Source organism: Hyla sarda, chromosome 6 (genome assembly GCF_029499605.1).
Source record: "Hyla sarda isolate aHylSar1 chromosome 6, aHylSar1.hap1, whole genome shotgun sequence".
Classification (NCBI taxonomy): Eukaryota; Metazoa; Chordata; class Amphibia; order Anura; family Hylidae; genus Hyla; species Hyla sarda.
Window position 1 is genome coordinate 144,655,329 of NC_079194.1, and position 115,485 is coordinate 144,770,813.

Here is a 115,485-nt window from a genome sequence, read left to right on the forward strand (position 1 = left end):
TGCCAATGCCCAGGGGGGGTCCCCTGGGACCCCCCCCTATGTCGGCGATCGCCGCAATCAATTTGTGGCTATTCCGAGTCATACGGGTCTATGGTGACCTGGAAAATAAGGGGGATAGGGGTTTCCAAGACACCCACGATCCCTTTGAAGGGATAGGAGTAAGGTGGCAGGGGTGCTGGTGTTGCCCCATACTTTTTATTTTCACAAGAGGTAAAAGGAAAAAAGACCCCCAAAATTTGTAACGCAATTTCTCCTGAGTATGGAAATACACCATATGTGGGCGTAAAATGCTCTGCGGGCGCACAACAAGGCTCAGGAGTGAGAGCGCACTATGTACAGTTGAGGCCTAAATTGGTGATTTGCACAGGGGTGGCTGATTTTACAGCGGCTCTGACATAAATGCAAAAAAATAAATACCCACATGTGACCCCATTCTGGAAACTACACCCCTCACGGAACGTAACAAGGGGTATAGTGTGCTTTAACACCCCACAGGTGTTTGACCAAATTCCGTTAAAATTGGACAGGAAAATGAAGAAAAACATATTTTTTTTACTAAAATGCTGTTGTTACCCTAAATTTTTCATTTTCACAGGGGAAAATAGGAAGAAAAGCCTTCCAAAATTTGTAACCCCATTTCTTCTGAGTAAGAATATTCCCCATGTGGATGTAAAGTGCTCTGCAGGTGCACTACAATGCTCAGAAGAGAAGGAGCGCCATTGGGCTTTTGGAGAGAAAATTTTTCTGGAATTGAAGGCCACGTGTGTTTACAAAGCCCCTATAATGCCAGAACAATGGACCCCCCACATGTGACCCCATTTTGGAAACTACACCCCTCATGGAATGTCATAAGGGGTGCAGTGATCATTTATGCCCCACAGGTGTCTGACAGATTTTTGGAACAGTGGTCCAAGAAAATGAAAAATTTAATTTTTCATTTGCACAGCCCACTGTTCCAAAGATTCGTCAAACGCCAGTGGGGTGTAAATGCTCACTGCACCCCTTATTAAATTCTGTGAGGTGTGTAGTTTCCAAAATGGGGTTACATGTGTGGGGGGTCCACTGTTCTGGCACTACAGAGGGCTTTGTAAACGCACATGGCCCCCGACTTCCATTCCAAACAAATTCTGTCTCCAAAAGCCCAATGACGATCCTTCTCTTCTGAGCATTGTAGTGCGCCAGCAGAGCACTTGATGTCCACACATGGGGTATTTCCATACTCAGAAGAAATGGGGTTACAAATTTTGGCGGGCATTTTCTCCTATTACCCCTTGTAAAAATTCTAAATTTGGGAAAAAAACTGAATTTTGGTGAATTTTTTTTTTCATTTACACATCCGACTTTAACAAAAAGTCGTCAAACACCTGTGGGGTGTTAAGGCTCACTGTATCCCTAGTTATGTTCCTTGAGGGGTGTAGTTTCTAAAATAGTTGGCCATGTGTTTTTTTTCTTGCTGTTCTTGCACCATAGGGGCTTCCCAAAACCATTTCAGCAAAATTTGCTTTCCAAAAGCCAAATGTGACTCCTTCTCTTCTGAGCATTGTAGTTTGCCCGCAGAGCATTTTACGTCCTAACATGGGGTATTTACATACTTTTCTCCCATTACCCATTTTCTCCCATTACCCTTTGTAAAAATGGTAAATTTGGGAAAAAAACTGCACTTTAGTGAAAATTTTTTTTTTTTCCATTTACTTTACCGAAAAGTCGTCAAACACCTGTCAAACACCTGTGGGGTGTTAAGGCTCACTGGAACCCTTGTTACCTGCCTTGAGGGGTGTAGTTTCCAAAATAGTATGCCATGTGTTTTTTTTTTTTGCTGTTCTGGCACCGTAGGGGCTTCCTAAATGTGACATGCTCCTCAAAAACCATTTCAGAAAAACTCACTCTCCAAAATCCCATTGTTGCTCCTTCCCTTCTGATCCCTCTACTGCGCTCGCCGAGCACTTCACATACACATATGAGGCATTTCCTTACTCGAGAGAAATTGGGTTACAAATTTGGGGGGGCTTTTTTTTCCTATTACCCCTTGTGAAAATCCAAAAACTGGGTCTACAAGAACATGCGAGTGTAAAAAAATGAAGATTTTGAATTTTCTCCTTCACTTTGCGGCTATTACTGTGAAACACCTAAAGGGTTAACAAACTTTCTGAATGTCATTTTGAATACTTTGAGGGGTGCAGTTTTTATAATGGGGTCATTTATGGGGTATTTCTAATATGAAGGCCCTTCAAATCCACTTCAAAACTGAACTGGTCCCTGAAAAATTCAGATTTTGAAAATGTTGTGAAAAATTTGAAAAGTGCTGCTGAACTTTAAAGCCCTCTGATGTCTTTCAAAAGTAAAAATATGTTAACTTTATGATGCAAACATAAAGTAGACATATTGTATATGTGGATCAATATATAATTTATTTGGAATGTCTATTTTCCTTACAAGCAGAGAGCTTCAAAGTTAGAAAAATGCTAAATTTTAAATTTCGTCATCAAATTTTGGAATTTTTCACCAAGAAATGATGCAATTATTGACAAAAATTTACCACTAACAGAAAGTAGAATATGTCACGAAAAAACTAACTCGGAATCAGAATTAAAAGTAAAAGCATCCAAGAGTTATTAATGCTTAAAGTGACAGTGGTCAGAATTGCAAAAAATGTTCCCGTCCTTAGGGTTATAATGGGCTCCGTCCCCAAGGGGCTAAATGGACGCACTGTTAAAGAATGGTTATATGTTTATTTATGAGCAGTATTGAAGTTTTTATTGTGACATGGGTTTTACATGCCCAGTGGGTCTTCTTTCTTTTTTTGTAATTTGGCGCCATTAGTTGTGTATAAATTCCGAACACTGCACCTTATCTGTATACAAGCCTGTTTAATGGGGAAGAGGCACTGTTGTTTTGAAACGTGTTGTATTTGGCTACTAATAAAGAAACTCTTATGCCTATCAGATTGCACTGATTGTGAATAAACACAAATTGTGGATAGACACAAATATTTCAAAAAGGTTGGTCTCCTTAGAAAAGTAATATTGCACTTACACCATAAATAGTCGCTTTTCTGATGATTCTGAGCTCTGTATAGAAATATAGATATTCTCTATAAATCACCTTTTAGCCATACAAATTGAATGCAGTGTATTCCCACAATTGCATGATGAAATGACAGTCTTCAAATAAATGTCCCACAGGCAATATGGAGAAGCAAGAATATTAAAGGGGTATTCCAGGAATTTTTATTTATTTGACTATGCTACAGGGGCTGTAAAGTTATTGTAGTTAATAATATAGTGTCTGTACCTGTGTGTGATGGTGTTTTCTCACAATTCTTCTGTGATTTTCACCTCAATATTTATTTTTAACAGCATACAAAATGACTGTTGTCTCAGATTTTTCCCAGGTTGCAATGCGGCCGAGACCTGACTCACTAGTCAGCTGATGACAGCGAGCCTGTCTGCTTCAATGGGTGGAGGGATCGCTTGGCGGGAGAGAGATCAATCTGCAACTATTGCAACAGCTGTAGGCACCCTGATTAAAAGCCACAGGCCTTTTGATGGATGCAGCTCATTTATGTTTCAATGGGTGGGGTGGCTGATGTGTGGGAGGGAGGAAAATGGAATTGTGGGATTTGTAGTCAAAAAAAGAAAAGTCACACAGGAAATAGAAGTTCACAAAAAGCTAGCCACAGTGTAATCTCACAACATAGCCATTTAGCCCCAAGACAAGCGCAGATCCTTCCTAAGCATGTCCATTACTGCCTGCCAAGTACGTACGAAAATCACCTTATGATGTATAACCCCTTTAATCATGCAGCAATCTGCTTTATATGTTAATCATCATGCATTGGTCCACATTCTACATTATTATCTCACAGTCTTTAAAACACAGTCTCTCCTACAGTCTGAATGTCAATTTTTATACACTTCCCGAGATGCTGTTAGTACTTATAGGTTAATATTAGTACAATGTTATGCTTAGGTCCACATGCATCAATCCACATTGCATAAATCCACATATAGTGTCAGACTTCACATACCCTTCCACCTTGCATAATCCTGTTAGTAGAGGGAACACATCATTAATGCAAAAAATAGTTGTAGAGATTATCTATGCATATCATCTATTGATAAGAGAAAATGGCAATGCATAGTTTATCTGATAGGTGCTCATTTGTTAAGGTGCCTGTACACACAATGCATCCATTAAGGTGCTGCGTTTGTCAAAGTGGATGTGCACACAGTACATATTAAGTTAGTAAGTGCATTCAGTTTAGTGCAAGGAAAAACCTGCATTATACGACTTTCTCCGTCTTTAGGGTGGTTTTGTTCATCGATTCATAGATTCCTGATGAACGACCAGTGAAAAATTCTAAGTGGTTCTTGTTTCTCTGACTCTTCCAATTTAGGGCAAAGGAGAGCTTCACGATTGCCTGCTAGAGCTCTCACATATGCTCTCTTTAGGATTCTATTTAGGTATCCTCTATCTCTCAATCGTACTCAGTTCTGCTGCTTTCCTTTTCGCTGCGACGACCCCGTAGATACTGACCTACCAGCATGCTTCTTTTTTTAGAGGTAGGGGATGGCAACTGCCCCATTGCAACAAGGTGTTGGTCGCTGTATCTTTGCGATGGAGCGTAGCCATAACCCTGTTATTGGATGCAATCATAATATTCAAATCCAAGAAGACTAGGCTAGTCAAGTTCAATGTGTGAGTGAATCTTAATCCTAAATAATTTCTATTCAGGGTTGTAACAAACTGTTCACATAACTCTTGAGAAGAGACCACCAGCCGAGGTTTAGATGTTTTTTCGTGACATATTCTACTTTATGTTAGTGGTAAAATTTTGTCAATACTTGCATAGTTTCTTGGTGAAAAATTCCAAAATTTGAAAAAATTGAAAATTTTGCATGTTTTTTAACTTTGAAGCTCTCTGCTTATGAGGAAAATGAATATTCAAAATAAATTATATATTGATTCACATATACAACATGTCTTCTTTATGTTTGCATCATAACGTTGACATGTTTTTAATTTTGGAAGAGATCAGAGGGCTTCAAAGTTCAGCAGCAATTCTCCAATTTTTCACAAAATTTTCAAAATCTAAATTTTTCAGGGACCAGTTCTGTTTTGAAGTGGATTTGAAGGGCCTTCATATTAGAAATGCCCCACAAATGACCCCATTAAAAAAACTGCACCCCTCAAAGTATTCAAAATGACATTCAAAAGGTTTGTTAACCCTTTAGGTGTTTCACAGGAATAGCAGCAAATTGAAGGAGAAAATTCAAAATCTTCATTTTTTACACTCGCATGTTCTTGTAGACCCAGTTTTTGAATTTTTACAGGGGGTAAAAGGAGAGAAATCTTCCTAAAATGTGTAACCCAATTTCTCTCGAGTAAGGAAATAACTCATAGCCTTCAATTCCGGACAAATTTTCTCTTCAAAATCCCAATGGTGCTCCTTCTCTTCTGCGCATTGTAGTGCGCCAACAGAGGACTTTACATCCACATATGGGATTACAGAAGAAATGGGGTTACAAATTTTGGGGGGCTTTTTTCCTATTTTTCCTTGTGATAATGAAAAATTTTGGGTAACACCAGCATTTTAGTGAAAAAAATTTTTTTTTTTCATTTTCCCATCCAACTTTAATGAAAATTCGTCAAACACCTGTGGGGTGTTAAGGCGCACTATACCCCTTGTTACTTTCCATGAGGGGTGTAGTTTCCAAAATGGGGTCACGTGTGGGTATTTTTTTTTTTTTTTTGCGTTTATGGCAGAACCGCTGTAAAATCAGCCACCCCTGTGCAAATCACCAATTTAGGCTTCAAATGTACATAGTGCGCTCTCACTCCTGAGCCTTGATGTGTGCCCGCAGAGCATTTTACGCCCACATATGGGGTATTTCCATACTCAGGAGAAATTGCGTAACAAATTTTGGGGGTCTTTTTTTCCTTTTAACTCTTGTGAAAATAAAAAGTATGGGGCAACACCAGCTGGTGTAGCCCCCAACTTTTCCTTTTCATAAGGGGTAAAAGGAGAAAAAGCCCCCCAAAATTTGTAGTGCAAATACCCCATATGTGGCCCTAAACTGTTTCCTTGAAATACGACAGGGCTCTGAAGTGAGAGAGCGCCATGTGCATTTGAAGACTAAATTATGGATTGCATAGGGGTGGACATAGGGGTATTCTACGCCAGTGATTCCCAAACAGCGTGTCTCCAGCTGTTGCTAAACTCCCAGCATGCCTGGACAGTCAGTGGCTGTCCGAAAATGCTGGGAGTTGTTTTTTTGCAACAGCTGGAGGCTCCGTTTTGGAAACACTGCTGTACAATACGTCTTTCATTTTTATTTCGGGGGGGGGGGGGGGGGGCATTCACACGGGCGCAGGTTTACAGTGAGCTTCCCGCTAGAAATTTGTGCTGTGGCGAAAAATTTGCCGCAGCCCATACTTGAAGCAGGAAACTTACTGTAAACCTGCCCGTGTGAATGTACCCTGTACATTGACATGGAGGGCAAACCTCCAGCTGTTTCAAAACTACAACTCCCAGCATGTACTGACAGACCTGCATGCTGGGAGTTGTAGTTTGGCAACAGCTGGAGGCACACTGGTTGGAAAACCTTCAGTTAGGTTCTGTTACCTAACTCAGTATTTTCCAACCAGTGTGCCTATAGCTGTTGCAAGACTACAACTCCCAGCATGTACTGATCGCCGAAGGGCATGCTGGGAGATCTAGTTATGCAACAGCTAGAGGTACGCAACTACAACTCCCAGCATGCCGAGAAAGCTGTTTCGGCATGCTGAGATTTGCAGTTTTGCAACATCTGGAGGGCTACAGATAGAGACCACTGCACTGTGATCTCAAAACTGTGGACCTCCAGATGTTGCAAAACTACAAATCCCAGCATGCACAGACAGCAAACAGCTGTGTGGGCATGCTAGGAGTTGTAGTTTTGCAAGATCTAGAGTGCTACAGTATAGAGATCACTGTGCAGTGGTCTCTAAACTGTAGACCTCCAGCTGTTGCAAAACTGCAAATCCCAGCATGCCCAAACAGCTGTCTGGGCATGCTGGGAGTTGTAGTTTTGCAACATCTGTAGCGCTACAGTCTCAGACTGTAGCCCTCTAGATGTTGCTAGGCAACTTACCGGTTTCCGTCGGATCCAGGGAGCTGTCTTCTTCTGCCGCACGACATCGCTGCCCGCGCCGATCACCGCCACCCGCGCAGATCACCTCCGCCGATCCCGTCCCTCAGCTTCCACCGACGGGTAAGTGGATCTTCGGCGTTCGGTCCCCTTCGGTTCCCTGTTCTGCCCCGCCTATTGTGGGTGGGCAGAACGAGGAAAACGAAAGTAACCCACCCCCAATCTGCTATTGGTGGTCGCGTCTAGACCACCAATAGCAGGGATAGGAGGGGTGCCACCTCACTCCTATCGCTACAGGGGGATCGTGGGTGTCTTAGACGACCGCGATCCCCCTTATATTCCGGGTCACCATAGACCCGTATGACCCGTAATCGGCGCAAATCGCAAGTGTGAATTCACTTGCGATTTGTGCTGATCGCCGACATGGGGGGGGGTCTGATGACCCCTCTGGGCATTTGCACGGGGTGCCTGCTGATCAATATCAGCAGTCACCCCAGTCCGGTCCCCGGCCGGCGCGCGGCGGGGACCAAAATTCCCACGGGCGTTCAGGTACGCCCTGGGTCCTTAAGACCCAGGTACAGAAGGCGTATCCATACGCCCTAGGTCCTGTATGGGTTAAGACACATTGTGCGGTATGCCTCCCTGGTCATAACCACAATATTACCACCTTTATCTGATGGTTTTATGACCAGGGAGGCATCCCTTTCCAATGTACACAATGCCTGCCTTTCTAGATATGTAAAGTTTTGATGTTCAACAGTGCGTGATTCCAGTTTTTTCAATTCATTTGTGACTACATCCACAAAAGTATCTATTCGTAACTAGTCACCCATAGGGGAGGTCTCACACTCTTTTTCTTCAAAAAGGTCCAATGCCTTTCTCCTGCTGAGCCTCTTGGGATAAAGCTATCATATCGTGAAACAATGGAACATCTGCTGTCTCCAGGATATTTTGTTCAGCTATTCTCATATCGTTTAATATAAAGTACCTTTTCCATTTACATTTTCGGGCATATAGATTGATATTCTTTACCCAAAGGAAGGTGTTAAATTTTACCTTTGGCACGAATGATAAGCCCTTTCTTTTCAACTGACTTAGTTGATATGATGACAAATTAATCATTTGTAATTCTTTTTCACCTTTATTCTGCTTTATTACTTCGGATTCCGTAGGGGATATTGACTCCATGTGGTTCCCTCTAAAAAACCTCTTCTATTGTAATAAGACCCTCTATTACATCCTCTGCCTCTTTCTCTCACGTATCCAGTAGAGTTCTGCGGCATTGGTTTTTCACTGTCTGTTGTCAGGATCCGGGCTGGTATGCAGGAAGGGCACTGGAGTGGATCCTCTGTGTCAGTGAGGCTATGGCGTGGGCCGTACCAGGGGAACGGAATCTAAGAGGTTACTGGTTTTCACCAGAGCCTGCCGCAAAGCGGGATGGACTTGCTGCGGCAGGTAACCCCCAGGTCGTTCCACCCGATAGCGACTCAACCTCACTGACAGCTGAGACAGGCGCGGTACACAAGGACAAGGCAAGGCGAGGTCAGACGTAGCAGAAGGTCAAGGCGGGCGGCAAGGTCCGTAGTCAGGGGCAACGGCAAGGGGTCTGGATACACAGGCTAGGGAACACACAGAAACGCTTTCTCAGGGCACAAGGCAACAAGATCCGGCGAGGACAGAAAGGGGAAGTGGGTTTTTATAAGAATGGAGGTGATTGCACTTGATTGGGCCAGGCACCAATTAGTGGTGCACTGGCCCTTTAAATTTCAGAGAGTCGGCGCGGGCGTGCCCTAGAGAGCGGGGCCGCGCGTGCCGGGAGGGGACAGAAGGAGGATCACATCCCTGACGGGGGACTCAGAGCAGCGCTCCCGGTCAGCGAGTCTGACCGGGGCACTGCTAACAGAAGATGAACGCCGCGAGTGCTCCGGGGGACGTGCGGGACCCAGAGCGCTCGACGTTACAGTCTCCCCCTCTTTTTAGAACCCAAAAATTTATAAATGAGTTCCTTGTCCAGGATATTGGCTTCAGGTTCCTAAGACCTCTCTTCGGGGCCACAATTCTCCCTATCAACAAGAATTTTTTTTTTACCTCGGATGACCTTGGAGGCGAGGATCTCTTTCACCGAGAAGACATCAGAGGACCCAGTGACAGGAGCTGGAGCGGTGACCTTGGGGGAATAACGGTTAAGTATGAGAGGTTTTTTATTTTAAAAGGCCCAAGGTAACGAGGGCCCAGCTTGTAGCTAGGGACCCGAAACCGAATGAATTTGGCAGAGAGCAATACTTTGTCACCAGGGGCAAAGACAGGAGGAGTTCTCTTCTTATCCGCATGTCTCTTCATGCGAGACGAGGCCAGTGAGAGCGACTTTTGAGTCTCCTTCCAGATAGAGAAGTCCCGGGTTAATTCATCCACGGCAGGAACTCCAGATGAAAAGGGAATGGGAAGGGGGGCAGCGGGTGACGGCCATACACTACAAGACTCAGAATTCTTGAAATTGTACGAAAATTCGGCCCAGGGCAGCAGATCAACCCAATCATCTTGACCGGAGTAGACAAAATGTTGCAGGTAGTCACCAAGAATTTGATTCACCCTCTCCACTTGTTCATTGGATTGGGGGTGATAGGCGGACGAGAAATTTAATTTGATCTTTAATTGAGTGCAGAGTGCTCTCCAAAATTTTTAGATAAATTGAACGCCTCTATCAGAAACGATATGCGTGGGAAGAGTGTGGAGACGAAAAATCAGCAGAAAAAAATGCTTTGCCAACTGTGGTGCAGAAGGAAGGCCAGGAAGCGGGACAAAATGAGCCATTTTGGAAAAACAATCAACGACCACCCAAATGACGGTGTTGCCATGAGATGAAGGAAGGTCCGTGATGAAGTCCATGGCTATGTGGGACCATGGCAGTTTTTCCTGGAGGAACTGGCACCAGAGAAGCAGGAGCAGAGGAGATCAGGCACTCTGGAGGTATGATGTGCTGAGGAGGGTTCTCGGCTTCGGAGGCATCGGTGGAACGTGATAAGGCATCAGCCCTGATATTCTTATCTGCAGGACGAAAATGAATTTGAAAATTCAAGCGGGCAAAGATCAACGACCACCTGGCCTGGCGAGGATTTAAGCGCTGGGTGGACTGAAGATAGGACAGATTTTTATGGTCAGTGTAGATGGTGATAGGGTGAAGGGACCCTTCCAGGAGATGTCTCCACTCTCTGCTGCGGCAGGTAACCCCCAGGTCGTTCCACCCGATAGCGACTCAACCTCACTGACAGCTGAGACAGGCGCGGTACAAGGCAAGGCGAGGTCAGACGTAGCGGAAGGTCAAGGCGGGCGGCAGGGTTCGTAGTCAGGGGCAACGGCAAGGGGTCTGGATACACAGGCTAGGGAACACACAGAAACACTTTCTCAGGGCACAAGGCAACAAGATCCGGCGAGGACAGGAAGGGGAAGTGGGTTTTTATAAGAATGGAGGTGATTGCACTTGATTGGGCCAGGCACCAATTAGTGGTGCACTGGCCCTTTAAATTTCAGAGAGCCAGCGCGGGCGCACCCTAGAGAGTGGGGCCATGCACGCCGGGATGGGACAGAAGGAGGACAGGGCAGGTGAGCAGAATGGGATGCGACCCGCTGGCAGGCACGTCCCACCGTGCGGATCGCATCCCCTCCGGGGGACTCAGAACAGCGCTCCCGGTCAGCGATTCTGACCGGGACGCTGCTAACAGAAGATGAACGCCGCGAGCGCTAAGGGGAAGGAGCGGGACCCGGAGCGCTCGGCATTACATCTTTACGTCTTTTCGCATTCAGAAGAGGAAATGTCTGTTTCTTGTGGTACACCTATTGATTTTTTTTAATTGTCTCATATTCTCTTTTTTATTTCAAATCTTGAACATCCCTCTTAAATGGTTGATGTTTGCGTTCTTTGAGATACGCTACAAAGCAAGACACGTTTCCCTCTAAGGTTTTTTCTTTCTTTTCAAATGAAAGATCACCCTTCAATGTATTTATTTGTTCAATAGCTGTGTTTAATTTTTCCGGAATACTTTCTAATTTAATTTTTTTCTTCCTCCAGTAAAATCCTCATTAGTCTGAGCGAACTAGCAGTAGCCTCTTTTTCCCAGTGTTCCTTAATATTTGGACTTTTTAATCTTCCTGCTGGTACTATGGCATCTGAACTCCCCCGGTTCCAATCTACCGCCTCCCCGTATCGGTCCGAAGTGGACAATCGCATGGGTCCGAAGTTGCTGCTGTCCGGGTGAGTGCTAAGTTTTTCTTGTTATTTCATATATCCGTGGACTTTGTTTAATTCACGTGAGCACCACCCTTTACACCCAGATTCAGACCCTCAGCGGCACCCTCTATTCAACTTCCAGTGTTTCCCATCCACACACTGCATATATAACTACAGTGCCGGCTCCTTTTCTTATTTTCTTGTTGTGTATCTACTGTAAGACATACTGGGAATGTATTAATAACTAGCTGAGTATAAAAGATACTTACAAAATAATCATCCTCCCATGAGTTAGAAGCCATTTTGGGTTAGCCTACATAGGGTTAATAACTTCTTTCGCTAAAACAAATCCTTCTAGCCAGGGGCAAGTGGCATGCACGCATCCAAGTTTCCGAGATACAGAAGTGAAAAGGAGGCTTGCAGCGCATAGTTTAGTGAATGGGCTAACAACAAGGGGTGGGGTTTAAGCAGGGAAGAGGAACACGCAGATGCTTAATCAATGTACGGTCGCCATCTATGCAGATTACGCTATACTAAGCGCTATGGAAAGACAGAAAAATGAAAATAAATCACTGTCAAAGCAATTCCTGATGAAAGGGCAGTGAGAAACGCGTTATATCTTTTGAATCAATTAACAGAACCATCCTAAAGATGGAGTAAGTCGTGGAATACAGGTTTCTCCTTCTACTAAACTGAATGCACTTACTAACTTTATATGTACATGCACTTTGACAAATGGAGCACCTTAAAGGGGTACTCCCATGGAAAACTTTTTTTTTTTAATCAGCTGGTAGCAGAAAGTGAAACAGATATGTAAATTACTTCTATTAAAAAATCTTAATCTTTCCAGTACTTTTTAGGGTCTGTATACTACAGAGGAAATGGTTTTCTTTTTGGAACACAGAGCTCTCTGCTGACATCATGACCACAGTGCTCTCAGCTGACATCTCTGTCCATTTTAGGAACTGTCCAGCGCAGCATATGTTTGCTATGGGGATTTTCTCCTACTCTGGACAGTTCCTAAAATGGACAGAGAGTTCAGCAGAGAGCTCTGTGTTCCAAAAAGAAAACCATTTCCTCTGTAGTATAGAGACCCTAAAAATTACTGGAAGGATTAAGATGTTTTAATAGAAGTAATTTACAAATCTGTTTAACTTTCTGGCACCAGTTGATTTAAAAAAAAAAAAAAAAAACATTTTTACGGGAGTACCCCTTTAAATGGCCACTATCCACGAAGAATGTGGAGAGACTGACCTTTGTGAAGATGAATCAGGCATGGATCAACCAAGATTTTCACCCACCAATGCCTGATGCATCAGAGTAGATTGACAATGGTGCCACACCAACACTTCACAAATATGGATAGGGCCAAACAGATTTAAGGCGCTGCTCCCAGTTACAAACATTCCTCTGCATCAGACCCTTTTTCACCCACCTTCATCACCAGGTACTGGTAATGCCACCCACTGCACTACTGTCACCAAGTCACTTTCAGGACTCCTGATGCTGCCACCTCCAGGCTGTCTCATTCTGCCACCATATGTTCTCCTCATGCTGCCACCACCTCCAGGCTGTGCCATTCAGCCACTATATGTTCTCCTCATGCTGCTGCCAACTCCAAGCTGTGCCATTCAGCCACTATATGGTCTCCTCATGCTTCTGCCACCTCCAGGCTGTCATTCAGCCACTATATGGTCTCCTCTTGCTGCGGCAAAATCCAGACTGTGTCATTCAGCCACTAGATGTTCTCCTGATGCTGCCGCCAACTCCAGGCTGTGCCATTTAGCCACTATATGGTCTCCTCATGGTTCCGCCACCTCCAGGCTGTGTCATTCAGCCACTATATGGCCATGACTTAGCGTTGGAGCTCTTCTTAGTAAGAGCCACTATCGGAGCAACCAAGGAAGAGAAATGTGGAATGAACTGACGATAATAATTGGCAAATCCCAGGAAGTGCTAAATACCCCGAAGTCCAGTAGGGCGAGGTCAATCTAAAACCGCAGTCAGTTTATCAGGGTCCATCTGAAGGCCTTGATGAGAAACAAAGTAACCGAGAAACAGGAGACTAGACCTCTCCAATACAGAAATATTGGAAAAGGATTCCTCTCAATAAAGGCGCTGGTCCCCAAGTATAGTATAAAGATTTTATTCAGCAACTCGTTTCGATCCCGGACGGGGATCTTCGTCAGGCATACAGTTTGTTTGGAAATAGCATACATTTATATGAAAAAATATTGATGACCAATTCAGAAATACCGGAAAAGGGCTGTGTGCAAAAAAATGCACTAGTCAGTACTAAAAAAACGCCAGTAGATGGCAGTGTAATGTTGCACAGATGTTCACTAAAGATGTTAACATGTAAATAGCCAGTGTCGGACTGATGTGCAGGAAGGAGGACATTAATACAGGATCGCCCGATGATGTCCCAGGTGTGTACATACACACTCCAAGATTATATTAGGTAAGTAAAATTTTATTAAAAGTGGAGAATATGTGTTTATTACATGGAGGGCAGTAATTTGATATAATAATTTTGCATAACAATAAAACGTCAGAGTGTCTGTGGGAAAAATGGATGATTTAAAGAAATGTTGCAAGCGATAGAAAATGTGCCGGTATTATAACCAATAGATTGTGACCAGGGCTGAATTAGAGTATTAGGAAAAGTATTATAACCCGCAATTAGATGGCTGCTTTAATTAAGTAAATAATGTATTAATGAAAACAGAGATAGAATTCATAAAATTACTTCCGAAAGTTCATTGAGGCCATAAGGGACCAAAGTTCCCATTTGATAAATCCAATAGACTTCTTTTCTTTTGAGCTGTTCAAATCTATTGAAAGATGCTGTGGGACTGATTCCGACGGTGTAATTTTAACAGGATGTTCAATGTCAGGGTGGAATTGGGCGCAGTGTCTAAAGGCTCCAAGCAATTGAATTTTATTCCGGATATTATGACGATGTTGGTTTAATCTATTATGTAGAGCCTGTGTAGTACGTCCGACATATTGAAGGGAACCTATACATTGTAGTACATAAACAACGTAGTCTGATTGGCATGTTAATCTGGTTTTGATGTTAAAAATTTTGCCAGTTTTTTTTTATAAGATATTGTATTCTGGCCACAGTGATTTCTTTGCAGCAGATACAGTTTTCATTTTTATTTTTTTATATGCTTTTATATCCAAAGCGATGGAAGCCAAGAAGTTCCGAAGAACAATGTGGTAGCACATAGAACTAATTTTTTTCCTTGTGTAAGACTCCTACTTGCATGACGAGAGGCTCTGTGCGGAATAGCACCTTACAGTCCAGATTTTGTCCATTAACAGAAGAAATATACAAGGGCTTAGCAAGCTGAGTCACAGGAAGCTGATGTTTATGGACCAAGGAAGCAACAATGAAGTTGCCAGCGGAACCTGAGTCCAAAAATGCTGAAACGAAGAATGAAGACTTGGCAGAAGTATAGACTTAAACAGGGATGATCAATCGAGGAGAGGTAGTATTCACACCTAGGGACGCCTCTCCAAGGGGCCTAGGTGATGAGCCCTGGGGATGCAGTCAGCTCAGCTGAACAGAACATTTATGATTCTATGTGAGTTAGGGCAGACACTGCACGGAATTGTCTAGAACAAAAAGTCCTACTGGCTGCTACAGAGTACAGGCAGTACCAGGGGAGGACATAGCTGAGCCTGCAATGCATGCTTGGCTGTACCCGGTGATTCAAGATTCAGTTTTATATGGAAAAAGGTTTACCAGTGTTTTTTGAGGTAATGTGGTGGCAAATACTTTGGTGTCACAAAGGACCAAAATATTTTAGGAGTGATACCTTTATTGGCTAATTAGAAATAAAAGATATATACAAGCTATGTACACAGATTTTTTTTCTTTGGCAATTTATACATTTTGTAGGAGTCTTTGTTCTTCAAAAGCTCACAAACAGGCCTGGTGCAAGAATTTTTGCCACCCTAGGTGAAAGCTAATTTTGCCACTCCTTGACCCCGCCCATTGGCTCCCCCCGATGTATGGAGGTGCACGTGATGTCAGGATGTTGGACAGACCTGACCTTAGTGATCGCCCCTGTCTGCCTCTAAGCAAGCAGGCTGAAAAATGGTGATTATATAGTACGGGTGGGGGTAGCAAGGTGGGGTTTTGCTTGATGGGCAGGTGCTTTGGATGGGCAGGCATTTTGGATGCTGGATTGCAGTAGGCAGAGCAGTCCCCCCCCCCCCCCCCATTAAGAGGGCGCTCTAGGCCGCTGCCTATTTTGCCTATACGCAGAACCAGCCCTGCTCACAAATATAATTTTTTTGATTTGCCAATAAAGGTAGCTCTCCTAAAATACTTTAGTCATTTTGATAAAAAAAAAAAAGTGTTCACAACTGCATGGATTTTTCTGGCTAACACTGCTATATATATTTCCCTCAATAAAGCTTTGATTGTCTTCAATTTAAAAGAGAATTTGTGTACTTGTATTTCTTTTAATAATATGTCATTGGGCACAGGGGGCCGGTATGTGTGTTTTGTGTTGCAACAATCATAAATTGGTGAAGCCCATGGTGGGCAGTGACTGCACTATTGCAAATACAATCTTCATGTGGATCTTCTCTGTAATCTTTTTTTTTTTTCTTTTTTGAAATCATTGGTGACATCTATAGCTCTGTGTGGTGCCTCTTTTCCCTTAGTCTCTTTTGGATTTTATCTGAAAGTACTTTGGTCCAGAACAGAGCTTTTCCTTCCCTCAGATTTTTAGCTGATTGAGGTTTTACATTAATTTTCAAGTAACTTTCTTCATGGTCAAAATGTGGCCAGTGAACCAGACCTGGCCCATTGGGATCCCTGCAAACAACAAAACCAAAAAACATAAGCATTATAGGGATGTAAATCTTATGAGGATGTGAGGCTCAAATAATGTAGGATATTTTGAGTCCCTGGCTAGTGTCCAATTATAGATATTTGGTCCTGGCCTTCTCACACAAGACATGGATTCTCAACCTTTTCCTACTGGAGTCTCACCAGAGTAAAAATACTACTGACAAACACCAGTCACAAATACCACTAAGCTCCCCCCCCCCCCCCAAATACCACAGTGCAGTACAAAATACCTGTACAGAAAACTATAGTGCAGCAAAAAAGGTGTCTTCAGTAGCACAAAACAAACATCACAAAGCAAAAAATACCTTACCAACAGCACTAAATACCACAGTGCAGCACAAACTGCCTACCCATTAGTTCTGAATACAACAGTGCAGTACAAAGTACCTTCTTAGGCTGGATAACAGACACATCAGGAATTTCTGATTTCATTTTAGTTCATGACATGGCAAGAGGACTTTCAATAGCTATTCTAATACAGTTGAAACCATCGTATGTTGAGGGATCCGTGCAATGTAAAGTATAGGACAGTGGTCTACAACCTGCGGACCTCCAGATGTTGCAAAACTACAACACCCAGCATGCCCGGACAGCCAACGGCTGTCTGGGCATGCTGGGAGTTGTAGTTTTGCAACATCTGGAGGTCCGCAGGTTGAAGACCACTGGTATTGGAGGTTATACTCATGTGTTCCCGCCGCTCCGGACCGTCACTGCTCGTCACCGCTGTCCTGGATGTCGCCTTCCATTGCTGTCGCCGCGTCCGCGGGGTGTCCCCGACGCTCAGGCAAGGCCTCTGCTTCCCCGGCATCCTCGCTCTCAGTCGCCGCCATCACGTCACTAAACACGCCGCTCATATTGGATGACGGGACGGCGTGCGCAGCGACGTGATGACGACGATGGAGAGCGCCGACGATGCAGGGATCCCGAAGAGGACTCGCCGGAGCCCCGAGGACAGGTAAGTGATCGTCAGCGGACCACACAGGGCCCCGTAAACGGCTATCCGGTGGCAGCTGAAGCAGTCTGCGCTGCCGGATAGCTGTTTATGCGATGGCCCCGACATACAAAAGCATCGTATGTTGATGCTGCCTTCAACATGCGATGGCCTCTGAGAGGCCATCGCATGTTGAAATTGTCGTATGTCGGGGCCATCGTAGGTCGGGGGGAGGTCACTGTATATCTATTCCTCATGACAGCTACAAGCATTCAGTCATATGCAGAAATATGATCATTGCAGTGTAGATTTACAATAAAACATTTTGGATGGTACTTTCTTCCTACTCAAGAATAACTTCTTTTTGTTTGATGCACCTTTCTCTTTCCAGATCAGAAGTTGTCCAATTGGGGATTCATTTTCACCTTCACTGGTCAACCTCTCAGTAGTGTTAATAGGGAGCTGAGGACCGCGTGACACCAGCAAATGGGGGGACACCACCAGGTGGGAAGCAATCCCACAATGATGTCGCTCCAACCACCATTCACTGTCTCCATATAGCAGGGTTTCCCAAGCAGTGTGCATCCAGCTGTTGCAAAACTACAGCTACCAGCATGCCCAGACAGCCAAAGGCTCTCCCGACATGCTGGGAGCTGTAGATTTGCTATTATCTGTATGCACCCTATTCGGGAAACACTGCCATACACTGAACGATCTTGGCCTCCTGCTATCCTTCCTATAAGATAGGGATATACATAAGGCTATCCTTCCTATAAGATAGAGATATACATAAGGTTATCCTTCCTATAAGATAGGGATATACATAAGGTTATCCTTCCTATAAGATAGGGATATACATAAGGCTATCCTTCCTATAAGATAGGGATATACATAAGGCTATCCTTCCTATAAAATAGGGATATACATAAGGCTGTCCTTCATAGAAGGTAGGGGTAGGCATAAGGCTGTGTATTATCCCTGTACTGTGACATCACTATGTATTATCCCTGTACGATGACATCATTGTGTATTATCCCTGTACTGTGGCATCACTGTGTATTATCCCTGTACTGTGACATCACTGTGTATTATCCCTGTACTGTGACATCACTGTGTATTATCCCTGTACTGTGACATCACTGTGTATTATCCCTGTATGATGACATCATTGTGTATTATCCCTGTACTGTGGCATCACTGTGTATTATCCCTGTACTGTAACATCACTGTGTATATTATCCCTGTACTGTGACATCACTGTGTGTATTATCCCTGTACTGTGACATCACTGTGTATTATCCCTGTACTGTGACATCACTGTGTATTATCCCTGTACTGTGACATTGCTGTGTGTGTGTTATCCCTGTACTGTGATATTGCTGTGTGTGTGTATTATCCCTGTACTATGACATTGCTTTGTGTATAATCATTGTACTGTGACATCACTGTGTATTATCCCTTTACTGTGACATCACTGTGTATTATCCCTGTTCTGTGACATCACTGTGTATTATCCCTGTACTGTGACATCACTGTGTATTATCCCTGTACTGTGACATCACTGTGTATTATCCCTGTACTGTGACATTGCTGTGTGTGTGTTATCCCTGTACTGTGATATTGCTGTGTGTGTGTATTATCCCTGTACTATAACATTGCTTTGTGTATAATCATTGTACTGTGACATCACTGTGTATTATCCCTTTACTGTGACATCACTGTGTATTATCCCTGTTCTGTGACATCACTGTGTATTATCCCTGTACTGTGACATCACTGGGCATTGTTATATTTTATATGTAGGGGGCACAGGGCAGGAGGCATTATTATTATATGTGAGAGGCACAGGGTGCCATTCAACACTGCCCGCGGTGCCGCGGGATTTTGCCATCAAATTTTTTTTTTTTTACATTTCCCGCCCCGGCTTGCGTGCCTGTGACTCATGGCGCCACAGGGGGGAAGGGAAGTATGTGTGCGCTTTGCTGTACATGTGCACACAGCATCCCCCTGCGGCCCAGTGGGTAAGTGCCCTGGCATTGCTCTGCCGGATTACCATGCCGGTGTAGTGACCCATGCCCCAGTTTCCCCCTCCCCCCCAGCGGCGCAGTTCCCTGCCGGAGCGGGGAGGAACAAGGAAGCTGCGCCGGATTCCTGTGCTGATGTAGTGAAGAAAAATGGCTTGCTTAAGGTACTGTACCCTTTCCACCCCTCTGTTACCCTTCTTAACCCTGTCCACCCCCCCTCTCACCCATGTCATCCATGTCCACCTCTGTCATCCATGTCCACCTTGGCCATCCCCCTATCCACCCCCCTGTCATCCCTGTCCATCCCTGTGTCACCCATGTTCACCCCCCATTGTCCAGCCCTCTGACCCCATCCTTGTCACCAATGTTCACCCCTCTGTCCCTTTGTCCTGCCCTGTTACCACCTTGTCACTCCTGTCCACCCCTGTCACCCCCAACGCCTCTCACCCATGTACATTCTTCTACACCCCTCTGTCACCCATGTACACCACTCTGTCTCTCATGTACACCCCTGTCACCCATGTACACCCCCTGTCACCCATGTTCACCCCTTTGCCACCCATGTACACTCCTCTACACCCCCCTGTCACCCATGTATACCCCTCTGTCAGCAATGTACACCCCACTGTCACCAATGTACACTCTTCTACACCCCTCTGTCACCAATGTACACCCTCTGTCACCCCCTACACCCCTCTACACCCATGTACACTCTTTTACACCCATCTGTCACCCATGTACACTCCTCTGCACCCCTGTCACCCATGTACACTTCTCTACACCCCTCTGCCACCCATGTACACTCCTCTACACTCCTCTGCCACCCATGTACACTCCTCTACACTCCTCTGTCACCCATGTACACTCCTCTACACCCCTCTGGCACCCATGTACACTCCTCTACACCCCTATGTCACCCATGCACACTCTTCTACACCCCTCTGTCACCCATGTACACCCCTCTGCTACCCATGCACACTCTTCTACACCCCACTGTCACCCATGTACACCCCTCTGCCACCAATGTACACCCCTCTACACTCCTGTCCCCCTCTACACTCCTGTCACCCATGTACACTCCTGTCCACCCCCAACACCCCTCTGCCCCCTGTCACCCATGTACATTCTTCGACTCTCCTACACCCCTCTGCCACCCATGTACACTCTTCTACACGCCTCTGTCACCCATGTACACTCCTACGGCCCTCTGTCAACTATGTAAAAAAAAGTGCAGAGCCTAATAGGCTTGTTTTGCAGGTTTAATGGTGAAGAATTGTGTCTGGAAGAAATTGTCATGATGGCCCAGACCAGATGGAGAAGAAAAGGGAATGACGCTGATTAGAGAAGATGTCATTCGAGTTTAGCAGCACCCCCACCCTGCGACGCTTTTCCCACTTTTTTTTTTTTTGCTCGTCAACTTCGGTCGTAGAGCCCTGCGAAAAGGGGTTGGGAAACACAGGTCTATACTATAAGGAATTTCTGGGGTGGTACAGTTTTTATGCGGGACAATATGTTGAGGAATTGTATTCAGGGTGTGCACTGTATGGCAAGGTTATATTCAGAGGTGCAGTGTGTGGCAGTATTATATTCAGAGGCCCGGTGTGTGGTAGTATTATATTCAGTGATTACAGAGTGGTAGTATTATAATAGGAGGGTACAGTGTGGGGCAGGTTTATATTCTGAGCATACAGTGTGTGACTATTATATTCAGAGGGAACAGTGTGTGGCAGGTTTATATTCAGAGAGTGCAGCGTGTTGTAGTAATATATTCTGAGGGTATATTGTGTGGTAGTATTATATTCAGAGGGTACAGTGTGTGGTAGTATTATATTCAGAGGGTACAGTGTGTGGTAGTATTATATTCCTAGGGTACAGTATGTGGTAGTATTATATTCAGAGAGTGCATTGTGTGGCAGGTTTATATTCAGAGAGCGCATTTTGTGGCAGTATTATTTATATTCAGAGGCTACAGTGTGGCAGGGTACTTATTCAGAGGGTACAGTGTGTGGCAGTATTATATTCACAGAATACAGTGTTTAGCAGGGTTATATACAGAGGATACGGTGTCTGGCAGGATTATATTAATTATCGTTTTCATGTAGAGGATTAGAATTCACTGACAAAGTAAGAAAGAGGATCAGAATTCACTGACAATGTTATGTCTGGGCGTCACGTTCTGCAGAGTAAAGATTTAGCTGGAGCAAGTCTTGGTGGTATGTACCAGCTGAATTAGGTAAGGAAAGACTATAAAGAAGAGATCACCTGTAGTCACTGATATCTGCCTGGTATTCTGCCTTACTTTGTACCAACAGAGCTGTAGTCATTTGTGAGTTCTGCAGTTATGATGGGTAAAACTACAACTCCCAGCATAACCTCACAACTGCTAAGGTCATATTGGGGGCTGTAGCTTTGGTAAAAACATCTTTAGCACTTTACCTGGCAATTGGCATTTTTGATTACTATACTGAAAATAATTTTCTGCAATGGGCTACCCTACTGGTGTCCTTCACAACAGGCTATAAAATTACTTTGGAGGGTTGTATGGGGTGACACCATTTTCTACACACACACACACTGCGAGCACACACACACACTGCGAGCACACACACACTGCGAGCACATACACACACTGCGAGCACACACACACACTGCGAGCACACACACACACTGCGAGCACACACACACTGCGAGCACACACACACACTGCGAGCACACACACACTGCGAGCACACACACACTGCGAGCACACACACACTGTGAGCACACACACACTGCGAGCACACACACACACTGCGAGCACACACACACACTGCGAGCACATACACACACTGCGAGCACACACACACACTGCGAGCACACACACACACTGCGAGCACACACACACACTGCGAGCACACACACACTGCGAGCACACACAGACACTGCGAGCACACACACACTGCGAGCACACACACACACACACATACTGCGAGCACACACACACTGCGAGCACACACACACACTGCGAGCACACACACACTGCGAGCACACACACACACTGCGAGCACATACACACACACACTGCGAGCACACACACACACTGCGAGCACACACACACACTGCGAGCACACACACACTGCGAGCACACACACACACACATACTGCGAGCACACACACACTGCGAGCACACACACACACTGCGAGCACACACACACACTGCGAGCACACACACTCTGCGAGCACACACACACACTGCGAGCACACACACACACACACTGCAAGCACACACACACACACACACTGCAAGCACACACACACACACACACACTGCAAGCACACACACACACTGCGAGCAGTGGTATTCCCTTTCTACTCCTTTCCCGCTCATAGCAGCATTGACCTCCCAACAACCTTTTCTTATAGTAGCTACATTCATCCTCTCTTACCGGTTCTCGCCCCCATTAGCAGGAACATATACCCCACCATTTTCCTCGAGACTGAGACAGAGACAAGACTGAGGCTGGAGATAACAAGGAGACAGTCAGAAGAGTTTTTGCCTTTTCTGCAACTCTTCTGCAGTCTCCAGGTCTCATGTGAACTGCTCCCTGGATGCAGGAACCGTGGCACTTATGTCATGAATAGAATATCATTCCAGGTCCTTTACCAATTCTAACCAAAGGAGCTGCACAAATAATCCTTCGCTGGCATTATCAGTGGAGTTTTTGCTTTAAAGTACCTGCTTTGTGCCAATGCACCCTATCAGCCAGTTCGCTGTGTCTCATAGTTTGAAACTACGGCTGTATAAATACCTTGAAATCTGGCAGCTTCAGTTCCAGGCCCATATATGTACAGAGATGTTTAAGATGCTATAATGATGTCTTACCCATTGCGGGCAAAGTTGGCCCAGTATTTCATGACTGTTTTACTGAGGGCTTTCTCTTCATTGGAAACATCACCTTTTAAATAAAACAAATTTCTATTAATCATAGCAGTCTGTTCTGGGTTTACTGCTTTATATTACATAAGGTAATGTTGCCAGAAGTGGGCAAAAAATCCAACATGGCTGATCCTGTCTTTCCACCTAACAATAAACAGCTGGTAGGGTTTGTGAATGCCCATACCATCAGTTATGCTCAGACTTGGAGAACCAGCAGGTCTTATGTTGGGTAATTTGCCTGAGGTGGTAATGTGTCTGCTTTAAGAGACTGACAAACTAGTGTATGGAGGTAGCACTCAAATGCAGGCTCTTTTTGCATCTGGAAGAAAGCTATTTTGCATACTAACATGAGTCTATAAAGCCAACTAGTTCTTTAACCATTACAGCTAACATTGATGCCATTCATTTACCCAAGGAGAAGAATGTGCCATCACTTAGAAATGGTCCTCCAAACACAAACATCAGCTCATCTGCATGGTCAGATTTCACAAAATCAGGTCTTAAATCCTTCAATATTGACGGGCGGTGCTGGAACTCATAGAAGAAGACGGAATATCCTGAATCTGTGGAGAAAGGTCATGTGAACTATCCAATCCAAGCTATCAAAATCCATCCATCAGGGCAGGATAACTTCAGAATCTCCATTATTTAACATTAAACACCCCATCAGCCTTTTTAAGACATTGATAAATCTTCTTCATCCAGTTACCAACACTGACATTTCCACATTAAGGGTACAGTTCTGTCACGTATATTCCTCATTTTTCCATGTGCAGAGCGATTCTGATCTTTAAGAAACTATAAAAGATAATACATTAATATTCAAAAGCATTTATTGCACCTCGGTGATATCTCGCTGCTCTAAGAGATGGGATAACCATAGAGACATCCCCAAAGAGATCCAGGAATCTGTTTCTGAGCTCTGCAGGGTCATCTGTGTCCCCGAAATATTCATCAAGTAATGAGGGGATCATGTGGGTGGTGATACCCTGCAATAACACAGCGTCAATGTTAGAGTCAGTCCTACAATAAATAAATATACCATATTCTGCAGGAATGAAAGTCTCACCAGGTGTGGAAAATTCCTTAGTGTTGCTTGCACTGTTTCTTTATCCATCTCCTCCAATATGTCAGAGGCATTAAGGAGCTGATGACAAGAACAAGCATTGCCATCAACATTCAACTCAGACTAAGTAGTTTGTATACTTGTCAAGTATTTAAAGCCCTGGTCACTGAGGACCTTCATTATATAGACCACACAAAAAAATTAATGCACATAAAAATCAAGTCGACATTGACCTACACATTACAGGTTCAATTAGGCAAAACCTGCACCAGTGTACAGTGGGGATCAAAAGCTTGGGCACCTCAGGTAAAAATTTGTATTAATGTGCATAAAGAAACCAAGGAAAGATGGAAAAATCTCCAAAAGGCATCAAATTACAGATTAGACATTCTTATAATATGTCAACAAAAGTTAGATTTTTTTTCCATCATTTACACTTTCAAAATAACAGAAAACAAAAAAATGGCGTCTGCAAAAGTTTGGGCACCCTGCATAATCTATAGCATGCACTGCCCCCTTTGCAAAGCTGAGACCTGCCGGTGTCATGGATTGTTCTCAATCATCATCTGGGAAGACCAGATGATGTTAATCTCAAAGGTATTAAATGCCCAGACTCATCTGAGCTTGCCCCAACAATCAGCACCATGGGCTCTTCTAAGCAGTTGTCTAGAAATCTAAAACTGAAAATAGTTGACGCTCACAAAGCTGGAGAAGGCTATAAGAAGATAGCAAAATGTTTTCAGATGTCAATATCCTCTGTTTGGAATGTAATTAAGAAATGGCAGTCATCAGGAACAGTGGAAGTTAAAGCAACATCTGAAAGACCAAGAAAAATATCAGACAGAACAGCTTGCAGGATTGTGAGAAAAACTATTCAAAACCCACGTTTGACTGCACAATCCCTCCAGAAAGATCTGGCAGACACTGGAGTTGTGGTACACTATTCCACTATAAAGAGATACTTGTGCAAATATGGTCTTCATGGAAGAGTCATCAGAAGAAAACCTCTTCTACATCCTCACCATAAAAATCAGCATTTGAACTTTGTAAATGAACATATAGACAAGCCTGATGCATTTTGGAAACAAGTTCTGTGGACCGATGAGGTTAAAATTGAAATTTTTAGCCGGAAAGGTACATTTGGAGAAGGGGAACAGAATTTAATGAAAAGAACCTCTGTCCAACTGTTAAGCATGGGGGTGAATCAATCATGCTTTGAGGTTGTATTGCAGCCAGTGGCACAGGGAACATCTCATGAGTAGAAGGAAAAATGAATTCAATAACATTTCAGCAAATTTTGGATGCTAACTTGATGCCATCTGTGAAAAAGCTGAAGTTAAAGAGAGGATGGCTTCTACAAATGGATAATGATCCTAAACACACCTCGAAATCCATGGGCGATTACATCAAGAGGCGTAAACTGAAGGTTTTGCCATGGCCTTCACAATCTAGTGACCTCAACACAATTGAAAATCTATTGATAGACCTTAAAAGAACAGTGCGTGACAGACAGACCAGAAAACTTTTGTAAGGAAGAATGGGCAAAGATACCTCAAACAAGAATTGAAAGACTCTTGGCTGGCTACAAAAAGCGTTTACAAGCTGTGATACTTGCCAAAGGGGGCAGTACAAGATATTAAAATTTTTTTGTTTTCTGTTACTTTGAAAGTGTAAATGATGGAAATAAAATCTAACTTTTGTTGACATATTATAAGAATGTCTAATCTGTAATTTGATGCCTTTTGGAGATTTTTTCCATCTTTCCTTGGCTTCTTTATGCACATTAAAGGGGTACTCCGGCGCTAAGACATCTTATCCCCTATCCAAAGGATGGGGTATAAGATGCCTGATCGCGGGGGTCCTGCCGCTGGGGACCCCCGTGATCTTCCACACCGCACCCCGTTAGAATCAGCCCCCGGAGCGTGCTCGCTCCGGGTCTGATTGCTGGCGATCACAGGAACGGCGCATGGTGACGTCACGGCTCTGCCCCCGTGTGACGTCACGCTCCGCCCCCTCAATGAAAGCCTATGGGAGGGGGCATGACAGCTCCGCTCCGGGAGCACGCTCCGGGGGCTGATTCTAATGGGGTGTGGTGTGGAAGATCACGGGGGTCCCCAGCGGCGGGACCCCCGCCATCTGGCATCTTATCCCCTATCCTTTGGATAGGGGATAAGATGTCTCAGCGCCGGAGTACCCCTTTAATACAAATTTTTACCTGGGGTGCCCAAACTTTTTATCCCCACTGTAAAGCATGGCGCCATGGCTTTCTCTGAGCCTGCACCATGACTTTATTTAAACTACACTCACTATTCTGCTGGTGGAGTCACTGTGTACATACATTACATTACTTATCCTGTACTGAACATGATTTAAAGCATGTCTTATATTCCTGAGCTGCACTTACTGTTCTGCTGGGGGAGTTTCTGTGTGTGTATATATTATGTATCTTGTACTGATTCTAAGTTATTGCCTGTAATTCTTTTATTTTAAAATAGAAACCATTACAATAATAACAATAAACAATAGCATAACAATAATACAAATAACATATATCTGCACAATATATACAAAAATTAGTCCATAAATGTATTGGCTGGTCCAGCTTCATTTTTACCAAACGCAGTAGAAATGTCACCAAAGGCGGCACTTCTTAAGATCCCGTTCTTTATTGTGGATGAATATAATAGATATAAAACATAACATAAAAACACACACTGCAAACTACTGAACACTATTATTTTTGAACCAGTATATAAAATTGTTTGCATTTTCATTTTTTACCTCCTTATTTTCTAACAGCTATAACAGTTTTTTTTTCCATCAGAAGAGCCCTATACGGGCTTGTTTTTTTTTTTTTTTAACATTTTTTTTATGACCAATTGCACTTTGTAATGAAAGCATTAATTTTACCATAAAATATACAATTGATCCCCACCTTCTGCTTCCTATCACTGGGCCAGTGGCTAACCCATTTTTATATATATCCTCCCTTAGTCCCAGTTTCCTCATTTTATGTATTATCCTTTTAGGCGCCACAGTATCAAATGCCTTAGAAAAGTCCAATTTTATGGCAAACAGGAGACTCATATTATACAATAATCTTTCTTGTACTGGCTCACAGCAGCAAAGGGTTAACAAGTAAATACAGTGAAAGAAACTTTAGCGCAACCAAACATAGTAACTACAAGTGTCCAATCAGGATAGAGTATAGGGCATGTAAACCCTAAGTCCTAACTGTAAATCCTCTTTCTTTGCTGCTCGCACAGCAGATAAGTACTATTTATTTTCCTTGGTCATATTATTGGTCATTTTATTTAATTACATATGTTTTCATATTTCTATTCTATTTCTTTAATTATTATTGATATTTATTATCATTTGTTATCGTCCTTTTCATCTATACTTAATTATTTATTTACCTTGATATTTTCATTCATATCTATCTATCTATCTATCTATATATATATATATATATATATATATATATATATATATATATACATATGCCATTCTCCTTTAGCATGTTTTAATATTAATTGCCTATATATATTATTGACTTCTCCTTCTGATTTATATATATATATATATATATATATAATAATTTTTTCCCCTTTATTATTGCTTCCGTTATTTCTCCTCAATAATTATCCTCTATCTTCATATATTTCTTTCATACCTTCTTATTTTCTTATGTTCTGGATTCCTTCAAGCTTGTCTTCCTCCTCCTCGTACCGATACTTAGGGCGACACACTTATTTTTCCCTTCTCATCCGTTTCCCCGGCTCCATATTGTCTCTGCTTTCATCAGCCATGTAATCTCGCGTCTTGCTCAATTTCCAGTGCAGTTGGTTGTCCACTGCTGTCTCGGTGCGCTTTCTCCTCAGTCAGGGCTCCGCAGTCAAGCGGTCTAACCTCCCTACTCGCTCCTATATACATCGTATATCTGCAATTTCTCTACATATTTTTATGAAATATATATTTTAATATATACTCATATTTAATTCCATATTTATTATATATTTATGAATACTGAATTCCTTCTGGGCTCTTTTAATCCTTCATTAATTATTTAATTATTTATTTAATTGAGATATATATATATATATATATATATATATATATATATATATATATATTTATTTATTACTCCTATATACATTATCTTGAACATGGCTTCTGATGAAGGAGAAATTTCAGCTGCCATTAAAGACGTTACTTTCCTCACTGAGGATCATATCCATGCAATTGTTAATGACTCTGTTAACAAATCTGTCCATTCATCTGTGTCTAATGTGATTTCCTCTATGCAGGACTCGATCGCTCAATCTGTAGCGATGGCTATATCCAGAGCGATCCCTCATAAATCCTATAATGTGGGTCCATCCTCTCCATCTGATCGCTACTGGTCAGCTAAGGATTCCTCTTCCCATTTGCCTAAAGAAGCTAAAAAGTTTAGGAAGGTAGCCAAAAATAAGTATTACTGTCAGGACGACCCTCCCTCTTCTAAGAGTTAAAAATCGGGTCAAGTACATAAAGTCATTGATAGCTCACATGATAAAAGCAGTAATATTCATGGTGTAAAATCTACACATCATTTGACCCCCACCCATGGGGAAGTATCTTCTAAAAAGGTGTCTAAAGCCTCTGTCAGGAATAAACCTGACTCTTTTGTTCTGTCCTCTGAGGAATCTTCATCTGATTCTTATGCTCATTCAGATCCCGACAATAATTCGGAGTATGAGGTTTCTGATGATCAGGGTGACCGTATGTCTATTCATGCCAACCCTTCTGATCAGATTCTGGATTCTACTGGAGAACCACTATTTGAACCTTAGGCATCCTAGGTCCGGCGAGTGGATGCATCTTCAAAATGTGGCACAATATTTAAAACTCTGGCTAAAAAAGCCCCTAGACAAAATAGCCTGTAACAAATCACGGGCTGAATGCCCAAGGCCTACGCTACCTGAATCTACCACATTGACCCTCGATATTGATCCTATGCTGATCAAATATCTCATGAAATCGGGAAAGAACCCAAAAAAGGGAGTTGATACATAATTTAAGCCCTGTCAGGACAAACCCATGGATTTGTTAGGGCCACTCACAAAAAATATTTGATCTATCCGAAGATGCTCTAATAAATCCATTGACGTTCAGGTGCTTCATGGTTGGATACAGAGGGCGATATGTTTCTTTGGAAACACGAATGCCGCCTTGTGTTCAGAACAGAGAAGTTCCGTTTTAATGTGCATTGAACCGCAACTTACTTACCGAGCTTTCTTTGAACTTTGTTCCCCGTCTGAGAATTTCCTTTTTGGTGAATCTTTCATTAAGGAAATCAACAAATATGTGAGTTTGTTTTCATGTCTTGATAAAGCCCAGATTAATCTTAGAAAGGTTTTTAGGAGTTGAGTTTTCACCAGGGCCGGGAAAGGTTGTTCTCTCGGCCGTGATTACCATGACCGCCAATACTTTAGAGGCCCCCCTACACCCAAACCCAATCAACCAACTGGATCCTTCAATCCCAGTCCGTTCTTCCCCTATCGTGGATGGTCTATCTTCCCGACTATCTTCACGTATGTGCGACTCGAACACCTTTTTCCCAACTTCCTCTAGGAGGCAGACTCCAACATTTTATCCATGTTTGGACTACAATTACATCAGATTCGTGGATTCTGAACACTGTCGCAGGATACCAAATAGAGATAATTTCTCCTCCTGTACAAACCTCCCTTCCACATCCCATCCAATTTTCCACTCTAGATCAATATCAATAATAGAACTTCAAAACAAACATGCCATCATTGCCGTCTTTCTACATGATTTCTAAGCAACCTTTTATTAGTAAAAAAGAAAGACGGGGGTCACAGACCAGTAATAAATTTACGTTGTCTCAACAACTTTGTAAGATACCGTCACTTCAAAATGGAAGGGATTCATCTTTTAGGAAACCTATTGATTCCAGGAGACTGGTTGATAAAGATAGATCTCAAAGATTCATATCTTACTGTACCCAATAATCCAACTTTTCAACCTTACCTCCAATTTTGTTGGAAAAATCAATTTTGGCAATTCACTTGCCTACCCTTTGGCCTAGCCTCAGCTCCAAGGTGTTTCACCAAACTCATGAAACCAGTTGTAGCTCTATTGAGAGTTCAAGGAGTTTGTCTCGGACGGCATCCTTATTATGGCTCAATCCTTATACCTCATTTGCCATCACATGCAATGGACTCTGTCCTTAAGCTCAGATCTCTGATTCCTGATAAACTACAAAAAATCCGTATTGACCCTCTCGAGGGAAGTAGAATTTCTAGGTTTTATGGTGAATACTAGAGATGCACAGAAAGGGAAATTTGGGGCGAAACCGAAATTTAGGCTGTCCGTGGCCGAAAACCGAAAATACATTGCCTCACCCACTTTTTTTCAATATAGTTTTTGTAAAATTGTATTATCAGAATTTTTTAGTTACTGATGTACTTGACGGTGACACCGGAATACATACAGGGTGGCTATGGAAAGGAGCTTGTGACATCATAGCACCACCCCCTCCCTGATGTCACAGGGGGCGGGGCTATGATGTCTCAAGCTCCCGGCGCCGGCTCCAGCGTTCAGAACTGTTTGTTCCAAATGCCGAGCAGCGGAGTACCCCTTTAAAATGTTATCTTCTGACCCCTATAACTTTCTTATGTTTCCCATATATGGGGTTGTATAGGGGCTAATATTTTGTGCTGTATTTTTTTGTGATCCGTATTTTTTATCAGTACCATTTTTATTTTGATGGGTACTTTTTGGATTAACAATAGGTAAACATACCTGCCGAACAGTATGTCAATCGTCTAGGCGGTACAAAGTCAAAGCTCTTGGCAGACATTGCAAAAGAGTTTTGGCATTTTTGTCTGGACAGAGATATTGCCCTTCAATCGGAATATCTTCCCGGTCTTTCGAATTCCATAGCCGATTGGAATTCCAGATATCTGGTCGACAAAAGCAATTGGCAATTAGATCAGTCAATCTTCAGTGACATCAACTATCCCTGGGGACCTCTTTATCTAGATCTCTTTGCATCCCGATTGAATCATTAAATTCCTCGGTTTTTCAGCTGGCGCCCCGATCTGGCGGCAGCAGGGGTGGATGCTTTTCTTCAATCTTGGCCATCAGAGACTCTTTATGCATTTCCTCCATTTTCTCTGTTCCCGAGAGTCTTTCTTCACACTCTATCCCAGAAGTCAACAGTTGTCCTGATAACTCCTTGGTGGTTGACTCAACCCTGGTTTCCCCAGGCATTGAGTATGTAGATAGACTTTCCTTGAATTCTTCCAATCTTCCCTACTCTACTTCTCGATCCTTTCAGGAACCCTCATCCTCTTGTTCTTTCGAAAACCCTATATCTTGTAGCATGGTTGATCTCGGGTCTTCCTCATCTTTCCGAGGCCTTTCTCAAGTAACTAGAGACATCCTCTCCAATGCCTGGTCTCCAGGTACCAGGTCTGCATACAGATCAGCCTGAAAACTTTGGGTACATTGATGCTCTCAATGGGATTTGGATCCCATTCTTTCCCCTTTGTCCCACATCTTAAATTATCTTTCAGACTCTTTTGACTCAGATAAAGCCTATAGGACCATTGTTTGCCATTCCGCCATTTCATCTAATCCTATACCTGTTGACTCTATTCTAATAGGAAAACTTCCTTTGGTTTGCAGATTGATGAAAGGCATAAGATTCCGTAAAACTCCCTTTTCTAAATATACTTCTACCTGGGATGTTAATTTAGTCCTCTCTTTTATTGATGTCCTAGGGGATAATGATTCTTTGTCTCTGAAATTATTATATTTTAAGATTACCATGCTATTATGTTTAATCTCTTTTAAAAGAGTTTCTGATGTAAAAGCTCTCAACATTTCTCATAGATGCTTTTCTCCTCAGGGAGTTCATTTCTCTATTAATAGGCATACTAAAACTAATTAACATTCTGTCTTCTATCCAAGTTTCCCACATAATCCTAAGTTATGTGTAGTACGTTGCTTTCAAATTTATGAATTAAAGACGTATTCCTTCAGATCTTTTTCTCAATTACTTTTATCCTATTGCAAACCTCATCTTCTAGTTTCCTCCGCCACTCTAGCTAGATGGATAAAACAGCTTATGCATTTGGCGGGTATTGATACCTCTGTTTTTGGTGCTCACTCTACAAGAGGTGCTATGCCCACCAAAGTCCTTCAATCTGGAGGTTCTCTAGCTGATCTCCTCAAAGTGGCAAATTGGTCTTCAGAATCCACTTTTAAAACTTATTATTTTAGACCTTCTACCTATGTTTCTATAGTTGTATTTTAATGCTCTCTGTTATTGTATGTAAATATTTATACTGACTTTATATTGTCTAAGCTTAAAACTCGCATAATATGAGCCTCCCATTTGCCATAAAAATGGAGATTTTCCAAACCTTTGTGACGGAAAATATAGATTATACAACATTCACGGCTTCACCCCAGTCCAGTCTATAACTGACCTCCTCATAGAATCTGATAAGATTAGTCTGCTAGGACCGATCCAGCATAAACCCATGTTTGTGTTGTGTTCGAAGTTTTTTAATTTTTTTATTGAGATACTCAGTAGTAGCATCTCTCAGAAACCACTCAAAAATCTTAACTACAACAAATGTTAAACTTACAGGCCAGTAGTTCACAGGATCCCTTTTTGACCCCTTTTGAATATTGGCACCACATTTTCTAAGCACCAGTCCTGTGGAACAATCCCTGTCATTGCAGAACCTTTAAAGGGGTACTCCGCCCCTAGACATCTTATCCCCTTTTCAAAGGATAGGGTATAAGATGTCTGATCACGGGGTCCTGGAGCTGGGAACCTCGTGATCTCTGTGCAGGACCTGGCGTTCGCTTAGAACACTGGGTGCAGGCAGCGAGGTTTTGATGTCACGGCCACGCCCCTCGTGACATCACACCACTCCCCCTCAATGAAAGTCTATGGGAGTGGGCATGTAGACCGTCCCGCCGCCTCCCAAAGACTTGCATTGACGTCACGACCCCGCCGCCCGTTTCAAGTGTTTCAAACACTGGGGCAGCGGAGAATCCCTTTAATAAAAGCAATAAGGGTTTTCTAGCATGGTGCTTAATTTGTGCAAAGCTCTGGGATAGATGCCATCTGGGCCTGGTGATTTGTGTGTTTTATTGTTAATAAGGTGGTGCCACACTTCTTGTTGGGTTAAACAGGTGAGATTTGCTGGAGAATTTTTTATCTCCTTATCCTCTTTCACCATTACACCCAGATTATTTCTTGGGGGGGGGTCAACATGTTTAGTTTAACCCCTTAAGGATTTAGGACGTACCTGTACGTCCTAAGCCCGCTCCCGGTGTTAAAAACGGGGTCACGCCGTGACCCCACATCACACCGGGTCGGTCCCGGCTGCTAATCATAGCCGGGACCCTGGGCTAACAGCACGTGGCATCGATCGTTGTGCCGCGCGCTGTTAACCCTTCAGACGCGGCGATCAAAGTTGACCGCCGTGTCTGAAAGTAAACGCTTCCCGGCAGCTCAGTCGGGCTGATCGGGACATCGCTATAAAATTGCCATGTTCCGATCAGCTGGAACGCAGGCTGAGGTCTCCTTACCTGTGTCTGCGGCGTCTGATCGGGTTTTGATTGCTCCAAGCCTGAACTACAGGCTTGAGCAATCGAGACCCTATCTCGCTGATCCGTGCAGAGCTATGGCTCTGCAGGGATCAGCATAAGAGATCAGTGTGTTCAGTGCTATAGCTCCCTATGGGAGCTATAGAACTGCAAAAAAAATGTGAAAAAAAAAAGTTAACAAAGGTCATTTAACCCCTTCCCTAATAAAAGTTCAAATCACCCCCCTTTTCCCATAAAAAAAAAACGTGTAAATAAAAATAAACATATAGTCCGAACTATAAAAATATATATTTAATTAAACCGCACGTCAATGACGTCCGCGCAAAAAAAATTCCAAAGTCCCAAATAACGTATTTTTGGTCGCTTTTTATATCATGAAAAAATTAATAAAAAGCGATCAAAAAGTCCGATCACTACAAAAATTGTACCGCTAAAAACGTCAGATCACGGCGCAAAAAATGAGCCCTCATACCGACCGAAACAAAAAATTCTTTGTGAGGCAAAATTGATTACATTGATACCCAAATTATATAGGTTATATTTTGTTTTCCTACTTTTAAAAAATTATAGTTTTTTGTAAGAAAATTAGTATGCTTAAAGTTGTCCTATCCGCACAAGGTGATACCACATATGTTTATGTTGTTTTTTGTTTTCATTTTTTTAAAAAGGGGTCATTCACATTCATTAACTTAATTTTTTACATTTTTTTCACACTTTTTTTTTGTCGGCACCGATTGACTTTCAATTGCAAACTCTGAATGTGCTGTGCCATAGCACATCATTGATTAGTGTTATCAGTGCTCCATTTGTACAGGCTGCTGAGGCTGCCTGCGCATTTGGATGGGATGGAGCTAGGTGAGGAACCTCCACCCATCTTCTCAGCTGATATGGACCCTGATCAGGCCCACTGTGTTACCTCACATTTTTAGTAGCTGATAAGGGTTGATGCTGGACATCACCCTGATCAGTGATAGTAGCTGGGACAACAAACCACATATGATGTGTGCTTAAAGGGGTACTTTGTTTTTGTTTTTTTAACAAATCAACTGGTGCCAGAAAGTTATACAAATTTGGAAATTACTTCTATTAAAAAATCTTATCCCTTCCTGTACTTATCAGCTGCTGTATGCTCCAAAGGAAGTTTTATAGTTTTTTTTCAATCTGACCACAGTGCTCTCTGCTGCCACCTCTTTCCATGTCAGGAACTGTCCTGACATGGACTGAGGTTTCAGCAGAGAGCACTGTGGTCAGATTGGAAAGAACTACACAACTTCCTCTGTAGCATACAGTAGCTGATATGTACTGGAAGGATTAAGATTTTTTAAATAGAAGTAATTTACAAATCTGTATGGCAACAGATGATTTGAAAAGATATGTTTTCCATCGGTGTAAACCTTGAACTCCTGTGTGTGCTTCATAGACCACTAGGGGTAAAGAGGTTATTTATATATTAATAAACCAGAAGATGGCCATACAGGGGGACATTTATCAAGGGGTTTAGTAAGGTTTTCTTTACTATAATTGTCGCAAAATTGTCGCAACTGCGACTACGTGTGTTTTCGTGCGACAATTTGCATGAAGAACAAGAAAAGCAAGAAAATTCAAACTTGCTTACGTAGTAAATTTTTCAAAATGGATTTGCTTTAGTCAGGTAGTTATTAACTGCGACAGTCGCAGCTGCGCAATAAAATGTCGCAACAGCCGTAAAAATTGACTATATTTACTCCAGCTCCAACATGGAGCAGGAAAAGCTACTGCCGCCCAGGCTCCGACATACTTTCTCCCCGCTACCCTCACTTCGCTACAGGGACACACAACTCCCATCTGTCTGCTAACCGTTGCAAGACTACAAGTCCCAGCATGCCCTTACAGTGAGGACACTTGTAGCAGCGGGAGCTGAGCGGCGCGGGCGGGAGACAAGGGGGATGTATATCAGTGTCCCCATCATTATTAAGTGAGGGTAGCGGGGAGGCAGTATGAGGAGCCCGGGCGGCTGCACTGTAATGTCAGCCCAGGCTCCTTATAACATATACCGGCACCGCAGACTCCAAAATCCCCTGCTGTCATTTCACATTTCCCGCTGGGTCCTGTGATTGGCCAGGACTAGCAGCCAATCACAGGACCCGACCGGAACATTGACATAACATTAGGGGATATAGGAGTCTGTCAGGGGGGGTCCTTCAGCATGCCCCCCCCCCCCCGGCCTTCACCTGGCCTAACTGTCCGTAACACATCCCCCCCCCCCGATCTTCACCTGCACTGTGCCCGGCCTCCGCCCCCCCCCCCGGCTTTCACCCAAATCCCCCCCCCCCTCCGGCCTTCACCTGCACTGTGCCTGGCCTCCGCTCCCACGTCTTCGGTTGCGCCGGCCTCCGCTCCCACGTCTTCGGTTGCGCCGGCCTGACGTCCCTCCGTCAGTGACGTCAGGGTGCCCGGAGAGTAGGAGCGCTGCTTTGGATGGGTGAGTGTGTGTGTCTGTCTCTCTGTCTGTCTCTATCTCTGTCTGTGTGTCTCTGTCTGTGTGTGACTGTGTGTGTGTGTGACTCTCTGTGTGTGTGTGTGACTATGTATGTGTGACTCTGTGTGTGACTCTATGTGTGTGTGTGTGTGACTGTGTGTGTGTGACTGTGTGTGACTCTCTGTCTGTGTGTGTGTCTGTGAGTGTGTTGTGTGTCTCTCTGACTGTGTGTGTGTGTTTGTGTGTGTGTCTCTCTGTGTGTCTCTCTTTGTAGGACTACAACTCCCAGCATGTCCTTACTGTAAGGACATGCTCGGAGTTGTAGTTGTGCAGTGCAGGCTAATGACAAGCTTGTCCCCTGCCCCCAGCTGCAGGACTACAACTCCCAGCATGTCCTTACTGTAAGGGCATGCTGGGAGTTGTAGTCCTGCAGCTGGGGGCAGGGGACAAGCTTGTCACTTGCCTACACATCTCCTGCACCACACAACTACAACTCCCAGCATGTCCTTACTGTAAGGGCATGCTGGGAGTTGTAGTCATGTGGGGCGGGAGATGTACGAGCAGGTGATAATAAATGTACTAACCCATTTTTTGTGTTTTTTTTTATCTTCTCATTTCAGATCCGTGTATCCTGTGGACTCCTTCGGATTCGGTGGACTACTTCGATGACCAGCGTTTTTCTTTGTTTTATTTTAATAAAATGGTTAATGAGGGCTTGTGGGGGATTGTTTTTTGTAATAACATTTTTTTTAAACCTGTTGTGATTTTTTATTACTTTACTTGACAGGCTGAGTAGTGGAAGCTGTCTTATAGGCGGAGTCCATTACTAAGCAGGGCTTAGCGTTAGCCACAAAAACAGCTAGCGCTAACCCCCAATTATTACCCCTGTACCCAACGCCACAGGGGTGCCGGGAAGAGCTGGTACCAACAGGCCTGGAGTGTCAAAAATGGCTTTCCTGGGCCTAGGCGGTAACAGGCTGGCGTTATTTAGTAACTATGGTCCTCGCCCACCCTGGTAATGTCAGGCTGTTGCTGTTTGGTTGGTATTTGGTTGGCATTTGGTTGGCATAGGGGACCCTATGCGTTTTTTTTTAAATAAATAATTAAATATTTTAAAAAACGCATAGGGTCCCCCCTATTTTTATTCTCAGCCAAATACCAACCAAACAGTAACAGCCTGACATTACCAGGGTGGGCGAGGACCATTGTTACTGGCCCTCCCTAGCCTAAATAATGCCAGCCTGTTACCGCCTAGGCCCAGGAGTACCCCGGCACCACTGTGGCCATGGGTACAGGGGTTAGCGCTAGCTGTTTTTGTTGCTAACGCTAAGCCCGGCTTAGTAATGGACTTCATCTATAAGACAGCTTCCACTACTAATCCTGTCAAGTAAAGTTAGAAAAAAACACAAAGGTTTAAAAAAAAATTTTATTACAAAAAAACACTCCCCCAGAAGGCCTCGTTAACCATTTTATTAATATCGAGCACAGAAAACGCTGGTCATCGAAGTAGTCCACCGAATTCGAAGGAGTCCACAGGATACACGGATCTGAAATAAGAAGTAAAAAAAAAATTAGTAAGTACATTTAGGTAGAAAAATCAGTGGTAAAAAAAAATGTAATAAATACACACACACACACGTATATATATATATATATATATATATATATATATATAGATTAGTTAGGAGTAGCCGTATTAGTCCAGTGATGCTTTATATATATATATATATATATATATATATATATATATATTGCTGCAAAGTGGTGTTCTGTAGTCATTATTTGTTTTTTGCCTATGTATGTGTTACGCCGAGCGCTCCGGGTCCCCGCTCCTCCCCGGAGCGCTCGCTACACTTCCCTCACTGCAGCGCCCCGGTCGGTTCCACGGACCCGGGGCGCTGCGTTACCACCTCCGGCCGGGATGCGATTCGCGATGCGGGTAGCGCCCGCTCGCGATGCGCACCCCGGCTCCCGTACCTGACTCGCTCCCCGTCAGTTCTGTCCCGGCGCGCGCGGCCCCGCTCCCTAGGGCGCGCGCGCGCCGGGTCTTTGCGATTTAAAGGGCCACTGCACCGCTGATTGGTGCAGTGGTTCCAATTAGTGTTTACACCTGTGCACTTCCCTATATCACCTCACTTCCCCTTCACTCCCTCGCCGGATCTTGTTGCCCTAGTGCCAGTGAAAGCGTTCCTTGTGTGTTCCTTGCCTGTGATTCCAGACCTTCTGCCGTTGCCCCTGACTACGATCCTTGCTGCCTGCCCCGACCTTCTGCTACGTCCGACCTTGCTTCTGTCTACTCCCTTGTACCGCGCCTATCTTCAGCAGCCAGAGAGGTTGAGCCGTTGCTAGGGGATACGACCTGGTCACTACCGCCGCAGCAAGACCATCCCGCTTTGCGGCGGGCTCTGGTGAAAACCAGTAGTGACTTAGAACCGATCCTCTAGCACGGTCCACGCCAATCCCTCTCTGGCACAGAGGATCCACCACCTGCCAGCCGGCATCGTGACAGTAGATCCGGCCATGGATCCCGCTGAAGTTCCTCTGCCAGTTGTCGCTGACCTCACCACGGTGGTCGCCCAGCAGTCACAACAGATTGCGCAACAAGGCCAACAGCTGTCTCAACTGACTGTTATGCTACAACAGTTACTACCACAGCTCCAGCAATCATCTCCTCCGCCAGCTCCTGTACCTCCTCCGCAGCGAGTGGCCGCTTCTGGAATACGACTATCCTTGCCGGATAAATTTGATGGGGACTCTAAGTTTTGCCGTGGCTTTCTTTCCCAATGTTCATTACACTTGGAGATGATGTCGGACCAGTTCCCCACTGAAAGGTCTAAGGTGGCTTTCGTAGTCAGCCTGCTGTCTGGAAAAGCCCTGGCTTGGGCCACACCGCTCTGGGACCGCAATGACCCCGTCACTGCCTCTGTACACTCCTTCTTCTCGGAAATTCGAAGTGTCTTTGAGGAACCTGCCCGAGCCTCTTCTGCTGAGACTGCCCTGTTGAACCTGGTCCAGGGTAATTCTTCCGTTGGCGAGTATGCCGTACAGTTCCGTACCCTTGCTTCAGAATTATCCTGGAATAATGAGGCACTCTGCGCGACCTTTAAAAAAGGCCTATCCAGCAACATTAAAGATGTTCTGGCCGCACGAGAAATCCCTGCTAACCTACATGAACTCATCCATCTTGCCACTCGCATTGACATGCGTTTTTCCGAACGGCGTCAGGAGCTCCGCCAGGATATGGACTCTGTTCGCACGAGGCGTTTCTTCTCCCCGGCTCCTCTCTCCTCTGGTCCCCTGCAACCTGTTCCTGTGCCTCCCGCCGTGGAGGCTATGCAGGTCGACCGGTCTCGCCTGACACCCCAAGAGAGGACACGACGCCGCATGGAGAATCTCTGCCTGTACTGTGCTAGTACCGAACACTTCCTGAAGGATTGTCCTATCCGTCCTCCCCGCCTGGAAAGACGTCCGCTGACTCCGCACAAAGGTGAGACAGTCCTTGATGTCTACTCTGCTTCTCCACGTCTTACTGTGCCTGTGCGGATGTCTGCCTCTGCCTTCTCCTTCTCTGCTGTGGCCTTCTTGGACTCTGGATCTGCAGGAAATTTTATCCTGGCCTCTCTCGTCAACAGGTTCAACATCCCGGTGACCAGTCTCGCCAGACCCCTCTACATCAATTGTGTAAACAATGAAAGATTGGACTGTACTATACGTTTCCGCACGGAGCCCCTTCTAATGTGCATCGGATCTCATCACGAGAGGATTGAACTGTTGGTCCTCCCCAATTGCACTTCTGAAATCCTTCTTGGACTTCCCTGGCTTCAACTCCATTCCCCAATCCTGGATTGGTCCACTGGGGAGATCAAGAGTTGGGGGCCCTCTTGTTCCAAGGACTGCTTAAAACCGGTTCCCAGTAAACCTTGCCGTGTCCCTGTGCTTCCTCATGTAACCGGTCTCCCTAAGGCCTATATGGACTTTGCGGACGTTTTTTGCAAAAAACAAGCTGAGACTCTACCTCCTCACAGGCCTTATGATTGTCCCATTGACCTCCTCCCGGGCACTACTCCACCCCGGGGCAGAATCTATCCTCTGTCCGTCCCAGAGACTCTTGCCATGTCTGAATACGTCCAAGAAAATTTAAAAAAGGGCTTTATCCGTAAATCCTCCTCTCCTGCCGGAGCCGGATTTTTCTTTGTGTCCAAAAAAGATGGCTCTCTACGTCCTTGCATTGACTACCGCGGTCTTAATAAAATCACGGTTAAGAACCGCTACCCCCTACCCCTCATCTCTGAACTCTTTGATCGTCTCCAAGGTGCCCATATTTTTACCAAACTGGACTTAAGAGGTGCTTATAATCTCATCCGCATCAGAGAGGGGGATGAATGGAAAACGGCATTTAACACCAGAGATGGACACTTTGAGTATCTGGTCATGCCCTTTGGTCTATGCAACGCCCCTGCCGTCTTCCAAGACTTTGTTAATGAAATTTTTCGTGATCTCCTATACTCCTGTGTTGTTGTATATCTGGACGATATCCTGATTTTTTCTGCCAATCTTGAAGAACACCGCCAGCATGTCCGTATGGTTCTTCAGAGACTTCGTGATAATCAACTCTATGCCAAAATAGAGAAATGTCTGTTTGAATGCCAATCTCTTCCTTTTCTAGGATACTTGGTCTCTGGCCAGGGACTACAAATGGACCCAGATAAACTCTCTGCCGTCTTAGATTGGCCACGCCCCTCCGGACTCCGTGCCATCCAACGTTTTTTGGGGTTCGCCAATTATTACAGGCAATTTATTCCACATTTTTCTACTATTGTGGCTCCTATTGTGGCTTTAACAAAAAAAAATGCCGATCCCAAGTCTTGGCCTCCTCAAGCGGAAGACGCCTTTAAACGACTCAAGTCTGCCTTTTCTTCGGCTCCCGTGCTCTCCAGACCTGACCCATCTAAACCCTTCCTATTGGAGGTTGATGCCTCCTCAGTGGGAGCTGGAGCTGTCCTTCTACAAAAAAACTCTTCCGGGCATGCTGTTACTTGTGGTTTCTTTTCCAGGACCTTCTCTCCGGCGGAGAGGAACTACTCCATCGGGGATCGAGAGCTTCTAGCCATTAAATTAGCACTTGAGGAATGGAGGCATCTGCTGGAGGGATCAAGATTTCCAGTTATTATTTACACCGATCACAAGAACCTCTCCTACCTCCAGTCTGCCCAACGGCTGAATCCTCGTCAGGCCAGGTGGTCTCTGTTCTTTGCCCGATTTAATTTTGAAATTCACTTTCGGCCTGCTGATAAGAACATTAGGGCCGATGCTCTCTCTCGTTCCTCAGATGCCTCTGAAATTGAACTCTCTCCTCAACACATCATTCCTCCTGACTGCCTGATTTCCACTTCTCCAGCCTCCATCAGGCAAACTCCTCCAGGAAAGACCTTTGTTTCTCCACGCCAACGCCTTGGGATCCTCAAATGGGGTCACTCCTCCCATCTCGCAGGTCATGCGGGCATTAAGAAATCTGTGCAACTCATCTCTCGCTTCTATTGGTGGCCGACTCTTGAGACTGATGTGGTGGACTTTGTGCGAGCCTGCACTATCTGTGCCCGGGATAAGACTCCTCGCCAGAAGCCCGCTGGTTTTCTTCATCCTCTACCTGTCCCCGAACAACCTTGGTCTCTGATTGGTATGGATTTTATTACTGACTTACCCCCATCCCATGGCAACACTGTTATTTGGGTGGTCGTTGATCGATTCTCCAAAATGGCACATTTCATCCCTCTTCCTGGTCTTCCTTCAGCGCCTCAGTTGGCTAAACAATTTTTTGTACACATTTTTCGTCTTCACGGGTTGCCTACACAGATCGTCTCGGATAGAGGCGTCCAATTTGTGTCTAAATTCTGGAGGGCTCTCTGTAAACAACTCAAGATTAAATTAAATTTTTCTTCTGCATACCATCCTCAATCCAATGGACAAGTAGAGAGAATTAACCAGATCTTGGGTGACTATTTACGACATTTTGTTTCCTCCCGCCAGGATGACTGGGCAGATCTTCTACCTTGGGCCGAATTCTCGTATAATTTCAGAATCTCTGAATCTTCCTCCAAATCTCCGTTTTTCGTGGTGTACGGCCGTCACCCTCTTCCCCCCCTCCCTACCCCCTTGCCCTCTGGTCTGCCCGCTGTGGATGAAATTTCTCGTGATCTTTCCACCATATGGAAAGAGACCCAAAATTCTCTCTTACAGGCTTCTTCTCGCATGAAGAGATTCGCAGATAAGAAAAGAAGAGCTCCTCCCATTTTTTCCCCTGGAGACAAGGTATGGCTCTCCGCTAAATATGTCCGTTTCCGTGTCCCGAGCTATAAGTTGGGACCACGCTATCTTGGTCCTTTTAAAGTTTTGTGTCAAATTAATCCTGTCTCTTACAAACTTCTTCTTCCTCCTTCTCTTCGTATCCCTAATGCCTTTCACGTCTCTCTTCTTAAACCTCTCATCCTCAACCGTTTTTCTCCTAAATCTGTTCCTCCCACTCCTGTTTCCGGCTCCTCGGACATCTTCTCTGTCAAAGAGATCTTGGCCTCCAAAAAGGTCAGGGGAAGAACTTTTTTTTTAGTGGATTGGGAGGGTTGTGGTCCAGAAGAGAGGTCCTGGGAACCTGAGGACAATATCCTGGACAAAAGTCTGATCCTCAGGTTCTCAGGCCCCAAGAAGAGGGGGAGACCCAAGGGGGGGGGTACTGTTACGCCGAGCGCTCCGGGTCCCCGCTCCTCCCCGGAGCGCTCGCTACACTTCCCTCACTGCAGCGCCCCGGTCGGTTCCACGGACCCGGGGCGCTGCGTTACCACCTCCGGCCGGGATGCGATTCGCGATGCGGGTAGCGCCCGCTCGCGATGCGCACCCCGGCTCCCGTACCTGACTCGCTCCCCGTCAGTTCTGTCCCGGCGCGCGCGGCCCCGCTCCCTAGGGCGCGCGCGCGCCGGGTCTTTGCGATTTAAAGGGCCACTGCACCGCTGATTGGTGCAGTGGTTCCAATTAGTGTTTACACCTGTGCACTTCCCTATATCACCTCACTTCCCCTTCACTCCCTCGCCGGATCTTGTTGCCCTAGTGCCAGTGAAAGCGTTCCTTGTGTGTTCCTTGCCTGTGATTCCAGACCTTCTGCCGTTGCCCCTGACTACGATCCTTGCTGCCTGCCCCGACCTTCTGCTACGTCCGACCTTGCTTCTGTCTACTCCCTTGTACCGCGCCTATCTTCAGCAGCCAGAGAGGTTGAGCCGTTGCTAGGGGATACGACCTGGTCACTACCGCCGCAGCAAGACCATCCCGCTTTGCGGCGGGCTCTGGTGAAAACCAGTAGTGACTTAGAACCGATCCTCTAGCACGGTCCACGCCAATCCCTCTCTGGCACAGAGGATCCACCACCTGCCAGCCGGCATCGTGACAGTATGCTAAAAAAAATGGTGTTTAAAAGTGATTTATTGGTTTTTGCTCATGTAAGCCAAATTTATCAACCCCTTGTTATAGTATGATAAATATGTCATACATAAGCAAAAAAATAGCAAGAAAAAAATAACTACAGAACTTGCTTACCAAAGCAACGATGATAAATGTCCCCGACAGTGTGTTAAGATCCTTCACTTGCCTCTCATTTCTCATTCCTGGAAGAATGGCCAAAACCTTCCCCTACCATACAATACCCACAGAGAAGCCCTCTATTTCCAAAGGTTTGCAATATTGGTCTTAGGAAATATATTGGGGGAAATGTATCATTGGTTTTACCCTGGTTTTTTTTGGTGCTGATATGTTGCACGTATTGTCTCAGTTGATTTGTAGAGACTTTTCCTTTAAAAAAAAAAAAAAGGAATCATACAAAGTAGTGCACTGAAGTGTGAAAAAAAATGTGTACTAGCACTTTATTTATCACATGCGATGGAACAGTTTGCCTCAGGAACTGGTCACAGCCGGGACATTTGAGGGCTTCAAAACAGGGTTAGATACATTCCTAGAACAAAATAATATTCAGGGGTACTTCAGTGGAAAAAAATTACAGGACTACAGGAAACGATCTGGGCTGGGTAATGGGACTCACTGAGCCGAACCTGCAATCTGCAAAGAGGTACAGGGAAGGGTCTGTAGATATAACTAACCACTTCTTGCACTTCTTGCTTCTTTGACTCTTCTTGCTCTTTTGGGAGTTCGTCCCCAAATACAAAGTTCTGAGGGCACACTGGGGATTGTAGCATTTAATCTGGCGAATAAGCACCTCTTCCTTCCCGCTGCTGTTACTGTCCTCCCCTGAGTCAGCAGGAATGCAGCTATGTGACACTGCTGGTTGCTTTGCAGTGTACAGGCCGCTTGATGGCTTTTCCTGCTCCCTTGTGGCTCACCTAGCTGCATCAACCTGGGCCTTTCCTCTCTCAGTCATGCCTGGAAACTCACTATCTCCCTGAGGAGTAGAACGCAGGCCCCAGGGGAAAAGGATCTTCCTTGATGCTCAGGAGCACAAACACAACCTCAGCAAAACAGGGCTACACCCAAAGCTTATAAAGCATGGCAAAAATGTACACCCTCGCTGCCTGGTACTCAGCACACCAGGGTGTACATTTACATCCTGCGGGGCATGCGCCCTCCTCAGTCTGTCTCATCCTGGGCCCACCTGAAGCTGCCGTCTGAGTGCCTGAGCTGCTGCTGCTGAATGTCGCAGCACCAGGTCTCATGTTGATTGAAAACACCTGCCACTGCTGCCAGTGCCACCCACCATATAGGTAATCCCCCCCAACCGACCTGCCCCCCCACCTGCCTGTCAGTGCCACCATATATATATAGTTAACCCCCCCCACCTACCTACCCTAATAACCCCCCACCTGCCTACCTCAATAACCCCCCCACCTCATGCCTACCCCAATAATCCCTACCACCTGCCTATCCCAATTATTCCACCCCCCCTGCCTACCCCAATAACTCCCCCTCGGCTCCACATACCTAACCATCTCTTCTACCTAATTACTGTATCCTTAGGGTATGTTCAGATGAGCAGATCCGCCGCCGAAGGACCCCCTACAGGCTGCCTTTAGATGTGCCTGCTCTGAGCAGCACTACGCAGCTACGAGCAGACACACTGCTGCGATGTGCGAGTCGCTGCGCATGTGCGGTGTACTCGCACACATCGCTGCTCCCCCTACTGCCTTAGCTACGCTGAGAGCAGCCACGATGTGCGAGTATACTGTGCATGTGCATGACTACTCGCACATCGCAGGGTGTCTGCTCATAGTGGCATATTGCCGCTCCGAGCAGGTACATCTAAAGGCACCCTGTAGCGGTCCTTCGGCGGCTGATCCGCAGCGTAAAATACACTGTGGATCCGCTCGTCTGAACGTACCCTTAAAGGGGTATTTTGGGTTAGAAAAATGTATCCCTTATCCATAAAATAAGGGATAAAAGTTTAATTGGGGGGGGGGGGGGGGGGTTAGGGAATACATTTTCTTAACACGCAGTACCCCTTAGGGCCTTTAAGTGTCATCCAGATCTTTTTTCAGCCATTATGCCCTTTCTGGTATGATATAGAACAAACTGGACTTACCTTACCTTACTTACCGCTCTTTTGGTGTCCCAGCATCGCCACTCCAGTTCTCCACTGCGGTTCTTCCTGGTTGCCCATGATCAATGTATCAAACTGCAGCTCAGCTAATCACGGCCTTGACCAATGATAGGCTGAGCAGCAGTGTGATGCATTGAGCCCTGGCCCTGGTCTTCATCCTGATGCTTCACATTGTCTCTCAATTTATCACCGAACATTGCAGGACATCACTGCGGCCAGTGATAAGCTGTGACATGTTGACCAGGGTCAACCAGAAAGAAGACAGCAGTGGAGGACTGCAGCAGTGATACCGGGGCACCGAGGAAGCTGCAGCAGGTGAGTGCCATTTGTTGTTTTAGATGCTGGCAGCCCGGGCATAATGGAAGAAAAGTTTTTTGCGCCACCAATTGTACTTTGTAATGAAATCACTCATTGTACCACAAAATCTACAGTGAAATAAAAGTAAAATTAGTTGAAGGGGGAAATAAAACTAAAAAAAGGCCTTTTTGTAAGTTCTGGGGGCTTTCCTTTCCATGCAGTGCACTTTTCAGTAAAAAAAATATAACACTCTTTATTCTATAGGTCCAGATGCTTACAACGATACACAATTTATAAAGTTTTTGTTATATTTTACTGCGTTTGAAAAATTATAACTTTTTGTATGAAAATCAGTGTGCCTAAAATTGTCCTCTTCTGACCCCTATAACTATTCTATTTTTCCACATACAGGGATGTATGAGGGCTCACCTCCAGTGCTCCCACTGTGCTCTTCTCCGGTCCCCGGGTGCAATCCTCTTCCTGAGCTGCAGTGTGACGCTTGGGCCCGGGTTCACATGAGGACCCAGTGTGTCATGCTGCTGCTTAGCTGGCCAAGGCGGGACATCGCTATGGTCAGTGGTTTGCTCAGCAGCAGTATGACACACTGGGCCACGATGTTACTCCGGGCCAAAAACATGCTGCAGCTCAGGAAGAGGATTGCACCCTGGGACTGGAATAGGGCACAGCTGGAGGTGAGTAGAGGTTTTTTTTTTCTATAATGTAGCATGGGCATTCTTCTAATGCCTCCCTGTTTTATCCTCATCCTGTATTATACTCCCAGAGCTGTACTCACTATTCTGCTAGTGAGGTCACTGTGTACATACATTACATTACTTATCCTGTACTGATCCTGAGTTATATTTCATTGTAGTCCAGAGCTGCCACAAATATAAGAGTCAACTCTGTTTCCTTAGGAGACTAGGTAAGTGAACTTCTGCTTCTACGAAAACTAATGTAATGTGATCTTGCATTTACTGCAATGGATAGATCTTTCACAATGGGTGCCACCCATCGGACAAAATCTTAGTATTATAGTAAATACAAGGTCATGTTACGTTATTTATTCGGCACTGATCCTGAGTTATATCCTGTAGATCTTTTATTTAAAAATATAAAACATTACAATAATTATAAACGGCACCATAACAATAATACAAACAACATACAATATATACAAGTAATGAGTCCATATAAATCCTTAAATGTCCATCAAAGTATTTCCTGGTCCAGCCACATTCTCACCAAACACACCACTATAATAACAACCCCACAAATGTAAACTACTAAACACTACTTAATAATAATAACAAATAAAAATCATAATAATTATAACCTTAAAGGGATACTCTGCCCCTAGACATCTTATCCCCTATCCAAAGGATAGGGGATAAGATGTCAGATCGTGGGGGTCCCACCGTTGGGGACCCCCGGGATCTCGGCTGCAAGACCCACCTGTTGCGGCTTCTTGAAACGCTAGAGGTTTCGGCTCCCGACCACGGTGACGCGAGACCGTGACGTCATGACTCCGCCCCCTGTGTGATGTCACGCCCCGCCCCTCAATGCAAGTCTATGGGAGGGGACGTGACAGCTGTCACGCCCCCTCCCGTAGGCTTGCATTGAGGGGGCGGAGCGTGATGTCACAATGCTCCGGCCCCATGATCGATAGTAATCAGACCGGGAGCGAACACGCTCCGGGGACTGATTTTAATGCGGGGCGGCGTGCAAGATCATGGGGGTCCCCAGCGATATGATGTCTAAGCGCCGGAGTACCCCTTCAATACTAATAACTAACCTTAAAACCCCTGCATTTTTATCACCCAAAAAAAATTATAATAATAAAAAAATTATGAATGTGTGTCACAAACCACCAAAACACCACAAACAGAAAATACTAATTATTTTTTTGTGGCCCTGAGCTGGTCCCGCATCCCATGACCCCAGTACATAACAGATGTCCATGAACCAGTCCAGGAGTTTTGGTATATATAGAGTCCCATAGAAACCCCCCCTGCTTTTTCCCACCACCCAACCTAAACTAAACCCCAAAACAATGTGATGATCCAACCCCTAGAAAAAAAATTATATGCCAATATATACAAACATTAAATATATAAACACTAAATATATATAAATGCACAAACAGAAATATATACAAAAATAGTAAAAACTGTACTATACCCCAGAGCCATACTCACTATTCTGCTGGTGGAGTCACTGTGCACATACATTACATTAGGTATCCTGTACTGATCCTGATTCATATTCTGTATTATACTCCACAGCTGAACTCACTATTCTGCTGGTGAGGTCACTGTGTACATACATTATGTTACTTATCTTGTACTGATCCTGAGTTATATTTGGCATTATACTCCACAGCTGCAATTTTCTGGGATTGCTTTGGGCGCAAAGGAGCTAGCTACAGCTCTGATCAATCGGTATCTGAAGTTATGTGGTGGATGTACAGAGACCAATCGGACTACCCCAGTGAACTGGCGGTGGTCCGATCAGTAAAGATAACGCCAGAGCTCCACTCACCTGCTTCCGGCTGTCTGCTGCAACCTTCTCCATTGGTCTGCATTTTAGCAGACTAGAGAAGTAGATAGCATATAAAACTGACCTATTCTATGCATATGCATAACACTGATCAGTATTAGCAACCTAGCGATTGCTATATAATCCCTTATGGGGACTTAAAGGCATTTTTTAAGGCATTTAAGTCAAAAGTTAACATACATTTCATTAGTATTTGGTAGCATTGCCCTTAAACTGTATGACTTGGGTCAATCGTTTTGGATATCCTTCCACAAGCTTTTCACAATAGTTGGTAGGAATTTTGTCTCATTCCTTCTGACAGAACTGGTGTAACTGAGTCATGTTTGTAGGTCATCTTGCTCGCACCTGCCTTTTCAGCTTTGTCCATAAAATTTCAATAGGATTGAGATCAGGCCTTTGTGGTGGCAACTCCAAAACATTGAAGTAAAACATAGAGTGGCGCACTGCGCATGCGTGGCTTCATCAGGCATTACTGAAGCAACATCTCAAGACATCAGCCAGGAAGTTAAAGGGATACTCTTCCCCTAGACATTCAAAGGATAGGGGATAGGATATCTGATCGCAGCACTTCCTGTCATCTGCTGCACGGAGCGAAGTTCGCTCTGTGCCTGATGACGGGCGATAGAGGGGCGGGAGTATCGTGATGTCACAGCCCCGCCCCCTCGTGATGTCACGGCCTGCTCCCATTAATACAAGTCTATGAACGTGGGTGTGACGGCCGTCACACCCCCTCCCATAGACTTGTATTGAGGGGGAGGGCTGTGACATTACGAGGGGGCGGGGCTGTGACATCACCATACTCCTGCCCCTGTATCGCCGTCTTCAGGCATGGAGCGAACTTTGCTCCATGCAGCAGATGACAGGAGGTGCTGTAGGAGAGATCGCGGGGGTTCCCAGCGGCGGGACCCCTGCGATCAGACACGTTATCCCCATCCTTTGGATAGGGGATAAGATGTCTAGGTGCGGAGTACCTCTTTAACTTCCTGTTTGATGTCTTTAGATTTTGCTTTAGTATTGCCACATAATCTTTTCTCATGATGCCATCTATTTTGTGAAATGCACACAATAGCAAAGCAACCCCACAACATGATGCTGCCACCCCCGTGTTTCACAGTTGGGATGGTACTATTAGGCTTCCAAGCTTTCCCCTTTTTCCTCAAAACGTAACAATGCTCATTATGGCCAAACTGTTTTGTCAGACCACAGGACGTGTCTCCAGAAATGTAGGTCTTTGTTCTTGTGTGCATTTGCAAACATTAATCTGGCTTTTATATGTTTCTTTTGGAGTAATGGCTTCTTCCTGGCAGAGTGGCCTTTCAGCCCATGTTGATAGACGGCTTGTTTCACTGTGGATTATGACACAATCTTACCAGCTTCCGCCAGCATCTTTACAAGGCCTTTTGCTTTTATTCTTGGGTTGATATACACATGTCGGACCAAAGCACATTCATCTCTGAGACACAGAACCAGTCTCCTTCTTGAGCGATATGAGGGCTGGACATTCCCAACTTGTTTGTACTTGCGTATAATTGTTTGTACAGATGAACGAGGCCCCTGCAGGTATCTGGAAATTGTGCCCAAGTATGATCCAGACTTGTGCAAGTCCACAATTCTTTATCTGATATCTTAGCTGATTTCTTTAGACTTTCCCATGATATTACACACAGAAGCAGTGTGTTTCAGTTGCGCATAAAAATATATCCGCAGGTGTGTTTCTCATTAACTCAGATGTGGCCAATCAGTAGCTTTCAAAGACATGACATCATCATATGGGCTGTCCCAAATTGTTTAAAGGCATAGTAATCCTAGTGTATGTAAACTTTTGACTTTGCAGAAAGCAATAAAAATGCCTTAAAAATTATTATTTTGGCATTTGACAAATATAAATAATTTTAATAATCCTAATTGACCTAAAACGGGTAAGGTTTATACTGATTTCATGTCAGATAGTGAGAAAAACATGCATATGTGTCTTTTTATAAAGTGTATGTAAACTTCTGGTTTTAACTGTAGGGGGTCAGAATAGAGCAATTTAAAACAAACTTATTTTGTTAAAAAAGTTAGTTTTTTAAAAAGTAGTGCAATAACTCAAAAAACTTTAAAGATGGGTATCATTCATCGTATTGACTGACAGAATAAAGATAACATGTCTTGTGTTACTGTAAAGTGCACAGTGTAAAAACAAAACTCTCCAATAGTTGGAAAATTGTGGGTTTCTTTTCAATGTCCCACTATACATAATATTTTTGGGGTTTACCGTATATTTTTTGGTAAAATTAAAGATGTCATTACAAAGTACAAATGGTTACACAAAAAACAAGCCCTCATATGGGTCTGTAGATGGAAAAATAAAAGTTATGAAAGGAGGAAAAAAAATGCAAAAATGAAAATGTCCTGTGTCCTCAAGGCCAAAATGAACTGCATCTTTATGGGGTTAATTGGTGCTGCACTTACTGCTCTGCTGGTGGAGTTATTGAGTGCATAATCTATCCCATACCTATGCTGAATAGTGTTGAGCGGCATAGGCCATATTCGAATTCGCGAATATTCGCGAATATATGGACGAATATTCGTCATATATTCGCGAATATTCGCATATTCGTTATATCCCCGTTTTATTTTCGCATATGCGAACATTCGCATATGCGAAAACTATCATATGTGCATATTAGCATATACAAAATTAACATACGCGAAAATTCGCATATGTGAAAATTCGCATGTGCTAATTTTCGCATATGCTAATTTTCGCATATGCGAATTTTCGCGCGCCAGTCTCACACAGTAGTATTAGAGCCTTCTTTACACCACACAAGCTGGAAGCAGAGAGGGATGATCACTGTGATGTGTACTGTGAAAAAAAAAAAAAAAAAAAAAAAAAAAACGAATATTCGTAATTACGAATATATAGCGCTATATTCGCGAAATTCGCGAATTCGCGAATATGCGATATTCGCGAATAATATTCGAATTGCGAATATTCGTGAGCAACACTAATGCTGAATGACAGGCAGTATTATGAGATAAATTCAAATGTAAAAATAATATTTTAGTTCTCACCATTGGGAGCAACCAGCCAAATTCCTGATCATTCACTCCAATGATTAAGGGGACATTGTGGATTTGTTTGGTAGAGAGGATATCTTCAGGAGTCTTGGTTAGGAAGACTCCATCCACACAGACTGGTAGATTCGGGAGAGTCTGGAAACAGAATTTTTCATTGCAACAAGACAGGTTAGAGCAACATAGCAGAAACAGAATGAAAAATGGACATGTAATAAAGTGCTTACTGGTCACTTTTTGTGTGTGCTATAGGGGGTGGTTATATGAATACATTCTGGAAAAAGAGGAGCGAAAAGCAAAAAATCAATAAGCAACCAGTAATAATTCTAATTACCTTGTCTATTGCTCCTCAAAGTGTTACTGTCATTAGAAAGAAAAAAAAAATGGTTAAGTCAGTGTAGTAATGTGCTCTAAGACCTGTATGCATAATAATATGCATGTGTTAATATGTAAAATACCATTTGATCTATGTATTACTATGCTCAGCCTTTCTGCATTTCTGTGAGAGGCTGGGGGCATTTCTCCAGGAGCACAATGAGCTCCTTTCCTCCCCCTTCCCTCTCTCCTGTCATGAGGTCTGCACAAGCATTTTTACATTTGCAAACCTTTGTGCCTAAAGTGCATGCTCTATATAACTATAATGCAGCCATGTGAAACTATATGGTGCAAGTACAAAATAAAAACCCGCATTTTGCACCAAAAAATAAATTTTTTTTACATTTGTGGAATGTGGAACCTATATGGTGCAAATACAAAAGAAATAGGTTCATTACATGACCAAAGAGAAACCATTTTGCATCATAATAATCATTTAGCACCTTGTATTGCTTGTCATTGTGCATGAAAGTGCTTCTCTTCTGAAAAGACTGCAAGTTGTCTGGATCTTACGGGGGTTCAGCTCATGCTTGTGAAAACTGGATTGTACGCAGGCACAGCAGAGAGATAACCACACACCCCTCCTCCTCCCCTCAAAGAAATTTGGTCCACGACCAAAAAGGCTTGATTTCCAGGGTTTGTTTGCAAAATTAAATAGACAGAGACCCCTAGTGGCCATTTTTAAGCCATTTTTTCACACCTTCAGAAATCAAATTTTTTATTAAGTATATTGAAAATGCTTAGTTTTTAAGGAAATATTAAATGGAAAAAAGTTGTTTCTAACGACAGTAACACTTTAAATGTTTATACACAAAGTGTTATACACTAGCTCCACCATATTGGAGGTTCCCATTATTCCCTTCCTGTCACTCACCAGTCATCATTATTTATTATCTGTCACTCATCAGTTATTGCTAATCATCTATTTCTTCTCACCTATCAGTCATCACATATTATCCATTCTCTGTCACTGGTTAATTTTTATTCATCATAAGTTAAGTGTCACCTATTTGTTATCTTTCATCATTCACTCCCTGTCACTTATCTGTGATCATTTACCACTTATCATTCATAACATTTCAGATATCAGTTTTCTTTAATTATCCACTACCTATCACTAATCAGTTATTCCCTTTATTCATTACCTGTCACTCATCAGCTGTCACTTAACATCTATTATCTGCCACTCATCGTTTATTACCTGTCACTCATCATTTATTACCTGTCACTCATCATTTATTACCTGTCACTCATCAGTCATATGTAATTTTAATAATCTGCCACTCATTGGCCATCACTCATCATTCAAAACGTGTCATTCATCAGTTGTTTCTTATAATTTATTACCTGTCACATATCAGTCAGTATTTACTCATCATTTATAACCTGTCATTCATCATTGGTTTCTCATTACTTATCAGTCAGCAATCACTCATCATTTATAACCTGTTAAGCATCAGTCATCACTCATCAGTCATACCCTGTCACTTACCAGTCTTCACTTAACAACAATTCCCTGGCATGAAGAACTAGAAGGAGAAGCATATGATAGCCTCAATATAGCATACCATATGTGACATAACCGAAAGGATTTCATCTGAGGTTTTCTTCTTAAGACATTTCACCAAGGAGATAGAATCACAGCCAGAGATGGTGGCCACCAACTGGAACACAAAAAGACAATTACAAATACTGTGACTATGTTACTATGAGGCTGTGAGAGGAGGGGATACAGATACCCTTACATCTTTGAAGTGAAGCAGGTCTTCAGTCTTGTTTACTATCACTCCAGGAATTAGAGTGACACCGCTCTCCATAATGGCACCATGGAACAAGCCTTTACACAAGGGAGAGGCCATCTGAAAACATTTCCAACACAAGATGAAGACAGTGAAGCTTCTAGACAACCACTCGAGAGCGTATTGACAAGTGGTCTTCTCAAACAAAATGTGCCCTATTTATAATGTATGGGGGACCAAAACTGTTACACAAAATCTGGTCTGGAGAAGGGGGTGGTCTTCTCGTGAAGGTGGTCCTATAGGAAGGAATAACTGTACATAGAGAGGTATATGTTTGGAGCTGTTGTGTGTCTTATACTGCTCCACAACCACTGAATGGATGATGAGGACATTTATAAAACACTAGCTGAGTACCCGGCGTTGCCCAGTTTTTCCTTCCTAATCCTTTTTGGGGAGGAAAATAAACAAAGGAGGAAGCTTTTGACTTCATATGCAGTCCTCATATATTGTTGTCACATCCCGACCCCACATCCCGACCTCCTATCCTGACCTCCTATCTCTACCTCCTGTCCCGACCTCCTATACCATCCTCCTATCCCGTCCTCCTATCCCGACCTCCTATCCCGACCTCCTATCCTGTCCTCCTATCCCGTCCTCGACCTCCTATCCCGTCCTCCTATCTCGACCTTCTATCCCGACCTCCTATCCCGTCCTCCAATCTCGAGCTCCTATCCCGACCTCCTATCCTGACCTCCTATCCCGACCTCCTATCCCGACCTCCTATCCCGTCCTCTTATCTCGACCTCCTATCTCGACCTCCTTTCCCGTCCTCATATCTCGACCTCCTATCTTGACCTCCTATCCCCTCCTCCTATCTCGACCTCCTATCCTGACCTCCTATCCAGACCTCCTATCCTGTCCTCCTATCCCGACCTCCTTTCCCGTCCTCATATCTCGGCCTCCTATCTTGACCTCCTTTCCCGTCCTCATATCTCGACCTCCTATCTTGACCTCCTATCCCATCCTCCTATCTCGACCTCCTATCCTGACCTCCTATCCAGACCTCCTATCCCGTCCTCATATCCCATCCTCCTATCTTGTCCTCCTATCTTGACCTCCTATCCTGACATCCTATCCCGACCTCCTATCCCGTCCTCCTATCCTGACCTCCTATCCCGACCTCCTTTCCCGTCCTCATATCTCGACCTTCTATCTTGACCTCCTATCCCATCCTCCTATCTCAACCTCCTATCCTGACCTCTTATCCAGACCTCCTATCCCGACCTCCTTTCCCGTCCTCATATCTCGACCTCCTATCTTGACCTCCTATCCCGTCCTCCTATCTTGACCTCCTATCCCAACCTCCTATCCCGACATCCTATCCCGACCTCCTACCTGACCTACTATCCCGACCTCATATCTCATCCTCATATCCCGTCCTCCTATCCCGATCTCCCATCCCGTCCTCATAACCTGACGTGTAATATGTGTACCAGGTAATGAAATATCTCCAGCCTAACGGAAATTATATGGGAACATACATTTCCCATTGATTTGCATGGGACTTTAAAGAAAAACCCTGACCCTCACAAATGGGGGTAGTTAAGGGTTAAATTAACTATCCTATATTTTAAGTGGACATATAAGTAACATGTGACCAAGTATTATCGAAATATCTCCAGCCGTTTGGAAGTTATGCAGTAACATATATTTCCCATTGACTTGCATGGGACTTTAAACATAAGCCCCGCCCCTGGCAAATGGGGGTGAGTAAGGGTTAAATTACCTATCCTATGTTTGTTGTAGACATATAAGTAACATGTGTGCCAAGTTTCATATTAATATCTTTAGCCGTTTGAAAGTTTTTGTAGAACATACATACATACATACACACACACATACATACACACATACATACATACACATACATACATACACATACACATACATACATACATACATACATACACACACACGTTGAGTTTTATATATATAGATTGGGGGGATTTATCAAAGGATTTAGACATTGTTTTTACCATCTAAACTTGTCTCACAGAAAGTCGCAGTCTAAATATGTGCGACTTTTGCTTTAGAGGATATTTAGAACTTGATGCATTCTAGTCTATTTTAGATGGAAAAAAGCATTGGTGCGAAAAGTCGCATTGGCCGAAAGTACGCTGAAATGTCATACCATGCTGGAGCTGGTTGAAATACAGTCTAAACCATAGATCCCAAAGTCTGTGTGCAGAATTTATCAAGTACGGTGTGGCTTTTGATAAATTAGGCGCACAATAGACCGGCCTAACCCTCTGTGGTTTGGTCTATATTGATGCGGGAAATAGACAACTTTGATAAATCTTCCCCATTGTATGCAGCCACTTTGCATAAAAAGTCACAACTTTATGCACATTTTATGCCAAGCCTGCCACATTTGAAAAAAGTGTTTGGAGCTTTTGTTGCAGCTCTTACACCCAGTGAAAATGTAAAACTTCTCTGAATTGATCTTGTGTTTTATAGAATAATTGTCACAAAATAAGGGTAGGGTCACACGTAACGGATCGGCAGCATATTTTACGATGCAGATCCAATGGTGACCCAACGCATTTTGTGCCTCCAGCTGTTGCTGCTTGACACAATATGGGTCGGGTCACCCGCGGATCTGCAGCGTAAAATACGCTTTGAATCTGTTACATGTGACCCAACCCTAAATCATGAAAAAAAAAACAGTTGGTACGCACCAGGGCAGAGACACTCACTGCACCAGCCGATTCACCAAATATGGTTACAGAGTTGGGATCCCCTCCAAAATCCGCAATGTTCTCCTGAATCCACTGGAGAGCCGCAACCTGATCCAAGAATCCATAGTTCCCAGTTGCCTGTCCATCACAAGTGCTGAAGAAGTGAAAAGGCATTTATTTATATGCATGTGTACAACTCCTGGCAAAAATTTTTAATTATGCAATCACCGCCCTTGGAGGATGGTTACCCAGCATCTTTTTTTTTCTTCTTTTTTTTTTTACTTCATAGAAAATACAGAATTCAGGTATGACACAAAACAATGACTGTTTAAAGGGGTACACCACCCCTAGACATCTTATGTCTGATGGTGTGGTGTCCAGCCGCTAGGACCCTTGTGATCTCTGGGCCAGCACCCCGGTGTTCTGAACATTTATGTTCAGAACGCTGGCTTTGTGCAGCCGTGGTCGTGATGTCATGCTACGCCCCCTCCAGTTATGTCTATGGGAGGAGACATAAAATTACACTTGGCAGTTAAAAAAAAAAAAAAAGACTGCCACTGCAGGCTTTGAGCAAAGCCAGAAGTGGATCCAGTAGGAAGGAGAAGTATAAATCCTTCCTTTATATTTCCCATTCCTTTTGAATACCCTTGTGGCTTTGGCTCAAAAATTTAGGAGGACATTTCCAAACAAACTGCTAAGTCTAATAGCTTAACCTGTTCAGGACGCCGGTCGTGTGCATACCCCCTGCATCCCGAGTCCTTAAGGACGTGGGGTATATGCATACGCCCGTGGGAATTCTGGTCCCCGCCGCTAGCCGGTTGGGGACCGGACCGGAATGCCTGCTGAAATCATTCAGCAGGCATCCCGGCACATCGCCCAGGGGGGTCCTGAGACCCCCCCATGTCGGCAATCGCAGAAAATAGCATGTCAATTCAGACATGCGATTTTCTGCTATTCCGGGCTGATCGGGTCTCTGGTGACCCGATCACCCAGAAAATAGGGATGATCGGAGCTGTCAGAGACAGCCCCGATCATCCTGAGGGCTAGGAGTGAGGTCTCAGTGCTGCGATCTCCTCCTATCCCCTGCCATTGGTCAGAACTGATTCTGACCAATGGCAGAGCAGGACAGTGGGTTGCCATGGCAACCCCCCATTCTGCCCACCCCTGGATGTCGAGGGGAACATGGACAGAAGATGGAGGCCGGTACCTGGAGGAGAAGATGCCTGGGGACCCCCCGATCTTCGCTGGAGACTGCTGGATCCTGGCTCAGGTAGGGAAGTGACAGTGGGGGGGGAATTGAAAGTGAAAGTAAAGGGATCTTTACTGTGGCAAGCACTAGGAAGGCCAAACTGCAACTCCCAGCATGCCCAGACAGCCAAAGGCTGTCTGGACATGCTGGGAGTTGTAGTTTTGCAACATCTGGAGGGTCACAGTTTGGAGACCACTTTTACAATGGTGCCCAAACGGTAGCCCTCCAGATGTTGCCAAACTACAACTCTCAGCATGCCTGGACTGCCCAGGCATGCTGGGAGTTGTAGTTCAGTAACATCTGTCCCTTCAGATTTAGCAATTTTCATGAAATTTTTGAAAATTGTTGCTCTACTTTGAAGCCCTCTAATTAAAAAAAAAGCAAAAATATGTCCATTTTATGATGCCAACATAAAGTGGACATATTGTATTTGTGAATAAAAATCAAATTTATTTGGAATATCCATTTTCCTTACAAATAGAGAGCTTCAAAGTTAGACATTTGGGGATTTTTCACCAAAAAAGGATGCAAGTAACGCCAAAAATTTACCACCAAAATAAAGTAGAATATGTCACGAAAAAACAATCTCAGAATGAGAATATTGGGTAAAAGCGTTTTCGCCTTATTAATTAGTAAAGCGACGGTGGTCAGAATTGCGAAAAAGGGCTCAGTCCTTAAGGTGAAAAAGGGCTGCATCCTTAAGGGGTTAATATTCTGGAGACATACTTCTGGTTAAGACCTGGGGAAAAACGCGCTTAGCACATGCTTCTCCTGGGTCTATCTAGCTATCCGTCGTAGTGCAGTTTATTATATCAGCGCTCAGAAGATGGCTGGTGATAGCCCTCTAGTGGGACTAGTTAAATTTAATAAAAATAAATCCCATATAAAATAAATTTTAGTATAAAACGTAACAATGTTAAAATATATTGGTATTGCCACAGTGACATTAAATGTACAGTCACTACCTACATAAGCTCACGTGTATTATCCAGAATGTATGATGGGGTAGTCATCCCCTTCTGTCTAAGTCCTTCTGATGACACCTGTCTCAGGAAACGCCCAGTTTAGAAGAGGTTTGCTATGGGGATTTGCTTCTAAACTGGGCATTTCCCGAGACAGGTGTCATCAGAGAGGACTTAGACAGAAAAGAACAATCTTAACTTCAGAAGCTCATAGGTACTGAAAGGATTAAGATTTTTTAATAGAAGTAATTTACAAATCTGTTTAACTTTCTGGAGCCAGTTGATATATAAACAAAATGTTTTTTTTCTCCTGGATAACCCCTTTAATACTACAGAGGAAATTCTTTGCTTTTTGGAACACAGAGCTCTCTGCTGACATCATGACCACAGTGCTCTCTGCTGACATCTCTGTCCATTTTAGGAACTGTCCAGAGTAGGAGAAAATCCCCATAGCAAACATATGCTGCTCTGGACAGTTCCTAAAATAGACAGAGATGTCAGCAGAGAGCACTGTGCTCGTGATGTCAGCAGAGAGCTCTGTGTTCCAAAAAGAAAACCATTTCCTCTGTAGTATACAGACCCTGAAAAGTACTGGAAAGATTAAGATTTTTTTTAATAGAAGTCATTTACAAATCTGTTTAACTTTCTGGCACCAGTTGATTTAGAAAAGAAAAGTTTTCCACAGGAGTACCCCTTTAAAACAAAAGAAACAAAAAATAAATAAATAAAAAATATACAAATTTGGTATTGCCGTTATTGTACTGACCCAGAATTTTTAATTCTAGTTTTTTTTTTACCGCACAGCGAGTGGCAAATATTATGGATTATATGCCAAGCCAGAAATTCCTCCAAAAGGGGGAGTTATCAGTTTGCAGACAGCCGTTTTGGGTTCTTGATGCTCTTGGCACAGAGCAGGGTGCAGGGTATAGGGGAGTATTGAGTCACCATGCCAGCTGATCCATCCTCCCGCATTACCGCTCCTGTCCAGAACAGGATTGTTTGTCATACTGTGATGCAGCCGGCCTAGCGAATTTGGAGGCGGGATATTCAAAGGGCAGCTCACTAGTCAATTGGATCCATACTCTGCTTTTATAAAATGTGATTACTTAATTGCTGTTAAATAAACATTATCTAATGTTGGTTTGTAATTGTCACTACATTTTTAAAACACTTAATAAACATTTGTGAATATAAAAATATTTATTTGTTCAATGTATTTTTCATGAAGCTAGAATATTCAACTACTAAACAAACATTGTTTTGTGTCACATCATCTGTCACATATGTATTTAATATAAAGTAAAAATGGGTGACCAGCCTTTAAATGTGGTGATTCCATTATTTTTCCCTGCAGTTGTAAAGATGCCTTCATACTTTAAATAGGGAGGCAATATGGACACCTGAAAATAAATATATATAGAGAAGATGCACACCTTACTGTCTATGGAAATATAAGGGGGAAATACAATTTCTTCTCCAATTATTACTTGCCTTAGGAAACCCAGGATTCCAAGCCGGTATTGAATGGCCACAAATACAACATGCTCATAGGTGCTTAAAGCAGAACCATCATAAAAAGCTGCTCCGCCCATTAACAGTGCTCCGCCGTGTATAAAGACCATTACCTGCACGGAAAAGACAGAGGTTCAGATGTACGAACTAAATGAGCCATGTCAGCCATAGTCCATCATGTCTGTACTGGTAGGACTTGATAGACACTTGATATGTACTTCCAGAAAAACTTATCCCCTATCCTAAGGATCTCCGGTATGGGGCCACAGCAGCCCGCAGGAAGGGGGCGTGTTGACCACCACACGAAGCGGCAGCTGACACGCCCCCTCAATACAACTCTATGGCAGAGCCGGAGCGCGGCCTTCGGCAATCTCCAGCTCTGCCATAGCGCTGTTTTGAGGGGGTGTGTCGGCCGCCGCTTTGTGCGGTGGTCAACACGCCCCCTCCCCCCGTTCTGCTGGGGCCCGTACAGAAGATTGTTGGGGGCCCCAGCGGTCGGACCCCCCGCGATCTGAAACTTATCCCCTATCCTTATCCCCTGTCCTTATCTTAACACCACACATACATTATAAAGAGCTCTCACCGGTAGCCTAGTTTGCTTTTCTTTGTCTGCTGGAGTATAGATGTTGAGGTACAAGCAGTCCTCAGAAAATGGTGGCAAATTCATTTTAGCCCATGCTCCAAACAGCTTGTGTGTCTTCTCTAATAACTCTAAAGACTGGAGACACCTATGCAAGAGATCGGGAGATCACCACACTGAACACTGGGAAAAAATTATCTAGAAAGATGTACTTTATCAGTGTATGGCACAATGTTTACATAATTGTATGGCACCATGTTTATATCAGTGTATGGCACAATGTTTACATAAGTGTATAGCATTATGTTTGTATCAGTGTATGGCACAATGTTTACATAAGTGTATGGCACCATGTATATATCACCATGTTTACATCAGTGTATGGCACCATGTTTATTTCAGTGTATGGCACAATGTTTACATAAGTGTATGGCACCATGTATATATCACCATGTTTACATCAGTGTATGGCACCATGTTTATTTCAGTATATGGCACAATGTTTACATAAGTGTATGGCACCATGTTTATATCAGTGTATGGCACAATGTTTATATCAGTGTAGGGCACAATGTTTACATAAGTGTATAGCACCATGTTTATATCAGTGTATGGCACAATGTTTACATAAGTGTATGGCATCTGTAAAAGCGCTGTCTCTTTAAATGTTATGTTTGTGCTCTGAGTTGGGTTGCTGTGGTTGCACTCTCACCTATCCATGGTTCTGTCTCTTTCGCCAATCAGATAGCTTTTGTGATCTTGTGATCACACCTGCTCAGCTGCCTATATAAGCCTGGTATTTGTGACCCCAGCTCAGTCTTTGGAATTTTCTCTGGTTTTGTCTATACATATTACTGTCCTCTTGGTTTCCTGACTCGGCTTGTTGACAATCCTATGTGTTTGTTTTTCTACCTTGAGTATTGTTATAGTGTGCATTTACCTTTGTCTTCCTGACTGTGTCTCTGACCCTTTACTGTGTTTTTTGTAGTTTGTTTTTTTGACTTGATGCCCCAGTACCTAGTTAGGAAGGGACCGTCTTTATCGTTTGTGGATCTGTTGCTTAGGGCGTATACGCAATAGGCAGGGACAGGGGCTGCGGGCATGTGTAGATCCCCACTTATTCCCTGTCCTTACTTTATAGCACCATGTTTAAATCAGTGTATTGCCCATGTTTATCTTAGTATATGGCCTACGTTTATGTCACGTTTCTATAGCAGTGTGTAATGCCTTGTATACGTGTATTATGGTATATGTACCTTATGTCTGTGTATGACGTTTATACCAGTGTGTGGCTGCATATTTATATGATGGTATATTTATATCAGTGTATTATGGTATATTTATATGAGTGTATAACCAATGAATATATCTATGTATGACCCATGTTTATAGCAGTGTATGACACAATTGTTATGATTCGGCTAGCTGGATGGGGATCCACTGTGTCAGCGAGGGATTGGCGTGGACCGTGTCGGTGGACCGGTTTTAGGGTTGCTACTGGTTTTCACCAGAGCCCGCCGCAAAGCGGGATGGTCTTGCTGCGGCGGTAGTATCCACCGGCAACGGCTCAACCTCGCTGACTGCTGAGAAGGCGTGGGACAGAAGGACTAGACAGAGGCAAGGTCAGACGTAGCAGAAGGTCGGGGCAGGTGGCAAGGTTCGTAGTCATTCCAGGCATTCCATTTTGTTTGCAAAATGTATGAGTGACATGGATAGCACAATCATAATGTGTTTCCAGCCTTAGATGTGGACACCTAGGCTCAGCCCTAAATTGGCTGATAATAGAGAATAATAACTTCCAACCAGATTCATAGGTCCAATAGAAAAATTCTGTAAACTTTTTTATTTCAAATAATACTGTAGTAAGGAATCACTGTTTATTAAACTGATCACACCCTAAATCTTTGTATCATGTTGGATCAACCTTTACGTACATGGGAGGATGGTCTGCAGCTTCCCTTACTGAGTCCCAGCCCTCAGGGAGTTCTGGGGCTGCGAACCGTAACGAACCCACCGGAGATTTGGCGTATGGAACTCCATAAAAGGCGTGGACAGTTCTGTCTGTCTTTACTGGCATTGTTATCCCATGAAGCTTTCCATACTTCGTGGTCACTGATGGACGTTTACTCTCTGCTCCTGCAGACACGGAAAGACATTCTTCATAGACCTTTCAATTTTTTTGGTTGTTTTTTAGAAAATTAATAGAAATGCTCTACAGTGAGGCAAGACGGATTATATCAAGCAGTAATAGATTGCATCCACCTATCCTACAGCTAGGTTTTCTCCAATCTGAAATGGCTAATAACAGGCAGCAATAGATTGTATTCACCTGACTTAGGTCCCTATTATATGGAACAATTATCGGACAAACAGGCCAATATTACCTTGTAACACAACACTTGGGTGAATGATGTATGGTTCCCAAGACCAGCTAGATAAAGTGTCCCTTGGTGAATAAATATAAATATAATTGCAAATCCACATAGAAAATCACCAGTTAGGCTCTTGATATAGTAAAACTTAACTTTTACTTGAAAAAGATAAGATGATACAAAATTAATAGTGTACCACAATAAAGTGCTGGGACAGGGAGAAGGATACAGGTGACTACCTATGCCTGTAATAAGGGAGGAACTCCTAAAACAAATGTTGTAATGGGGAAAAGGAATTTAATACAACAAACTGAACAGTACATATACACAGTGAAGTGGTGAACCTCTCTTGCCAACGCGTTTCACCCATTGGTTACAAGGGCTCATCAGGGAGTAGGAGGAAATCACAATGGGATGCAAATATATATAAATATAGACAAACACTTATTGATGTTAATAATAATGTTAATGCAGCGTTAGGTTCAAATAATTTTTTATTGAATTTTTAAAGAATTTTTTTTCACAAAACAGAATTGGCCAATAGATAACAAACACGGCCAAAAGAACAATGCAGAAATAAATAGAATGCAGTGTTAGTACACTTTCTATAAAGTGTTAGTACACTGGGTTAGTAGATGTCAGCCAATCTAATGTGTAGAGTTAGATATTGGCCCCAATCAATGTCATGTCAGAAAAAGTCACAGAGGTAGGTCACAAGATAAATGACATAGCATGGGTTACACATGTAGGTTCACATATAATGCTGATTGTGTGAACGAGATAGGTATTAAACGTAGCCTTATGTAAAATTAGCCCTGGTTGGACTTCTTTACGGGGTTCAGACTTAGCAAGTTGTTATACATGTGGCAACCCAATGCATTCCTCTGTTCCTATAAGACAGAGACTTGAAGGTCTGTGATATAGAGTCTATAGAGTCTATATAGTCCCCCCACATTAGGTGCAATATAGTCCCCTACATTAGGCTGGCAGTATAGTTCCCCCCACATTAGGTGCAATATAGTCCCCCCACATTAGGCTGGCAGTATGTTCCCCCACATTAGTTGCAATATAGTCCCCCACATTACGTTGGCAGTATGTTCCCCCACATTATGTTGGCAGTATGTTCCCCCAAATTACGTTGGCAGTATAGTTCCCCCCACATAAGGTGCAATATAGTCCCCCACATTAGGCTGGCAGTATAGTCCCCCCACATTAGGTGCAATATAGTCCCCCACATTAGGCTGGCAGTATTTTCTCCCACATTAGGTGCAATATAGTCCCCCACATTAGGCTGGCAGTATAGTTCCCCCACATTAGGTGCAATATAGTCCCCCACATTAGGCTGGCAGTATGTTCCCCCACATTAGGTGCAATATAATCCCCCACATTACTTGGCAGTATAGTTTCCCCCACATAAGGTGCAATATAGTCCCCCCACATTAGGCTGGCAGTATGTTTCCCCACATTAGGTGCAATATAGTCCCCCACATTAGGCTGGCAGTATAGTTCCCCCCACATTAGGTGCAATGTAGTCCCCCACATTAGGCTGGCAGTATATTTCCCCCACATTAGGTGCAATGTAGTCCCCCACATTAGGCTGTCAGTATGTTCCCCCACATTAGGTGCAATATAGTCCCCCACATTACTTGGCAGTATAGTTTCCCCCACATAAGGTGCAATATAGTCCCCCCACATTAGGCTGGCAGTATGTTTCCCCACATTAGGTGCAATATAGTCCCCCACATTAGGCTGGCAGTATAGTTCCCCCCACATTAGGTGCAATATAGTCCCCCACATTAGGCTGACAGTATATTTCCCCCACATTAGGTGCAATATAGTCCCCCACATTAGGCTGTCAGTATGTTCCCCCACATTAGGTGCAATATAGTCCCCCACATTAGGCTGGCAGTATAGTCCCCCCACATTAGGTGCAAAATAGTCCCCCACATTAAGCTGGCATTATGTTCCCCCACATTAGGTGCAATATAGTCCCCCACATTAGGTGCAATATAGTCCCCACATTAGGCTGACAGTATGTTCCCCCACATTAGGTGCAATATAGTCCCCCACATTAGGCTGGCAGTATGTTCCCCCACATTAGTTGCAATATAGTCCCCCACATTACGTTGGCAGTATGTTCCCCCACATTATGTTGGCAATATGTTCCCCCACATTACGTTGGCAGTATAGTTCCCCCACATAAGGTGCAATATAGTCCCTCACATTAGGCTGGCAGTATAGTCCCCCCACATTAGGTGCAATATAGTCCCCCACATTAAGCTGGCATTATTTTCCCCCACATTAGGTGCAATATAGTCCCCCACATTAGGCTGGCAGTATAGTCCCCCACATTAGGTGCAATATAGTCCCCCAAATTACGTTGGCAGTATAGCTCCCCAAATTACGTTGGCAGTATGTTCCCCCACAGGCATACAGCCTCCAGCGATACAGTATGGCTGGAGGCTGTATGCCTGTGTACTGCCCCATTTCAGTGTTCCGACCACTGCTCCTGCCATAGCAGGACCGGAGGATCGGTGGTCAGAACACCGAAGGGACGCGCCGCTGGTAAACACTTACCTCCAGCGCGCATCCTTGCTTCTTCTCTGCTTCACTGCTCCTCCACTTGGTTGCCATGGGTGCACGCATGGGACGTCAGTGACGTCGCTGCGTGCACCTGTTCCCGGCTGTCCCCGCGTTTTTAAAGTAAACGCGGGCCGCAGGGACTTAACAGAGGCATCCTTGTGTTCCGAAAGCATCTTTCGGAACACATGGATGTCCTGAGTCAAAAACGCCCTGTTTGAGGACCCCTGATATAGACCATAATTATAGATGAAGAGGCAAAAAACAGAAGGGCTAGCTAAGATACAAATTGGGCCAATAATGTATCCTACTGGTAAGTGTAGTATTATGGGCTGGTGCCAAAGGAGTGCTGAGCATAGAAATGGCACCCAGCAAGCAAGCAAGATACAGCTTGTTAGCTGGTGCCAGGATGTATAAGAGGAAGGTAAGATGGTGGCCACAGAGACGTCGCTCCGGGCTCAACTACGGCCACCATCCTACCTTCCTCTTATACATCCTGGCACCAGCTCACAAGCTGTATCTTGCTTGCTGGGTGCCATTTCTATCTTCAGCACTCCTTCGGTACTGTGTGTACTAATGCTGAATTAACATTATTATTAACATCAATAAGTGTTTGTCTATACGTGTATGTATTTGTATCCCATTGTGGTTTCCTCCTACTCCCTGATAAACCCTTGTGACCAATGGGTGAAACGCGTTGGCAAGAGAGGTTCACCACTTCACTGTTTATATGTACTATTAAGTTTATTGTATTGAATTCCCTATCACCATTCCACACTTAGTTTTAGGAGTTCCTCTTTTATTTTAGGCAGGGCATATAGCATAATCCAAAATTTCAAATAAAGACAGCTCACCCAGATCAGGGCAACACCTGTGCAAGGACCCGCCGGTCCCACCTCCGGCTTCACCAAAGCAGAATCCAAAGAAGAAAATTGTCCAGCATCCAGGTGAATTCCAACAGGGTATATCTTTATTTAAGAGGCTTGCAAATACACATTTAAAACACTGTGACACGTTTCTGGCTTTCGCGCTTAGTCATAGAGTTGACTAAGCGTGAAACCGTGAAACGCGTCAGAGTGTTTTAAACGTGTATTTGCAAGCCTCTTAAATAAAGATATACCCTGTTGGAATTCACCTGGATGCTGGACAATTTTCTTCTTTGGCATATAGCATAGGTACTCACCTGTATCCTTCTCCCTATCCCAGCACATTATTGTGGTACACTATTCATTTTGTATTATCTTATCTTTTTCAAGTAAAAGTTTAGTTTTACTATATCAAGAGCCTAATTGGTGATTTTCTATGTGGATTTGCAATATTACCCTGTGTAATAGAGCCGGGGATCAGCCAACAAACCCGCCAACGCTCATTCGCCAGATGATCGTGTCAAAAATTCATTGCCCATCAATCTCTCTGTAAAATAGGGAATGTAAGGAAGAGCTGCTCAGTTTAATAATATTTGATAATACATTATATGTTATATATATATATATATATATATATATATTGAAATATATCCTCCTCACCTGCCTCAAGTGCTCCCAGGGTCACATAGCACAGCATAAGGGTCCAGCTCCAGGGCCCCATGTTTGAGTGACGCTCCAGGCTGTCCTGTACAGGTGAAGCTTGTTCTGTGGCCTTTTACTGTAATCTCTGTTATTGAGCTTTACCAGACTCTGCACCCACATGAGGGAAAAACATTGGCAGAGAACCAGCATGTAAACACCCCAGCCCATTGTAAAACACAGATTGTGTAACCTGATTATGTGCCAGTTAGGACAAATCCCAGGGAGGGGAGATGGTGGCATAAACTTTGCCCTAGAGCTGTTTCTATGGAGATGGCAGAGACTTTAGTTTAGGCAGAAGACATAAAGGAAAAATGCTAAAATGAAGCCACAATCAGAGCTCACCACAATTAAACCATAGAAATCTGTACTAGAAAAATACTTAGAAAAGACATGCACATGGGATGGTACTTTGAAGAGGGGTTCTCATGGGGAATATGCACCTGTGCTGAGTGTAATTGGGGATCCAGAGAAAGGGTCAGTTCACATGTGCATATTTTTGCTGCAGATCTGCTGCAGATTCGCTGCTGCAGATTTTGTTGCCTATTGACTTCAATGGGAAGCAAAATTTGTGACAGCAAATCTACAGCAGATCTGCAGCAGAAAATACGCACATGTGAACTGACCCTTGGAGGTTGTCTCAGTGGGAGCTTTTTGCAAGAATATTCCATCAGTATCTGATTAGCATATGTAACCCCCCCATTAAATAGAAGTGCTGTGCTACTCCATGTCCTGTCAGCTCAGCTTTCTATGTATGCTGCATGCTCAGAGGGTAAAGAAAAATTGTATTTAAATAAAACTATCACCCTAAGATGTATAATTTACCAATATAGTGTTAATCCAAATTGTAATGGCTTTAGCATGCTTTTGCTTCAAGTACCCCTGTTAGGGGGAAGTTGTGTAGTCTTATTTTTAATTTGGAGTTGTCTCATTAACTCCAAGCTCCTCCTTCTCTCCTGAGACAACACTTCATCCTCTGCCATCTCAAGAAGCTTGGTTATCTTTTTTGGGACATTTAGGCTAGGTTCACACTACGGAATCTCCGCGCAGAATTGAGCCGGCGGCACTAGGACCACGCGGACTGCATTGCCATCCCCATAATCGGCAATGCATTTCTGGGTGGATCTTTTGAGAGATCTGCTCAGAAATGCATTGCCATCTATGGGGATGGCAACACAGTCCATGCAGTCCTAGTGCCGTCGGCTTGATCTCCAGCAGAAATTCAGCCCGGAGATTCCGCAGTGTGCACCCAGCCTTAGGGTATATTCACAGGGCAGAATTTCTGCTTGCAGAATTCTGCCTCAAATTAAAGCCCATAGACTGCTATGAGATTCGGCACTCCAATTCACATTTCTAAATTTCCGCTTGCGGAAATTCAGAAGTGTGAATGGGAGTGCGCAATCCCATTGAAGTCTATGGGCTTTAATTTGATGCGGAATTCCGCAAGCAGAAATTCTGCCATGTGAATATACCCTTAGTAAAGAATGAGGGGTGTTTACAGCATGTTGCCTTGTGTTGAGCAATGTCATAGGCAGATGACCAGCCATACAATGAATACAGCAGGTGCTGCAGAGTTACTGACTGCAGAGCAATAGTCTGATGTGTACTCAAATGTCTTGAAGTGATAATCCTATCAGGCTGTATTTGTGGGAGGGGCGTTGTATATTTAACGCACGCCCCCTGTCACACAGGTGGGTGTGTTGCATTTGGTGAAACCCACCCTCCCTCCCCTTTTCTTTATCAACTAATAGGGTATGCCCACTAAAGGCTAAACCCTCAATCGCGGTTTTTGAGCACAGTTCAACCGCTTTACTATACAGTATTATGACTATGTGTTATTAGTTTCCTTACAGGAATCACTGGAGAAGTATGATCGACTGGTGTAGGTAAGTCTGATCGGTCACGTGTGGAGCCCCGACCACAAACATCTTTATGCAATGAACTGCAGGAGTGTTGTGGGAGGAAGTAATGCATTCTGGGAATTTTAGTTCAACTGCTCATTCCAGGAAGTTGTGAGGGGACATGGTAGGAAAGAGAATTACATACCCACAAAACAAATACATTTTTTTTGAACCAGGGCAGACAGGTAAGCAATGCTTTTTATTTTTTTGTTTTTTTTTAACATGAGGTTGCAGTACCCCATTAACTATAATGGTTTGCCCATAAGGCCTCCAAATACGGTGGAGTGCCAAAAGAAAACACACAAAAAATAGTATTTGATATCCCCACATTTTAATGCTTAAAGGGGTACTCCCATGGAAAAAAAATGTATTTTAAATCAACTGGTGCCAGAAAGCTAAACAGATTTGTAAATTACTTCTATTAAAAAATCTTAATCCTTCCAGTCCTTTTTAGGGTCTGTATACTACAGAGGAAATGGTTTACTTTTTGGAACACAGTGCTCTCTGCTGATATCACAAGCACAGTGCTCTCTGCTGACATCTCTGTCCATTTTAAGAACAGTCCAGAGCAGCATATGTTTGCTATGGGGAGTTTCTCCTACTCTGGACAGTTCTTAAAATGGACAGAGATGTCAGCAGAGAGCACTGTGCTCATGATGTCAGCAGAGAGCTCTGTGTTCCAAAAAGAAAACCATTTCCTTTGTAGTATTCAGCAGCTAATAAGTACTGGAAGGATTAAGATTTTTTTTTTATAGAAGTCATTTACAAATCTGTTTAATTTTCTGGCACCAATTGATTTAAAAAAAAAAAAAAAGTTTTCCACGGGAGTACCCTTTCAAGGGTCTATTCATGCGTACGTATCCTGCTCAAATTTGATGCGCAGGATTTGAAGTGGTGTTTTGTCATTTAGTTTACATTAAACTACATAAAATCTGCAGCTTCAAATGGAGTGCTTTAAATATGCACAGGATACTGTACGAATAGATCCTAAATCTGAAACAAAACATTCAATTAAAGCTTTACATGTGACCAACCCAAAGAAAATGAGATTACATTATCATAAACTATCTTAGGGTGATTACTTACCTTTTTATAATTTCTTGATACGCCCTCCTGTTCCTGAGATAAGTTTGTCTGACAATTCAGGGAATCAGTAAGATGGGTGTGACCTTAATTTTACCTCAGTGAATATTAGGTGACAGGTGGGATTATACAGTCAGGGGGGTGTGTATTAGACATACATGCCCCTCAATGTAAAATATTTACACCCATCACCTAATATTCACTCCCATTATTAAAATTAAGTTTATGCCCACCTTACTGATTCCCTGAATTGTCAGACAAACTATAAACCCTCATATCAAGGGAACAGGAGGGCATATCAAGATTTTTTTATTGCTGGCCATAGGTCCTCTGTAACCCCTTAAAGGGGTACTCCGGTGAAAACCTTTTTTCTTTTAAATCAACTGGTGGCAGAAAGTTAAACATATTTGTAAATTACTTCTATTAAAAAATCTTCCTGTACTTATTAACTGCTGAAAACGACAGAGGAAATTCTTTTCTTTTTGGGATGCTCTCTGATGACATCACGACCACAGTTCTCTCTGCTGACGTTATTATAATAATAATAATGCTTTATTTATTGTTGTCCTTAGTGGGTTTTGAACCCAAGTCCCCAGCACTGCAAGGCAGCAGTGCTAACCACTGAGCCACCATGCTACCCTTAGCATACATCTGCTATGCATGGTTGCTAAATTGGACAGAGATGTCAGCAGAGAGCACTGTGTTCATGATGTCATCAGTGTTCCAAAAAGAAAGGAATTTCCTCTGTAGCATTCAGCAGCTAATAAGTACTGGAAGGATTAAGATTTTTTAATAGAAGTAATTTACAAATATGTTTAACTTTCTGCCACCAGTTGATTTAAAAGAAAAAAGGTTTTCACTGGAGTACCCCTTTAAGAACACAGACAATTTTTGCCTTGACACAGGAAATTTTATTTTTGCATTTTCATTTTTTTCCTTCTCGCATTCTAAAAATCATATGTGGTATGGTGGCGAGGTGTGTGGTGCAGGGCAGATGTTGTTACCCTAGGGGCAGATGGTGTTCATGACACCAGGGCGTGGTTTAGCCTTAACCACCTGAAGGTATACCGCTGGATCCTGGGCTAGGCACTAGGGGCAATGAAGACACCGACGCCAGGTTAGGGACAACGGTAGCTTTACTGAGGGTAGACAGTTGTTACAGTCTATACAGTACAGCTAGGGCTCAAGGAGGTGACCAGTGACACAGAGACTTTGCAGGTTTGCTGGGACTTGTAGTTGGACTGGAGAATTTAGTGCAGGCCACGCTGGGTAGATAGATGACTTGACTTGACTGACTTGTGACTGGCAGGACGGTGACTCTATCTTACTTGCACTTGATTTGAGGCTGCAGGACTGGACTTGAGGCCTCCACTACTCTGGACACACACTAGGCACGACTTTACTGGGGCTCAGCAGGTCACTGGTACCCCCTGGGTAACAATACACAATATAATACATAACCTATTTACATGGGGGAAACAACTGCAGGGGACACTGCCTGACAGGGCAGGGAAGGTACGGGGAAACACCATCCCATACTGAGCCACCAAACATAACTCTTTTAAATTTCCATCCACAGACCCATATGACACCCTTATTTTTTGGATGACCAATTGTACTTAGTAAAAGTTTCTATTATTGTACTGCTTTTTTTTTTTTACAAAATATGAATGTTTAAAATTGCCCTATTCTGATCACCTACAACTTTCTCATTTTTCTGTAATCAGGGCTGTATGATGGCTCATTCTTTGTGCCGTGATCTGTAGTTTTTATCACTTTTGAGTATATGTGACTTTTTATTAGTTTCTTAAAAAGTCTTTGGAAAATGATGTGATAAAAAAGCAGCAATTTTTTCTTAATGTTTACCCCGTTCACCGTAAGGGATTATTATCATTATATTTTGATAGTTCGAGAGAAGTAGACACCCGGGAGGACGAACGGAGGCAGTGAGGAATCCCTGTGTCACCCTTCAGGCTCCTTGGATTTTGTTTTAGGACTCTACAGTATATAAGCTTTTGCTTAGCACTGGATTACACATTCACTTCTTTGAGACAGGTCCATGGTGGACATCCCAGTTTTCCTTCTTCTGATGAAGCAACCATACCATGCTCAACGAAGTCCCGTGGCCAAAGGATCAAGAAGAGAACTTTGCTGAGCGTGGCACATTTACCTCGGCAACTGTACCACCCAGTGTGGCCCACGTTACCCAATGCTGGAGATGAAGATCGCATGGGCCTGAAACCTAGGACTTACGCATTAACATGTTGCCAAGTTATTTGGTTTGTTAGGTATTAGCCGTAAAGATTAAATGATGAGATAGCTCCAGTTGTGCTTCTGTCTTTATAAGATGTGCTTCTCATATACCTTTGTAGTGGTTTAAAAAAAAACACAAAAAAGTGCAGCTAATACTAAGTGAGAAAAACAATTACACAAACATAAACATTTTAGGTATAGGGTTTTATTTTTCTCAGCAAGTAGCAATTTTTACAGTAAAAAAAAACAAAGGCAAGAGAAAAACACAACACTGTTTTTGTGTGCTTTTCAGAAAAATGCCATATGTCAAACCACCCTAGGTGGGTTGTACAGATATCCTTGATTGGTACCGCTATTTTTACCCCATAAAAAAATCTGAATTTATTAAAATTCTCATGAGATATATTAATTTCATATCTTGATCATGTTCTTCTTACTTCTCTAATAATAATTCTTGGAATACTTTCTGCCTCTCTATCTGTGGGCAACCACACTTATGGAGCCATGCCATGTAACTTATCTTTTGGGTCTACTCCTCAGACAGATATGTTACTTGTAATTGTGTTGAAACTGAAAAAAAAAAATATCAAAATAAAGAGTTTTAAAAAAGTAAGACGGAAAGCAGTACTACACATGGCTGATGTGTTTTTGTCAATCTTCTTTAATGTTTTTTGTAAACTACTTGGTAGACATCTATAGCTCTGTGTGCTCCTGATTTTCCTCTTGCATCTTCTGAGGAAGCACCTTGGTCCAGAATTCATACTTTCCAGACTTAAGCTGTTTTCCAGCCCTCTGCTCTATGTCAATCTGCAAATAAACTTCATCCTGGTCATACTGTGGCCACTGCACCAGGCCTGGCCCATTGGGATCACTGTGGAAGAGACAAAGAGAAAAAGGAGAAAAATTAATTAATGCCATGGAATGGACCATGTCATGATTTATGATCTTGCAGCGCCCAGACCTGAGGGGTGCCTGCCGCTGCTAGGACCTATACTATACTACTATATGGTGCAAAATGCTGGGAGTTGTAGTTAGTAACTGCAACTCCCAGAATTCCTTGATACAGCCTATGGCTCGGCACCTGACCCCCCTAGTAATTTTGCAACAGCTAAATTCGGTTGTTGCTGGGAGTTGTAGTTGTGCAACAGGCGGAAAGCCTTAGGTTTCAGATCACTGCTCTATAGCATCATTTTCTAGCATAAATTAGAGCATATAAAACAAAGCATAAAATGTGCCTCAAAAACTAGAGAAGCCGGGCGTGCCGTCAATAACACTAGTTATACTGTGCTATTGCACTTCATTCATTATTCATTGTATGAAATCAACAGACAGACCCCATGTAATAGTCTCCTATGGGGACTAAAAAAAAGTGAATAAAATTATAAATCAGCCCCCTTCTGAGTAATGTCATTACAAAGTACAATTGGTCCTACCTTCACAAGCCCTCATATGGCCCTGTAGGTGAGTTATGGCTATAGAAATTGAGGAGGCAAAAATGAAAAATCGCTGGGTCCAAAAAGTCTAGAGCCGCCTCTGGGAGCTCTGGGAGCACATGTTATATCTTGTTAACTTATACAATAAAAAGAGATTTGTTATAGTTTTTTTATGTAATTTTTTCATTTATTAAAATATTCCTTTATTGTATGTGGCAGGGCATTTATATGGGTGTAACCTACACATGGGTGGGTGCACATGGGCCCCTGTGATCATCCCCGTGATCATCGAACATAAGTTGTCAGTCCACCCCTGGATGATTCCATGAGACACATGTGAGGGACTTTGGTGTGTCATGGAATCTATAACATACAGTATCCCTCATCTAGTGTCAGCAGCACACAGAAAATGGTCCTAAAGTCATGTGCTCCAGTCTCTTACCCAGTGCGGGCAAAGTTGGCCCAGTATTTCATAACAACCTTGCTCAGAACCTTCTCTTCTTCAGTACAGGCTCCTGTGAGATTTATGAAAACAATATCAAACCAGTATATGTTCCTGTGCAAGACATAAGACATATAGGACCTGAAAACTATGAGGTGCAGTGGGTAGTAAATCAAAATTTAATTAGCTATGTAAGCAGAAAGAACAATAATGAGGTAAAATTATGTTCCCTGTCAAATTTATGCTTTATACAACACTAGCTGTGTACCTGGCGCTGTGCGGTTTTTCCTACCTTATCCTTGTGGGGGAGGAAAAGCAACAAAGGAGGAGGCTTGTCCTCATATCCTGTCCTTAAATCCTGACCCTAAATCCCCTCCTCATATTCCAAACTCATATTCCGACCTTTCACGTGGTATAATTATTCCATTAGCACAAATGTAAAAAAAAAAAAAAAAACCACTTCCCTGCTGCTCATCGTTGCTGATCGGGACCACTGCTTTGTCCCCATTAGCTGAGAGGAAGGTGGCAGGGCCCTTACCTGCCTCCTCACCATCCAAGTGGTAATCGAAAGCTCCAGTCAGCCATGGCAGGCTGGAGCAATGGAGCACCGATAACACTGATCAATGCTATGCTATGGCATAGCATTGAACAGTGTATGCAATCTGAAAATTGCATGTAATAGCATGGGAACTATAAAATTGTGTAAAAAAGTTCATAAAAGTGATTTAACCCCTTCCCTAATAAAAGTTTGAATCACCCCCCTTTTCTTATTTAAATAAAACATGTAAACAAAAATAAACATAAACATATCTGTTATCGCAACGTACGTAAATGTCCAAACTATACAAATGTAATGTTACTTTAACCGTACGGTTAACAATTAGAGATGAGCGAACTTACAGTAAATTCGATTCGTCACAAACTTCTCGGCTCGGCAGTTGATAACTTTTCCTGCATAAATTAGTTCAGCTTTCAGGTGCTTCGGTGGGCTGGAAAAGGTGGATACAGTCCTAGGAGACTCTTTCCTAGGAATGTATCCACCTTTTCCAGCCCACCGGAGCACCTGAAGGCTGAACTAATTTATGCAGGATAAGTCATCAACTGCGGAGCTGAGAAGTTCGTGACGAATCAAATTTACTTAACAATATACATAACAATATACCAAAGCCCAGAATTACGTATTTTTGGTCACTTATTTACCCTCAAAAATTTATAAAAAGTTATCAAAAAGTTCCATGAAAACAAAATAGGACCAATAAAAACTACAGAACATGGCGCAAAAAATTAGCCCTCAAACTTACCCGTATATGGAAAAATAAAAAAGTTTTAGGAGTCGGAAAAGGACATATTTAAACATGCTAATTTTGTACAAAAAGTTATAATTATTTAAAGAAGTAAAACAAAATCAAACGTATATAAGTTGGCTATCATTTTAATCATATGGATCTACAGAATAAAGATAAGGTGTCATTTTTACCAAAAGTGGAATTGAAATCCCCCAAATTTCAATTTTGCCCCACAAATATTATAATTTTTTTGTTTTGACATAGATTTTGTGTTGAAATGATTGAGGTCATTACAAAGTAAAATTGGTGGATCAAAAAACAAGCCCTCATATGGGTCTGTAGGTGGAAAATTAAAAGCGTTATGATTTTTGAAAGGGGAGGAGGAAAAAATGAAAGATGGCCTGGCCCTCAAGGGGATAACAGTGAGCGTAGGGATGTTTTACATCATACACCTTCCAATGTTTCAACCCAATACGATACATGCAAGTTGGTATTGCTAATTTCTGTGTGACACATCGACACACTGCAGCCAACACACTAACCTGTCACCACACAGTTTGAAAGCTTTGCATTACCACCTGATCTGTATCACTGCAACTATGACCAGCCACTAAATGGGTTACCTGAGAACAGAACGTTGCCCGTCAAAAATGGACCTCCTATCACAAAGAACAACTCGTCCCCGTGATCAGCCTTCACAAAGCTTGGCTTAGAGTCACTAAAGAACGAAGTACAGTGCTGGAACTCGTAGAAGTATGTTGGATAGCCAGAATCTGGAATAAAAGAAAATTTAGCATTAAAGGATAAAAACCAACATTCTTCAGAAGAGAGGACCCAAACATGTCCCATGAAATTATACACAGAATCTCAGGGGTATTTCATCCTGTGTATGGACACTTCTTCACTGGCACAACATAAATATGGAGATGTTATGATGCTGGCTCATTGCAGAACCAAACTTCACCCTTAGGAGCCGCCTTTCTAGTGTCCTAATGATGGTTCCCCATACCCCCAGGACATATAGTGTGGTACCCCAGAGCAGAACACCTTTACTACCGGAGCTCTGTTCAGGTGGTTGTTAGCCTAAAGTTGCCTGTCTCTCATCCTAATCTGAGTTCTAATGTGTTTTGAGGTAAAAATGTCTTGTGCTTTCCAGCATTTATTGCTACAGTGCCTTTAAATGGGCACTGTCAGATATAAAAACTTTTTATATTTTGTAAATCTTTGCAAAACAATAGTTTTTCTGATATACTTCTTTAAAAAATGTACACATTTTATTAAAGAAAACTACCTCCGTGATGTCATGCTCCGCCCCCTCAATGCAAGCCTATGGGAGGGGGTGTGACAGCAGCCATGGCCCATCCCATAGGCTTGCATTGAGGGGGCGGAGCGTGACATCACATGGGGCGGAGCCGTGACGTCACGATACTGCAGCCGCGTGGTCGTGATTCATCAGAGCGATGTTTGCTCTGGAGGATGATGATAGTGTGGTGCTATCATGTAAAGATCGAATATGAAATGTTGCGGGGGTACCCAGCGGCGGGACCCCCACGATCAGGCATCTTCTCCCCTATCCTTACCTCTGTGATACATGGCCGCTTTCAGTGCTGGGATGACAAAGATGAGGTCTCCAACCAGATCTAAAAAGTGGTTACGGATTTCAGCAGGATCAGTCTCATCTCCGACATACTCGTCTATCAGGAATCTGATAGCGCTGGAGTAAGAACCCTGAAATATCAGATACCTCAGAAATTCCCAGAATATGACCCGACAACTTGAGTTTTCATAGACAAAGAATTTACTATACTTTTTTTTTTTTATATAAAAGAAGATCTTTCTTTAGTGTCTGCACTGGAGCAAGTGCTTTGCTGTAGCTTTTAAGTGGGTAATAACAGGAGAATATCTACAGGGCGAGCAATCACATTTGGATGGTATCTGCGGCTGGCACACTATTATGTGAGACCTACGGCTTAATTTCAGGTTTTGTTACATTTTAGTTGCACTATGGTTGCTGATGTTTGCCACAGCATGAGTATTTTTTATGACATGCTTGGCCATAAGATGAATGGTTACATGTTTATTAGTTTTGTCATTTTGTCTTTTTTGTTACACCAAGTTATCCACCCTCAATAAGTTCACCCCCTCCAGCACTCCTACCAGCATGGGCAGGTTCTTTAGCGTTTCTTGCACTGTGTCTCTCTCCATTCCTTCTAGAAATCCTGTGATGTTCATAACCTGGGAATGAAACAACTGTGAAAATAGTTATCAGTATAAAGATAATTCGGATTATCCAATGATTTCCTCATTAATCTTACCGAAGGGACATTCCATCCAAATTCATGGTTGTTTACTCCAACTATAAATGGCACATCATTAGCCTCTTTATCTGCCAAAATTCGTTCCACAGGTTTAGGGAAAAACACCCCATCAATACTTACAGGCGGAGCCATGAATTTCTGCAAGTGAAGAGGAGTGGCAGTTAAATAGTGCATCTCCAAGTCCCAAGACTAGTAGGCTGGGTTCATGAAGTATTTTAGTTAGTATTTGATCTCATTTTGGTCCTCATTTTTAGTGTAAAAAAAAAAAAAAAAAAAATGAAACATATACAGAGTAAAACTTTAATGGGAAGAGTTTTACTTTGTTTTAGACCAATTCATGGTTTTGGATAAAAAAAAATACTTAAAAAAAAAAAAAGAGGACTAAATGCTGACTGAAATACTACATGTGAACCCAGCCTAAGACATGTTTAAAAACATTTTTTGGAAATTCAGCAAAGTATCAGTTTTTCTATTTGTGGAACCTAGCCAAAAACATTTTGTACAATGTACACATTTGTACATGGATCCAGCTAAAAAAAATTTGTGTTAAAAAAACAAAACAAAAAATTTATCTTTTTTCCCCCACTTGTGTCTTGAATCAAACAGCAAGAGAAAGGAAGCACATAGGAGACCGATCCATTAAAGGGAATCTAGCAGCTATTTCACCCACATCAAACCCAATATATTGGATTATAGTGCGGGTGAAACGAGGTGTAACTTACATGTTTACGTTATATAAGTCTGAAGTTCTGCTGTTAGAAGCTCCTTACTATTGCGCTTAAGTGTGCACTGGAGGCAGGGAGCCAGCTCCCCTGCCTCATCAATATTCCGCCCCAGCCTGCTCCTTTCCATGACATCAGAGCTAGGTGTAGCGAGGAGCAGAGTTCTCATCCCCCACCCCAGCTCTGACATCTCTGAAGGGGGAAGGGGGAGCTGCACCGGCTCCCCTTCTCCAGTGCGTGCTGCATAGAAATTTAAGATGGATTTACACAGAAAGCAACACATGCAGATATTTGCTGACTTTAACAGAGCCAAGGTCTGCACTATCCTATCCACAAATGTATGCACTTTTAGCATACATTTGTACAATAGAACCCAATGTGTCTGTTGAATGCACATGTTCCAAAGGTCTCTCTAGTCTTGAGACAGATTTGTTTAACAGGAACAACTAAATGCAGTGTGAAAAAAAAGTCTGAGGCAGGGTTTACACCTGAATTGGAGACTCCATTGGGTGCCCTTGTCGCAGGTTCTGTCTAAAATACTGCAAATTTAGTACAGAATGCTGAGTCATTTTGTCTAGTAAAGTGCTGGACACCATGCCGGAATTCCAATGAACCCCATTAAAGTCAATCAGGTTTGTCAGGTGCTATTGTTATCCAGCATGCAACAGTCCTGCCTGCCCAGTTTTTTTCCATTATTTAGCTCCAGTGATAAAGCTGAATAAGGGAGCGAGCAATACAGATGGGAACCCAACCTTACCCATTATTATGTGCACCTTTAATGAAATATACCTACGGATTTATATAAATATTAGATTAAAACAGTAGTTAAGATTGTTGACTCCGTTCCTAAATTATGAACTAAAATTCAAGCATTTAAAATACTTTCTTTGGTTCCCTAGTTCCTTGGTACACTGTCAGGTCTACCTGCATTGGCTCTGTGCCACTCCCCCTTCAAAACTATTCAGACTTCTTTCTTTAGCATATATCCGATATGTACTATCAACAAATGGCCGCTGTTTTAAAGCAACTCCACGCCATTTGTGCTGATTATATCACAAAACTTATCGTCTATGTGCCTTAGATAAATAGCTGAATATGTATGAAGGGGGTGGAGCACCGGACCAATGCAGGCAGGCGGCTAGGAAATACCCCAAGTGCACCAAAGTAGGTATTTACATATTCAGATTTTAGTCCAAAACTCGAAAACGGTGCTAATAAGCCAAAAAAGTAACCAGCATTAGAATCAGCGTCACCCACATTATTATCTTTATTAGCAGGTTAATGCAGGTGATGCTGTTATGAGGTTCCTTTTAAGCTGAATGCCTAAAAATAAAAAAGTTTGTCTCAAAGACAATGCCTGTCTATATACCCTATTAGGCTTATGGATATCATGAAGCTAAGATTCATAAGAGAAGGAATCAGAATGTCCAACTCTGCAGCTGCTATGTCTGATGACTGATCACGGTTGTCTTTATTCTCAATGTAGTTTATTAAACATTGCTATGGTCAACCTACAAAGGGCAACAGGGAAGCACCAGTAGAGTCTCCAATCTTCCACCCAAAACAATCTTCCACAATAATGAAGTTTATGCCATCTGCAAGCCCTGGTCCTTATGTTTATTAAGGCAGATTATGTTACCTACAAAGAACTGAGATTCCAACTATTAAGGGAGCCGCTTGCACCCCACATGAGGAATGACCCTGTATCTTGTTAAATGTATATTTTTATGTTTTATCTTCTCCCTCTGGGTTATGTTTCTACTGCCTGAAGCACACTTTCATCTCCTTGGCATCCAGATCTCACACAGCAGCCTAGACTTTCCCTAGGCAGAATGGCAGAGCAAGTTGATCCAGCCTGGGTGTGTGACAGATATGCCGCTCAGCCAATCACAGAGAATGGATCTTGGCTCCACTCTCCACGGGGAATGTAACATCCACATGCCATTACCAATGTAATAAGGAGATAATCCAGTCATTAAGACCAGGCATTGTCACTGCACATAGTCTAGTAGATACGAGAATGAGAGTTTATGGTAGAATCAGATGGCTTTAAAGCCATACTCTGTGAGCACAGAGAAGATGTGCACATTGTAAAACTTTCTTGTAATTAATATTTTCAGTACTAATTAAATACTGGCAGCGGCCTACAGCCACTAATACCAGCTAGATTGGTGTTTAACCAGATAGATAACAACCACCCTAGTGCTCGTAGGAGTAATTCAAGAAATATGAAGCATATAATTTACAATTTTTTAACATGTAATATGAAGTCCAACTTTATTTTAGGTCTAACAACAACTTCCTTAAAAGGGTACTCCACCCCCAAACATCTTATCCCCTATCCAAGGAATAGGGGATAAGATGTCTGATCGCCGGGATCCTGCCGCTAAGAACCCCTGTAATCTCGGCTGCGGCAGCCCAGACAACTGGTGTACAGAGTGAACTTCGCTCCGTGCCGGATGACTGGTGAAGCGGGGCTGAGGTTTTTGATGTCATGGTCACGGCAGTCACGCCCCCTCCTAAAGACTTGCATTGAGGGGGCGTGGCCGTGACATCATGAGCGGGGCGTGGCTGTGACGTCACAAGCCTCCGTTGCTTCACCCGATGCTTTAAACAAATGCTGGGTGCAGCAGGGAGATCGCAGGGGTCCCCAGCGGCGGGACCTCTGCAATCAGACAACTTATCCCCTATTCTTTGGATAGGGGATAAGATTTCTGGCGGCAGAGTACCCCTTTAAAGTGATCAGGGTAGTGAACACTGACTACACAGGTCATACCATAAATCCCAAAAAAGCAGGGAAGCGGCATTCCAAAATAGGCATGAAAAAAGGTAATTTATTCACCCATTCATGTTACAGACAGATATGTTTCAGTCTCTTAATGAGACCTTTCTCAAGCTTAAGAAAGGTCTCATTGAGAGACCAAAACGTAGCTGTATTTCACATGGATGGGTAAATAAATTACTTTTTTTCATGCCTATTTTGGAGTGCCGCTTCCCTGCCTTTTTGGATTTATGTGAGACAGGGCTTGGTGTCTGGCCCTGAGTTGCCGAGCACCCTATTGGACCTGGAGTCAATTCAAATTGCCGGATTTTACCCTTTTGCTATTTGGACTTCAGGTCATACCATAGATACTGTCATAGATATGATCTCTTCTTCAGATTTTTCCTTCAGACAGTCCCCCAATGTGTCTACATCACAGCCTGAAATATTGGCCACAATCTGCAAAAGTAAAAAGAAACATCAATTCAAAATGTGCCTTCAGTTGGATTGGGAATATTTTTACCTCTGTATCATTGTTCATGTTCTCTCTTTTTGCTTATATAGTGCAGCATTGACTATTACAAGAGACTATTACATCGCTTCTCTGCCTTTTGGCTAAGATCAAGTGTAGTATCTGTTCTTATCAGTTTCTTGCTGGTGGCAGGCGACGCCAGTGTGGAACTGGTGGGGAAGGGTGCTGCAAGGTAGGGAGTTGGTGTACCGGGGCGTTCCGGGGCTGGTTCTGAGGAATCAGCTTGACGGCTGCCCCTATGTAACCTGTTTCCTCTGGGTCTCACCATGAGGCTGAAAGGGTCTAGAGCCGAGGTACTTTAGTGCCTCAGGGAGTGGTGACCCCGAGGTGGCGAAACTCACTGGGAGTATTGGCTCACTGGGTTGAAGCACGGGCACCATGATCTCTGCACATTTGTGACACTCACCTCTTGATTCCCGGCCTTCTGGCTAGGATCAGAGACATTTTTATAGATCCGGCCGGTATATCTTCACACATTCACGTATTTATTTATTTTTGTCTTACTGTGTCACTTTTTGCGTGTTGTGTGTCCACAGGATTTGTCAGGATGTGGTAGCCCTTCTGGGTGTCCCTCCTGGCAGTCTAGGGGAGGGGTGTTTGGCCATTAGGTTCCGCACCTCCCTGCAAACACCCCAGGTACTCCTGCTTTGGCAGGGTACCGACCGTTATTGGCTCTGTGGGCAGATACCTTGGCTAACGCCAAGGGGGATGCTGGGAGCATTTGTGGTCCCTTAGTAGCTTCGGCGAAAAGGGACATTGAACCTGGAACCTCGCAGGCACCTTTTGGTCCGGAGGCGAAGGGTAAGGTTTGTGGGGGTTCTCTCTCCTATCGGAGAAGGGCTTGCGATAGACCGCATCCTTTGTGCACGTTTTTTTTAGTGTAACATTTTTGCACTTTTTCTTGCACTTTGGGTGATTCGAGAGCACATTCCTCTGCTCTTAGATAAAAAAGAAAACTAAATTGACTATTACAAGAGAATAATGTAGATGTTCTTGTGTATGCCTTGTGGACACCTGTTTTAGCAGATATGGCAGGCATGGGTTAGGCTCCAAATTGGATACAAATCCATAATGCTGCCTACATTTTGTTCCCATGAATCCTTTGGCTGGTCATCTAATAAGGTTGCTGGTGCTGGAGTTTACCCAGGTTAATTCCTCAGATTCAAATGGTTGAGGTCAATTCACATTATGAACAGTTGTGATGCCTTTTCTTATTCAAAGTGCATTTTTTTTTTTAGCTAAATTTAAAGTGAAGGTGACTTGATCTATAAGCATAATTGAGGTGTTTTATGAAGATTGTTTCTGCTGTGATTTTCCAAAAATTGTTGTAAATTACTGTGATTTGCACAACTGCAGTAAAATAGCACCTTTTTGTAGAGATTTCAGGAAAATCATGCTAAAAACAGACAAAACCCAGCAAGAAATGCAATGTGTGAACACAGCCTCGGGACAGGTGTATATCTACTATATATCCTGATTCTATACAGATAGCAGCAGCAGTATACAGATAAAGCTCTGAGTGGAGGGGCCTGTAAGCTAGCTGGAGAGGTTTATTATCATTCTGTAGCTCACAGGAAATCAGCTGACCCAGGACTGAACACTTTGTCTGGCACATTAAGCAATTTTACATTCTGTGTCATTCTGGTGATCACATGACCGAGTTAAGAGTAATGAAACGCAAAGATGTACTTGTGCTGGAGTGAAACAAATGGTGCTGTATGACTAGTGATGGTGAGTGTGCATGATATGTGCTTCTTTAATAATTCTGCATGATATGTGCTTCTTTAATAATTAATTCTAGGCTTGGACCTAGCAAGTTTTGTCCAGGTGTGTTAGCAGTACAGAGCATTTTATTAGTGGAGTTTGTTGATCTTGTGATGATGTTAGCGAAAACAGAATAGGTCTGAATGTTTGTAAAAAATGTATTGTATGTATATATATATATATATATATATATATATATATATATATATATGCAATTCAGTGCAGCACTCCATAGTATGAAAAAAGTGAAGTTTATTCCATCAAAAAAAGTGAAAACAGCAGCAACGTTTCAACCCTCTTCAGGATCTTTCTCAAGCTGGAGAGGATTGAAACGTCGCTGCTGTTTTCACTTTTTTTGATGGAATAAACGTAACTTTTTTCATACTATGGAGTGCTGCACTGAATTGTATTTTTATGGACTTTATTGAATCGAAGGACTTGGTTATTATCAGTGACTTGCACCCTGTACTTTAACCTTTGCATCAAGTTGAGTGCTGCTATATTTTTTCTTTATATATATATATATATATATATATATATATATATATATAGTGTTGCTCGCGAATATTCGCAATTCGAATATTATTCGCGAATATCGCATATTCGCGAATTCGCGAATTTCGCGAATATAGCGCTATATATTCGTAATTACGAATATTCGTTTTTTTTTTTTTTTTTTCTTCACAGTACACATCACAGTGATCATCCCTCTCTGCTTCCAGCTTGTGTGGTGTAAAGAAGGCTGTAAAACTACTGTGTGAGACTGTCGTGCGAAAGTTTGCATATGCGAACATTAACATATGCTAATTTTCCCATATGATAATTTTCGCATATGCGAATTTTCGCGGGTGCTAATTTTGTATGTGCAAATTTTCACATGCGTTAATTTTCGCGTATGCGAACTTTCGCATATGCGAAAATAAAACGAGGATATAACGAATATGCGAAGATTCGCGAATATATGACGAAAATTCGTCCATATATTCGCGAATATTCGCGAATTCGAATATGGCCTATGCCGCTCAACACTATATATATATATGAACAATGTCTAGTACTCATATTTTCATGAGTTCACAGTGTAACTCTTACTTACATTACTGAAAAACACAACTTCTTCTGTAGACTTAGCCACCAAATACGGAATTATGGCTACACCACTCTCTGCAATAGCTCTGTGGAATAGGCCTTTGGCTAATGGAGATGCCACCTGGATATAGCAAACACACATAAGGAGATGTGATGATTAGGGTTATCCTTTTCATGTGCAGCTCCAAGATTAGAACATGTAACAGTCATAATCCAAATTTCAGCTTCACAACAACTCACCAGGGCTGAGACACTGACACCCCCTGCAGACTCTCCAAAAATAGTCACAGAGTTGGGGTCACCTCCAAAATATGCAATGTTCTCCTGAACCCACTGAAGAGCCGCAACCTGATCCAACAAGCCATAATTGCCAGGAGCTCGGTCATCTCCAGTACTAAGACAAAGAAACAAAGTCATTTACAGTATCTTTACTTGGGTGACCTGTGATATATAAAGGTAACATCTGTAGATGATGCTGTACAAAATTACCTCAAACCAGTGTACCACTACTGACTGTCACTTTTCATTAGATACACACATAAGATTGTGTACAGCTAGTGGTCAGCACCTGGCTTTGTATATATTCTGTTAGGTTATACTGAGAACTTGCCTCATAATTCATTTACTGTACACATTACCTGAAGAACCCAGGTATCCCCAGTCGGTACTGGATGGAGACAACTACAACGTTTTCATAGGCAGCCAATGCAGAACCCTCAAACATCATGGCTCCTCCCATCACCAGGGCTCCTCCGTGTATGAACACCATGACCTGAACAAGGAAATGTAGTTGTCTATTACTGGTGAACAGTTTGGTCAGTGTGGATAAGGTGTCCTCACTGCACACTCAAATCTATGACCAACATAGGAAAATTGTCATTGGCACCATGTTAGTGCCCACATAACAGGCCTATATCTACAAAACACACACAACAGTAATTTATATGGATTCTCTAGCTACACAGATACATCCACATGGCAATTACAGGCAACCTCTCCCCCGTCATGCGATCAGCTGGTGTGAAGATGTTCAGATACAGACAGTCCTCAGATACCGGGGGAAGAGTAAACTGGACTTCAAACCTAGCCAATAACTGCTCCATGATGTAATAATCCTGGAGACATCTGTGAATAAAAAAATAAAAAGGTGGAGTACAGAATGGGTTCACAGAAAAGCAAGGGATTTCTTGTGGGTGGAATACATAGTGGTCCTCAAGGTGTCAGGTTAGGGATCACAACTCATCAGTGCGTCCATTTTCCTGGATAGAATATTACATCCATTTGTACTAAAAGGGTTATCCAAGAATCAAAAAACAATCCTAAATTCTTTCAAAGACCCCTCCCTGTTTGTCTCCACTTTGGGTGTGGTATTAAAACTTGTCTCTATTCACTTCAATGGGACTGAGCTGCAGAATCACACCCAACCTGGAGACAAACAGGGTGTGGTCTTTGAACGAAATTATCTCTGTTTTCTATTCCTGGATAACCCCTCTAAATATGAAGACTTACCAGTGAGACACTACGACTTTCTATTACATCAAATGTAAAGTGCCCTGGAACCAAGGGCGCTATATAAATGAAAATAATTACATAGATTTTCTTAACAATATTGAACCTTACATTATGTTTACATTAACACATTCAGATACAATGGAATTTACCTTAGATTTTGTTTTTGATACATCTTTTTGTTTTTATTTAGTTGTATTATGCTTTATTCATCTTATTTTGGTTCCGGAGTGATGGTGTATGCATGTTGTGAGGGTGACAAGAGGTAAGCTCTTTTGTTCATTCTAGCCCCCCATGGGATACATAAGGATGATTTTCCTGGGTGAATTATTTTTTATCAGGGTTCATGGTCCCTAGATTTTCCTGGGGATGCAATGATGTCTGAGGCTGGGTTCACATCACGTTTTCAGCCATGCTGTACCGAATACGGCTGGGGGGAGCTAAAACCGGGTGCTCCCATAGCCCTGTCGTATGCCGCCCGTATGTAATTCATTTCAATGAGCCGACCGGAGTGTAACACTGACTCCGGTCGGCTCATTGAAATGAATTACATACGGGCAGCATACAGCAGGGATACAGCAGCGCCCGGTTTTAGCTCCCCAACTGTATGTGGTTCCGTATGGCTGAAAACGTGATGTGAACCCAGCCTGCCACCCATGATATTTGATGTGTCAAGTTTCTTTATTAATATTAAAGATCAATACATTGCTTTGTCCTATATATACCAAGAAAAATTGTAGCTACTCAAAAAATTATAAGAATGACAATGTTTTTATTAGAAATACAACGTACATATAAAATTACATTAAAAAAGAGGAAATGGACACCAGAAAATAGATGGAATACCCGGGACTGATATATTAAGTGACAATAGCAACAATGCAAATACTATATGGGTCTGATGGCAATGTATATGAACAAAAAACGGTATCACTAATCAGCTCACTGGAAGTCAGACCAATATAAGATATACTAAAATGCAAGTGCAATGACTAAGCTTCCAGACAATATATAACACAAAAGCATAGCAGCAATACAGACAACAGCAACAGTAATTAAAAAGATCAACAGTCCCGGGATGCCTCCACCCCAACACGTGTTTCGGTCCTGCAACCTTCGTCCTATGCTAACCACAGCACTTAATGTGATATGAAAGTTCTATGTGTGGATCACCTGCAATCAATTTTCATTTATGCCTTTGGGTTGTGTTTAAGTTTGCAACACTGACCACTGCTCTTATGCAGCATTGGAGTCCAAGGTTTAAAGGGGTTATCCAGCATAAGGTGATTTTAGTACGTACCTGGCAGACAGTAATGGACATGGCTTAGGAAGGATCTGTGTTTGTCTTGGGGCTAAATGGCTATGTTGTGAGATTACCATAATACTGTGGCTAGCTGTTTGTGAACCAGTATTTCCTGTTTGACTTTTCTTTTTTTTACTACAAATCCCACAATTCCATCTTCCTCCCAGCTACCCCACCCATTGAAACATAAATTAGCTGCATCCATTCAAATCAGTGTGGTTTTCAATCAGGGTGCCTACAGCTGTTGCATTAGTTGCAGATTGATCCCTCCACCCATTGAAGCAGTCATCAGCTGACTAGTGAGTCAGGTCTCGGCCGCATTGCAACCTGGGAAAAATCTGAGACAACAGTCATTTTGTAGGCTGGTAAAAATAAATATTGGAGTGAAAATCACAGAAGAATTGTGAGAAAACCGTCACACACAGACACAGACACTATATTATGAACTACACTAACTTCACAGCCCCTGTAGCATAGTCAAATAAAAAATAATACTGGAATACCAATTTAAACACCACCAAGAGTAACATTTGCAAGGTATATGTTTTCCCCATGTTTGCAAGGGTTTCTCCTGCAGAGCCGGCTCTGCCTATAGGCAGCCGCCTAGAGCGCCTTCTTGATGGGGGCGCTGCTGTGTCCGCTGCAAGAAAATTAGTAACCAGCCAGCATCTGAAGCACCCGCCGCTCATTTGAAGCACCAGCGCAGCCAGAACCCCCGTCGCATGAGGAGGGGGTTTGTTACAGTGTGTCACCCCAGTAGTAGTTGATTACATGAGAAGGAGTTTTTTTCACAGTGTGTCACCCCAGTAGTAAGGAGATTACAAGAGGAGTGGGTTTGTTACATTGTGTCCCCCAGTAGTAAGGTGGGGCGTGTCAAAGGGTGAAGCCAATAAGCAGGGTCAAGGGGTGGCAAAATTAGCTTTCGCCTAGGATGGCAAAAATCCTTGCACCAACCCTGTTCCCCTGGGTACTTTGACCTTGTTTAGTAGTGTGGGATAAAGCCAATTTAGAATTTAGGTTGTAAGCCCCAATGGGAAAAAGGACTGCTGTGTGTAATGATAAAAACTCTGTACAGCTCTGCTGAATATAAAACACGTTTCCTAGTTGTATCTCTTTATTGGTGGTTACTTTATTAATACTCCTTTTACATTACTTTACTGTAAATATTGAAGTGGGTTTGGATAAAGGTTCATTATTGTATTGTATCATTATATGTATCACAATTCACTGTTCTTTTTTCTTCACTTCTCTCTTTTCAGATTCATTGTATTGGTTATTAAATATTCTCACAGATTTTGCACCTTATTGTTGAATCCTGCAGCCTTCTCTTATTTTTAAATTAATTGAACACCATTATACACACACACACACACACACACACACTGCAATATCAAAGCGGGCCAAGCTTTTTCTAACCAACTTGTGCACTTACATTGGAGCATAGTCTGTAGCCTCCCTGATTGAACTCCATGATTTGGGAGGTTGTGGGGCTGCAAATCTCAATGAACCAACTGGAGGAGTAGCAAAGGGAACTCCATAAAAGGCGTGGATAGTCCTCTCTGTTCCCTTTACAAACAGAATCTTTCCCCGCAGCTTGCCGTACTGCGTTTCCACTTGAGGGTGACCATCCTCATTTCCTAAAGTAACAGAAACCAGAAGATACTTGGATGCGTTTACATGATGTTTTGTTCTCCAGTGACATACAGAACTGCAATCATTATGGTGCTGTTACAACATACCTTGAAAATGGTCACATCGCCTAAATTTGAAGATCAAATAAGTCACAAATATTATTTCTTACCATAGTTCCATTTACATAGAGTAATGCAACACACTTCTTTGTTTAGCATTGAACTTTCTCTGGTGAATTGAATTATGGGAAAATACATTTTTATACCAGACACAATGTGCGATCATTTAATGTAAGTCAGAAGAAAGCGCAGTCGGCACTGCTGCCCCTATCGCATTCTCTCACATCTTGCTGGAATCGACCCTCGGTGTAATGGTAACAACAAACTATGAGCTTGACTTATACCGGTGCTCAGTGAGCAAAGACAAGTGCTGCAAAGACTTGGTAATACCATAGAAGAAGGAAAATAACTCACGGCACTCGATGGTCTTGCTTCTTTCGTTTATTCCACAAGAGGTAACTTCACATGTCGGGAGGGGGTAGAAGTGAATGGGGACGAAGAGCATTCGTTTCGCGGCTAGTAGCCGCGAAACGGACGTTCGTCGTCCCATTTCACTTCTACCCCCTTCCGACATGTGAAGTTACCTCTTTTGGAATAAACAAAAGAAGCATGACCATTGAGTGCGTGAGTTAATTTCCTTCTTCTACTACGATCATTTAATGATGGTGCATTGCATTATAGGTGCTCAGCTTAGTCCTTGGGGGTGTCTGTCTTGTTAAACAGTTTCCAATACAATAACAGTATATGGGTAAAGAAATCAACATGCAGGCTCTGCTATCCACATGATAATATCTTATAAAGTACTCCTGGGAATATTAATCCCTGGACAACCGATATATTGCTTTAGTGGGGTGCTAGCATAGAATATATAGAAAGTTCACAGAATGATAGCGAATAGAAAAAAAAAATGCTGCACTCACCACTATTGTAGCTGTATTTTCTTCTTTTATTGCAAAGTTCTGAAGATAAAACATTCAGATGCCAGACTAGTTTCGCGTCATGATGATGCTTCATCTGACAGGAAGAAACGTCATCATGACATGAAACTGGTCTCAGTGGTACGCCCCTCTGCACCTGAGAGCAGCATCTCTCGCTCCCCGCTTCTACTTTCTGGCATCTGAATGTATTTTATCTTCAGAACATTGCAATAAAAGAAAACAATACAGCTACAATAGTGGTTAGTGTAGCATTGCTTGTTCTATTCACTATCATTCTGTAAAGTTTCCAATATCAACCAGCACAACTGTGTTGCTGGTTCATGACTATGATGTCCACACTGTACAATATAATAAGATAATGGGGAATGTCATACTATTGTTTTTAGAGTGTCCAACATGCCGAGTGCATTAAGTGTGGTGTATTTTCTGTGCCCTTTACTATTTTGGTGCACATTTAGATTTGGGTCTCTCCTCAGTTGGGGGTTCCCAAAGTGGGGTCACCTTTTGCTATCATGAACACTGTTCAGGTAGCTGTTGCCTCAGAGGTCCCCAGCTCAGTCTCAGGTCTATTTCTATAAATGTATTGCTATGCAAGTGTTTTATTCTATATATGTATATGTTTTCTGCCTGCATTTAGCTAATACAAGTTCAAGGGATTATGTCTGTACCCCAAATTGTTATCTTCTCTGTGTTAAGCTGGTAACATGTCACATGTCCACCTTTTAGCCAATTAAAGGCTAAGGGCTGTATTTTCTAAACTCGAGTTCCCAGGCACAGGGGAGGGACCTAAAGCACACTGTTGGTTAGGCTGTGTCCTCTGGTCAAGGAACATCACTAGCAGCTCTGACACATGGTAGTCTGCTTCCAACTACAATATTGAAGGTCTAGACAACAGGCTGCAATCAAAATGTCTGTTTGTGCTATATTCTGACTATGTCTGCTGTATATTCATATCATGCCTAGTCTTGTTCATTTTATCATGTCTGCCATTTATCTGATATCCGGTTTATGAACTGTTTGTTAATTCACTATATTCTGCCCTGTTAGTATTTGTATTCTGTCTGGTATATCTGGTTGTCTAGTAGTTTTCTGTTTCTGTTCAGGTCTGTTACCGGAGAGATTGGGGCTCACTCTCCCTGTCCCCCCAGTCGGTCATGACACTTCCTTCTTGATGTCCTCAGGTCAGTAATCTCTCAGAGTAACCCAAGGAATTGTAGGTGAGGGAGGGAGACTTTAGTTTACTACAGAATATCCCCACGAAAACCTCTGAAGAACACACTCACACTTGGATAGTTGCCAGATCAGAAGTACAGCCAGTCTAAAGTCAAGTATTAAGTTGTAGTCTAAAGTTTAAATACATTATTGTGATACATTCATCTTGCCAACTTCTTATCAGCAATATAATAGCTTGTCTGATAGCTCAAAGTACATCTTGTTTCAGGGGATTTTGTGATATCATAAAGTTCAATTAACCTGTTGGGGACCACGAGCATTTGGGCACACTCTTGCGCCCTGGTAGTTAAGGACCAAGGGCGTCCTGTATGCCCATGAGAATTTTGATCCCCGCCACTAGCCGGACGGGGATCGGACCGGGATGCCTGCTGAAATCATTCAGCAGGCATCACGTGCAAATGCCTGGGGGGGTCCTGAGACCCCTCATGTCAGCGATCGCCGCAAATTGCCGATCAGTTCAGATGTGCGATTTGCGACGATTCCAGGCTGATCGGGTCTCTGATGACCCGATAGCCTGGAAAATAGGGATGATCGGGATGACCATCCTGAAGGATAGCAGGGGTGCCACCTCCTCCTATCCACTGCTATTGGCCGATCAGGTCTGACCGGCGAATCGCAGGTCAGGGGCGGGGGTGAAAGTTAATTTCCCCTGCTCTGCCCGCCCCTGTATGTCGGGGAAGAGCGGGGTAAAGATGTCGGCGATGGTGCGGCGGGGACCAGTGGCAGTTACCTCCAGTGCGGGGACCAGGACCGGCGGCTGACAGGAGGCGGGCGGCAGGCAAGAGGTGGCGGTGTCAGATGCAGCTGTGAAGATCGCCATAAAGTGATCTTCACAGCTGTATCTAGGAGTTTCAAAACTACAACTCCCAGCATGCCCTGAATGTTGTAGTTCTGTAACATCTGGCCCTTCAGATGTTGCAAAACTACAACTCCCAGCATGCCTGGACAGTCACAGCATGTTGGGAGTTGTAGTTTTGCAACATCTGGCGGGGGACTGTTTGGAGACCACTGTACAGTGGTGTCCAAACTGTAGTGCTTCAGATGTCAATTCAAAGCATGCCGAGACTGTCCAGGCATGCTGGGAGTTGTAGTTTGGCAACATCTGGCCCTTCAGATGTTGCCAAACTACAACTCCCAGCATGCCTGGGCATGCTTGGAGTTGAAGTTTTCCAACATCTGGAGGGCTACAGTTTGGAGACCACTACACAGTGGTCTCCAAACTGTTCTCCCCCAGTTGTTGCATAACTACAACTCCCAACATGCCCTTCGGCTGTCTGGACATGCTGGGAGTTGTAGTATTGCAACAACTTTAGGCACACTGGTTGGGAAACATTGTCTGTTTCCTAACTCAGCCTCCTGGTGTTGCAAAACTATTACTCCCAGCATGCAATGATAGACCATGCATGCTGGGAGTTGTAGTTTTGCAACAGCTGTAGGCACATGGGTTGGGAAACACTGAGTTAGGAAACAGACAGTGGTGCGGAAACACTGCGGTTGTCTGTTACCTAACTCAGTGTTTCCCAATCCCAACCAGTGTGCCAATAGCTATTGCATAACTACAACTCCCAGCATGCACGGTCTGTCAGTGCATGCTGGGAGTTGTAGTTTTGACCCCCCCCCCACCACATCCAGGGTACATTCACATGGGCGGGGGTTTACAGCAAGTTTCCCACTTCAAGTTTGAGATGCGGCAAATTTGCAGCTGCAGGAAACTCACTGTACACCCACGCTTGTGTGAATGTACCCTAAAAACACTACACTACACTACACTAACCCTAAATAAAGAGTAAAACACTACATATACACTACACCTTACACTGTCGCCCCCCCCCCCCCCCAATAAAAAAAAACGTCTTGTACTTCAGTTTTTCCAAAATGGAGCCTCCAGCTGTTGCAAAATAACAACTCCCAGTATGGCTGGACAGCCATTGACTGTCCAGGAATGTTGGGAGTTTTGCAACAGCTGGAGGCACCCTGTTTGGGAAAAACTGACGTACAGTATTTTTGGTGGAGGAGGCAAGTGTAACGCTTACATCCAGGTACACCCCTATGAAAATCCCTAAAATGCACATGGCGCTCTCTCACTTCAGAGCCCTGTCGTATTTCAAGGCAACAGTTTAGGGCCACATATGGGGTATTTCTGTACTTGGGAGAAATTACGCTACAAATTTTTGGTGGCTTTTTCTCCTTTTACCCTTTATGAAAAGGTAAAGTTGGGGTCTACACCAGCATGTTAGTGTAAATTTTTTTCATTTTTTACACTAATATGCTGTTGTTGCCCTATACTTTTCATTTCATAAGAGGTAAAAGGAAAAAAAGACCCCCAAAATCTGTAAAACAATTTCTCCCAAGTACGGAAATACCCCAAATGTGGACGTAAAATGCTCTGTGGACGCACAACAAGGCTCAGGAGTGAGAGCGCACTATGTATATTTGAGGCCTAAACTGGTGATTTGCACAGGGGTGGCTGCTGATTTTACAGCAGTTCTGACATAAACGCAAAAAAATTAATACCCACATGTTACCCCATTTTGGAAACTACACCCCTAACGGAACGTAATAAGGGGTACAGCGAGCCTTAACACCCAACAATTGACTGACAGATTTTTTGGAACAGTGGTGCGTGAAAAGGAAGACTGTAATTTTTCATTTGGACAGCCCACTGTTACAAAGATTTGTCAAACGCCAGTGGGGTGTGAATGCTTACTGCACCCCTTGTTACATTCCTTGAAGGGTTTAGTTTCCCAAATAGTGTGCCATGTGGGGTGTTTTTCGCTGTTCTAGCACCATGGGGGCTTCCTAAATGAGACATGCCCCCCAAAAACCATTTCAGCAGAATTCGCTTTCCAAAAGCCAAATGTCGCTCCTTCCCTTCTGAGCCCTCTAGTGCATCCGCAGATCACTTTACATCCACATATGAGGTATTTCCTTACTTAAGAGAAAGGGGGAAATTTTCACCTATTACCCCGTGTGAAAATGAAAAATTTGGGGTAACATCAGCATTTTAGTGAAAAAAATTTAATTTTACATTTTCACGTCCAACTTCAATGCAAAGTCATCAAACACCTGTGGGGTGTTAAGGCTCACTGTACCCCTTGTTATGTTCCTTGAGGGGTGTAGTTTCCCAAATAGTTTCCATGTGGGGTGTTTTTTTGCTGTTCTGGCACAATGGGGGCTTCCTAAATGAGACATGCCCCGCAAAAACCATTTCAGCAAAATTCGCTTTCCTAAAGCTCCTTCCCTTCTGAGCCCTCTAGTGCACCCACTGATCACTTTACGTCAGGGCCGTTTGAAGGAATTTGGGGGCCCCAAGCAAAGTGGACATGGAGCCCCCCCCCCCTTAATGTTCACGCACTTCACCCTCTAGGGCCGGTGTCAGGACGTAGTAACGCCGGCCCTTGAATTCTGGGAGCGCGATGTGAGCGAACGTCGATACGAGGCCCCCACATTAGGTGCAGCAGATTTCCCCCCATATTAGGTGCAGCAGAGTTCCCCACCCCCACATTAGGTGCAGCAGAGTTTCCCCCCACATTAGGTGCAGCAGAGTTCCCCCCCACATTAGGTAGGCAGTGTTCCCCCCACATTAGGTGCAGCAGAGTTCCCCCCCACATTAGGTAGGCAGTGTTCCCCCACATTAGGCTGGCAGTATAGTTTCCCCACAAGGCTGACAGTATAGTTTCCCCACATTAGGCTGGCAGTGTTCCCCCCACATTAGGCAGACAGAGTTCCCCCCACATTAGGTAGGCAGTGTTCCCCCACATTAGGCTGGCAGTATAGTTTCCCCACATTAGGCTGGCAGTGTTCCCCCCACATTAGGCAGACAGAGTTCCCCCCACATTAGGTAGGCAGTGTTCCCCCACATTAGGCTGGCAGTGTTCCCCCACATTAGGCTGGCAGTGTTCCCCCACATTAGGCTGGCAGTGTTCCCCCACAGACATACAGCCTCCAGCCATATACAGTGTATGGCTGGAGGCTGTATGCCTGTGTACTTCCCCACTTCAGTGCTCCGACCTGCCCTCCGGTCCGGCCATAGCATTAGTTCCCGGGACCGGAGAAGTGGTGGTCGGAACACCGAAGAAGACGTCCCGCTGGTCACTTACCAAGCTGGCCAGCGCACGTCTTCCTCCTCCTCGATGCTCCGGTCTTCTGCGCCTCCGTTGCTTTGGGCGCACGCATGGGACGTCAGTCACGCCCAACTTTATTGAAAATTCTTCAACCACCTGTGAAGTGTTAAGGCTCACTGTACCACTTGTTACGTTCCTTGAGGGGTGTAGTTTCCCAAATAGTATACCATGTGGGGTGTTTTTCGCTGTTCTGGCACCATAGGGCCTTCCTAAATGTGACATGCCCCGCAAAAGCCATTTCAGCAAAATTCGCTCTCCAGTGAGACCACAAAGTACTTCACATCCACATATGAGGTATTTCCTTACTCGAAAGAAATTGGGTTACAAAAGATTTAGAATTTAGAATTTGATGAAGATTTTGAATGTTTGGCTCCACTTTGCTGCTATTCCTGTGAAACATCTAAAGGGTTAGCAATCTTTCAGAATGTAATTTTGAATACGTTGAGGGGTGCAGTTTTCATAATGTGGTCCATTATGGGGTATTTCTAATATAAAGACCCTCAAATTCACTTCAAAACTGAACTGGTCCCTATAAAATTCAGATTTTGAAATTTACTTAAAAAATTGGAAAATTGCTGCTGAACTTTGAAGCCCTCTGATGTCTTCAAAAAGTAAAAACATGTCAACTTTATGATCTCAACATAAAGTAGACATATTGTATATGTGAATCAATGTATAATTTATTTGGTATGTCTATTTTCCTTATAAGCAAAGAGCTTCAAATTTAAAAAAAATGCTAAATTTTCTAATTTTTCATGAAATTTTCACATTTTTCACCAAGAAATGATGCAAGTATCGAAGGAAATTTACCACTAACATAAAGTAGAATATGTCACGAAAAACAATCTTGGAACCAAATTCATAAGTACAAGCATCCCAGAGTTATTAGTGCTTAAAGTGACAGAGGTCATATGTGCAAAAAAATGCTCTGGTCCTTAGGGTCAAAATGGGCTCAGTCTCCAAGGGGTTAAGGGAAGAGTTTTCAGATTGAGTGCATGCTATAATTTAAGAATATAGCTAATGTCTCAGGATAGGGTTTTTAGAATTATTTTAACATGATTCCTGGGGCTTTGCCATAGATAGCTGCTTTACTTGAAATAGAGATTAGTGGAAACTGTCAATTAACTACAGCCATTGGACACTATGGGGGAGATTTATCTAAACCTGTCCAGAGGAAAGTTGCCCAGTTGACCATAGCAACCAATCAGATCTCTTCTTTCATTTTTAACAAGGCCTCTGCAAAATGAAAGAAGCGATCTGATTGGTTGCTATGGGCAACTCAGCAACTTTTCCTCTGGACATGTTTTGATAAATCTCCCCTATAACCCTTATTATTAGTCACACATACTTACCACAACCCTAACTGTGATGTCACAAACCTGACATCCTATCAACCAAGTATCCAAATCTGTTTTAAAGCATTTTTGCCAGACCCCCGCTTCCACACAGGAATACACGGTCCAGAGGCAAAATGCTTAGCAATTTACACCTCTTATTTTTGTGTAGCTTGCACCAAAAATTGAGGCAGAAATGTGCCTTTTTCATTTGTAACTTTGTTAGGCAAACATAAATCTCTCTAGCCATGCTACCTTTTTGTAAGCAGAAGCTCCAAAAACGTACGTGTCTAAACAGTGTCACCCAAGTAGTGTAGAATAATAGTAAATAAGATGTACCTGCAGTACGCCAAACTTTGGTGCACGTGGAGACAAAAAAATGCATTGAATGCAAAATAGGAAATTCCCCCAATATATTGAATAATACAGGGCATTATATACGGTATATGTGCCATTAGTAACCACAACTGATATTATCACTTATGATTGGAGCCTTAAAGGACATCTGCAGCAGTACAAACACTTATCCCCTATCCTCAAGATAGGGGATAAGTGTTTGATCGCGGGAGGTCCGAATGCTGGGGCCCCCGGCGATCTCCTGTACGGGGCCGCGGCTCTCCCATGCAGGGGGCGTGCCAGCTGCAGCATGACGTTGCGGACGGCACGGCTCCTCCATACATCTCTATGGGAGAGGCAGGGAGGCAGCGTTCGTGCCTCCCCGTCTCCCCCATAGAACTGTATGGGGACAGAGAGGAGACGGTCGACCTCTAGGTCGATGCTACGTCACCATGAGTGCTCATGGCGGCGCCCCATTAGGGAGATCGGGGGTGTCCCAGCGGTCGGACCCCCCGCGATCAAACACTTATCCCCTATCCTGTGGATAGGGGATAAGTGTAATGCCGCTGCAGTTGTCCTTTAACCCCTTAACGACGCAGGACGTATATTTACGTCCTGGGCCAGCTCCCGCGATATGAAGCGGGATCGCGCCGTGATCCCGCATCATATCGCGTCGGTCCCGGCGCTCATCAACGGCCGGGACCCGCGGCTAATACCACACATCGCCGATCGCGGCGATGTGCGGTATTAACCCTTTAGAAGCGGCGGTCAAAGCTGACCACCGCTTCTAAAGTGAAAGTGACCCGGCTGCTCAGTCGGGCTGTTCGGGACCGCCGCGGTGAAATCGCGGTGTCCCGAACAGCTGACAGGACACCGGGAGGGCCCTTACCGATCAAAACAAAAATCATACCGATAAAAACTTCAGATCACGGCGCAAAAAATTAGTCCTCATACCGCCCTGTACGTGGAAAAATAAAAAAGTTATAGGGGTCAGAAGATGACATTTTTAAACGTATAAATTTTCTTGCATGTAGTTATGATTTTTTTCAGAAGTGGGACAAAATCAAACCTATATAAGTAGGGTATCATTTTAACCGTATGGACCTACAGAATAATAATAAGGTGTAATTTTTACTGAAATATGCACTGCGTAGAAACGGAAGCCCCCAAAAGTTACAAAATTTTGTTTTTTCTTCGAGTTTATCACACAATGATATTTTTTTCCGTTTCGCCGTGCATTTTTGGGTAAAATGACTAATGTCACTGCAAAGTAGAATTGGCGGCGCAAAAAATAAGCCATAATATGGATTTTTAGGTGGAAAATTGAAAGGGTTATGATTTTTAAAAGGTAAGGAGGAAAAAACGAAAGTGCAAAAACGGAAAAACCCTGAGTCCTTAAGGGGTTAAAGGGGTTATCCAGGAATAGAAAAATAGAGCTAATTTCTTTCAAAAACAACTCACTGTCTGTCTCTAGGTTGGGTGTGGATATGCAGCTCAGTTCCATTGACGTGAATGGAGTCAAGTTGTAATACCACACTCAACCTGGAGACAGACAGGAAGCAGTTTTTGTAAGAAATTAGCTCTGTTTTTCTATTCCCGGTTAACCTCTTTAATGTCATTCCACAGTACTCTTAGGGCTCACTCATATTACAGAATTGCAAGGCGGGATTCTCAAGAAATATTTGAGGGGATTTCGTCATGCAACACATAGTCCCATTGACTAAAATGTGTTTTTCTTTGCTGTGTTAAGACAGCGGGGGTTCCATGATAAAACTTTCGATGGGGATTTAGATTTGGATAGTTTCTGCTTCATTTATTATGATCACATAGATCACAGATTGACAGAGAAATTCAGCCAAGAAATTTTCTTTGCTTCATTTCCTCAGTGTGAACATATCCTTAGAGTGCACATTAACCTATACACTGCTGCACATTATCAGACAATGATATCTTCAGTTAACAGCTCCAAGACCCTTATATGGTCACATAGCTCCTTGGTTATCATTTACTGAAGATGTATAATAAGAATGATGATGTTTTGGAACAGTCACCGGTCACAGCTCCTTCATCCAGTGCCCAGACCAGTGAGCGTTGCACAATACAAGATAGTAAATATTTAGTGAAGCGGGGAAAGCATTTACAGTTACACAACCAATCTACATTACAACAGAGAGACTATTGTTACCACAACATCTCCCATAATATAACAATGATTCAGCAAATCATCACTGTTCTCCGTCAAATCTCAGATACCTGGATACTGATTTCTGTCAGAGAAGGGGTTAAATTGTCAGTAATAAATGTTATGTTCTCTTTAGTGGATACATTGAATCCAAACTCTTTTTTTGTGTCCTCAATAATGCTGTTTTAGTTACATTTTTTAAAGTGTGTTAGTACTTTTTATAGGGCATTTTTTTCACCTGCATTTTTACAAAACATGTGACTGAATTTTTGTTGAATAATGTGAACGAAAAAATCACAGGAAAAAAAAAATGCTCACACACATTATTTACACATGTTATATCAACCAATAAAGGTCTAGAAAAAAACAGCTATAGCCAATGCATGCTGTGATAGCAAAACAACCTGCCACAACAATCAGAAAGGCCATGTAAGGCCCCTTTCGCCCTGCGGTATGCCCCTTCAAACTTCCTTTTTTTTTTCGGACGTAATTTTGACGAGTCATAACGGGTCCCAATGGAACCCAGTATAGTCAATGGGGTCCGTAGGGCGCCGTTATTTTCGGAGAGAAAAGCCGGACGATGCAAGCACTATTTTTTCTCCGGCTTTTCTCGATCCTATAATAACGGGCTTGACACTGCCGGAGACAACCGGCAGAGTGAATGTAGCCTAAGGCTGATTTCACATACTGTGTATCAGGCATCCGGCACAGTTTTCCTCTGGCGTGCACTGGAGTGAAACTGATGCTAGAACTGATCCCATTCATTTGAATGGGACAGTTCACAATCATCCAGCGTCTCAATTTTGACGCCGGATGGTTGGACGCACTGGACAGCATGAGACAGGGGAACGCAGTTTGCAGAAACAATGGACGCCGGATGCTACTCAACTGATGACAAGTGATGCATGTTGCTTTCATTTGGTGGCATCAGTTGCATCAAGATCTAGACTGAGTTCACCTATGCCGGACATATGTGAACCCTGCCTAAGTATTGCATATCATATTTACCCATTGTCTCTCAGCTAACATCTGGCATCAGCATTTTAACCCAAACAAAATGCCATTTGTTGCCAATATATAGCTTTATAGTTTGCTTTCTATAAAGATTTTTTTGAAAAATAGTTCTGGTTGTAATAAAACGTTAAAATAATACAAAGCATTCTCATCCAATGCCATGGTTATCACAAGTGACCTGGGAATGAGCCGAGGTAATCTGCTGAGCTGTTACTTCAAAAATTGTTCGCTTTGTAACAATCCCATAAATGGAGTAGTGTCAGTAGACTACTAGCAGGAGGCCCAGAAATACTACTTGGACCTTTATTTATATTACACTAACATAGTCCACAGATCTGCACAACTGGAGGTAAGATTACTACAAAGAGCTAGGAAGGTCTAGGGGAAAAAAATTTAAAAAATGTTTTTTTTTCCTCAAAGCTGTTTTTCTTTTCCGTTTCTCCCCCCCCCCCCCAGAAAAAAACTAAAAGGAGTAAGGAATATGATTTATTATAATGATAAATAATATATTTATAACATAGGATTTAAACTATTTAACATTTAGACCTTCATGAATGACATCTTAGAATTTTTGTAAGTTTTCCAGTCTCACCTGAAAACAAAAAAATCCTGGGAATATAATTCAAATACTGAAAATGTAGTTTTTAAAGAAGAGCAATATGCGTTTCTGTCAATAGGGGCGCTGCAGGGAAAATGTTTCTGTCCTCTCAGATTGACCTTAATTGACATTTATCTATCTGATTCATATTAATGTTCTTCCTCATCACAGATATTTTCAGGATAAAAAATAAACAAAACGACAGTTTTTATTGCATGGATTCAAAATGTACGAAATTTTACATCTCTATTACTCCATTAGAAACACTGAGAAACATCTAATTTACGATCTTATACTCTGCAGAAAAGAGGACCCCACTCACCATAAGAGCTTAAATTTCACTGTAAAGATGAAAAGAGGACCCCAATGAACTAATGAGCTTACATTCTACAGAAAAGAGGATCATGAGGACCATAAGGGCTTACACTCTATAGGAGACAGAACCTCTTGAGTGTAGCTTACTCACTACAGGAGAGAGAACCCCACTGATCATAGGAGCTTACACTGTACAGGATAGTGGACCCAGCTGACCATAAGAGCTTACACTCTACAGGAGAGAGACCCCGCTGACTATAACAGCCTATACTCAACAGGAGAGACCCTGCTGACCATAAGAGCTTACACTCTACAGGAGAGAGACCACGCTGACAAAAACAGACTATACTGTACAGGAGAGAGACCCCACTGACAATAACAACCTATACTGTACAGGAGAGAGACCCCGCTGACCATAACAGCCTATACTGTACAGGAGAGACCCCACTGACTATAACAGCCTATATTGTACAGGAGAGAGACCCCGCTGACCATAACAGCCTATACTGTACAGGAGAGACCCCACAGACCATAACAGACTATACTGTACAGAAGAGAGACCCCACTGACCATAACAGCCTATACTGTACAGGAGAGACCCCACTGACCATAACAGCCTATACCGTACAGGAGAGAGACCCCGCTGACCCTAACAGCCTATACTGTATAGGTGAGAGACCCTGCTGACCATAACAGCCTATACTGTACAGGAGAGACCCCACTGCCCATAACAGCCTATACTGTACAGGAGAGACCCCGCTGCCCATAACAGTCTATACTGTACAGGAGAGAGACCCCGCTGACCATAACAGCCTATACTGTACAGGAGAGAGACCCCTCTGACCATAAGAACTTACACTCTACAGGAGAGAGACCCTGCTGACCATAACAGCCTATACTGTACAGGAGAGAGCATCCTGCTGCCCATAACAGTCTATACTGTAAAGGAGAGAGACCCCGCTGACCATAAGAGCTTACACTCTACAGGAGAGAGACCACTCTGACCAAAACAGCCTATACTGTACAGGAGAGACCCCGCTGACCATAACAGCCTATACTGTACAGGAGAGAGACCCCGCTGCCCATAACAGCCTATACTGTACAAGAGAGAGCATCCTGCTGCCCATAACAGTCTATACTGTACAGGAGAGAGACCCCGCTCACCATAACAGACTATACTGTACAGGAGAGAGACCCCACTGACCATAAGAGCTTACACTCTACAGGAGAGAGACCCCGCTGACCATAAGAGCCTATACTGTACAGGAGAGAGACCCCGCTGACCATAACAGACTATACTGTACAGGAGAGAGACCCCACTGACCATAAGAGCTTACACTCTACAGGAGAGAGACTCCGCTGACCATAACAGCCTATACTGTACAGGAGAGAGACCTCGCTGACCATAACAGACTATTCTGTACAGGAGAGAGACCCAGCTGACCATAACAGCCTATACTGTACAGGAGAAAGACCCCACTGACCATAACAGCCTATACTGTACAGGAGAGAGACCTCGCTGACCATAACAGACTATTCTGTACAGGAGAGAGTCCCCGCTGACCATAAGAGCTCACAATCTACAGGAGAGAGACCCCGCTGACCATAACAGCCTATACTGTACAGGAGAGAGACCTCGCTGACCATAACAGACTATTCTGTACAGGAGAGAGACCCTGCTGACCATAACAGCCTATACTGTACAAGAGAGACCCCGCTGACCATAACAGCCTATACTGTACAGGAGAGAGACCTCGCTGACCATAACAGACTATTCTGTACAGGAGAGAGACTCCGCTGACCATAACAGCCTATACTGTACAGGAGAGAGACTCCGCTGACCATAACAACCTATACTGTGCAGGAGAGAGACCTCGCTGACCATAACAGACTATTCTGTACAGGAGAGAGACCCTGCTGACCATAACAGCCTATACTGTGCAGGAGAGAGACTCCGCTGACCATAACAGCCTATACTGTACAGGAGAGAGACTCCGCTGACCATAACAGCCTATACTGTGCAGGAGAGAGACCCCGCTGACCATAACAGCCTATACTGTGCAGGAGAGAGACCCCGCTGACCATAACAGCCTATACTGTACAGAACAGAGACCCCGCTGACCATAACAGCCTATACTGTACAGGAGAGAGACCCCGCTGACCATAACAGCTCACACTCTACAGGAGAGAGACCCCGCTGACCATAACAGCCTATACTGTACAGAAGAGAGACCTCGCTGACCATAACAGACTATACTGTACAGGAGAGAGAACCCACTGACCATAACAGTCTATACTGTACAGGAGAGAGACCCCGCTGACCATAACAGCCTATACTGTACAGGAGAGAGACCCCACTGACCATAACAGACTATACTGTCCAGGAGAGAGACCCCGCTGACCATAACAGCCTATACTGTACAGGAGAGAGACCTTGCTGAAAATAACAGACTATTCTGTACAGGAGAGAGACCCCGCTAACCATAAGAGCCTATACTGCACTGGAGGGAGGACCCTACTGAGCATAGGAGACTACCTTCTATAAGAGAGAGGACCCCCACTGACTGTAAGAGGTTGCACTCTGATGCTGATAGATCTCAGCTGACCAGAGAACTACAATAAGTTTTTAAGGTAGTGAGGGCTGCAGACTGCTCACGTTGTAATGTGACAGTATAATAGGGAAACAGCACATTGCACAATAAACCTGTATCCTCCAGTGCAATGTTCCAGCAAACACAGCGTCCCATCATTGTAATGTCTCCTCACCTGATGCCAGGATGACCAGAGCCAGGGTGCAAAGCACAGTTATTCTAACCAAAGCAGCCATCATTGTAAAATACGCAGGATCCCTGACCTGAAATGATCTCCAGGACATTAATAGGCGGCTGCTTTGGGCTGAGACTTCACAAGCAGGGCAGAGCTGGCTCTTGACTTGTGATTGGCTGTGATTGGCTGCTGTGTGTCAGAGGCTGTCTTATGTCAGCACATGCAGATAAGTATCATTTATGCTACTTACCTATTAGGATCAAAAGAGTAAACTTTATACAGAGTTAATCACACAGGCATTCACTCTGCAGAGTATGTGCTCGTGAGCATGTAACAAACCTGCTGAACTACAAATACTTGCAAACCAAAGTTAGGGTGCATTCACATCACGATTTTGCTATACGGTTTCAGTATACGTAGAAAAACGTAGACATTGACCTACTAGATGTATCCAGTTGTGTAACTTTTAGTACGTGTAATTTTTTTGCGTATTTTTTTTTTCGTGCACAAAACCATAGTCTACCACAGCTTTCTGCACGATTCTCTTTCTTACCTTTTACTTCGCAGCCATCTGGGACTCCTGCAGTGCTGCAGTACTATTACTAATCCCATCATAGAACAGACTCTTTTCCATGATAGGAGTAGTAGTTATTGAAAGAGCTTTATTGATCGTTCAATCATTACAAGTCATACAATAAATTACAATCACACAAATCATGACAGTACAATACACAGCAAAGGTTCCCTAAGCTATACATCACACAGCATGCTACTCTAACACACCGCTCAATCCTGTCAGAGAAAAGCACAAGAAATCAAGAAAACCAAACAATACTGTGGTAGCCCTTGGGGGGTGTATGGTAGTTGGGGTATTGTTTCGGTAAATGAGGGGTTAATGTTAACCCTATAGTTCGTGACGCCAGGCTGAGGGCTAGTATGCTGAGGTAATTCTCCGGCCTATCGCCGCCCTTCCCAGTAACGATAGGTGCATATACAAAATGACTGAAGGTCCACAAGATACTTGAACTTGAACAAACTTTACTGAAAGGCTTGCAGTACATCCAATGCACAATAACAGTCTCAGGAATACAGTCTCTATATAGTGCAATGACTGACAGTTGTTGCGGACCTTGACTTTTAGATACAGTCTCTGAATTTAGGGTCCGTCCGGATTTAGGGGATAGATAAGGTCCGGTGATCATGCAGAGTGCTCAGGGATTGATACACTCTCAATTTAGAATCGATCAGCCGTTGCCGCAAGGCTCGGCCTAACTCACTGCGGGAGATAGCTGTATAGGTCCTTCCTCATCAAGAGCACAGGAGCAAAGAGACAGAGCAATGGACGCCGCTCCCTTATATGGGCAGGGCTGTTTTGGATTGGTCCCAGTAACTGTCACTCACCGTTACAAGGAGTGATGGGTAGAATACGTCACAGGGACCTCCAAAGGTCCTGAAGCAAAAACCATAGAGTTTTCCTGATCATGTGACCCGCAGGTCCTGCTATACAGGTAATTAACTATTTATAGACATTTATACAATCATATTTACATGCATCCTAAATAAACCATTAGCTCAATAACTATCTAGATGAGAGGTGACCAGGGGTGAACTAGACAATGGGGACCCCGACGTCCTAGGAACTCTGGCTAAGGTACCGGATAGGATACGGTAACGGGACACCACAATACAATCTGTGATCGTTGTAGGGGCGTGGGCAACTCTATGGAGGGTAGAGAGAGGGCAGATCACAGGGCCAAACTACTGGGCTATAACTTCAGGGGAACAAGGGGGAAGGAGAGGGGTCTTCACTACTCTTCTTCATCGGCAGCCGGGCTGTCCAAGATGGAATAGTCTCTGAGCAGGCTCCGGATGAACTTGCGGAAGTCCCGGACGGACATGTCCTCCCTGTTGATCACAAGGCGGTTCCTGGCAAGCGTCCTTAAAACAGTTCATAAGGCGCCAGGCTTCCTGGATGGCCTGCATGTCATGGGTCCCAGGGAACAGACCGTAAAGCACCGAATGGTACGATAGGCAGTTCCTGGGTACAAAGTCTCTGAGTTCATGTTCCAGGGCATCCAACAGACCCTGCGCAAAGGGGCACTGCCAAAACATGTGCAAAGATGTTTCCTCCACAAACAGTGACCGGGTTCTGCACAGGTCATGGGCATGCATGAACAACCTAAGAGATAGTCCTCCCTTAATGGCCATCCATGACAAGTCCTTATGTCCATTGTTAAGCCGCTTTGAAGCCACATTAGTCCAGACAGTCTCTGCCGTGGCCGCAGAGAGCCGGGGAACGAGCTCCAACAAGTCCTTAGCTCGGATGAGCTATATCAGGCTTCAGTACCTCCAGCTGGTGCTTCCTCACAAACCGGACAACATCCCCATAGAACCAGGGAGTGTTCCAGTTCTAAGGAATGGAGCTGTCCCACTTGTCCCAGCCAAGCTGTCTCCAGAGGGGCAAGAGAAACAAGCGAGACATGGACCTGCCCGCTGAGCCAGTCTTTTCTACAAGAGTCTGCTGCACGCTAACACATGCAAAGGAAGGCCGAAGCAAAGTGGGGATATCGGGCACTCCCTTCCCACAATTGTGGGGCTCCTTGTACATAACAGTCCGCTTGACTCTGTCCATTTGTCCCAGATGAAACGAAAGACGGTCCAGATGATGGCCTTGCAAACAGTGGCATGGAGAGGCCAGGCCTGTGCGGTGTATTGGAGTACAGGCAAAATTTCACTCCACAAGACCAGTGTTTTGCCCTCTATCAAGAGCTTCCTGGAGCTCCACAGTCCGATCTTAGATTTAATTTTTGCCAGTCGGTTTTGCCAAGACTTAAGGGCCGCTCCTTCCTTCCCGAACCAGATTCCCAAGATTTGGATGAAGTCTGGTTTAACAGTAAAAGGTAAGTGGGCAGAAGAAGACAGGTGCCATTCCCAGAAGAGCTTCTGACTTCCGCAGTTGACTTTTGCCCCCGAAGCTTTGCCAAAGTCCTCGCAGGTCTGGACGAGTGCAGTCACCTAACGCCGGCCAGCGCAGAAGACAGTCACGTTGTCCATGTAGAGCGAGCACTTGACCTCGTAGCGATCTGGTCCTGGTACGGGGATCCCTCTGATCTCTCCATTCTGCTGGATAGACTCAGTGAAGAGCTCTATAACACAAACAAAAAGAAGAGGTGAAAGAGGGCAGCCTTGTCTGACCCCTGAAAGAATTGGGAAGGGGTCAGTCTTCCAGCCGTTCACCAACACCGTGCTACAAATATCACAATACATGACGTTAACAAAAGAGCAAAACATCTTCCCCAGACCCAGCCTGCCAATGAAAGGGTGGGAGATACACTCAAACGCATTCTAGACTGACCAGGGCGGCGTGGGCTCAGCGGTCCTGGATGTAATTGACCGTGTCTCTCACAAGGGCAAGGCTATTGGTAATCCTGCGACCAGGGATGCCACATGTCTGGTCCGGATGGACGATGTGCCCGATGACAGATTTAAGCCTGTTGGCTAGCACCTTGTCGAGGATCTTGTAGTCCACTTTCAGGAGAGAGATGGGACGCCAATTTGTCAAGTCACATCTCTTCCCCCTTCCGCTTATACAAGATCGTGATCCTCCCTTCCCTCAATGACGGAGGCATTCTGCCCACCACCACCATCTCCTCGTACACCTCCAACAGGTCCGGACAGATCAGGTCCCCCAGCACTACATAGAGCTCGGCCAGGAGACAGTCACTGCCCAGGGTCCTGCCAGGCTTAAAGGATTTAGCAGCAGAGAGCAGCTCCCCCACCGTAAAGGGATAGTCCATAGCCGTGGCACCTGTGGGATCAACAACATTAGTGATACCTGACAGGAACCTCTCGGCAGCTTCGGGGTCAGATGACTTTGGGGCATAGAGATTGCTGTAGAAATCTGTTACGACCCCCATTACCTCCTCCTTGCCCCTCCTCATGTGTCTGGTCTCATCTCGCATTTCAGTCAGGGGCATGTGGCCAGCATGGAGCTTCCTGAAAAAGAAACAGCTACACTTCTCACCCTTTTCCAGGTTCTCCACCTTGGAACAAAAGACAATTTGCTTGAATTCCTCCTGAAAGCGCCTTTTCAAGCTCTTTTTGGTCTCCTCCAGCTCTTACCTGATGTCCCAGCAGCACTGGAGCAGGTCTTGCAATGACCGCAACTCGCACTGCAGCCTCCTGAAGTCCTACTTCTTCTCACACGCCTGTTGTCTGCGTTTTTCCTGAAAGAAACAACAAAACTCGACTTTAACATATTCCCACCAATTGCTGATGCAGTTAAACAGACATTTATCATTACGCCATACAAGGTACACATCCCTAAGTTCCTCCATGATCTCCCTCTGCACCAACAGGGCACAATTCAACTTCCAGGAGCCTAGGCCAGGTGGAAATCCATGGCCTAGAATCCCCCAAAATCGAATGGCCCTGTGGTCAGAGAAGAAGCAGGGGACCATAGAGTACTACACCTTTCTAACTGCTCTAGAAGTGAAGATGAAATTTATCTGAGAATGGAGCGAGCCATCAGGGCGGCTCCACGTATAGTTTACAGAGCCGTTCCCGATGGACCCAACAACGTCCTGCAAGGATGCCTCTGTCACCATCTTGATCAGCAGCTTGGACGTCACGTCAAGGTTGGTGGATGTGCCAGAACTGCGCCCGTCCACCTCAATAGGGCAGCTGAAGTCATCACCCAACACTAATGCCCTAGTTGTGGCAAGCTGAGAACACAGGGTCTGGAGAACTGCCAGTCGGACATTTTTCTCAGTGGAGGCATACACGTTGGTGAGCTGCATGGGCTCACCCGCCCAGGAACCATCTGTGACAAGAAGTCTGCCACAGACAAGCTCCTGGACGGAATCAAGTGCAAAGTTTCCTCACCTGATCAGGATGGCCACCCCCACAGACCTTGAGTCACCCCCACCAGACCAGTAAGATGGGCCGTGAGACCACTGTCTGGCCAAATGGTTGTAAGACCTAGAAGAGGACAAAGCACATGATAGTGTGGTGTCCTGGTACAGGACCTTGTCTTGCCCCTGTCTTAAGTCCCCTCCATTCCACAGGGCTCTTCTTCAGGGTTTACCCTTTACTCGCCTGTTTGGTCAAAAAGTTAAGTAAAAGTTCCAGTTATCTCATAAATGTGGACATTCCATTTATTCCCTCCTGTTTTTGGGCCGGTTGGTGGCAGGGCCTTCTATACTAAGCAAACCTCACCCTGGGGTCATGACAAACCAAGGGTTAATACCACCAGACCCTGTAACATCATTACCTTACCCAGACACCACAATAGGAATAGTAGTGCCCCACCTGCAGGAGTCTGAAGGCGGCTGGAGAGACTACAGCAGCGCTTGAACTACTACTATCATCATTGAACAGAGTCTGTTCCATGTTGTGGGTAATAGTACAGAGGCTATGATTGATTGTATCAGGTGTCAATTCTGAGACCCGCTGCGATCATAAGCTCATAACCTGCCATGAGCGGGCGGCATGCCACACCCCTCTGCTCCCCAGGGATGTATATATATGTATATATATCGCATTCATGGCTCTTGGCTGGGTTTTTAAAATTCTACAGTGCAGCTCATAGTTTTTCATAAAGCAGGCCAGCTGGGGATCACGGCACAATGCCACCTGCTTTCCCAGCAGGAGCAGCCCCTTCTCCTACTGCTCCCACCATTAACAGTGTCTTTTCCATGATGGGAGTTGTATTAGGAGAGTGTAGTTGTGCTGTATTTAAACCCACCCAGCTCCCCTGCCTCATCAATATTCGCTCCCAGCCCGCCCCCTTCCATGACGTGAGAGCCTGGAAGTCGAATGTAGCAAGGAGAAGGGCAGGCAGGGGAGTGAATATTGCAACGCAGTAAGAAACAGCACAACTCACAAAATACGGCACCTATATATGTTAGTAACCCCTCTTTTTACAGCTATTCACCCAAACTATACTATTCCCAAATGGCGGAGGACAGCACTACCACTGTAAGTCTCAAAATAGTAATCCGGGTGCAATAGGAAGAAACCGCAGTCCCAGTTGCAGACCGCATCCATAAATTCCAGCAATAAATCCAACAGCACTCACGGGTTCAAGTGAAGAAACACAACGGTGTTTATTTAAACCATGTTCAGATGCAATGTTTCAGTGATATCCACCACCTTTTTCAAGCACCCAAACTATACTGCTACAAAAAAAAAATAAAATAAAGGTCACAATTAAACAACACAATGTAACTCCAAGTCAATCACACTTCTGTGAATTCACACTGTCCACTCAGGAAGCAACACTGATTGACAATCAATTTCACATGCTGTTGTGCAAATGGAACAGACAACTGGTGGAAATTACAGGCAATTATCAAGACACCCCCAATAAAGGAGTGGTGCTGCAGGTGGTGACCACAGACCCCTTCTCAGTTCCTATGCTTCCTGGCTGATGTTTTGGTCACTTTTGAATGCTGGCGGTGCTTTCACTCTAGTGGTAGCATGAGACAAAGTCTACAGCCCACACAAGTGGCTCAGGTAGTACAGCTTATCCAGGATGGCACATCAATGCGAGCTGTGGCAAGAAGGTTTGCTGTGTCTGTCAGCGTAGTGTCCATAGCATGGAGGCGCTACCTGCAGACATGCCAGTACATCAGGAGACATAGAGGAGGCCGTAGGAGGTCAACAACCCAGCAGAAGGACCGCTACCTCCGCCTTTGTGCAAGAAGGAGCAGGAGGAGCACTGCCAGAGCCCTGCAAAATGACCTCTAGCAGGCCACAAATGTGCATGTGTCCACTCAAACGGTCAGTAACAGACTTCATAAGGGCCCGACGTCCACAGGTGGGGGTTGTGCTTACAGCCCAACACTGTGCAGGACCTTTGGCCTTTGCCAGGGAACACCAAGATTGGCAAATTCCCCACTGGCGCCCTGTGCTCTTCACAGATGAAAGCAGGTTCACACTGAGCACATGTGACAGATGTGACAGAGTCTGGAGACACGGTTGAGAGCGTTCTGCTACCTGTAACATCCTCCAGCATGATCGTTTTGGTGGTGGGTAAGTAATGGTGTTGGTGGCATTTCTTTGGAGGGCCGCACAGCCCTCCATGTGCCATGTAATTGCCAGAGGTAGCCTGACTGCCATTAGGTACCGAGATGAGATTCCCAGACCCCTTGTGAGACCATATGCTGGTGCAGTTGAAATTGAGTTTCTCCTAATGCAAGACAATGCTAGACCTCATGTCGCTGGAGTGTGTCAGCAGTTCCTGCAAGAGAAAGGCATTGATGCTATAGACTGGCCCGCCCATTCCCCAGACCTGAATCCGATTGAGCACATCTGGGACATCATGTCTCGCTCCATCCACCAATGCCACGTTGCACCACAGACTGTCCAGGAGTTGGTGGATGCTTTAGTCCAGGTCTGGGAGGACATCCATTAGGAGACCATCCACAACCTCATCAGGAGCATGCCCATGCATTGTAGGGAGGTCATATGGGCATGTGGAGGCCACACACACTACTGTGCCTCATTTTGACTTGTTTTAAGGACATTACATGAAAGTTGGATCAGCCTGTAGTGTGGTTTTCCACTTTGATTTTGAGTGTGACTCAATAGCCAGACCTCCATGGGTTGATAAATTTGATTTCCATTGATAATTTGTGTGTGATTTTTTTTGTCTGCACATTCAACTATGTAAAGACGAAAGTATTTCATATGATTAGATCATTCATTCTGATCTAGGATATGTTATCTTAGTGTTCCCTTTATTTTTTTGAGCAGTGTATAACCAAGTTTATTTTGTTTTGTGCGGGTGAATAGCTGTCAGTTTATCTTTAAAAGTTGTTGATCGAGAGTTCTTAGCTGGGTAAATGGGCGACATTCCACACCATTAAAAGTTGGTGATTGAGAGTTCTTAGCCAGGGAAATGGGCGACATTGCGCTCAATTCCCTGGATGGTCGAGAGATCCATCCATTTCTCTGCATAGAATTTTTTGTACAGATTTATCCACCACAAAGCTGTTCAATTCCCCGACTAATAACTCACTATTGCAGTGGATCTAAGAAGTAAGACCTCGTGTGATTAATAACTTTTGTTGGGCCGGATCGACATGTCAAAAGTTGTTTTTAATGACAGCAATGCTTTAAAGGAGTACTGCAGCAGCAATCAACACATGTTCTAAGTACACCAATACAAAAGTTATATAACTATTCAATATGCTTGCTCTACTGTTTGTGTACCCAGTTATGGCTTTGCCGTCTGCTACCTCTTGCCAAAAACTCAGTAGTTCTTCACCTAGTGTTACTGTTGTCGACCATTGGAGTGCATTGGACGCCCATTTTGTCATCAAGACGTCACTGTTTCCCATGATACAACAGGAGATTTTCTACCTCCCCTGTCCCCAGCCTTACATATGTTAATACAATGCAATTCCTGAGGTAAGAGACCTCTGGCAGTCACGTCAGCTGAATGGGACCCTGCATCATCCCACAGAGGCCCCAATCAGCCCCCCTAGAACCCAAGGGCATCAATAATTTGCACTTTTAGATGCTGTCATCAACATGGATCGCAGCATCTAAAGTGTTAATGCTGGATATTGGCATGATTTCAGCCATTACTTTCCGGCTTTGAAGTGAGCGCAGCTTCTGAGCAAGCACATAACATACATATACATCCAGTTTCCTCAAGGAGTTAATTCAAAAAGCAGAGTAACACTAAAAACAACTTTTCAAAACAAGATATACATACTCAGTGGTGGGAACAATAGCCCCACTGCACTCAGTGCACACACATTATCATACAGGGTATAAACAAGGGAAGAGCTTTACTCCGAGTGTAGCTTTAATCCAGCAATGCAAAGGTACAACGTTTCTGTGGTCTTACACAACCATTTTCAATATTCAATACCACCATTTTCCAATTTTCAATAGAAACCCTCACTCCCCCAACATGCACACACCTTTAACCACATAGGGACCCTGGGCGTACAGGTACACCTTCGCTCCCTGGTACATAAGGACCCAGTACTTAAGGACCATTTCGGTCCCCCCGTGCGTCAGACGGGGACCGGACTGGGGTGACTGCTGATATCGATCAGCAGGAACTCCGCGCAAATGCCCAGGGGGGCCATCAGACCCCCCCCCCCCCCCCCCATGTCAGTGATCGCCGCAAATCGCCGGTGAATTCAAACTGGCGTTTTGAACCGATTCCGGGTCATGCAGGTCTATGGTGACCCGGTATATAAGGGGGATCGGGGTTGTCCATAATAGGCCGGGCAGAACGGGGAAACTGACAGAGGACCGGCGCCGAAGATCCACTTACCCATCCGGCGGCACCAGGTGGCGATCATCGGCGCCAGAAGAGGACGGCATTGTGGCTCCCTGGATCCTATGGAAGCCGGTGAGTTGCCTAGCAACATCTGGAGGGCTACAGTCTGGGACCACTATACAGTGGTCTCTAAACTGTAGCCCTCTAGATGTTGCAAAACTACAACTCCCAGCCTGCCCAGACAGCTGTTTTCTGTTTAGGCATGCTGGGATTTGTATTTTTGCAACATCTGGAGGGCCACAGTTTGGAGATCACTGTGCAGTGGTCTCTAAACTGTAGCCCTCCAGATCTTGCAATACTGCAAATCCCAGCATGCCCAAACAGCAAACAGCTGTCTCGGCATGCTGGGAGTGGTAGTTGCGTACCTCATCTCCCAGCATGCCCTTCGGCGATCAGTACATGCTGGGAGTTGTAGTTTGGCAACAGCTGGAGGCACACTGGTTGGAAAATACTGAGTTAGGTAACAGAACCTAACTGAAGGTTTTCCAACCAGTGTGCCTCCAGCTGTTGCAAAACTACAACTCCCAGCATGCACGGTCTGTCAGTACATGCTGGGAGTTGTAGTTTTGAGACAGCTGGAGGTTTACACCCCAATGTGAATGTACAGGGTACATTCACACGGGCGAGTTTACAGTGAGTTTTCTGCTTCAAGTTTGAGCTGTGGCAAATTTTTCACCGCAGCGCAAACTCCTAGCAGGAAACTCCCCGTAACCCGCAAGTGCAAATGTACCCTAAAAACACTACACTACACTAACACATAATAAAGGGTAAAACCCTACATATACACCCCCTTACTTTGTCCCCCCCCCCCCCAATAAAAATGAAAAACATATTGAACAGCAGTGTTTCCAAAACGGAGCCTCCAGCTGTTGCAAAACAACAACTCCCAGCATTTCCGGACAGCCACTGACTGTTCAGGCATGCTGGGAGTTTAGCAACAGCTGGAGGCACCATGTTTGGGAATCACTGGCGTAGAATACCCATATGCAATCGCTAATTTAGTCCTCAAAAGCGCATGACACTCTCTCAATTTGGAGCCCTGTCGTATTTCAAGGAAACAGTTTAGGGCCACATATGGGGTATTTCTGTACTCGGAAGAAATTGCACTACAAGTTGGGGGCTACACCAGTCTGTTAGTGTAACATTTTTTATTTCTTTACACTAACAGGCTGGTGTTGCCCCATACTTTTTATTTTCACAAGCGCTAAAAGGAAAAAAATATCCCCAAAATTTGTAACGCAATTTCTCCTGAGTACGGAAATACCACATGTGTGGGCGTAAAATTCTCTGCGGAAGCACAACAAGGCTCAGGAGTGAGAGCGCACTATGTACATTTGAGGCCTAAATTGGTGATTTGCACAGGGGTGGCTGATTTTACAGCGGTTCTGATATAAACGCAAAAAAATTAAATACAGACATGTGACCCCCATTTTAGAAACTACACCACTTACGAAATGCAACAAGGGGTATAGTGAGCCTTAGCACCCCACAGGTGTTTGACGAATTTTCATTAAAGTTGGATGGGAAAAGGAAAAAAAAATTTTCACTAAAATGCTGGTGTTACCATAAATTTTTTATTTTCACAAGGGAAAATAGGAAAAAAAGACCCCCAGAATTGGTAACCCCATTTCTTCTGAGTAAGAACATACCCCATATGTGGATGTAAAGTGCTCTGTGGGTGCACTAAAATGCTCAGAAGAGAAGGAGCGTCATTGGGGTTTTGAAGAGAAAATTTGTCCGGAATTGAAGGCCACATGTGTTTACAAAGCCCCCATAGTGCCAGAACAAAGGACCCCCCCCCCCCCACATGAC

At 43.8% G+C, this 115,485-nt stretch overlaps 2 protein-coding genes and 1 pseudogene across 2 annotated transcripts; 1 reads left to right on the forward strand and 2 right to left on the reverse strand.

Moving 5' to 3' along the window:
• Positions 1-15,667: 15,667 nt before the first annotated feature.
• Positions 15,668-63,409, reverse strand: LOC130277467 (carboxylesterase 5A-like). Its single transcript, XM_056528140.1, has 13 exons — positions 63,310-63,409; positions 62,860-63,061; positions 60,929-61,073; positions 60,325-60,458; positions 56,623-56,776; positions 53,891-54,004; positions 53,714-53,809; positions 51,768-51,908; positions 24,169-24,246; positions 23,941-24,088; positions 23,510-23,662; positions 23,046-23,118; positions 15,668-16,192 (listed from the first exon to the last, which is right to left on the reverse strand). The coding sequence occupies exons 1-13, from the start codon at positions 63,407-63,409 to the stop codon at positions 16,006-16,008; spliced, it is 1,725 nt and encodes a 574-aa protein (XP_056384115.1). The 3' UTR covers positions 15,668-16,005.
• A 9,467-nt stretch (positions 63,410-72,876) lies between these two features.
• On the reverse strand, positions 72,877-104,489 carry LOC130277633 (fatty acyl-CoA hydrolase precursor, medium chain-like). Its single transcript, XM_056528355.1, has 13 exons — positions 104,370-104,489; positions 89,271-89,475; positions 86,013-86,151; positions 85,665-85,798; positions 85,267-85,420; positions 85,034-85,147; positions 82,005-82,100; positions 78,156-78,296; positions 77,998-78,075; positions 77,421-77,568; positions 76,464-76,613; positions 74,555-74,627; positions 72,877-73,550 (listed from the first exon to the last, which is right to left on the reverse strand). The coding sequence occupies exons 1-13, from the start codon at positions 104,476-104,478 to the stop codon at positions 73,373-73,375; spliced, it is 1,719 nt and encodes a 572-aa protein (XP_056384330.1). The 5' UTR covers positions 104,479-104,489; the 3' UTR covers positions 72,877-73,372.
• LOC130278331 (U2 spliceosomal RNA) lies at positions 82,237-82,327 on the forward strand (annotated as a pseudogene).
• Positions 104,490-115,485: the final 10,996 nt, after the last annotated feature.

What these genes read in the sequence shown, in the direction of transcription:
- LOC130277633 (XM_056528355.1), bottom strand. Translation starts at nt 104,478, where the DNA reads ATGTCCTGGAGATCATTTCAGGTCAGGGATCCTGCGTATTTTACAATG. An exon ending in TGACGGGGGAGAGGTTGCCT is followed by an intron (nt 85,799 to 86,012) that starts GTAATTGCCATG and finishes TTCCTTGTTCAG; the next exon opens with GTCATGGTGTTCATACACGG. An exon ending in TTGGATGGAATGTCCCTTCG is followed by an intron (nt 78,076 to 78,155) that starts GTAAGATTAATG and finishes TTTCATTCCCAG; the next exon opens with GTTATGAACATCACAGGATT.
- LOC130277467 (XM_056528140.1), bottom strand. Translation starts at nt 63,409, where the DNA reads ATGTGGATTTGCAATTATATTTATATTTATTCACCAAGGGACACTTTA. An exon ending in AGCAGCGAGATATCACCGAG is followed by an intron (nt 23,663 to 23,940) that starts GTGCAATAAATG and finishes CTTTCTCCACAG; the next exon opens with ATTCAGGATATTCCGTCTTC. An exon ending in TGGCACATTCTTCTCCTTGG is followed by an intron (nt 23,119 to 23,509) that starts GTAAATGAATGG and finishes TTTATTTAAAAG; the next exon opens with GTGATGTTTCCAATGAAGAG.